Here is a 144,179-nt window from a genome sequence, read left to right on the forward strand (position 1 = left end):
ATCCCATACCTTCAAGTGGATAACTACTGTTTCATTGAAGCCTCCTGCGAGTGCGAGATTCACTATGGGTCGCGATGACATCCTCCTGTATTTTTGCTTTTGCAGAAGTCACATTTCTTACTGATATCCTCGATAAGTTTAGTATAGCATGACTGAAATCACACCATTTTGTCATATGGGACACGATTTGAATTTTTTTTCACCGGACAGAAAACAGAACTGAACAGCTGAAAACGTGATTGCATATTTGCATGCTGAGAGACAGTTGAATAGAGTGACAATAGGAATGCCCACTGATTCAATTAGCGAGATGGATTTTGTCAATAATGATCAAAAGACAGACATCTAGAGCTGTTGACTTTGTAAGAGACAAAAATCCACCCCCGGCCCCCCAACAAAGCATCTGGAAGGCTCTGAAATCAAACAGCCCTCCAAGAAGTGGCTGTTTCAAACAAAGATGGTCACATGACCTACCTGCTCGTGAGACTGGAACTTTTGAATTGTGTCTCACAGAAAGGAAAGACTGCAACTGGATTGGCAGAAGAAAAGCCTCTCCCTCTCTCTCTAGCAAAGTCCCAGGGAATCCAGGGTGGCAGCGTAAACTTCAAGACGACAGACAAAACCCTTCTTCGACCTTCTTGTACCAGAGAAGCAATTCTGAAATTGTGCACTGGGCCCCAACAAGGATTCCAAGACCTTCACTTCAATCAAGGACAATAACAGTTTCTGTATTCCATTTATTACGAACTCTACTTCAACGCCCATCAACCCCTCCCCCCCCAAATTCTTTCTTCCCCGCTGTGTGTGTGCCTCTCAATGCATGCAAGCGTGGTTGCTTCATGTATTTTAATAGTTTTAACCGGGTTAGAGTGATAAGGCTAATAAGCTTACATTTTTCTTGTTTAAACTCAAGAAAACCTGTCTGATTGCACTCGAATTGTAATGGCAAATGAACCAGTGAACCAGGGCTCACTGAGGAGTTAAGCTAAAATCACCACGTTTCAAAAGATAAACCCTGCTATGGCCAAACCAGGAAAAAGACCTGAGACCCCCTTCCTCACCCAGTTGTAACAATGGTCATCATCGATTACCTCTGCATCTTTTAACAGAATCTTCAACCAATGACAAGATGGATGTGCAAACTGTCGATATCGTTTTGAAATAATTTGCTTTTTCTCCTTCAAATCCCTACCCCTGGATGGCATGAACACCTCTTTAACATTCTGCATAGAGATGTTAAGTCTCATTAAAGGAATACAATAATGTCCCAACTCTAAACTGCAAATCTACAGGATTTCACAAAAACAATCATCTTATCATGCTCCATATCCAATTTCATCTAATCCTTATTCATAGATGGCTTACTTAACAGCAAAGATATGTCACTAGGTACTACAGCTATACTAATAAAGTGGTATATCCCTGCTATTTTGCCCAAAATTACCTCAGTTTAGTGATTTCAATGTGTGGCCATCTCCAAACCTGAAACAGTAGAACTATCATTTTTGACCTTGCTGTGGTCTTCCTTAAAGAATCAATGCAACGCGACTGGTCAAATTAGAAAGCGTAAATGTCGTTCTGATTTTCCTTATCTGGGGGTGACACTACGGAGGCCGGCACTGGGGCATTCCCCTTCTTAGACATCATAGCTAATTTTACCCATTGTATAATGCACCTTAAGTAACAACAAATGCCAAAGAAAATGATCAGGGTGAGTACTGATGTAACAGCAGCAACCATTCTGCCTATTTCCCACCAATTGTATTGCATTTGGCCAGCCGCGACACTGGCACTGGCCGAGTCCCCCAGTACCTTTGCGGTTCCCTTGGCGAGGTTCACCTGCACCCTTCCCTTTGTGATAGGCTGCTGACTCCGATCAACTTGATCTGTGATTGCAGCGTCGAATGGTGGAGGATGAAGCAGTCATGGCAGCTTCCAGGAAAGCAAGCACACACATGTAGGAAGCTCTTGTTGTGTCACAGACCAGTTGAATGTTGAGGGAGTGGAAGCCCTTCCTGTTGATGAACCTGGCTGGCTGATCACTGGGTACCTTGATGGCCACATGGGTGCAAACGATGTTGCATGCATCTGGGGAAATCCAGCGATGGCACTGAAACCAACTGCCCTCTGCAGTTGCATGGCCGCATCAGTCATGAAATGCGTGTGCTGAGCAGCTCTGGCAAAGAGGGCATTATTGACCTGCGAGATGCAGTGGTGTGCAGCTACTTGTGTGATGCCACTCAGCTGTTCCTTGAAAAGGGCAAGAAACGAAGAAGGGCCTCCTCCATGCTGCTGCTCTAGGCCTCCTGCAGTACCAGCAGTGGTTAACACTCCCAGTCATGCTATTGGTGCAGCTGAGCTGCTGGCTTTCGGATTGGCTGGCAGCTGTTGGGGGAGAATCTTGTCCCTTAAAGGGCATTGCCGATGGCGGGCAATTAGTTCCTGGCCCGCCATTGAATTTGGCTGGGGATCTGATGAAGGACAGAGGCAGGGTCGCCCCCCACCATCCAATCTGTTGCCAGTACCCCCATCACAGAAATAAAAACCAGTTGACAGTTCCATCCCACTGCCCCTAATTTATATTTATTTCAGCACTTCAAACAACTGAATGGTTTTTTCAAAATTGCTGAAACTATCTAACATGAAACCTATGGCGAATGTTCTTTTTTTTTTAATAGACCTATTTTCTAGTTTGTAATTAAATGGTAATGTATACAGGCACATTGTATGGGAATATACCAGCCAGAGGTCTAATCCTTCAGTCTACTTGTCAGCTTCTGTTCTTGGCTACAATATGTGAATTACATATGGCCCAGAATTTCTTGGAGACCCATGCTATTGGAATGGAATATCTGTGGCACTAGGTTTGTTTTACAGCAGTAAAGTCCCAAGCGATTGAGGTACGCCATTATTTACTGAACACCATAATTTCCATTCTGCCATTACCCTCACCAAATCTGTGCAAAATTGAGTACCACAAGTTAAATCAATGGTGATTGTAAATTTCCTGGATTGAATCCTGTTTCCTCACCACAACCACATAGACCGAAGAATAACATTGCCGGCGAATGTATTTAAATTCATGAGTTCAAAGTAATGTTAGATCAAATCTCTGCTCTTTCTTGATATTTTTAATTCTTGGCGACATCCATGAAAGCACCTTTTCTTCATCAGTGTGTATCTGCACATGCCACTGATGAAAGCGATAGTTTTGGACTCAGCGCATACCGGAAGCTGGAGGACAAGGCTTTTTGAAAATTGAGCCCAGGACCTTATGAGTAATTCTGATGAGCTGTGGACACCTGTCGGGTCTCCTGAGGCAGCTCACCAGTTTCCTCTGGACTAATTTTGGCCATCTTTTTTTTTCCCAAATATACTTTATTCATAAAAAGCTGTAAAAAATACATTATCAAACAGCCCCAAGTCAAAAAATACAAACGGTGCAAAGGAGATCAGTTTCCTTCAATACAATCATGAGTTGCCTCACAACCCTTCCATTTCATTTGTCATGCCATATACATTTTTACATTTTACAGCAAACGAAAATTTTCCCGATACAGTTCGAGGGGTTTTCCATGGATCCAGCCCCTCCGTTCAGCTTGGTGGGGGGACCTTACACAGTGGTCTTTCCCCATTGAGCCTTTGCTGTGGCTGCCCCAAGCTTTAGTGCGTCCCTCAGCACGTAGTCCTGGACCTTGGAATGTGCCAGTCTGCAACATTCGGTCGTGGACAACTCTTTGCGCTGGAAGACCAGCAGGTTTCGGGCAGACTAAAGGGCGTCTTTCACCAAATTGATAGTCCTCCAGCAGCAGTTGATGTTTATCTCGGTTTGCGTCCCTGGGAACAGCCCGTAAAGCACAGACTCCTGTGTTACAGAGCTGCTTGGGATGAACCTCGACAAAAACCACTGCATCTCTTTCCACACCTGCTTTGCAAAGACACATTCCAGAAGGAGGTGGGCAACCATCTCTTCCCCACCACAGCCACCGTGAGGGCATTGTGCGGAGGGGGTGAGACTTCGGGCGTGCAGGAAGGATTTGACGGGGAGGGCCCTTCTCACCACCAGCCAAGCGTCGCGATAAACGATAACATTCTATTAGCTTTCCCAATTAAGTGCTGTACCAACATACTAACCGGGGGCGTTTGACCAGTGGGGTGCATATAGCTCTGCTTCAAAGACGCTTGCAAGTGTGACATGAAGACCCTCAATGTTGACTATCACACCTGGGAGTCACTAGTTGGTGAAATAGGGAAATGGCGACACACCCTGTGGACTGGTGTACACTGTCATGATGATTCGTGGCTACAGCAGCTCAGCAATAGGCGCCAACATCAGAAATAACAACTCACAGTGTCACTTGGTAGCTTCACGTGCAGCACTTGTGGCAGAACCTTGTTTAGCATACATCATCGCAGGAAGAAATGCAAGTTAACATGTGATGCAGTAGTTGTAGTCAGCAGGTAGCACATGTATAGAAGAATGCTCCAAAAATCCTGTTATTATTCAATATAGAACCCTTTGTTTAATTTACCACTCATTGTTATTCTGTTTGGTACGTTTGTGTTAACAGCCAATAACACAATAAGGTGGCAGCAGTTGAGAAATAACATAATATGCTCGCAGCAGTGTAGAAGATACCAATATGATAGATGCAGTAGAGAAATAACATAATATGGTGGCAGCAATGCAGATTGACACCACATGTTAACAGCACTCTTGGACGTAGTGACAGTGATCACAGGTGGAACATCATAGACAATGAGAGAAGCCATAAAAGCCTGGGAAAACACTGAAAGTAGCTAGAAGAAGCAACGGCAGCAAGATTTAGGACCCGATTCAAAAATCACACTCGAGAATCAGTACTACGACAGAGCGAATAATCTAAAGGGGAATTTTTACAGAATGATAATCAACCAGAAAAGCAGTGCTCTGGTGGAATCAAGTATTTTTTAAAAGTCAATCTGAAATAGGGCAATGAGCCTGCATCGCAATTAAGCGTCGTGAGTATTCCTGCTGAAATGAGCTCTTTGGATAGACTCTCCCCATGCAGAGCCTGAACGCCCGTACTGTAGGCACAGAGATCAGGGTGTGGCAGAGTGCAGTGCTATGGGCACAGTAGACATGAATTGTTTTTTCTTGAAGAAGAGTCACTAACGGAAATGTAGGGCATTCTTGGTGTTACGACCGCTCAGGACCAAGTCCCCAATCAAAATATATGATTTTGATTGCAGTGGGAGCAATGCACTGTCAATTCAGTCCCATCACTCCACAGGTCGCATCATATTTCTTTAAGCTTTCCAATTCGAAGAAAGCAGCAGCCAAATTGAAACAATCTAGTAACCTGCGAATGAAGTGAACCAAACCAGGTGTCTTCTGATATCAACAAATTAACTATTTATTAAAAAAACCTAAATTCTTAAACACACTACTTAGATAAGCCAATATCTAAAGATATTATAACTTCTTATTTAAAAATCTAACTCCCGCATTCGCATACATATACTCAGTTTTAAATTAGCTGACCAAAAAATAGGGAAAAAAAGTATTTGCAGACTGCGTTCCTGACAAATAGAGTTTTCCAATACAACACAATCAAAGTTCACTTGCAGTTTTCCAAGGCACGATGAAACAGAAGATCCTTCCAAAGATCGGGGTTCAAAAGTTCAGCAGTTGTAGTATTAAACTCTTCTTTTTTCCCAGCGATGAACACAGCTGATCTCAATAATTTGTTGTGAAAGGAAAAAGCCTTTTTTCTTCTTTCTTTATGGAATTAACTCTGTTTGAAGCTTTGTAGGATTTTGAGAGAGAAACAACACAGCTTTTCTGCCTTCTGTTTAAATTGTCTCAGATAGCTCTCCTTCTTCCTTCACTTGCTGGAACAGTCTCTCAACTGACTGCTGTTCAGCTAATTTTAAAAGTCAAAATTGCAACATTGAATCTCTGTTCTCTCTCTCTCTGTGGCTGCTGCTTGTCAACCAGAATGTACTTTGGCTCACTGTCTCCAGAACTTGCTGCCTTAAATATGTACTGATCTTTTACACTCTTAAAGGCACACTGCAATATTTCCAAGGAGAGAGAGAAAAAAAGGACCATGACACTCACAAAAGAATTCTTTTGAAGCAAGAAATTTTGACACCATGACAATGAAATATCCAACTAAGTATTGGAAAGTCAAGACTTCCTTCATTAATTGCAACTATTTGAACAGTGTGTGGAGTTATGCTTTTTTAGACCTTGTAATCATAGAACCCAACAAGCTGGCAATAAAAAAATCATGATTGGCAATGAAGATATCCATCACATCGACACTTCAAGATTATCAAAAGCAAACCAAAAAGACCCATCTAAATTCTGGACAAGATCAGTGAAGAGTCAAAGTCAAGTTCAGAATCCATCAACTCGAATTGATGGCCCAAAAAAACTGTTGACCACTTCACCAGTAGATGTCAAGAAAAAGGCAAAGATTGAGATTTCTCAAACACAGAACTCTCTGCGAGAATAATGGAGCAGGTAATTGCATTGACATCAATAGAAGCATTTCAAAAGCATATGCTGGATAAGAAAAAAGGATATGACACCCACAGTCTACTGAATGATGGCAGAAAATACAAATCCATAGCTGCGAGCAGTAAATGTATGGAAGTGTTTAGCACCGCAGCCTCACAGCTCCAGGGACCCGGGTTCAATTCCGGGTACTGCCTGTGTGGAGTTTGCAAGTTCTCCGTGTCTGTGTGGGTTTTCTCCGGCTGCTCCGGTTTCCTCCCACAAGCCAAAAGACTTGCAGGTTGGTAGGTAAATTGGCCATGATAAAAATTGCCACTAGTATAGGTAGGTGGTAGGGAAATATAGGGACAGGTGGGGATGTAGTAGGAATATGGGATTAGTGTAGGATTAGTATAAATGGGTGGTTGATGGTCGGCACAGACTCAGTGGGCCGAAGGGCCTGTTTCAGTGCTGTATCTCTAAAAAAAACCCACCATAGGTGAGATAGTCAATGTGGGATTGGAATTCCTCCGCCCCCCCCCCCCCCCACCCCCCCACCAACTGGACTTTAAAACTGGACTTTGTGGAGTATGGGGAATGAACCCCAACCCTCACGGACAATAGTACTGTGAATGAGAGCCAAAACTCAACACAAAGCACACAGAGGCAGGCTGCATTCCAATGGGTCAATTTCAAACAGTACAACATCACAACAGAACTGATACTGTTAAAGGACTAGAATTTGGGACATTATCATAACAGTGACACAGGATAACTGCCATCATATAACCCAATTAAGTAATTGGGGAGGCCATTGTTACAACTAACTGGCCCCAGACCACAGCATTCACTCCTGTCAAGACAGGAGAAAAATCTTTTTCATGTATATCAGCTCTGGAGCCTGGAATACCTCAGTTTGGTGGAGTGCATTGTTCTCAGTCATGGAAATAACATCAGCACTAAGTGGATCTGGCTGGACCAGGCAGGTAACTGATGAAAAAAATTAAAAGATGTTAAGAGCTGACCATCCAGCAGGATGGCTTTATGATATTTGTTTATGATATTTCGATAAGGATGGTCATAAAAAGGACAAGATCGAAGGGTTTGGCACTGCAGTCAAGAAGGAGGGTCAGGAACGGTCAACTTGGCTTGTGGACCTACAAATTCTCATCGGAATGACTAACTAATCAAGGTGTCGTGTGGTATCCTTTAAATTAGTTTAGAGGTCTTTGTATCAGGGTGTTAGGAGGGTTTTAATAAACAAGTTTGTGGTTCAGCCCAGACCTGTGTATGTGTAATTTGTCCTTTATAATATCCTAAAGTCAAGAACCATCAGTAAGGGGGGAAATGGTAGCCAGCACCTCTTACATATCTGGTGACTGTGGCAGGACTTTACGGTCAAGGACAAATTTTGGTCAGGGCCAAGGGCAAGAAACCCTCAATGGGCAATAGGGTATCCAAGTATGTGGGAAGCAAGTTAAACTTTTCTGCATCATAGGTGCCGGAACTGATGTGCGCTGACTGTCCAGAGGGGCAGGCAATGGAATGGGCGGGTAGTAGTGCAGACAAGAAGTCAAAGGAAAAGGTAGTCTGGCTACTGTGTATGCAGAAGCAGATACAAATTTTAACAGAGAAACTCAAGCAGATACAAGAGGAAAAGGCGGATTTGGAGAACAGAGCAGGCAATGGAGAAGCTGTGGTGGATCAACTGGTGGCAAAATTAAGCAGTGAAAGGCAGGAGAAGAAAGTGCAGGAGGAGACTTTAAGAAGCGCAGTAGAGTATTTATAGTGCCAGGTTACGGAGAGTAGGAGAGAATGCCAGGCTCAACATTAACAAAGTGCCAGGAATCTGGAGAGGCTGACAAGGCTGAGGGGCAGGGTAGCTCAGAGTCGGGTATACGAAGAGGCTGACCATGGACCCTGTAGGGAAAGGATTCGGAAGCTGACTCGAGCATGATCAGGGGCCAGGGGTATGGCTTGTCTCATCATGCCATGAGAAGGTGGTATAGACCGGGATGAAGGGGGGAAAGAGCCTGATGACAGGATCCAGTACAGCGGGAGTCGGCCAGTTCCCAAAGCACCAGGTCCACTGAGACCGATGTGCCCCCTGCGATAGCAGATGTTCCGCCCGCCCCCTGCAGATGGCGGTCCGGCACCGTTGCAGAGTGACTATGTGGTTCCCTATATTACCCTACAGTTACAGGAAATGCAAGTTGGCGTGTCGAAGCTGAAGCACGGAAGGCCTCTGTTCACTTCGCTAGCATAGCGCAGATAGGGGGGATCAACAATTGCGATGAGGACGAGATGAAAAAGCTGATCTTGTTCTCTCTGGATGGGAAGGTGTACCAAAGCTTATCTGTGGTCACTAAGATGGGAGGGGGCAACGTAAATAGTCTGAAGGATGAGATTTTGGTTGCATTGCAACGCGGTCAGGGCAGTCCGTTCTTACAGGTTGAGCAGGCCCGGCAGTTAGCGGGTGAGGCACTGTAAGCATTTGCGGACAGATTATGGCCGGTGTATTTGAAGGCTACAGGGGGAAACTAGGGCCATTTGCAATTGGTAGAGGCCTCCAGAAACCATTGGCTGAGGACCCTAGTAGTCCACAGCCTGCCACGGGACAGAACAATGGCAGAGTCATGGTTTGACCCTGAAGACCTGACAAACACTGAGGCAGGGGTACTGAGGAATCTGACCCTAGCGTTTAAATCTGACTGAGGGGAGGAGCTCAAGCAGAAGGGAAGGATGCATGAGATGAAGGGAAGCAGGGGTGGCAAAAGAGAATGGAAGCAAGAAGGGGTTAGCGGGAACAGGGCATGTTTTAACTGCAGAAGGACGGGACACTAGCTCAGGGAGTGTAAGTTCCCATAAGGGGGGAAACCAGGATATGGGGGTTCCTCAGGACCAAAGCCGCAGGAAGTAGAAGTGGAGAAGGAAGAGGTAAAACGTCGATTCCCCAGGGTCACAACCACGGGCAGTAAAGGCAGAGAAAGAGCAGGTAAAGATCCAGTGAAATTTTTGGTGGCCACATTACAGCAGGTTATGGGCAAGGGACAGGGAAAGGTGCTCGGATTGAAAGATCATGGTTAGAGGAAGTTAATCGAAGGATTCACATGGTAGGTTGAAACAACTGTATGAACAGTAAAAGGAACCTTGTGGGTATGTGAGTGGGTTCAGTTTCTGTTTGTGTGCTTTATTAGGGTGTCCTGTTGATTTTGTGCATCTGTGCTCCAGTGTTCACTGTCTGTCACTGAGTGGATGTTGGAAGTGTTAATATCCAATTGTGCTGTGCTCTTGTGCTGAGAGAGAGAGACTCATGTCTCTGATTTCACTGAGTTTGCAAACCACTGTCTGTCACTTGAAAGTTGTTTAACCCCTTGTGGTCTGCTTTTGTTTGTGATTTTAAAATAGTTGGTTGTTTGATGTGTTTCAAGAGCTTTTTTTTTAAATTGGTGTAAGTGAGAAAGATGTTATGATAACATGGATATTGGACTGTAAAAAAAACGATTGTTTCATTGTTCTGAGAGAGAGAGAGAGATAGGGGGTTTTCTCCCATGCTGTGTGAGGCTGCTGTTCGGTTTAAATTTTGTCTGAAGTTGTACTGTGAAAATTCACCTTTTTCTTGAGTTCCGACTTACAGTTGCTTCAAAGGGGACCTTGAAGAATGAAGACCTGAGAACCAAGGACCTAAGTTATTTTCTTTTGTTTCCTTGTAAAACATGTGCTATGTTAATTGATTTAATTTGATAAAGTTTAAGGTGTGTGCATGGAGAATGCAAGTGGGAAGCTTCCAGCGAGAGAATGTATGTGTGTAATAAAGGTTTTGTGTGGAGGATGTATGTCTTAAATAAAAACAAGAAATGCTGGAAATACCCAGCAGGTCTGGCAGCACCTGTGGAGAGAGAAGCAGAGTTAACGTTTCAGGTCAGTGACCCTTCATTAGAATTGGCAGAGGCTAGGAATGTGATCGGTTTTAAACAAGTAAAGCAAGGGTGAGGCAAGAGATAACAAAAGAGAAGGTGTTGATAGGACAAGATCACAGAGAATAACTGACCATAAGGTCATGGAGCAAAGGCAAACGGTATGGTAACGTTGTTGTGAAAGACAAAGCATTAATACAGAGAGGGTGTTAATTGACAGAAAACTGAACAGCCAACCTCATAGTCTCGCAACCCTGGACAACCCGCTTCTACCTCCTTCCCAAAATCCACAAACAGGACTGTCCCGGCAGATCCATTGTTTCAGCCTGTTCCTGCCTCACTGAACTTATTTCTTCCTATCTTGACTCCATCTTTTCTCCCATGGTCCAGTCTCTTCCCACCTACATCCATGACTCTTCTGACGCCCTATGTAATTTTTACAATTTCCAGTGTCCTGGCCCCAACCGCCTCCTCTTCACTATGGACGTCCAATCTCTCGACACCTCCATCCCCCAACAAGACGGTTTGAGGGCTCCCCGCTTCTTCCTTGAACAGAGGCCCAACCAGTCCCCATCCACCACCACCCTCCTCCGCCTGGCTGAACTTGTTCTCACATTGAACAACTTCTCCGTCAAATCCACTCACTTCCTTCAAGTAAAAGGTATCGCTATGGGTACCTGCATGGGTCCTAGTTATGCCTGGCTTTTTGTGGGATATGTCGAACATTTCCTGTTCCAGTCCTACTCAAGCCCCCTCCCACAACTCTTTTTCCAATACATTGATGACTGTATTGGTGCTGTTTCCTGCTCCCACCTGGAACTGGAAAACTTTATCAACTTTGCTTCTAATTTCCACCCTTCTCTCACCTTTACATGGTCCATCTCCGACACTTCCCTTCCTCGACTTCTCTGTCTCCATCTCAGGGATAGGCTGTCTTCCAATATTCATTATAAGCCCAGCAACTCCCATAGCTACCTCAACTACACTACTTTACACCCTGCCCCCTGTAAGGACTCCATTCCATTCTCCCAGTTTCTCCGTCTCCGACGCATCTGCTCTGATGATGCAACCTTCCATGATAGCGCACCTGATATGTCTTCCTTTTTCCTCAACCGAGGAATCCCCCCCCCCACACTGTGTCTGGCCCATTTCCCGCACTTCTACCCTCACCCCTTCCCCTCCCTCCCAGAACTGCGACAGGGTTTCCCTTGTCCTCACTTTCCACCCCACCAGCCTCCACATCCAAAGGGTCATCTTCCGCCATTTCCGCCACCTCCAGCGTGATGCCACTACCAAACATATTTTCCCCTCCCCTCCCCTTCAGCATTCCAAAGGGATCATTCCTTCCGTGACACCCTCGTCCACTCCTCCATTACACCCACCACCTCGTCCCCTTCCCATGGCACCATCCCCTGCAATCACAGGAGATGTAATACCTGCCCATTTACATCCTCTCTCCTTACTATCCCGGGCCCCAAACACTCCTTTCAGGTGAAGCAGTGATTTACTTGTACTTCTTTCAATTTAGTATACTGTTTTCGCTACTCACAATGCGGTCTCCTCTACATTGGGGAGACCAAACGCAGACTGGGTGACCGCTTTGCGGAACACCACCGCTCAGTCCGAAAGCATGACCCTGAGCTTCTGGTTGATGGCCATTTCAACACTCCCCCCTGCTCTCATGCCCACACCTCTGTCCTGGGATTGCTGCAGTGTTCCAGTGAACATCAACGCAAGCTCGAGGAACAGCACCTCATTTACCAATTAGGCACGCTACAGCCTGCCGGACTGAACACTGAGTTCAATAATTTCAGAGCATGACAGGCCCCCCCCTTTTTATTTTTATTTTTAGTTACTTTGTTTCTTTTTTATGTGTTTATTTTATTTTAGTTTGTTTAGTTTGTTTCTACTGTGCCTACCCATTTTTTTCTCATGTTTGTGCTTGGGGCCAGGCTTTTCAGTTTTCTGTCAATTAACACCCTCTCTGTGTTAGTCTAAGACTAACGCTTTGTCTTTCACCACACCATTAACATACCATTTGCCTTTGCTCCATGACCTTCTGGTCAGTTATTCTTTGTGACCTTGTCTTATCAACACCTTCTCTTTTGTTATCTCTTGCCCCACCCTCGCTTTACTTGCTTAAAACCTATTACATTTCTAGCCTTTGCCAGTTCTGATAAAGAGGTCACTGACCTGAAACGTTAACTCTGCTTCTCTCTCCACAGATGCTGCCAGACCTGCTGAGTATTTCCAGCATTTCTTGTTTTTATTTCAGATTTCCAGCATCTGCAGTATTTTGCTTTTATTTTGATGTATGTCTTAAGTTTATTTTCTGAAATTGCGATTTTGTAGTCTTAAATTTTACTACTTTCGTGTTAAAGGTGATTTAACAATGGGAATTGTGACCGAGTGAAAGGGGGGGGCAGTAATGGAAATAAGCATATGTTCGAAGTTATAAATTAGAGTTGGAATTTCTGATCAAAATTTCAATTCGTATGAAATTTTGTTTTGTGAAACATGTGGGGATTTTATTCCGGACAGAAATTCACACATGCGAGTTAGGGATTGGAATTAAAAAAACACGCTCAAACTGTATGTTTTAAGCTCAGACTGCGAGAAGAACAAAGGATCATTTGACAAAGGGAATTTGGGTAAATGTTTTTTTTCACTAAAGAGGTGGCATATGAGGGACATACTGTGTTACCACCAGCGCGAGCCGGTTTAGGCTAACCAATGATACCTGGTGCCCCATCCAGGACCCAAACTTCTGTTTTAAGCCACCGATGGAGGTTCAGATTTTGCAGGAAAGGATAATCCCTATCTGTGATCATACCTCGGTGAACCTCACCATAGGCAGTGCCCTCCCAAACCTCCAAGAATACATAGCCCACTTTGTATATGATATTCCATCCCTGCCTGAGCACCTCACAAAATTGGTGAATGAGGTGGAACTGTCTCAAAAGCACTATTACCCTCTTAAACAGAGGAACAGAGATCCGGGGGATGATATTAGGGAAATAGCCTCCCCACTCTGGTAGGATATTGGTTTCAGTATTGAAATTCCCTCCTGGATTTGAGTTGCCTCGCACATGTTGGTGATTGTACAAAGGTACACACTGCTGCCACTGTTCACCAGCGGCGAAGGGAATGACTGTTTAAAGTGGTTGTCATGCAGACCCCCACCTGCCAAGAATGAGGCATATTAATTTCATCATATGAGCATTGATTTTTAAACTGTTGTTGGAATGAAGAAATTACTTGTTAAAGAGATCACCAAACCTTTGACTGGAGGACATTTGCATACTAAGAGAACATGCTATGGAAACAAAGCATTACTCCCTGATCCAATTAAGCCAAATGGATTTGATCACCAGACATTGCAGGTGTAAAGAAGTGCATTCCAGCGACTGCTAAGATGATACAATCCACAAAAGACAGGACTGGTTAAACCAGCTGGTCACATGACTAACTGCTGATCCAGGCTTTTGAATGAGACATAGGACAGTTTGAATTGAGACTAGCGTTTGCAACTGGAGATGATTAGATTAGATTAGATTAGAGATACAGCACTGAAACAGGCCCTTCGGCCCACCGAGTCTGTGCCGAACATCAACCACCCATTTATACTAATCCTACACTAATCCCATATTCCTACCAAACATCCCCACCTGTCCCTATATTTCCCTACCACCTACCTATACTAGTGACAATTTATAATGGCCAATTTACCTATCAACCTGCAAGTCTTTTGGCTTGTGGGAGGAAACCGGAGCACCCGGAGAAAACCCACGCAGACACAGGGAGAACTTGCAAACTCCACACAGGCAGTACCCGGAATCGAACCCGGGTCCCTGGAGCTGTGAGGCTGCGGTGCTAACCACTGCGCCACTGTGCCGCCCCAGATGGAACTAGGAAGCCTCTCTCCTGGTTGTCTCTCTCTTGCTTTCTCCCCAAGCCACCGGACCCCGGAAGACACGTAAACCTCAAGAGAGAAAAGACTCCGACATTGAAACAAGTTGAAGTGTGCACTGAGCCCCAATGAATTGCAAAACTTACCGGCAACCAAAGACTTCACATTGAACTTAAAGGACTGGAATTATAACCCAGCTATTGCCTTAAACTTTTCCCCTTCATTCTTTTCTGCTTTTTCTGTCTCTATCTGCGTGTGTGTTTATTGCGTACGCGTGCTAGCGTGGTCACGTCGCATGTTCGTAGTCGTTAACTGGATTAGTGTTTAAAATTAATAAACTTCCACCTTTCTTGTTTAAATCTAAGGAAACTTGTCTGATTTCTTTGCCTTACAATTGGAGCAGAGAACAAGGATTCACTGAAGAAGAGCTAAAAACATGGTGTTTCTAAAATCAAACCCTGTTACGGTTAAACCAGGCAAAGGCTGAGATGGAACCCCGAGACCCCTTCTCACCTGATTGGCACCCCATCCACCGTGTTACAATCAAGTGCAGTGCACTGTCCAGGATGGTATCGAGTTTCTAGAGCATTGTTGGAGCTGCACTCATCCAGGCAAGTGGAGATTATTCTATCACACTCCTGATTTGTACCTTGCAGATTGTAGACAAGCTTTGGGAAGTGAGAAGTTGAGTTACTTGCTGCAGACTTTCCATCCTCTGACATGCCCTTATAGCCACAGTATTTATATGGCTGGTCCAGTTAAGTTTCTGGTCAATTGTGACTGTCAGGATGTTGATGGTGGGGAGTCAGTGATGGTAGTGCCATTAAATGTTAAAGGGAGATGGTTAGATGCTCTTTTGTTGGAGATGGTTATTGCCTGGTGCTTCAGTGGTGTGATTGTTACTTGCCACTTATTAACCCAAACCGGAAGATCTTACTGCAAATGGACAATGACTGCTGCAGTCTCTGAGGAGTTGAAAATGGTATTGGACATTGTGCAATCAGCAGTGAATATCCCCACTTCTGATGTTATGTCGCTGGAAGGTCATTGATAAAGCAGTTGAAGGTGGTTGGGTTTAGGATAGTATCCTGAGGAACTCCTGCAGAAATGTTCTGGGGTTGAAATGATTGGCCTCCAACAACCACAACCATTTTCCTTCGTGCTAGATATGACTCCAACCAGTGGACAGATTTCCCCCGATTTCTGTTGATGTCACACTTGGTCAAATGCTGCCTTGACGTAAAGGGCAGTAACTCTCCCCTCACCTCTGGAATTCAGCTCTTTCATCCATGTTTGGACTAAGGCTGTAGTGAGGCCTGAAGCCGAGTGACCCTGACGGAACCCAAGCTGAGCATCAATGAGCAGGTTATTGCTGAGTCAGTGTTTCTCGATAGCACCGTTGACAATACCTTCCATCCCTTTGCTGATAATTGGAAGTAGGCTGATGGGGTGGTCATTGGCCGAATTGGATTTGTCCTGCTTTTTATGGAAGGACATACCTGGCCAATTTTCCACATTTTTGGGTTGATGCCAGTGGCTAGTTACACAACTAGTTCTGGAGCACAAGTTTTCACTACTACAGCCAGAACGATATCAGGGTCCATAGCCTTTGCTGTATTTGGTGTATTCAGCTGTTTCTTTATATCACATGGAGTGAATTAAATTGGCAGAAGACTGGCATCTGTGATGGTGGGCACCTCAGCCAGAGGCCAAGATGGATTATCCTCTCGAGACATCTGGCTGAAGATGGTGGGAAATGCTTCAGCCTTGTCTTTTGCAATGATGAGCTGGGTTCTCCCATCAGAGTGGCGGAAAACAGCAGAAGAGCGGAACTTAAAAATAGCGTGAACAGAGTAAGAGTTCACTCAGAGAGTGGCAGGAAACAGTAGGGGCAGAACAGATGTTAAAAACAATGCAGAGAGAGTGAGAGTTCACTCGGAAAGCAGCGGGAACAGTAGGAGCAGAGCGGGGCTTAAAAACAGCGCGCAGAGAGAGCGAGAGTTCACTTGGAGAGCGGTGGGAAACAGCAAGAGTGGAGCAGGGCTTAAAAATAGCACAGAGCGAGCGAGAGTTCACTTGGAGAGGTGCAGGAAGCAGTGGGAGTGGAGCGAGCTTGCAAACAGCACAGAGAGAGTGAGAGCTCGCTCAGAGAGCGGCAGGAAACAGTGTGAGCACAGTGGCGCTGAAAAGCAGTGCGGGATGAGCAAGAGTTCACTTGGAGAGTGGCGGGAAACAACGGGAATCAAGCGAGGCTCAGAAACAGCATGGAGAGAGTGAGAGCTTACTCAGAGAGTGGCAGGAAACAGCAGGAGCAGAGTGGGGCTTACAAATAGCACATAGAGCGAGAGTTCACTTGAAGAGTGTCGGGAAGCAGTGAGGGTGGAGTGGGGCTTAAAAACAGCATGGAGAGAGTAAGAGTTCACTCAGAAAGGGACAGGAAACAATGAGAGCAGAGCCAGGCATAAAACCAGCGCAGTGAAAGCGAGAGTTCACTTGGAGAGTAGCGGGAAATAGCGAGAGCAGAGCAAGGTTTAAAAACAGCATGGAGATGTGAAGGAATCTGACTATAATGAGGTTATAAGGTTAAATTAGTTATTTTTCTATGAATTAGGATTAATAGTAGGATTGATCTGCCTGGAAGGTTAAAAAATGTTTGATAAGCATACCTTTAACATGTTCTTGTAGTCAAGGACCCGAACATCCTGTGGTGAAGGACCCGAACACCCTGTGGTGAAGGGCGCAGCATAATTGCCTCTTCTTAAGAACACAATGGCAGGTTCTGAAAAACAGGAACTCGCTTCTGAAAAGCATAAACATACTTACCTCAGAAAAGTACTGACAACACAAGTCTTATAAATATCATTGAAGCTTACCACAACCTAACAATGGATGACATTATTTTCTGAACACACAGTTAATTTACCTGTCAAATGAATCAGTGAAACTGAGTTATAATCTTAAAATGCGATTGTGTAGTTAGGAAGCGCATCATTAAGGGCAACCATCATTATCCTGTAACTATTCAGAGGTATTGACCATAGTTTCCTGCTAGTTCAACTTTTTCTTTGAAATTGAACAATGTTAATTTCAACTAGAAATTGACAGTTATACATCCTTATTTGGGAAATAGAAAGGATGAACCTACTTGCAAGAGAGGTAACACCCCCATACTGTATGAACTCTTACTCACGCTGAAGTGGATTATAATCCGAGACACGTTTTGGGACCATCCCAGATCAGATATACTTCCTGCTGCTCTCTCATATGAAACAGCAGGCTTGTGAGGAGAGGGCTACTGCTGCTCCTGCTGTTGGTCCCCCTTCTGTTGCTGGTCTTCCTGCTTCTGCTGGTGCAGTTGATGCCGTTGGTTATCTTGCTCCTCGTCTGAGGTGTGAGCTAAAATAACATAAGCAGCACCTGTGCTGAGCTAATACATTACAGATGCAAAGTAGAGATTAGATACACGAATCTCCCAAGCAGTGAAAGTTTTTTTATTCATTCGCTCAAGGATGTGGGTGTCACTGGCAAGGTCAGCATTTATTGCCTATGCCTACTTGCCTTTCAGAAGATAGTGGTGAGCCACCTTCTTGAACCACTGCAGTCCATGTGGTGTAAGTACACCCAAGGTGCTGTTTAGGAGAGAGTTCCAGGATTTTGACCTAGCGACAGTTGTGCAATTGGCTCTTAACACAAACATACCAAACACTATAACAATGATTGATAAACTAAATGAAGGCTTCTTTATTGAAGAATAACAGGATTCTAAAGGAAAGCTTTTCAATACCTGTCCAACCCGCTGACTAACCCTGCTCCAACTACTGTATCACATGTTAGCTTACTCCTGTGATGATGTATATGAAACTATATACATAGACAGTAGTATGTTAATCAATATTAAAGCAATTAAAACAATATCACAACAAAAACAATGAAGGAACAATGACATAGTTCGAAGTCAGGATGGTATGTGACTGGAGGAGAATTTGTAGGTGGTGGTGTTCCTATGGTTTACTACCCATGTTGTTTCAGGTGGTACAGGTGGCAGGATTGGAATTCATCTCCCAAGTAGTGAAAGTGACCTCCCACTAGGGAAAGTCAATTCCAAAGTAGTGCAATGACTCCAACGCAGTAGAAACCAATGGTAAAGCAGTGAATGCAAACTCTCAGAATAAGTACTGCAGAAAAAAGCCTTTCACACAATTAAGCAAGGAAGCAGCTTTGACATTTCAGTAGTTATGGGAATTTTTGCTTCTCATTTCTTCAGTGCCACTGTGCTCTCGCTTTACTACCAAGTTCCAAGCCCGTGCACCCACAGTTAAATCCCAAATGCTCTGTTAAGATAGCTTTTAATGAGCTATTAACCTATTTAAATTGTCAACCTGCTTTTCCCGTTGCGGTTGCCTGCACGCAACTTAATGCGCTGCAGTTAAATGTGCTCGTCGGCGGGGTCAAGCCAGCTTCCTGACACCCTGTCAATTTCAGAGGTTTTAGCCCCCTACCCGCTCCCAAACCCAATCTATTGGAAATTAAAACTCCCTTCAAGATATCTACGTTTAAAAATTCTCATTAATTCGAGGCAGTTTCACAAGCCAAAGAGTTCTGATCGCATTATTTAAATTTTGAATCACGTTACAACTAAAACCTGGTTGGAACAGATGTAATACAGCATTTATCTCTTTTCAGAAGGACACACATATGAAAGAAACACATCAACTTCATTCTTTACAATTACTTGCTTGGGGTGTATATCATGCGGCAGGTAATGTGCTAACGTCATTTCCCAGGCATCCACAAATGCCACGTTGATGCCTGTGAACATCTTTCTCATCACTAAATCAAACTGATAGGAGTACCAGTCACTGTGGTAGAGACTATAATGCTGTGTAAGAGCCCGGACATTGGCAGTCTTTATTACAACCACTGTATCTGGATTCCTGCCAAGCAACTGTACAATTGACCTCCGGATATTCTGTAGTCTCCGGATATACACTTCTACTGGAAAAGTGGTTAAATGGGCAAATAAGGTAATGACTATAACTGTGTTTTTTCCTCCTCTAATTTCATCCAGTTCATTTGCAATATAGCGAAGGTCCTGACTTGAAAAAGCGTTCAGTTGGATTGGAGGGCCATGAGGACGACATTCCACCATGATGTTGTTTTCCAAGTCCACAGCAAGGTAAGGGCAAACATTTCCTGGATTGCCAAGATCAAACATTTTGAGACCTAGAACAGAGATGTTATTATTTAACATGCTAAGCCACAATACTAAACAGATATGAAACTGGGAGGGTACATTATTTCAAACAGCAGAACACCAAGACAGAGCCACAGATTTACCAGTGTGCTAATGTAATAGATGAACTAAGAGACATAAATCGTACTGTGGAACCTTGGGTACTCATACAAGGAACATAGAAAGTTGGCACACAGTTAAAACAAGCAGTTAAGAAAGCAAATGGCATGTTGGAATTTATTGCAAGAAACAAGCATTTTGGTCAGGGCACGTAACATGTCAACAGACATATCACTAATTTCAAACTTGACACAGGAGCAAGTGTGTCAGTCCTCTCAGATAAAGAGCTGTGGCTTTCCACACACGTTCTGCAACCAACAGAAACTCAGTTACATGGCCTAAGGAGGTGTTGTACTTGAAGTAGAGGGGAAGTTACAAGCAATGCTTCAATTTAACGGAAAGCAGATATTAGAAACACTATGTCCTAAGCAATCAGGAGTTCTCATTCTTAAGTAGAAGAGCCTGTATTGACCTTCATATAATAAAGAAAGTTGAAGAAGCTGAACAACAAGAATCCAAGAGCAGGACAGAGGGAGAGCCCTCAACCTGACTGGAGTCAGAGGGAGTGAGAGAGAGGAGCACGGCAGGAGCAGAGGTTTAAAAAACGTGCCAAACACCCAGAGTCGGAGACCGGGAACAGAGTGAGAGAGAAGAGCATGGTGGGAGTGACAAGGAAAAATCGAAAAGTGACATCAGAGTGACGTCACAATCAACAGAAAGAGCAGGGAAACAGAGCCGCTGGGGTGAGTATACAGGTAAGCTTTTAATTTTAATTTAATTTAAATCAAACATCACAGGCAAGCAGGTAGGTGATTGGTTGGGGAAGACGCTACCTGTTTGGTGAGCATCTGGTCAGCGATTAAGTTTAGTTTAGAGATACAGCACTGAAACAGGCCCTTCGGCCCACCGAGTCTGTGCCGACCATCAACCACCCATTTTACACTAATCTACGCTAATCCCATATTCCTACCACATCCCCACCTATCCCTATATTTCCCTACCACCTACCTATACTAGTGGCAATTTATAATGGCCAATTTCCCTACCAACCTGCAAGTCTTTTGGCTTGTGGGAGGAAACCGGAGCACCCGAAGAAAACCCACGCAGACACAGGGAGAACTTGCAAACTCCACACAGGCAGTACCTGGAATTGAACCGGGTCACTGGAGCTGTGAGGCTGCGGTGCTAACCACTGCGCCACTGTGCCATTCTAATCATAACATTTAAAATAGTAAAGGAAATATTGGTAAGCTTAATTAAATATATTAAAAGAAGGAAAATAAAATAAATAATTGAATAAAATAATTAAGTAGTTAATTAAAACACATGAAGGATGGCAGGACAGGTGATGTGACATGGCTGCAGCATGTGGGAGCTCCCGGATGCCAGTGTGATCCAGGGCAAACACGTCTGCAGTAAGTGTTTGCGGCTCTAAGAGCTTCGGCTCAGAGTCATTGAACTGGAGTCCAAGCTGCAGACACTGCGATACATCAGGGAGGATGAAAGTTACCAGGAGGTACCAGGAGGTGTTCTTCTGATTTGGTCAGTGGTCAAGGACAAGAGAATTTGGCTGCAGCTGAGGCAGGTAAGAGGACCCAGAGGGCAGGAGTGCAGCAGCTTCAGTCTTTGCAATTGTCCAATGGGTTTGAGGTTCTTTCAGCTTGTTTGGATGAGAGTGGGGGTTGCAGTGTGGATGAACAACCTGACCATGGCACCATGATACAGGACGTCATTCAAGTGGAGGGAGAAAAAAAGGAATTTTGTGATAGTAGGGGACAGTATAGTTAGGAGGATTGACACTGTTCTCTGCAGCAAAGAGCAAGAGTCCAGACGTTTGTGTTGCCTGCCCAATGCCAGGATTCGGGACATCTGCTCAGGGCTGAAGTAACTTACAGTGGGAGGGGGAGGATCTAGTCGTCGTGGTCCATGTAGGTACTAAAGACATAGGCAGGATAAGCAAAGAGGTTCTGCATAGTCGGTATGAGGAACTAGGTGCCAAATTAAGAAGCAGAACCTCAAAGGTAATAATCTCTAGATTATTATCTGAGCCACGTGCAAATTGGCATAGGGCAAATAAGATTAGAGAAATTAATGTGTGGCTCAAAGACTGGTGTGGTAGAAGTGGGTTCCGATTCGTGGAGCACTGGCACCAGTACTGGTGGCTGTACCATTGGGACGGTCTACACCTGAACCATGCTGGGGCTGGTGTTCTAGCGAGCCACGTAACTGGGGAAGTAGGGAGGGTTTTAAACTGAATAGTGGGGGCAAAGGATCAAATTTGGGAAGATATGGTAAATCAAGGAGTAGAGACAAAGCACGAGAGAAAGGTATTAATATGGGAAATGATATACAGACTGTGACAGGAAGGGACAGAGCGTAGAAATCTAAGTAAATCAACGGACAAGGCTAGAGGTTACAAAAATAATAAAAGGACACAACTAAAGGCTTTGTATTTAATGTACATAGCATTTGAAACAAAACAGATGAACTGAGAGCGCAAACAGAAATAAATAAGTATGATCTGATAGCCAATACAAAAACATGGCTGCAGGACGACATAGTTTGGGACCTGAATATTGAAGGATACATGGCATTTAGGAAAGACAGGAAGCTCGGAAAGATGGAAGTGTAACTCTGTTCATTAATGATGGTATTAGTGCAATACAGATGGATGGCCTAAGTTCAGGAGACCAGGATATAGAAGTGGTTTGGGTAGAGATGAGAAATCATAAAGGCAAGAAGTCACTTGTGGGAGTGCTGTACAGGCACTAACATTAACCATACTGTAGGACAGGGTATAAAGGAAGAAATAATGGCAGCTTGTCAGAAAGGTACAGCGCTAATTATGGGGGATTTTAACATACATTTAGACTGGAAAAATCATATGGGCAGAGGTAGCCTAGATGAGGAGTATATAGATTGTTTTCGGGATAATGTCTTGGAACAATATGTTCTGGAGCCAGCCAGTGAGCAGGCTATACTAGACCTGGTATTGTGCAACAATATAGGATTAATTAATGACCTCATAGTGAAGGTGCCCCTAGGTAGCAGCAATCATAATATGATTGAATTTTACATTCAGTTTGAGGAAGAGTGGGTCCAAGACTAGTATTTCAAACTAAAATAAGGGAAATTATGAGGGCATGAAAGCAGAGCTAGCTAAAGTGAACTGGAAAATCAGGTTAAGGGATAGGTCAATAGAGATGCAGTGGCAGACATTTAAGGGGATATTTCAGAATACACAGAATAGATACATTTCAATGAGAAAAACATTCCAAGGGTGGGACCCGCCATCCATGGTTAACTAAAACAGTTAAAGATAGTATTTTCTTCTTCTTTGGCCTCCTTGTCTCGAAGATAGTATTAAACGTCAAGAAAAACCTATCATTGCGCAAAGATGGGAGGCAGGTCAGAAGACTGGGCGGCACAGTGGCGCAGTGGTTAGCACCGCAGCCTCACAGCTCCAGCGACCCGGGTTCAATTCTGGGTACTGCCTGTGTGGAGTTTGCAAGTTCTCCCTGTGTCTGCGTGGGTTTCCTTCGGGTGCTCCGGTTTCCTCCCACATGCCAAAGACTTGCTGGTTGATAGGTTAATTGGCCATTATAAATTGCCCCTAGTATAGGTAGGTGGTAGGGAAATATAGGGACAGGTGGGGATGTGGTAGGAATATGGAATTAGTGTAGGATTAGTATAAATGGGTGGTTAATGGTTGGCCAAAGGGCCTGTTTCAGTGCTGTATCTCTAAACTAAACTACACTAATATAAAAAACAGCAAAGAATGACTAAAAGATTGATAAGGAAGGTAAAATTGGAGTACGAGAGAAAGCTCCTAGGGTGGGTTAAAAGAAGTGGCTCGTGAGATAGTTGATGCATTAGTTTTAACTTTCCAAAATGTCCTAGATTTGGGGAATGTTCCGTTAGATTGGAAAATAGCGAATGTAACTCCTTTATTCAAAAAGGGAGACAGAAAGCAGGAAACTACAGGCCAGTTAACTTAACATCTGTCTTAGGGAAAATGTTAGAAGCTATTATTAAAGACATTACAGCAGGGCATTTAGAAAAAATCAAGGTAATCCGGCAGAGTCAACATGGTTTTGTGAAAAGGAAATCATGTTTAACCAATTTATGGGAGTTCTTTGAGGGAGTTACATGTGCTGTGGATAAAGGGGAAACTGGTGGTTGTATTGTATTTAGATTTCCAGAAGGCATTTGATAAGGTGCCACATCAAAGGTTATTGCAGAAAATAAAAGCTCATGGTGTAGGGGATAACATATTGGCATGGATAGAAGATTGATTAGCGAACAGGAAATGGAGAGTAGGCATTAGTGGGTCATTTTCTGGTTGGCAAGACGTAACGAGTGGTGTGCCACAGGGATCAGTGCTGGGGCCTCAACTTTTTGCGATTTATATAAATGACTTAGATGAAGGGACTGAACGTATGGTTGCTAAATTTGCTGATGACACAAAGATAGGTAGGAAATTAACTTGTGAAGAGGACATAAGGAGACTACAAAGGAATATAGATAGGTTAGGTGAGTGGGCTAGACTTAGCAAATGGAGTATAATGTGAGAAAGTGTGAAATTGTCCACTTTTGCAGAAAGAATAAAAAAGCATATTTTCTCAATGGTGAGAGACTGTGGAGCTCTGAGATGCAGAGTTATCTTGGTGTCCTAGTGGATGAATTGTAAAAGGTTAGTACGCAGGTACAGCATGTAATTAGGAAAGCTAATAGAATGTTATTGTTTATCGTGAGGGGAATTGAATACAAAAGTAGGGAGGTTATGCTTCAGCTATACAGGCCATTGGTGAGACCACATCTGGAGTACAGTGTACAGTACTGGTCTCCTTATTTAAGGATGTAAATGCATTGGAGGCAGTACAGAGAAGGTTTACTAGACTAATACCTGGAATGGGTGGGCTGTCTTACGAGGAAAGATTGCACAGGCTAGGCCTGTATCCACTGGAATTTAGATGAGTAAGAGGCAACTTGATTGAAATATATAAGATCCTGAGGGGTCTTGACAGGGTGGAAAGGATGTTTCCCCTTGTGGGAAAATCTAGAACTATGGGTCACTGTTTAAAAATAAGGAGTCGTCCATTTAAGACGGAGATGAGGAGAAATTTTTTCTCAGAGGGTCGTGAGTCTTTGGAATTCTCTTCCTCAAAAGGGGGTGGAAGCAGAGTCTTTGAATATTTTTAAGGCAGAGGTAGATAGATTCTTGATAAGCAAGGGGGTGGAAGGTTATCGGGGGTAGGTGGAAATGTGGAGTAATCAGTTCAGCCTTGAACTTATTGAATGGCGGAGCAGGCTCAAAGGGCTGAGTGGCCAATTCCTGCTCCTAATTCATAAGTTCGTATGACCTGAACACTGCAGTGAGTCTGGATTCCGCCAGAGAGCCCACACAATGCAGAGAGAACCCACAACACAGCACAGCTTGCCATGCCACTGAAAGATTACAAGGGCGAGAAAAAGAAATGCAGCAAGTTCCTACAGGAGTGCTACATGGACAGAAAACTTGGGAAGAAGCAAGTCCAACAAAAATTGTCAGGTAGACAGACAAGATCAGAGAACCTCTAATTTCAACCAAATTCCCAACTAGACCATGAGAACTGTTGGTGATGGATTTATTCTTCTTTGAGGGAAGATCCTATCCAATTATAGTTGATTACTTCTAAAGATGGATTGAAGTTAAGTGAATGTACAAAACAACAACTGAAGCAGTCAGAGTTTTAAAAGAAGTTTTTGCAACACATGATATATCTGATCAGATAGTACCGGATAATGGACCAAAATTTGCAAATGATTACTTCATGCACTTCGTGGAAGAAAGCGGATTTGTTCACCGAACAAGCTCTCTTAAGAATCCATAATCAAATGGAGAAGCTGAGCAAGCAATCAGAACCATTAAAACTATGTTGATGAAAAGTCGAGATTTCCAATTAGCAGTACTGACATACAGATCTACTCCATTATTATGCAAAGGGGAGGCGGTGGCATAGTGGCATTGTCACTGGACTAGTAACCCAGAAGCCCAGGGTATTGTTCTGAGGACATGGGTTCAAATCCCACCACAGCAGAAGGTGGAATCTGAATTAAATTAATAAATCTGGAATTAAAAAAAAAGCTAGTCTAATGAGGGCCATGAAACCATTGTCAATTGTTGTAAAAACCCATCTGGTTCACGAATGTCCTTTAGGGAAGGAAATCTGCTGTCCTTACCTGGTCTGGCCTACATGTGACTCCAGACCCACAGCAATGTGGTTGACTCTTACATGCCCCTCTGAAATGTCCCAGCAAGCCACTCAGTTGTATGTAACCACTACGAAGTCAATAAAAAGGAATTAAAACGGACGGACCACCCGGCATCGACCTAGGCAGCGACAATGGCAAACCCAGCCCTGTCGACCCTGCAATGTCCTCCTTACTAACATCTTATTCAAGGAGCAGCTAATGCGTGTCCTTGATAAGTATGTACCTGTCAGGCAGGGAGGAAGTTGTCGAGCAAGGGAGCCGTGGTTTACTCAAGAAGTTGAAGCGCTTGTCAAGAGGAAGAGGGTGGCTTATGTTAGGATGAGACGTGAAGGCTCAGTTAGGGCGCTTGAGAGTTACAAGCTAGCCAGGAAGGATCTAAAGGGAGGGCTAAGAAGAGCAAGGAGAGGACACGAGAAGTCATTGGCGGATAGCATCAAAGAAAACCCTAAGGCTTTCTATAGGTATATCAGGAATAAACGAATGATAAGAGTTAGAACAGGGCCAATCAAGGATAGTAGTGGGAAGTTGTGTGCGGAATCAGAGGAGATAGGGGAAGCGTTAAATGAATATTTTTCGTCAGTATTTACAGTAGAGAAAGAAAATGTTGCCGAGGAGATTACTGAGATACAGCCTACTAGGCTAGATGGGATTGAGATTCACAAGGAGGAGGTGTTAGCAATTTTGGAAAGAGTGAAAATAGATAAGTCCCCTGGGCCAGATGGGATTTATCCTAGGATTCTCTGGGAAGCCAGGGAGGAGATTGCAGAGCCGTTGTTGTTGATCTTTAAGTCGTCATTGTCGACAGGAGTAGTGCCGGAGGACTGGAGGATAGCAAATGTTGTCCCCTTGTTCAAGAAGGGGAGTAGAGACAGCCCAGGTAATTATAGACCTGTGAGCCTTACTTCGGTTGTGGGTAAAATGTTGGAAAAGGTTATAAGAGACAGGATTTATAATCATCTTGAAAAGAATAAGTTCATTTGCGATAGTCAGCACGGTTTTGTGAAAGGTAGGTCGTGCCTCACAAACCTTATTGAGTTTTTCGAGAAGGTGACCAAACAGGTGGATGAGGGTAAAGCCGTGGATGTGGTGTATATGGATTTCAGTAAGGCGTTTGATAAGGTTCCCCACGGTAGGCTATTGCAGAAAATACGCAAGTATGGGGTTGAAGGTGATTTAGAGCTTTGGATCAGAAATTGGCGAGCTGAAAGAAGACAGAGGGTGGTGGTTGATGGCAAATGTTCATCCTGGAGTTTAGTTACTAGTGGTGTACCGCAAGGTTCTGTTTTGGGGCCACTGCTGTTTGTCATTTTTATAAACGACCTGGATGAGGGTGTAGAAGGGTGGGTTAGTAAATTTGCGGATGACACGAAGGTCGGTGGAGTTGTGGATAGTGTCGAAGGGTGTTGTAGGGTACAGAGGGACATAGATAGGCTGCAGAGCTGGGCTGAGAGATGGCAAATGGAGTTTAATGCGGAGAAGTGTGAGGTGATTCACTTTGGAAGGAGTAACAGCAATGCAGAGTACTGGGCTAATGGGAAGATTCTTGGTAGTGTAGATGAGCAGAGAGATCTTGGTATCCAGGTACATAAATCCCTGAAAGTTGCTACCCAGGTTAATAGGGCTGTTAAGAAGGCATATGGTGTGTTAGCCTTTATTAGTAGGGGGATCGAGTTTCAGAGCCACGGGGTCATGATGCAGCTGTACAAAACTCTGGTGAGGCCGCACCTGGAGTATTGCGTGCAGTTCTGGTCACCGCATTATAGGAAGGATGTCGAAGCTTTGGAAAGGGTGCAGAGGAGATTTACTAGGATGTTGCCTGGTATGGAAGGAAGGTCTTACGAGGAAAGGCTGAGGGACTTGGGGTTGTTTTCGTTAGAGAGAAGGAGGAGGAGAGGTGACTTAATAGAGACATACAAGATAATCAGAGGGTTAGATAGGGTGGATAGTGAGAGTCTTTTTCCTCGGATGAGGATGGCAAACACGAGGGGACATAGCTTTAAGTTGAGGGGTGAAAGATATAGGACAGATGTCAGAGGTAGATTCTTTACGCAGAGAGTAGTAGGGGCGTGGAACGCCCTGCCTGCAACAGTAGTAGACTCGCCAACTTTAAGGGCATTTAAGTGGTCATTGGATAGACATATGGATGTAAATGGAATAGTGTAGGTCAGATGATCGGCGCAACATCGAGGGCCGAAGGGCCTGTACTGCGCTGTAATATTCTAATTCTAATTCTAAAAAAAAAAAATCTGGGGGCTTGTGCCAAAGTTGGGAGAGCTGTCCCACAGACTAGTCAAGCAACAGCCTGACAGTCATACTCACGGAATCATACTGGACAGACACTGTCCCAGACACTGCCATTACCATCCCTGGGTATGTCCTGTCCCACCAGCAGGACAGACCCACCAGAGGTGGTGGTACAGTGGTATACAGTAGGGAGGGAGTTACCCTAGGAGTCCTCAACATCGACTCTGGACCCCCCATGAAGTCTCATGGCATCAGATCAAACATGGGCAAGGAAACCTCCTGCTGATTACCACCTACTGCCCTCCCTCAGCTGATGACTCAGTACTCCATGTTGAACAGCACTTGGAGGAAGCATGGAGGGTGGCGAGGGCACTGAATGTACTCTGGGTGGGGGACTTCAATGTCCATCACCAAGAGTGGCTCGGTAGCACCACTACTGACCGAGCTGGCCGAGTCCTAAAGGTCATAACTGCTAGACCGGGTATGCAGCAGGTGGTGAGGGAACCAACAAGAGAGGAAATTATACTTGACATCGTCCTCACCAATCTGCCTGTCGCAGATGCTTCTATCCATGACTGTATTGGTAGGAGTGACCACCGCACAGTCCTTGCGGAGACGAAGTCCCGCCTTCACATTGAGGAAACCGTCCATAGTGTTGTGTGGCACTCCCACCGTGCTAAATGGGATATATTTCCAACAGATCTAGCAATGCAAAACTGGGCATCCATGAGGCGCTGTGGGCCATCAGCAGCAGAATTGTACTCAACCACAATCTGTTAACTCATGGCCCGGCATATCCCCCACTCTACCATTACCATCAAGCCAGCAGACCAACCCTGGTTCAAAGAAGAGTGCAGGAGGGCGTGCCAGGAGCAGCACCAGGCATACCTCAAAATGAGGTGTCAACCTGGTGAAGCTACAACACAGGACTATCTGCATGTCAAACTGTGTAAGCAGCATGCGATAGACAGAGCTAAGCAATCTCATAACCAACGGATCAGATCTAAGCTCTGCAGTCCTGCCACATGCAGCCGTGAATGGTGGTGGACAATTAAACAACTAACTGGAGGAGGTGGCTCCACAAATATTCCCATCCTCAATGATGGGAGAGCCCAGCACATCAGTGCGAAAGATGAGGCTGAAGCACTTCAGCCAGAGGTGCCGAGTTGATGATCCATCTCAGCCTTCTGAAGTCCCCAGCATCACAGATGCCAGACTTCAGCCAATTCGATTCACTCCGCGTGATATCAAGAAACGACTGAAGGCACTGGATACTGCAAAGGCTATGGGTCCTGACAATATTCCGGCAATAGTACTGAAGACCTGTGCTCCAGAACTTGCCATGCCCCTAGCCAAGCTGGTCCAGTACAGCTACAACACTGGCACCTATTCTGCAATGTGGAAAATTGCCCAGGTATGTCCTGCACACAAAAAGCAGGACAAGTCCAACCCGGCCAATTACCGCCCCATCAGCCTACTCTCAATCATCAGTAAAGTGATGGAAGGTGTCATCAACAGTGCCATCAAGCGGCACTTGCTTAGCAATAACCTGCTCAGTGACGCTCAGTTTGGGTTCCACCAGGGCCACTCAGCTCCTGACCTCATTAGAGACAAAACAGCCGAACTCAAGAGGTGAAGTGAGAGTGACTGCCCTTGACATCAAGGTGGCATTTGATCGAGAATGGCATCAAGGACCCCTAGCAAAACTGAGGTCAATGGGAATCAGGGGGAAACCGTCTGCTGGCTGGAGTCATACCTAGCGCAAAGGAAGATGGTTGTGGTTGTTGGAGGTCAATCATCTGAGCACCAGGACATCACTGCAGGAGTTTCTCAGGGTAGTATCCTAGGTCCAACCATCTTCAGCTGCTTAATCAATGCCCTTCCTTCAATCATAAAGTCAGAAGTGGGGATGTTCGCTGATGATTGCACAATGTTCAGCACCATTCGTGACTCCTCAGATACTGAAATGCAGCAAGACTTGGACAATATCCAGGCTTGGGCTGATAAGTGGCAAGTAACAGTTGCGCCACACAAGTGCCAGGCAATGACCATCTCCAACAAGAGAGAATCTAACCATCTCCCCTTGACATTCAACAGCATTACCATCGCTGAATCCCCCACTATCAACATCCTAGGGGCTACCATTGACCGTGGCTACAAGAGCAGTTCAGAGGCTAGGAATCCTGAGTCGAGTAACTCACCTCCTGACTCCCCAAAGCCTGTCCACCATCTACAAGGCACAAGTCAGGAGTGCGATAGAATACTCTCCACTTGCCTGGATGAGTGCAGCTCCAACATCTCAAGAAGCTCGTCACCATCCAGGACAAAGCAGCCAGCTTGATTGGCACCCCATCTACAAACATTCACCACCGATGTACAGTGGCAGCAGTGTGTACCATCTACAAGATGCACTGCAGCAATGCACCAAGGTTCCTTAGACAGCACCTTCCAAACCCGCAACCTCTACCAACTAGAAGGACAAGAGCAGTAAATGCATGGGAACACCACCACCTGCAAGTCCCCTCTAAGTCACGCACCATCCTGCCTTGGAACTATATCGCCGTTCCTTCACTGTCGCTGGGTCAAAATCCTGGAACTCCCTTCCTAACAGCACTGTGGGTATACCTACCCCAAATGGACTGCAACAGTTCAAGTAGGCAGCTCACCATGGGCAATAAATGCTGGCCTAGCCAGCAACGCTCTCATCCCTGAATGAATTTTTAAAAAAGGCCTGCCAAAGCCGCAAGCATCCTTGAATCAGCCTTTATCTGTAGACCAACGATCCTCATCTGAGTCATCTGCAGCAGAACTCATGTGCACCCTTGTCCTCTGGGGAGCTGGCAGCCACATGATCCTTTACACCTAGCCTAGCTGCAGCCCACTGGGGATGCTTGATGTGGCTGGGTATGCAGTTATAGTTTGACGTCGAGGGTAGCAATCCATTCAATGTCTTCAGCTGATGCAGTGTGAATGGTTGTGATGCCACCAGGAAATAATCTCTCCGGGCAAGAGTTCACTATGTGGGTGATGGTCTGATTTGGATGGCCACAGTCACAATTTCAGCTGGTCCTCATTTTCCACTTGTGGAGCAAGTGGCCACCTTTCTCTGACCCATCCTCAAGTGGTTGAGGGCTGTCCAAACATTCTGTAGGAGGTTGAAACCTGGGACTTTGCTGCTCAGGTCGGTTACCAGGTTGTGGTTGGTGATGTTAGCAGTCAACCAGGAGGTATGCCACCAAGAGATGGGGCTGCTGTCTGTTTTAGGGTAAGGAATGTTTTCCAGTGGGGACAAAGAGGTTTTACATGAATGTGTGGGGGTTTTTTTTTTTGAGGTCCTGTATCAATGGGAGTACTTCGTTATCTGCCAGTCAGTGGTGTTCTTTGAGGAGAATGTTTTCCTTGTGGACATCAGGAGGTTCAATGTGTGCTAGCACAGGAAGTCACATGAGCTATATTGGTCTCAATGTTCCAGAAATAAGCCTCAAGATTTTCTGTAGGTGGATATCTACCATGTTTGTGTGACAGCTCCTGAGCCAGGTTGAACAGCAGTTGTTGGGTAAACCCGGGCGAGTGAAGCAGTGTGTAGTGTGTTAGCTCTGCTACTCGAGGTGGTACCTACCAGTTTCCTTATGAGACTCACTCTCGTTTTGACCTTGGCTCCAGTTTTCTGGAGGTGTTGATGTTAGGTCAATGTACAGTTAAGAGTGATGCCAAGGTATTTGGGTAATGAGTCATGGGTGAGTGGTTGACCACTGAACTGGACATGAAGTTCTTCCCTGGTCTTCGAATTGTTTCAATGGCAGGCTGAAATGACAGTCTTGGCAGCATCTGGTCGGAGACTCCATTTTCTGAAGTAGGCTTCCAGAGAGCATAGATCTTCAGTGAGTGTTTTCTTAATGTCCTGAAGTTCTTTAGCCTGGAAAGCCCGGGCCAAAGCATCAGCATATATGAAGAGCCATGACTTTGTAGGAGAGAGGTCACTGGTATATATGTTGAAGAGGGCTGGTGCGAGAACTGATCCCTTTGGGAGCCCATTGCTGGTTACGCATGGGAGGAAGACAGCAACCTTCATATGGTTCTCCTGTTAAAGTAAGTTTTCCAACATGAAAATCTGCAAACTGATGCAGTCAAGAAGGCGACCGAAACCCGGTCACCAGACACCCAGTCCAAGCAGTAAAAGCTCACTGCAGCTCACTCATGCTCAGTGACTCACCACGTACAGACCACACTTCTAAGCTACCCTCTAAAATACACGTAATGCCAGTATCTGAGTTGGTGGCAGCAAATATCTGATCGAGGCTTGGTATTTCTTCCTCCTCATCTGTTCTCACGCTAAGCCTCATCAGGCACCATTGGCTGACCAGGCAGCAGTTCTTGGGTTGCTGAAAGTACAGATGCACAAAACAGTTTGGGTGAGGGAAGGGAGGAAAGTTGGAGGTGCATGGTTACACCATCTGTAGCTTGTACATCACAGATTTCAGGATGAGGGTGAAGTGGGATTTTAGAAAGTGGACTAAGCTGGGAATCCTGTCTCCTATTTCATTAGTAGACTCGTCACTGGGGTGAATTACTATAGGCACAGACCCAGCTCCTCTCACCAGGGAATCCCTGGAAACATAGGAACAGGATTAGGCCATTCAGCCCATCGAGCCTGCCCCATCAATCAATACGATCATGGCTGATCAAGGCACTTCAATGCCTTTTTCCCACACTATCCTCATATCCCCTTATGTCATTGGTATTTAAAAATCTGTCAATCTCAAGGGCGGCACAATGGTGCAGTGGTTAGTACTGCAGCCTCACAGCTCCAGTGACCTGGGTTCGGTTCTGGGTACTGCCTGTGCGGAGTTTGTAAGTTCTCCCTGTGACCGTGTGGGTTTCCGCAGGGTGCTCTGGTTTCCTCCCACAGCCAAAGACTTGCACATTGATAGGTAAATTGGCCATTGTAAATTGCCCCTAGTGTAGGTAGGTGGTAGGAGAATTGGTGGGGATGTGGTAGGGAATATGGGATTAATGTAGGATTAGTATAAATGGGTGGTTGATGGTTGGCACAGACATGGTGGGCTGAAGGGCCTGTTTCAGTGCTGTATCTCTCTATGACTCTACTTTAAACATACTCAATGACTGAGCTTCCACAGCCCTCTGGGGTAGAGAATTCCAAACTTTCACAACCCTCTGAGTAAAGACACATCTCCTCATCTGTCTTAAGTGGCTTCCCCCTTACTTTGAAATTGTGCCCCATGGTTCTTGACTCCCCCACCAGGAGAAACATCTTATCTGCATCTACCCTGTCTATCCCTTTAAATGTTTTGTAGGTTTCAATGAGATCACTTCTCATTCTTCGAAACTCTATCGAATACAGGCCCAGTTTCCCCAATCTCTCTTCATAGGACAGTCCCGCCAACCCCGGAACAAGTCTGGTGAATCCTCATTGCACTCCCTCTATGGCAATAATATCCTTCCTAAGGTAAGGGAACTAAAACTACACACAGTACTCCAGGTGCAGTCTAACCAAAGTTCTATGCAATTGGAGCAAGACTTCACTACTCCTGTACTCAAATCCTCTTTCAATAAAGGCTAACACACCATTAGCCTTCTTAATTGCTTACTGCACCTGCATGGAAGCTTTCAGTGACTTATTGACAAGGACACTCAGGTCCCTTTGTACATCTACAGTTTCTAATCTCTTACCATTTAGGAAATATTCTGCCCATCTGTTCCTCCTACCAAAGTGAATAACTTCACATCTGCCACGTTCCTACCCACTCACTAAGTCTGTCCAAATCCCCTTGAAGCTGCTTTGCATCTTCCTCACAGCGCACAATCTCACCCAGTTTTGTGTCATCCGCGCACTTGGAAATACTATGTTTGGTCCCCAAACACAAATCATTGATCTATATTGTGAACAGCTGGGACCCAAGCACTGATCCCTGTGATACCCCACTAGTCACAGCCTGCCAACATGAGAATGTCCCGTTTATTGCTACTGTATGCTTTCTGCCTGTTAACCAATCCTTAATCCATGCCAATATATTACCTCCTATCCCAAGTGCTTTAATTTTGCTAACCAACCTCCTGTGGGGGACTTTATAAAAAGCCTTCTGAAAATTCAAGTATACCACGTCAACCCTTTATCAATTCTGTTAGTATCAAAAAGCTCTGACAGGTTCGTCAAAGATGATTTCCCATTCATAAATTCATGTTGACTTTGCCCGATCAGATCATTATTATTCAAGTGCCCATTTTTCACATCCTTTATCATAGACGATGTAAGGCTAACAGGTCTGTAATTCCTTGTTTTTCCCCCTCCCTCCCTTCTTAAATAGTGGGGTGACATTTGCTACCTTCCAATCTGCAGGAACCACTCCAGCAATCCTGAGGCCATTAAAAGGGCCATTGATGGTTCAAAACAGATTTCTAGCTATTTGGGTCAAAGAGCAAAAAAACTAACATGCAAGCTCAGATGAGACATTCAAATTAAAGTGTTAAAGATACTCAAAGACAGAAGAAAATGTGACAGTTGAGTTTAAAATATATTTTGTAAAAGGTATTTTCAATATTTAATTTTTATTTTTGAGCTCTTAGTCAGTGGACCAATGGAGTAAAATGGAAGAGCAAAATAATTTCATTGAGTATTTTGATATATTTGATTAGTTCACCGTCATCTTTCTTTTACTGGTAGATGAGTCATTTAAGATTAGTTATTTTTATAAATTCTGAGAGGTTTCTCATCACTAATTTTCTGACCACTTTCCTTGATTCAAATGCTTACTTGAGCCAATTAGAAAAGCATAATTGACAGATTTCATGTGTTACATATGCTAGATGATAGAGATAGATAGATACATACATAGATTCGTACATAGACAGACAAATATAGACAAAGATAGAGAAATAGACAGACAGTCTAAATAAACCAACCTGGCACAAACTTAGTCAGATATTCAAACCACTGACGTATAGTGGAATCTCCAAACATATAAACTTTTTTTCGCCGAAGACAATCTGTAATTTTTGCAGGAGTGTCAAAGCGGCGAATATTGCAGGTTGTTGACATCCACTGGTCCTTATAATAAAAGCCAGATGGTGATACCGAAGGTTTTCCCCGGACACATTCTCCGAGAGCTACAGCTGAAAATAAAGAGAAACATGATGCAGGAATTGTTTCAAAAATAAATTGAGCTCAAAAATAAAAATTAAATATTGAAAATACCTTTTACAAAATATATTTTAAACTCAACTATCACATTTTCTTCTGTCTTCAATGGACTATACCTTAGGTTATCAATATATTTTCAATTGATTAATTGTAGTTTCCATGGCAATGAAATCCAAGCAGGACTATTAGCTGTTGCCACAAAAAGTACACATACACAATGAGAAAAATGATCCAAGCAGTTTTCTGAACAATGTTGTGTCAATGGGTAAATGCAGCACCTGGTGTGTCACTGAGCTATCTCAGTAAGGAGGTCCCACTCTTAATCCTTGGTCTGTGCTGGGTTAGCTCATTTCAGCTGGGTGGTAGTGGAGCTGATACATAGGACATTGTGTTGACCATATATTCATGTCCCATTAAATACATCCTCTTGTATACTTGTCAACTAGGCTATTTAACTTTCTACAGGAAAGATGAAGGAAAAGACTCCTAACTGCTGGCTTCTTTAGAATAGTTTCCAGTCTAAGCTCCTTGCACTGCCCCTGGGAATAGAGACCAGGCAAGATGCTGCATACCTGTTATCCTTACTACAGTGTATAGAGAACATAAACTATTTCTGCAATATCTCACAGATGATTATGTTTCACTCCAAACCCCAAGAATGACCACTTTGCATCTACTTTTGAGTAACCACAACTGTCTTTTACAGTTGTGTTCTGCATTCTGAATGCACCTAGTCATACCTGAACAGCAACAGCAGCAATGGATTCCAAGTGTTCAGAAAATACCCAACTGAAATTGCAGTCCATTTTTCTTTGCCTTGTAGCTCCCTTCCAGAACCACAGAGGGACTGTTGGCAGTAACCTTGGCGTTGTCCTGCTGATTTCCCACATTCCCACTCCCCAGGAACAGATTCCTTAGGGATGATTTTCATTCTCAACAGGAGCAGAAAACAGGTGGTAGTGGATCAGCCGTCCATTACACGCTATTTGTTTATAAGTTGGATATATTTAGCAGGGGAATTGAGCAAAGTACAAGATCAACACTGTTGCTTTTTCTTCATCAAGAAGATTCCTGATTTTGTTTCAAAGTACGCACACTGGACGCATATATCTAGACAAGAAATACATTATAACAAAATCTATGGTGGAGTCCTTGAAATGCTTTTGATCCAGAGGTTGGCACCAAGTTTTATAAATCAGCAACACCAATCCTCTATTTACTGCAGCAGGATCTCAGCATCAAATGCTGCAGACAATTATCCACAAAGTAGCCAACAGCATTATATATTTGTGAAACCTGTCATTATGAATAATAAGAGGATGTAGATGTTTATCCTGTCGAATTACTTCATTCCTGCTCAGAGCCCCACCTGCACTTTCAACTTTGTCGGGAATGTAAAAAGGCCGGTAGTGGATTGGCCCGCCAGTTATACTTCACGTCCAATTTTCCTTTCTATTGCAGTCAGCACTTGGAATTCATCGCTGCTGTTTCTATAGAGATCTGATTAGGTGAAGTCAATGGAAGGAAAGTTCAGGCTGCTTGTATAATGGACAGCTGATCTGTTACCACCCGTTTTACGCTCCTACTGAAGCTAGAGCAAATATTCAGTTACTCCAAATCTAAACACCCAGAGTGAAATGTCGGGCTGGATTTTACCGAGCCCCGTGTCGGGCTACGTGGTGGGGTGGGGGTAGGGGAGGGGGGGGGGGTTGCGGCCGGAAGATTGTGCCAGCAGAGACCCGCCATGGAGCCGGATGCCAGGAGGGCCCAGCTCGATCCTCCCAGCGGCGGCGACGTCCCATGGCAGCCCCCACTGCTGGGTGACGGGACCTATATGTAACTTAATGAAATAAATACATTAGCATGCACTTACTTTCAATCTTCCAGACCCGCCGCGATCTTCATTGCGGCGGTCAGCACTCCCGCGCCTTCACTTCCCCATCTGGGTAAAGCAGGTGTGACACTGGTGGGGAGGGTGGGAGGGAGTTAAGATTTTTAGTGCGGTGGGGGAGGAACGGGGTCAAATACCTGTCATGAGTGTATGGGATGGTGGGTAGGGATGAACTTTAAACATTGTACTGTCTGAGGGTGGAGGGGGTGGTGGGGGGGAGGTCATATTTCAAATGTACGTGTTTTGGTAGGGGAGAAGGGAAAATACTTTGTTATTGGGGGTGGGAAATGGGCGTTAGAATTTTATTTGATATATTTTGGGGGGGTTTAAATTTGCCGGCAGGACCAGCTGCCCTTTAAAAATCGCAACATGGCCTGTACACAGCAGCTGATGCTATTGCTGGTGTCAGACAGCCTGCTCCCTCCACCTGATTAGGGGGAGGGGGTGCAAGGTGACCTGGCTATTTAAATGAGCTCCCGTGTGGGAAATCATGGCAGCTCTGCAGCGTGCGACACGCACTTCTTTTGCCCGCCACAGCGAGCAGCAACAGGCTCTTAAAATCCTGGCCATTGTATCTCAGACTGCGCTGAGGAAAAAGGTGATTCTGTTTTAAATCATATTTTCAAGCCACAAATTAAAGTAGTTAAAATGCACCAGAACAACCAAGACTCTAGTATGAACAACAAAAAGAACAAAGAACAGTACAGGGCAGGAACAGGCCATTTGGCCCTCCAAGCCTGCGCCAATCTTGATGCCTGTCTAAACTAAAACCTTCTGCACTTCCGGGAACCGTATCCCTCTATTCCCATCATATTCATGTATATGTCAAAATGCCTCTTAAACGTCACTATCGTACCTGCTTCCACCATCTCCCCCGGCAGCAAGTTCCAGGCACTCACCACCCTCTGTGTAAAGAACTTGCCTCGCACATCCCCTATAAACTTTGCCCCTTTCCCCCTAAACCTATGTCCCCTAGTAACTGACTCTTCCACCCTGGGAAAAAGCTTCTGACTATCCACTCTGTCCATGCCACTCATAACTTTGTAAACCTCTATCATGTCGCCCCTCCACCTCCATCGTTCCAGTGAAAACAATCCAAGTTTATTCAACCTCTCCTCACAGGTAATGCCCTCCAGACCAGGCAACATCCTGGTAAACTTCTTCTGTACCCTCTCCAAAGCCTCCACATCCTTCTGGTAGTGAGGCGACCAGAATTGCACGCAAGTGTGGCTTAACTAAAGTTCTGTACAGCTGCAGTATGACTTGCCAGTTTTTATGCTCTATGCTGCATGATGTTGAATTTCTGGTATAGCAATAAATGTTTTACATATGAAGTTTTGGATCAGTATTAATCAAACCTGAATTCACCAAGACAATACATTCTGATTGGCTTAAGTTCTACTTGCTCTAAATAAGTTCATACCCAAAATGTTAATCTAATTCAAGAAATACCTGCATGGGGCATTAAATTATACTTTATTTGAAAAAGTCACAGATTCTTCCATATTCGCAACAAGGAATTACTCCACCATTCTGCTTACACATACTGCCTCTAATATAACAAAGATTCAGTTTACCAGTCATGGATATACAGTTATCTTACCTCCTTGAGGTGAAGGTTCTACCATTATATAACCTTTGGCACTGGGTAATATGGGCTTCTTGATGTTGACTCCTCTGTAAATGTCAATATATCACAGATTAAGTTGTCATATCAATGTAGCCAGTGAATAATACATATAGGACAAAGCCCAGAAATATTTTCAGCTACCTTATTCCTCAAAACTCTGCAACAATAACTCAGAATTATGCAGTCACTTTAACTTTGGCTTCAGAGATAATCTCACTGACAATGCGAGAGAGCTGATTTAACAGTTGAATTTCAATCACCCCGCATTAATGAATTACATTTCTACTGATTTTAGTTCACTTCTCTCAAATTATCAGACACCGTAACTAACAACTACAGTTAAATTCCAGAAAACTTGTTGTGGAAGGATAGTGCTGGAGTCTATCTTTACTCAATTTCACATTTACTGTAAGAGTAGAAGGATTACAAACATGTAGCTCCTCACTCAAAACCTCCACCAGTCTCAGTAAGTGTCTCCTTATAAGTGCTCAAGTAAGACCCCAATTAACACCATCCACCTGCATATAATTAAATATTTGATACGCATTATAGGAAGGATGTGGAAGCTTTGGAAAGGGTGCAGAGGAGATTTACTAGGATGTTGCCTGGTATGGAGGGAAGGTCTTACGAGGAAAGGCTGAGGGACTTGAGGTTGTTTTCGTTAGAGAGAAGGAGGAGGAGAGGTGACTTAATAGAGACATATAAGATAATCAGAGGGTTAGATAGGGTGGATAGTGAGAGTCTTTTTCCTTGGATGGTGATGGCAAACACAAGGGGACATAGCTTTAAGTTGAGGGGTGATAGATATAGGACAGATGTTAGAGGTAGTTTCTTTACTCAGAGAGTAGTAGGGGCGTGGAACGCCCTGCCTGCAACAGTAGTAGACTTGCCAACTTTAAGGGCATTTAAGTGGTCATTGGATAAATATATCGATGATAATGGAATTGTGTAGGTCAGATGTTTTCACAGGTCTGAGCAACATCGAGGGCCGAAGGGCCTGTACTGCGCTGTAATGTTCTATGTTCTATGTTCTACAATTAACAGATTCCCTTTTTTACAATAAAACTTAGATTAACATCCTCAAACAACATTTCAAAGTAAAATCCATAATATGTAAACAGTACTAACAAGCTCAAAGAACGGGCTGAATTTTACTAGCTCCCCGGCGGTGGGGGTTGTGGTGGGGGTGGGGCCCAGAAAATCCTCCTGGGAGCGGCCCGCCAAGGGCCTTGATGCTGGGACGGTCCCGCCCCATTTTACTGGCAGCAACAAGGCCTCAGAGCAACCCCCTGCCACTCGGCGGTGGAGCCTTACTTTAATTATTTAAATAAATTATAATGAATGCATGAACACTTACCTTGTCCCAACGGCCATCCCACGTCGATTTTCAGGCAGATTGCCGGAAGCCTTTGGATCTCCGTTCGGAGATCCGAGTTGTAACACTGGTGGGGAGGGGGGGAGGAGTAAAATTTTCAGGTTGGGTGGAGGGGGAGAGCGGGGAAAACAATTGGCTCAGGGAAAGACAATTGGCTCAGGGAATGGTGACAGGTGGTTGAAGAGCAAAGGAAACAATGTTTGGAGGGGATGTTCATGATAGGAAAAACATTTTGTTTTGTGTGGAAAAGGCAATAAATTAAGTTTTTGGTCATTGGAGGAGTGGGAGAGGAGCTCCAATCTTTTATTGATTTAATAATTTAAATAGTGAGGAGGGGGGAGGAATAAGATTTTCAAGGCGGGAGGGGTGAAGGAGCGGGGAAAACAATTTTGATTGGATGTGGGGATGGTGGGAAGGGGTTGCAGGGAAAAATATTGAAGTTGGGTGGGAAAGTTTGGGTATTTGAAAAAGCCAATTGTTAGTCATTTTGGGCAATTAAATGAACACGGGGCGGGGGGGGGGGGGGGGGATCTGGAGAAGGGCCTCCAACACAAAGGTTTTTATGTAATAAAAATTTACAATTATACACCTTTAAAAATTAAAATTAATTGTAAGGGCTTTAAGCACTTTAAAAATGGCGCCGGTGCCTGCGCAGCAGTACTGGATACCATTGTCGGAGACATGGTAGCCGCCCCCTCTACGTCATCGGGAGCAGCCGTTCCATCCCCTCTATTTAAATGAGCCCACGCATGTAATATCATTGGAGCTCAGGGAAGGTGCATCCGCGTGAAATGCACGCCACCATCAGAGTGCACCACCGCGAACTGCGGCGCACTCGTAAATTTCAGCCCATGGTCTCCGGGCTGAAATGTTCTGGTCTTGGCATGTTTATCCACCTGCTTTTCATAGTTGCCTGGGAGGTTTTAGGTATTCCTGAGCCACTACACAAGCTCTTGTGAGCCGCTCTCGGAACATTGAGATGTAAACTAACAGGGAGGATTCGTCCCTGTGTTCCAAGAACGTCTCCTTGATTAGTTTTAGAGGACCTCTCAGTCATGTCCATAAACTAATTCAAAGGGAATAAAGCCAGTGGACTCACTGGGTGAGTCCCTGATAGCAAACAGAAGAAATCCAAACCCTTTGCCCAATGGGTGTACTCATAGCAGTAAGCCCTGATCATTGTCTTTAGGGTCTGGTGATACCATTCCAATGCCCAGATTAACCACAACCTTTTGAAAATGCTGGACATAAAATTTGTGCCCTGATCAGACTGGATCTCAGCAGGCAGCCCATATCGGGTGAAGAATTGGGTTAGCCCCTCCACCACTACCTTGGCAAAGATAGTTCTTAGAGAGATAGTGTCTGGAAATTGAGTAGCCACTTCCATAATGGTGAGAAGATACTGGTAGCTTCCTTTTGTTTTCAGCAGGGGGCCCACACAAACTACCAGCACTCTGCTGAATGGTTCCCCAAAAGCTGGTATGGGAATTAGGGGCACAGGTTTTATTGCAGGTTGAGGCTTCCCCACAACCTGGCACGTGTGGTAAGTCTTACAGAACTCCACCACATTCTGTGGAATTGTGACCAGTGCAAATGCTGTCCGATGCCGGCTTGGTTTTTTCTGATACTGACATGTCCAGCCATTGGGAGTCTCGTGGGTTATTCTCAATATTTCCCTATGGTACCTTGGTGGCAACACTACCTAGTGAACCACTATCTACTTTTCATCTGCAGGTTTGCGAGGAGGTTTCCACTTCCTCATCAGCCCTCATTCTTTAAATAGCAGCACTCTGGAACTCCCTCTGCTTCAGTTTCATTTTGGGCAGTCTGTTCTAACTTTTTTAACCCTGGGTCGGCTTGCTGAGCCTAGATCAAGGAAGACCTGCTTAATACATCCTTTGGGTCCTCTAACATCCCAAAGAAGGTTTCACATAACCAGACAGTAAGGTCATCTGTCTGCAGTGCTAGTTCAGCTTCCTCTGACGGTGCTTGTTTGGCCATGGACCAAGTCACCACACAGTCAGGAAAAATGACAGGGACCTTTTCCTGTAATTGTCTCCGACATATTTCAGTCTCTCTAAAACCACTGAGGAAGCTACCATCTTTACCCCCGCCAGATCATTACCCAGGAGCAGGTTGACCTGATCCACAAGTAAACTAGGGACAATCCCCACGGTTACCATTTCTGAACAAGGTCGCACTCCAGGTGCACCCGGTATAAAGATATGGGCATATACCTTCCTCTGATACTGTTTAACTAGCACTCTAGCATTCAATGCACTCTCTGGAGAAAAGGTCATGCCTTTTCCCAGCAGAAGGTATTGGGTGACCTCTGTATGACCATGGGCTTTCGCACCTCACTCGAGGAGTATGGGATCACTTTTCCTCTGGACACAAAATCCCAGTAACTCTCAGGAATTTTGTTAAGTTTTCTCACACTCTCAGTGGTAGGCTTACTGGGTTTTACTGCCACAGTTAAAGCCATAGCCTGGTCTGCTATGCTTTCCATCAGGGCTCCTTTTCCTGCACTGTCTGGTGTAACCTGATTAAACCTATGGGTTTTCCCTGTAACTTCCAGCAGTTAGCTCAAAGGTGACCTGCCTTGTTACAATGGAAACATATGGGCTTTAAGGTATCACTCCTGTTCTCAGCACCTTCCTTTTTGGCCTGAGGAAGGCCCCCTGTGTTTCCAGCTCTCTTTTCTCGCCTGTGGCTGTTCATCCTCATATCACCCTCCCACCTTCTATCCTTTATAGGTTTTTAGAAGTGACTGGTGAAGGGTTTCCCTTGGAGCAAGGGCTTGTGAATAAGTGTAAAATCATCAGCCAGTATTGCTGCCTGCCTGGCTCTTGGAACCTTTAGTTCCTGCACGTGGTTTCTTATTGAAAGGAAAAGCGAGTTTTTGAACTCCTCGAGGAGAATCACCTTTCTGAGCTTTTTATAGGTGGGCTCTAGCTTAAGTGCTTGTATCCACTAGTCAAAAGCAAGCTGCTTAACTCTTTCAAACTCGAGGCAAGTTTGTTCAAGCTTCGATTGGATGGTTCAGAATTTTTGGCAGTATGCTTCCGGTACGAGCTCATACGTGCCCAGGATAGCATTTTTACTTATCTCATAGTTTGATGAACTCTCATCAGGCAACAGGGAATAAACCTCATGGGAATTTCCTGTTAGTTTGTTTTGCAATAACAGTGTCCAGATCTCTGACGGCCACTTCAGCACTTCCGCTGTTTTGCAAGTTTTTCAAAAGAGACGAAAAATTTTTCTACATCCCCCTCATTGAACTTTAGTATCAACTGGGAGAACTTTAAGAGCTCAGCACCCGGCCCTACCTAAGGGACAACTCCCTCATTAGTGGTGCCTTCAATGGTTGTATTGGGTCTTTCCCTTGTTAGTTGGAGCTTCCTTAACTCCCTTTTCTCCTTCTCCGTCTGGAAACCTATTGCTTTTTCCCTTTCCTGATTCTCTCTCCTTTTTCTCTCTCTGGAATTCTAATTCTATCCTCCTCTGTTCTAGCTGTGTCTTAGCTAATGCTACTCTGTCTGTTTCAGACTCAAAACCTGTCTCTGAGTCTTCAGTTCCAAATGAAAAATGGTTGGTCATATGTTTTAGGATTTTGGGCTTCCTAGCTTTTGGACAGATAGTAATCTGCAGCTGTCGAGCTACATTTCTCAACTCTTCAACAGATAGGGCTTTATTTATTATTCTTTCATGGGATATGGGCATCGCTGGCAGGCCAGCATTTGTTATCCATCCCTAATTGCCCTTGAACTGAATGGCTTGCGAGGGCATTTCAGAGGGCAATTAAGAATCACCTATATTGCTGTGGGTCTGCAGTCACGTGTAGGCCAGACCAGGTAAAGACAGCAGATTTCCTTCCCTAAAGGACATTAGGGCATCCTTCCATAAAGGATGATAGTTTCAAGGCACCATTACTGAGACTATCTTTCAATTCCAGATTTTTAGTGATTCATTGAATTCAAATTCCACCAGCTGCCGTGGTGGAATTTGAACCCATGTCCCCAGTACATTAGCCTGAGCTTCTGAACTACTAGTCCAGTGTCATTACCACTATGCCACCGTCTCCCCACCTGGCCCAAGTTACTTCACTCTGTTCTCGGATGATACTGGCCTCGAATGTGAATGTGAATTTTAGTACTCTAGCACTGAAAACCACAGGAAAACCTATATTGAAGTTTTTTTTGTTAATTATTGTGCATGATCAATTGGGTTTCCCACTTCCAATTTCCAATTTGTCTTTGGGTGGTGTGAGCCCCCAAATTTCTGCTATGGTCATGTGAGGAGGGGTTGAAGGGCTTCCCTTTTTTCCCTCTCCCTGTTTGACCACAACAGGGTTAATGCTTTCTTAAAGTGGATGTACTGGCCAATTAAGTAGGTGTTTGATAACTTACTTGCTATGATCATCACAAGAACCAATCGGACAGGTTTTCTTGAGTTTACCAAAGAAAGGGGTTAACTTTATTGTACCTAAACTGAGCTAATAAAAATAATAAACTATGTGCCAACTTTCACTCACACACACACTAGAGGTTTACACACACACAAATAGGTTACAGTGTGGGGAAAGGTAGATTGGTTGAGTTAGAGTCCATAAAAAAATGGGTATACAGTCTGTAGCGTTTGGTGATTTGGTTGACTTCTAGCTGATTTCAGTGGTCCTGAGGCCTTTAGTTTGATGAGGTAGATGATTGGTTCAGTGGGTCTCTTGGAGACAGCGATGCGGATGATTTCCTCCATCTGGGTTTCTGATTGTAGCCAGAATATGCAAAAGGTGGTCAGTGAACAGGCAGAGTTCAGAGTTTGTAAGCTCAAATAGATGGAGAGTGGGAGCCCCACTTGGTCTGCACGTGTTAGAGTCCAGAAGCTTCTCCTTGCTGCCGCAGAGAAAGACAAGCTTTAAACCACAGATAGGAAGGGGCTTCTCACATGACAGTCACCCAGTGATTCAAACATGGTAGCAGTGTTTCTCTTCTTGGTAAAAAGAACAGATAATCCCCTTAAACTTCCTGGGCTTGGTTCTTGCTTGGATAAGCAGTCATTTCATCTCCACCTCACAGACCTTGCAATGTAGGATACAGTGTTGGAAATTAGGTGGCCATCTTAAACTGCAAGCAAATTCATATTTTTTATCTATTATTTTTAAAATTTCTTCAAAAAATATAAATTCTGATCTCCAGTCAGTGGATTAAAGAAAATTATCAATCAACAGTTTAGCTTAGAGATACAGCACTGAAACAGGCCCTTCGGCCCACCGAGTCTGTGCCGACCATCAACCACCCATTTATGCTAATCCTACACTAATCCCATATTCCTACCACATCCCCACCTGTCCCTATATTTTTCCTACCAACTACCTATACTAGGGGTAATTTCGAATGGCCAATTTACCTATCAACCTGCAAGTCTTTGGCATGTGATAGGAAACCGGAGCACCCGGAGGAAACACACGCAGACACAGGGAGAACTTGCAAACTCCACACAGGCAGTACCCGGAATTGAACCCAGGTCGCTGGAGCTGTGAGGCTGCGGTGCTAACCACTGCGCCACTGTGCCGCCCAAACAAAGCAAGTTAGTGTGATATCTTCCTAATTCTAGATACTCTAGCCATAGGACACAACCTCTCAGCATCGACCTTCCCATGCCCCCTCAGAATCTTATCTGTTTCAATAAGATCATTTCACATTCTTCTAAATTCCAGAGAGTATAGGTATATTCTACTGAGTCTTTCTTCATAAGATAACCCTCTTAACCCAGGAATCAATCAATGAACCTTCGCTCACCACCTCTATGGCAAGTGTATCCTTCTTCAGATAAAGGAGATCAAAACTGTGCATGGTACTACAGGTATAGCCTCACCAAAGCCCTGTACAATTACAGCAAGTCTTCCTGACTACTGTACTCCAACCTCCTTGCAATAAAGGCCCATGTGCAATTTGCCTTCTTAATTGCTTACTGTACTTGCAGTTAATTTTCTGTGTTTCTTGTATGATGACTCTGTCACAAACAGGAGAGAGATGATAGGGATGACTTCCCCTTTTTACCTCTCCACTGACCGAAGACAGCATGTGGTCATAAAAACATGCGATGCTGAATGATGACTTTAATTCATCTGTTAGAAACCTACATTAAATGTTTAAAATGGAAAGCTGGAATCCTGCATTCAACTTTTAAGTCTGGCAGCTAAGATGGCAACCACAATTTGCATTGAAATATCTCACATTCCAAAGTATCGAAGTGGAGACTCATGTCTAAATAGCATGCAGCCAGAACAATGGCTTGAACAATTGAGTAAATTATCTGGTATCACCCTCATTAGCAAGACATTCAAAGCCATCTTGGAACATTCACACAGTGGAGACATACCTTCAGCGGGTAAACATTGAAACAATAAGACCTGAGAAAGATTTGGGATTCTTAGAATTTGGATCTCATTAAAGTGTAAAATAATACACTGAGAGAACCATGTGACAGTATCCCCAGTCCGTGTGAAAACTTGGAGTTTCTGTTACACACAGCAAACAAGTTTTAAGAGCTAATCAGTGCGGTGCCCGAGTGGGGCTGGTTCTCTCTCTCTCTCTCTCCAGGTAATACTGCAAGTTTCAAAACATGTCTGTGACAGCGGAACATCCAAGTCGATCATTGCTACAGACAGACGCCAGGGGAGAAAGCCACTTACATCACCATCTCCAAGAAAACCCTGAACCAGGTAGACCAGCTGCAAGTGTACTTCTACCAACTGGAAACTTCAGGACCAGTAATTCAACTGGAAGACAACTGAACTATCGGACCCCACAGACTGTATATTATTTTTATTTGTTCGGGACTTTATTACTCTGTAACCTATTTGTGTGTGTGTCCAAGTTGGAGACTAGTTTATTATTTTTATTAAAATAGATCGAGTTTTGATTTTAAGTACAATAAACTAAACTTTTTCTTGTTTAAACTCAAGAAACCCTGTCTGATTGGTTCTTTTATGATCATAGCACATAAAGAGTTAAACACTCACTGAATTGTTAAGCATATCCACTGTTTAAAAAGGAATAAAACCTGTTGCAGTCAAACAATGAGATGGACAAGAGCCCTTCAACTCCTTCTCACCTGATTGTAACAGTGTTTAGAAAGGGGTTTAGCTCCTGAGTGCTTTAATTGTCATGAACAGAAAAATGAAAGGTTTTCTCGTTAAGTTTTAAAAGAAAGATAAACGTTTATTGTTCAACACCAAAATGTATGCAACTATACCCACTCTCACACTCATACAGATACATACACACTCAAGAAAAAATTGCAATTAGAAAAGTAGCATGCATTTAGCTCTTCGTGAGTTTTCTGTTACATTTGATTTTCCCCTGGGATGAAGACTTGAAATGATGCAGGCCTGTAATCCTTTTTTGTCCACTGAAAAGCTCTGGAGGTTTAGGAGGATGGATTCACTGTTGTTTTACATTTGCAGTAACAGATTTCTCTTGTTATACTCCAGTTATGGTTCAACGGTGAAGCCGTGGTACAGTTCCTCAAGTGGAGAATTCAGAACCAACTCAAGTCTCTGCCGACATGTGACTTAAAGCAGATGGTCTTAGGCACGGTCTTTTCTCATCGTTTGTATAGCTGCTTATCATTCCTGTCTGCTAAGAAAATGCCTTATTAAAATCCCTTAACAGAAACCTAGTTTCTGTCATGTGACCAGTGCATCTCCTTCCATTTTCCTCATAATAGTTTTTGTTGATTAGGCCACTGTCAGACAATAGAGTACGGGTATCACTCATCCACATACCATCTTGATAAAAAAGAGCTTTTCACATCCATTTTCAAGTTTGGAGTCAAACAGTCTGCAACAGTATAGTGAACCGATTTTTTTTTAATTAGTTGGAGAAATGCAGCCATTACTACAGGAATGGTGATTTGCATTTTAATGATTTCTCAAAGATATGTCCAGAAAGGTCATTTGCATTGTAATGATTTCACAAGATTTGTCCAGACATGAAAATTTAGCTCAGGGTTCTTGCAATTCCTTGTGTATTGGCAGGAAATAAAAAAGCCACCCGACCTCTCAACTCCATTTTGTTTTATTTCTGCGAGTTTTGTGTTTTTTTTTGTGGCTACTGTCTACTTTGTTTTCTCGGTATTTCTAATAAATCCCTCTTGTTCTGCCCTGTGCTGGGGTGGCGGCAGCAAATTTGAGTAGAAATGCCCAAATCTTGAGGATTGTTTCTTTTTCCAAAGATTTCTTTTAATGAAAAGTGAAGTTTCAACAGGTAGCTGGAAGAATTTTATTAATAACACTGTTGTCCACCTAAAGCACTCTCATCCCAGCACTGTACAGACAGCATAGCTGGCCTGTGTCTTCATTCCTGGATCTCTGAACCTGTACCTTGTGACCTTGAATGCATTTTTAAATGGAGTTCCAAATCTTGAGGGGGATCTAATTCTTGTCAGAGTTGTATGTTTGAATTTGTTTTTGTTTCGGGTTTATACTTCATAATTTCATATTTATAGCTCGTAAGCATGTATTGCATGAGCAGGACACCTGCCCAGAAAATAAGGGAAAAAATGAAATTCCTTGATGTTTCATTTTATTATACCATAGATGGAAAGAAAAGTAAAAACACATGATAGCAAACATCTACACGCATTCATTTGCATGCATTCCTCAGGGTCACTGTCACTCGGCCTTCAACGTACTGGTAGTACTTTGTCAGGTTAAATTCGGGATGGAGTGTCAGCAATTACATTATTTTTCCCACTAATATGCTGAATTTTTATGTTAAATGGCTGTTGGAGTAAATTTCATCTGAACAGCCTGATGTTGTTGACTTTAAATTTCTCGATTAAAGTGAGTGGATTAAAGACAGTGTATATTAATATCTCCCTGTGTCCGTTACTGACGTAGACCACAAAACATTGAAGGACAAACAGAAGTCCCAAAGCCTCCTTTTCTACTGTAGAATATTTTTGCTAATGCTTAATCAAATTTTTAGAAAAATAGCCAATTGGTCTCTCGATACCCGAGTCATCTTCCTGGAGTAAGACGGTTCCAACTCCCATATTGCTAGCATCAATAGCCATCTTGAATGAGCGGTTAAAGTCTGGGGCTGCTAACATGGGTGGATGAAGGCCCTGGGCACTGAGCATATGTACAGACCATGGGCCTTGTTCATTCAAGTCTCAGCTCCTCCAGTGAGGAGGAGCAGCAGTGAGGGAGAGAACTGCAACAACGGCAGCAGTGCAGCAGCAACCAGAAGGATCGCTATCCTCGGGGGTGGAAAAGGCACATGGGACATGCAAACACCCTCCTATGCAAAAAGAAGTCAACCACCAGAGAGAGTCTACAGACTGTGTTTCAGCTACCTTCAGATGTCAGAGCAGCAGTGTCGCCGAAGACTGCACCTCTCCAGTGGGGGTCATCACAGAGCTGTGTGCCATGCTATAGGACAAGCTGAGTCCCATCAGAAGTGGTGGCCACCCAGTGCCAGTGACACTGAAGATCACCATGGTTCTGAATTTCTATGCCTCTTGATCATTTCAGGGATCCCCCAGGGATCTCCCAGTCTATAGCTCATCGCTGCATCAAGATGGTCACCAGTGGCATGTTCAAGAGGGCCAGCCAGTATGTGCGCTTTTGCACCTATTCGGACAGTCAGGCAGGATTATAAGATTCGGGGCCATTGCTGGAATCCTCCAAGTGCTGGGTGTCATCGACTACATGCATGTGGCCATCAAGGCTCCCACTGACCAGCCTACAGCCTTTATCAATATGAAGGGCTTTCACTCACAGTGACTACCATAATTGGTGTCTTCAGGTGTGTGCACGGTTCCCGGGAAGCAGAAATATACTAAGGCAGTCCCAGGTTCCAGATCATCCCGCGCACCTTCAATGATAGATAGTGGGTGACAAGGGCTACTTACTCATTAAAGACGTGGCTACTGACGCTTGTGAGGAACCCTAGTACTGATGCAGAGAAAAGATATAACACCTGCCGTGGCACAGCTCGCGAAACTGTCAAGCAGGCCACAGGGCTTCTGAAGATGTGGTCCAGATGCCTAGACAGATCTGGTGGAGCCCTACAATATTCCCCAGCAAGGCTTTCCTGTATCATGGTAGTGTGCTTTGTCCTACACAACCTGACGTTCGAGAGGGGACGGCAATTGAACACTGAGGATAGTGTTGAGTACGATGAGGAGTTGGAGGAAGATGGTGACTAGGTGCAGGATATGGTGCAGACTCCCAGGGACCACAGACAAGGTGCCATGCTATACACACAAGGGATTCTGGGAACACACTCATACAGGAATGGTTCACATGATTGTTACTGACAGAACCTGGAATCCAGTAAAACTTCAGCACTCTGCAGCCCTGGTACCGCCTCATTCATTAACCTGGTCTCAGTTAGACTTGATGTTGTGCCAGGGGAAATGTTTTGACCTCATACGGTGAGCTCCCACCCATTAAACACTTTTATGGAGCCATGCTGCTCCTGAAGTCCAAACAGACCACCAACAGATGCAAGGAGAACTCAGGCCCTGCCACAGCAAAACTTTAATGGCGGTACAAATATTTTCAAGGCTTCAAGAGTCCAAACAAAAGTACAGAAAATCCTGTGTGCAGCTAGGTGCTTTTGTTAAATCTCTTCCCTGTGCTCCTATGTGGTTTTCCTCCTGTGCTATCAGCTGAGGTGGAGGCAGGCCTGGAGGCCCCGGCACATTGAGAATCTCATGCAGAAGAGCAGGAGTCTCCTCTGTCATTGCGGCTGAATGAGGTTCTGGTGTAACTGACAGAGGGGCTGACGAGCGCTGTCCACAACAGGAGCGGCCTGATAGGAGCTCCCAGATGTGTCAGCAGCCCCTTCCCCTCCATTTCAAGGCACACCTGTACCTCCCTGCTCACCTGAGGACTTTGAGGACCTGGCGGTGAGACCTTGGTGGATCTCATCAGGTCATACACCCTCTAGCGGGTGCTTAGTCAATCAAGTTCTCAGATGACCCCATGGCTGCTGACCTCCTCTGCAATCTCTATCCAGTCTTCCTTTATCTGCCAGGCAAGTCTCCTCCTCCCATCCTGGGGAAAGAGAACCTCCAGCCTTGTCCAAGCAGCCTAGAGGAGAACCTACAGGGTGGCATCACTAAACCATGACGCCACCCGGGATCTTACCTCTGCCATTGTTGCACTGGCCTACCTTCTACTGCTGTTACTCTGAGCCTTCTTTGTATATGCAACAAGTGAGAAGAGTGCTGGCAGCCCTTTAAAGATGGTGCCAGCACTCCCAGCGGTGTGACCTTATGCTGCCACCAGTGCCCCATTGGGCGCTTCTTCCGCCTGCCGGCAGTTAATTGATTGACAGCCATGTAATCCTGCTTCACAGCCCGCCCCTGCACAAACAGCACTGTCGTCAACCTCTGGTCTCACCGCCAGGACCGTGGGCAGTGTCGAAAAATTCAGCCCAAAAAGGCTCAGCTCCGATGCCCTCATGTTTGAATATTGTTCTAAACTCAGACATTAACCAAAGGGATCATCCTACAACGCTAAGGAAAATTGTCAGACATTCAAGATTCTTGTCCATCCCATAATTATATCACAGCACATAAATTAACCTTAATGTTTAACATAGAAAAAAAAACTAATTGGACAGAGCTGAAGTGTTATCACTCGTGTTATAAAGTTACAGAAAAAGAAAAAAAATACTTATCACATATCTTCAATTAATATGCACATTTATTTTGGCACCTTGCCTCACAATACTATCCATGATGGATTTTTAAAAAAATATTCCATTGATTACTTTCCTGACTTTTAACTCTTTTCTCTGTACTAAATACCACTCCCAGTCTGAGATGTGCATCAGTCCAATGGCTTCTGTCAATACAGCACTTGGGACAATCCTTAGAGCTGTCAGAGGGTGGTCTCTGATAATTTGTCATTCAATTTTCCATCCTTCACTGTGAAGAAACACCTCATTTTTGTAAAAAATTAATATGGGCTCCAAATTAATGCACTAAAAAGGATTTAAATACTGTTGTTCTCAGAGTTATTTCATGGTCAAGTTTTTAATTGACATTCTAGTGTTGGGAAGTCTGGTTCCATAGCTTGTGTTTTTATTACAATTTAAAGCAGAATGAAAGATGGAAAAAAACAAAATGTAAATAAAAGAATGTTAAGTGAAATACCTTTGGAAATAACGACTCTCTTCTCCAATTAAGGGGACTTTCTCATATCCTCCTCTGGCATGGCTGATACGAGCAGTGCAGGGAAGTTTCTGTGGTTTGTAACAGAACCAGGGCTCCCCAGTCCTGAGATCAGTAAAGTTACAGAGGGAATCAGATTGAGGCAAACAAAGATTACATACAGTGGTCTCTGAGGTATCTCCATATTTGAAGGTACTTTGAAAATTCACTCTGTCTGACCGTTCATCACGTAGCCTTTTGAGTGTTTGGACCCCTTCACTGGGATGGACCAAGGAAACGGACACTTCAACTTTCCCTGGCCAAGATAAATTAAAATTTATATAGTAAAATCCATTTTGGTTATCTATAACTGTTCCTGCTGAACCAGCTTTTAAAGCTGGGGTGTGGATCCGGGCTTGGAGATAGTCACCACCATATTGCTTTGGGTGGCCTTCAAAATCATTCATTCGCAGCATCACTTGTAACTGATCTCCAACATAGAAAGTCTTTGCAGAATTTAAAATAACAAAGTGAACATGTGATGGGTCGCTGCTTTTCAGGAAGGGCACAGCAGGGTTCGGTGGTTTTGGCCATTCAATCATTTTCATCAGGAATGTTCCCTCTGATCTTTCTTCAGGGGTGAAGCTGTGATTCTGGTAGCCACATTGCAACAGTCTGTGTGTCCAAGGGAGCTTCCTTGTTTCCACTTTCTGCCTCATTGCAGGATAAATCCTTGAAGTTGGATATCTCCTCCATTTGGATTCTGATCCAGAAATTGAAGGTTTATCATACTATGAAAAGGAACAAGGTTTTTAATGATTTCTTTTTTCCATTACCGTACTTGTTATATCCCTCCTACAGGTCAGAAATTTAGTTCAGATCACAGAATGTTTGGGATTGCCACATCAAGGTTAAAGGGTTGTATGTTGTATACTTGAATGAGGCAGTATGTAGTTAGTGCTTCACAGAGTCATAGAGTCATTTACGACACAGAAGGAGGCCGTTCAGCCCATCGAGTCCATGCTGGCTCTCCACAGAGCAATCCAGTCAGTCTGACACCCCCACTTGATCCCTGTAGCCCTGCAAGTATATTTCCTTCAAGTGCCCATCAAATTTCCTTTTGAAATCATTGATTGTCTCTGCTTCCATCACCCTTGACAGCAACGCATTCCAGGTCATTATGACCCACTGTGTAAGAAAAGTTCTTCCTCATATCCCTTCAGCATCTCTTGCCCAAAACCTTCATTCTGTGTCTCCTAGTTCTTGTACCATCAGTTAATTGGAACAGTTTTTCCTTGTCGAACTTATCTATGCCTTGTGTACCTCTATTAAATCTCCCCTTAATCTCCTTCGCTCTAAGGAACAACCCCAACTTTTCTAACCTAACCCTCATCCCTGGAACCATTCTGGTACCTTGCAGGTGGTAATGACCTGGAACTCGTTGCCCACAAGGATGGTGGAAGTGGAGACAATCAATGACTTCAACAGGAAACTGGATGGTCACTTGAAGGAAGTAAACTTGCAGGGCTACGGGGATTGGGATCGGTAGATTGGCCTCCTTCTGTGCCATAAATGACTTCATAACTCCATGACCCTCAGGTCCCATTTTCCCTGCACACTCTTTCGAACTATGCTATTAAGTATATATTGCCTCTCCCTATTCCTTCTGCCAAAATGCATAACTTCACACTTGTCAATATTAAATTTCATCTGCCACCTATCTGCCCATTCTGCTAGCCTATGTCCTGTTGCAGGTGGTTCATATCATCCTCACTGTTGATCATACCTTCAAGTTTGGTGTCATTGGCACATTTTAAAATTCTACTCACATTCCAAGATCCAAGTCATTTATATATAGCAAATTTGCAGTAGTCCCAGCACTGACCCTTGGGGAACATCCTCTAGTCTGAAAAACAACCATTTACTATAACTCACTGCTTTCCGTCCTGAAGCTCATTTTTTTTTATCCCATTAGACACTGACCCTCCTATTCCATGAGTCCCATTTTGTCAACCAGCCTTTTATGTGATACTTCATCAAACGCTTTTTAAAAATCCACATAAACAACATCCACTGCATTCCTTTCATCACCTTCTCAGTTACTTCATCAAAAAATTCAATTAGATTAGTCAAGAATGATCACCCTTTTACAAATCCGTGCTAGCTCTCCTTAATTAACTCAAATCTCTCCAAGTGTCTGTTGATTTTTTTTCTCTGATTATTGTTTCTAAAACCTTACCCACAATTGATGTTAAACTAACTGGTCTGTCATTGTTAGGACTGTCCTTCCACCCTTTCTTGAATAAGGGTATCACTTTTGCCACTCTCCAATCCTCTGAAACTCCCCTGTATCTAGAGAAGATTGGAAGATTATGGCAAGCCCTTCCTTTATCTCCACCTCCACTTCTTTAGCCACCTGGGATGCAAGCCATTCGGACCAGTTAAATTATTCACCCTAAGCATAGCCAGCGTTTCCAGTACCTCCCCACTCTCAATTTTTACCTTATCCATTCCCTCCCCTTCCCATGACACCTTCCTGTGCAAGCACAGGAGATATAACAACTACTCTTTTATCTCCTCTCTTCTCACAATCAAGTGCCAAAAACATTTCTTCCAGGTGAAGCAGCAATGTACTTGTACTTCTTCAATTTAGTTCACTGCGTTTTCGGCTCACCATTGCGTCTTGTCTACAATGGGGAGACCGAAAGCAGATTGGGTGACCGCTTTGTGGAACACGTCCTTTCGGTTCGCAAGATTGATCTTAAGCTTCCTGTCGCCTGTCATTTTAATTTTCTGCTACACTCCCACTCTGCACTCTCTGTCCTCGGACTCCTACACTGTTCCAATGAACCTCAATATAAGCTTGTGGAACAGAATCTCATCTTTCGATTAGGCACTTTACAACCAATCGTTGAATAATTTTGCATCATAACCACTGCTTCCATTTTTTTGTGTGCGTTTCTTTGTGCTTTTTCATTCTTCGGCAGCAGTTGTTGGTCATAGAGTCATACAGCTAAATAGCACAGAAACAGGCCCTTCGGCCCATCGTGTCCGTACCGGCCATCAAGCACCTAACTATTCTAATCCCATTTTCCAGCACTTGGCCCATAGCCTTGTATACTGTGGCATTTCAAGTGCTCATATAAATATTTCTTAAATGTTGTGAGGGTTCCTGACTTGACCACCTCTTCAGGCAGTGCGTTCCAGATTCCAGCCACCCTCTGGGTAAAAGATTTTTTCTCAAATTCCCTCTAAACTTCCTGTCCCTTACCTTAAACCTATGCCCCCTGGTTATGGACCCCTCCACTAAGGGAAAAAGTTTCTTCCTATCTAACCTATCTATGCCCCTCATAATTTTGTATACCTCAGTCATGTCCCCCTTCAGCCTTCTCTTCTCTAAGGAAAACAACCCAAGCCTATCCAGTCTCTCTTCATAGCTGAAATGCTCCAGCCCAGGCAACATCCTGGTGAATCACCTTTGCACACTCTCCAGTGCAATCACATCCTTCCTATAGTGTGGTGCCCAGAACTGTACACAGTACTCCAGCTGTGGTCAAACTAGCATTTTATACAGCTCCATCATACCCTCCCTGCTCTTATATTCTATGCCTCGACAAATAAAGGCATGTATCCCATATGCCTTCCTAACCATCTTATCTGGTGTGCTGCTGCCTTCAGTGATCTATGGATAAGTACACCAACGTCCCTCTGACCCTCTGTACTTCCTAGATCCTACCATCCATTGTATATTTCCCAGCCTTGTTAGTCCTCCCCAATGCATCACGTCACACTTCACAGGATTAAATTCCATTTGCCACTGCTCCACCCATCTTACCAGCCCATCTATATCGTTCTGTAATCTAAGGCTTTCCTCCTCACTATTTATGGCACCACAAATTTTTGTGTCATCCGTAAACTTACTGATCATACCTCCTATATTCACATCTAAATCATTAATGTACACTCCAGACAGCAAGGGTCCCAGCACCGATCCCTGTGGTACACCACTGGTCACAGGCTTCCACTTGCAAAAACAACCCTCAAGCATTACCCTCTGCCTCCTGCCACTAAGCCAATCTTAGATCCAATTTGCCAAATTGCCCTGGATCCCATGTGCTCTTACATTCTCAACCAATCTCCCATGCGGGACCTTATCAAAAGCCTTACTGAAGTCCATGTAGACCACATCAAATGTTTTACCCTCGTCTACACATCTAGTCACCTCCTCGAAAAATTCAATCAAGTTAGTTATCCACAATCTCCCTTTGACAAAACTATGTTGACTATCTTGGATTCATCCTGCCTCTCCAAGTGGAGATTAATCCTGTCCCTCAGAATCTTTTCCAATAGTTTCCCAACCACTGATGTTGGACTCACTGGCCTGTAATTACCTGGTTTATCCCTGCTACCCTTGTTGAATAATGGTACCAAATTTGCTGTCCTCCAATCCTCTGGACCCTCTCCTGTGGCCAGAGAGGATTTGAAAATTTGTGTCAGAGCCCCTGCTGTCTCCTTCCTTGCCTCACATAACTATCTGGGATATATTTCATCCGGGCCTGGGGATTTATCCACTTTTAAGCCCGCTAAAACAGCTAATACTTCCTCCCTTTCAAAGCTAATATGTTCAAGTATATCACCCTCCCTGATCTCTGCCCCTACATTGTCCTTCTCCATGAACACAGATAAAAGGTAATCAGTTAAAACCTCACCTACGTCCTCTGGCTCCACACACAGATTGCCACTTTGGTCCCTAATTGGGCCCTTCTCTTTCCCTGGTTATCCTCTTGCCCTTAATATACTTCTAAAACGCCTTAGGATTTTCCTTTATCTTGCCTGCCAGTGTTTATTCATGTCCCCTCTTCGCTCTCCTGATTACTTCTTTAAGTACCCCCCTTACACTTTCTATGCCCCTCTAGTGCCTCCGCTGTTTTCAGCGCTCTGAATCTGCCATAAGCCTCCTTTTTTTTCCTTATCCAATTCTCTATATCCCTTGACATCCTGGGTTCTCTGGACTTGTTGGTCCTACCCTCAACCTTAACGGGTACATGCTAGCTCTGAACTCTCACTATTTCCTCTTCAAATGACTCCCACTAGTCCGATGTAGACTTTCCTACAAGTAGCTTCTCCCAGTCCACTTTGGCCAGATCCGCTTTTATCATATTAAAATCGACCTTCCCCCAATTCAGTACCTTTATTTCTGGTCCATCTTTGTCCTTTTCCATAGCTATCTTAAATCTTACAGAGTTATTGTCACTGTCCCCGAAATGCACCCCCACTGACACTTCTACCACTTGTCCGGCTTCATTCCCTCGGATTAGGTCCAGTACTGCCCCTTGTCTTGCAGGACTTTCTACGTACTGGCTCAAAAAGCTCTCCTGTATGCATTTTAAGAATTCTACCCCCTTTAAGCCTTTTGCACTAAGACTATCCCAGTTGATATTGGGGAAGTTGAAATCCCCTACTATTATTACCCTATTATTTTTACACGTCTCTGAGATTTGCCTACATATCTGCTCCTCTATCTCTCCCTGACTGTTTGGAGGCCTGTAGTACACTCCCAGCCAAGTGATTGCCCCCTTTTTGGCTTTTAAGTTCTACCCATATAGCCTCATTTGAGAAACCTTCTCAGATATTATCCCTCCTTACTGGTAATAATTCTGTTTTTCCTATTTGCACCTCCTGTAGATACATTGGGCTGGATTATAAGAACCCGTCACCACTCACGGCGACAAACTCAAAAAAAGACGTCCCACACGTGTGGGCCGCATGGCGAAGAGCCACTGCGATTTCCTGCACAGTGGCTCATTTACATAGCCGGGGCGGCCTGCCTCCCCCCCTCCTCTCCTGTTGAGGGGTCAGGCTGTTTGTCACCGGCAATGGCTTCAGCTGCCTGTGTGCTGGCGCTGGTTCCCTTTTTAAAGGGCAGCCAGCGCTGCTGGCAAATTTGAATTTTTAAAGAAGTATTCCCCCAAAAATGTGCAAAATAAAATTGTAACGTCCCTTTCCAACCCCAGCAATAAAAATTAGATTAGATATATGTCCTTTCCCCCCAAAACACTTTCCTCTAACTTCATACCTCCCCCGCCCAGACTGTACAAAGTTGGAAGTTCACCCCTTCCCACCATGCCCACACTCCCGATGTTTATTTGACCCCGTTCCTCCCCCCACCCCCTCTACTCCACCACACTGAAAATCTTAATTCCTCCTCCCTCCCCACCAGTGTCATGCCGGCTTTCCCCAGACATGGAATTGAAGCTACAGGAATGCCAGCTGCCGCATTGAGGATTGTGGCGGGTCCGGACGATCTCAGGTAAGTTGATATAAATTTATTCATCTCATTAATTTACATATTGAAATGCTGTTCTTGTCACCCAGTGGCAGGGACCGCCACGGAGACTCAACGCCCCTGGGAGGATCAGGCCCACCCTCTAGGCATCAGCCTCTGTGGCAGGCCTCTGCCGGACCCATCTTCCAACCACCCCAGCCACGAAGTCCGCATTGGGGAATTGGCAAAATCTAGCCCATCTTTTGTCTCTTTACTTGTCCCACTGCCATCCCTTTTTGGCTTATACAATCATCACTTTTGTCATTTAATCTCTCCTGCCTTCCATTTGACCATAAACCTTTCCTTTTGTTATTTCCTCCCCTTCCCTCCTATTCATTGCCTCTGAATTTGCTTAAAACCTGTTACATCTCCAACTTTTTCTAGTTCTGATAGAAGTTCTGACCTGAAATGTTTTCTCTAGTTTCTCTCTCTCGATACATGCTGCCAGGTGTGCTCAGGATTTCCAGCATTTTCTGTTTTATGTCAGATTTCCAGCATTCACAGTATTTTGCGTTTGTACTGGGTTTCACTATGATGCCCTCCTACAGGTCAGGTGACGCACTAACACTCACTGTCAAGGCTAAATAATGATAAATTCTTGGTCAAATTACTGGAAAGCATTGACCGCCTATAGAACCGAGGATTAGTTTTCATAATTCAATTTATATCCTTGAGAGCTTTAATTCTTTCAGTTCTTGTTAGATGAGCATCTTTGACAATTTGAATCATTCTCAGTTCAACAGGCACCAAGACCTTTGTTATCAGTGAGTAACAAGTTATGGTGAAAGAGGAGGTAGTTGATACTGTGGATGGGCTTAAAATTGAAAAATTGATAAAGAGGAGATATTAGATAGACTGGCTATACTTCAAGTTGATAAGTCACCAGGACAGAATGAGATGCATCCAAGGATAATTAGGGAAGTGAGGGTAGAAATTGTGAAGGCACTGATCATAATCTTCCAAACCCCATTAAATACAGGTGTGGTGACAGTGGACTGGAGAATTGCAAATGCTACAACCTGTTCAAAAAAGGGTGTAAAGATAAGCCCAGCAACTACAGACCGGTTAGTTCAACTTCAGTGATAGGAAAGCTTTTTAGAAACAATGGCAGGAATCTTACACCCCCCAATCGAGCAGGCTGGTGCCGGGGGGTGGGGGTGGGGGGTTGCTGGCGGGGGGAGGTGGGGTGTGTAAAATTGAGTGGAAGGTGGGGGGCTGGGGGGGAGGCCAATCCTGACCTCCTCCCAGCCATGCTGCAATTTTACATGGGGCAGTGGCAGTGAGAAACGGCCTGCCTGCTCAAGGCCAATCATGGCACATAAGTGGCAAGTTAACTGGCACTTTAGGGTCTCAGCCCACCACCGCTGGTATTTTAGCCTTGGCGGCCGAATGGCTGTAGACTCAGAAAGCTGCCTGCAGGCTACTTGAGGGCCCTCCTGATCAGGCACCCTGTGCCCCACGGAGGGCCGCCCCGAAGCCCCAACTGCCCACAATGTACAACACTCGCCCCGCACCCCCAACTGACACCCCCTGCCTCACCAGGGCTCGACTGATTATCCCCAGTGAGGCCCTAAGAACTTACCTTAGTTCTGGGCCCGGCCTTCTTGCTTGCGATGGCTTGGTGTAGTCCCAGCAGTGGCCACCGCTCCTGGCGGTGATGGTGGAACTCAGAGGGGCTTCCTGCCTCAAGGAGGTGAAAGTCCCATCCAAGGCCAATTAAAGGCCTGGGGATCAAAAAATCCTGGTCTGGCTCCCCAGGCCTGGAGGAGGTAGACTCGCCACCGGCTTTTATGCCGGTGGGCTGGGCCTCCCGCCCAAAGATAAATTCTGGCCAATAATTCGGGACCAAATTAATAGTCACTTGGACAAATGTGGATTTATTAAGTAAAGCCAGCATGGACTCGTTAAGGGAAAATTGTGTATAACTGTCTTACTTGAGTTTTTTGATGCAACAGAGAGGATTGATAAGGGTAACGTGGTTGATGTGTTTTACATGAATTTCCTCAAGGCATTTGATAAACTGCCACATAACAGGCTTGGTCAGCAAAGTTAGAGCCTATGGAATAAAAGGGACAGTACCAGCTTTGATACAAAATTGGCTAAGTAATAGGGAACAGAGAGTAGTTGTGAATGGTTGTTTTTCAACTGGAGGATGGTATATAATGGGCTACCCCAGGGGACCCCTGCTTTCCTTGATAATTATTAATGACCTAGACATGGGTGTGAAAGGTGTGCAAAATTTGTGGATAACACAAAACTTGGAAGTATTATGAACTGTGAGGAGGATAGTGATAAACTTCAAGAGGACATAGGCTGGTGGAATGGGCAGACAAGTGGCAGATGAAATTTAATACAGAAAAGTGTGAAGTGATTCATTTTCATAGCAAGAATGAGGAAAAGCAATATAAATTAAAGGGTACAATTCTAAAGAGGATGCAGCAGCAAAGGGACCTGGGGGTATATGTGCACAAATCATTGACGGTTGCAAGGCAGTTTGAGAAAGCAGTTAATATAGCAGATGGGGTCGTGGGCTTTATAAATAGGGACATAGAGTACAAAAGCAAGAAAGTTATGATAAACCCATATAGAACACTGGTTCAGCCTGGAGTATTGTGTCCAGTTCTGGGTGTACGAACGTATAAACATAGAAATTAGGAGCAGAAGTAGGCGATTTGGCCCATCGAGCCTGCTCTGCCATTCAATAAGATCATGGCTGATCTGCTTGTGTCTCGAATTCCACACTCCCATCTACCCCAGATAACCTTTGATTCCCTTGCCTAACAAGAATCTATCTACCTCTGCGTTAAAAATAGTCAATGTTCCTGCCTCCACCACCTTCTGAGGCAGAGAGTTCCAAAATCGCACAACTCTCTGAGAGAAAAAAATTCTCCTCATCTCTGTCCTAAAAGGGTGTCCCCTAATTTTAAAACAGTGTCCCATAGTTCAGGACTCACCCACAAGAGGAAACATCCTCGCCACATCCACTTTGTTAAGACCGTTCAGGATCTTATAAACTTCAATCAAGTCTCCTCTCACTCTTCTAAACTCCAGTGAAAACAAGCCCATTCTGTCCAACCTTTCTTCATAAGACAACCCACTCATTCCAGGTATCAATCTAGTAAACCTCCTCTGAACCACCTTCAACGCATTCACATCCTTCCTTAAATAAGGAGACCAAAACTGCACACAATATTCAAGATGTGGTCTCACCAATGCCCTATATAACTGAAGCATAACATCCTTTCTTTTATTTTCAATTCCTCTCGTAATAAAGGATAGCATTCCATTAGCCTTCTTTATTACTTACTGTACCTGGATACTAACCTTTTATGACTCCTGCACAAGAACACCGAGATCACTCTGCACCTCGAAATTTTGCAGTCGTTCTCTGGTTAAGTACTACTCTGCATTTTTATTCTTGCTGCCAACGTGAACAACTTTACATTTTCCCACATTATACTCCATCTGCCAGATTGTTGCCCAGTCACACAACCTATCTATATCAGGCTGCAAACTCTTCTTCACAACAGACTTTCCTACCTATCTTTGTGTCATCTGCAAATTTAGCTACCATGCCATCGCTCCCCTCATTTAAGTCATTGATATAAATTGTAAAAAGTTGAGGCCCCAGCATAGACCTTTGCAGGACACCACTGATCACATCCTGCCAATCAGAAAAGGACGCGTTTATGCATACTCTCTGTTTTCTGCCAGTCGGCCATTCTTCCATCCATGCCAATATGTTATACCCTACGCTATGAGCTCCTACTTTGTGCAATAACCTTTTGTGTGGCACCTTGTCAAATGCCTTCTGGAAATCAAAGTACAGTACGTCAACAGTCTCCCCTTTATCTACAGCACATGTCACTCCTTCAAAAACCCCAACAAATTAGTTAAACATGATTTTCCTTTCACAAAACCATGCTGACTATTCCAAATTACCTTGAGTTTTTCTAAATGTTCAGCTACAACCTCCTTAATGATCATTTCTAACACCTTCTCCACGACAGACGTCAAGCTAACTGGCCTATAGTTACCTGTTTTCTGCCTCCCCTCCTTCTTGAATAGAGGGGTTATATTAGCTACTTTCTAGTCTGATCGAACCTTTCCAGAACCTCGTGAATTTTGAAAAATTAACACCAACGCATCTACTACCTCATTAGCCACCTCTTTTAAGACCCGAGGATGAAGGCCATCAAGACCCGGGACTTGTCAGCCCGCAACTCCATCAGTTTGCTCAGTACCACTTCTCTGGTGAGTGTAATTTCACCAAGTTCCTCTCTTCCTTCCACCTCATGAATTATAGCTGTTCCCAGAATGTTTTATGTATTCTTGATAGTGAAGACAGGAGCAAAATATTTGTTCATTTCATCCACCATTATCACTATTCGCTCCCCATTCTCACTGTCTAGATGACCAACACTCACTTTACTTACTCTTCTTTTTTAAATACCCGTAGAAACTCTTGCAATCCATTTTTACATTTCTAGCTAGCTTCCTCTCATACTCTAATTTATTCCTCCTGATTAACCTTTTAGTCATTCTCTGCTGTTCTTTATATTCTGACCAATCATCTGAACTGCCAATCATCTTTGCACAATTATTTGCTTTTTCCTTAAGTTTAATGCTTTCCTTAACTTCTTTAGTTAACCACGGATGGTGGGTCCTCCCCTTAGAATTTTTCTTTATAATAGAAATATACTTATTCTGAGGATTCCGAAATATCCTCTTACTGTCTGCCACTGCTTCTCTATTGATCCATCTCCAAGCCTAGTAACCCAATTCACTTCAGCTAGCTCAGCTTTCATGCCCACATAGTTGCCCTGATTCAAGTTTAAAATACTAGTCTTCGACCCACTCTTCTCTCTTTCAAACTGGATGTAAAATTCAATCATATTGTGGTCACTGCTAGGTGGAGGTGCCTTTACTCTAAGATCATTAATTAATCCTGTCACATTACACAATACCAAGATAATCTAACCTGCTCTCTGGTTGGTTCCAGAATGTGCTGCTCTAAGAAACTATCTCAAAAGCATTCTATGAACTCCTCTTCCAGGCTACTATTGCCAATCTGATTTTTGCAGTTTATATGTTTAGATTATTGCCATCCCTTTATCACAAGGACCCAATATTTCTTCTTGTATACTTTGTCTTACAATTTGATTACTTTTTGGGGGCCTGTAGACCAATGCCCCTAGTGACTTCTTTCTCTTATTATTCCTCATCTCCACCCAAACTGTTTTTACATCCTGATTTCCTGAACCAAGATCATCTCTAACTTTTGCACTAATACAATCCTATATTAAGAGTGCTACCCCTCCACCTTTACCTCGCTTCCTATTCTTCTTGAATGTCATATACCCCTCAATATTCAGGACCCAATCCTTGTCATCTTGCAGCCAGGTCTCCTTAATGGCTATCAGATCATATTTATTTACTTCAATGTGCGCCCTCAGTTCGTCTACTTTGTTGTGAATGCTGCGTGCATTCAGATACAGAGCCTTTAGTTTTGTCTTTTTGTTATCTTTGTAACATCTTATGTTTTTACTCTCTGTCCCTTACTGCCATTATCTGACCTTCATTTCCCATGTTACTATTCTGCTCTCCTCTTTGACTCTACCCCTTGACTTGCTACAGCTAACCAAGCTTGATCCCTCACCCCCACCTTGTTTAGTTTAAAGCCCTCTCTACTTCCCTAGTTATACGGTTTGCTAGAACACTGGTCCCAGCATGGATAAGGTGCAGTCTGTCCCAACAGTACAGCCCCCACTTTGCCCAGTACTGGTGCCAGTGCCTGACAAACCGAAACCCACTGTCTACTACACCAGTCTTTGAGCCACGGATTTATTTCACTAATCTTATGTGGCTTCTGCCAATTGGCACGTAACTCAGGTAATAATCCAAAGGTTGTTACCTTTGAGGTTCTGCTCTTCTATTTGGTGCCGAGCTCCTCATACCATCTAAGCAGAACCTCTTTCCTAGTCCTACCTAGGTCGTTGGTACCTACATGGACCACGACAACTGGATCCTCCCCCTCCCACTCCGAGTTCCTGTCCAGCCCTGAGTAGGTATCCTGAACTCGGACACCGGATAGGCAACACAGCCTTCTGGACTCAGTCTCTCAGCTGCACAGAGCAGTGTTAATCTCCCTCACTATCTTATCCCCTACCACCATACCTTTAGAAGGACGTTAAGGCATTAGAGAGGGTGCAGAACATATTCATGATAATGGTTCCAGGGATGAGGAAGTTCAGTTATATGGATTGGTTGGAGAAGCTGGGTCTGTTCTTTTTGGAGAAGAGAAGATTAAGAGATCTAATAGAAGTGTTCAAAAGCATGAGGGGTCCTTGCAGAGTAGACAGGCAGAAACTGTTCCCATTGGCCAAAGGATTTAAGGTAATTGGCAAAAGAAGCAAAGCGACACATGAGGAAAACCTTTTTTACACAGTGAATGGTTAGGATCCGGAATGCACTGCCTGACAATGTGGTGGAGGCAGATTCAATCGAAGCCTTCAAAAGAGAACTGGATAATTATCTGAGGAGAAAAAAAATTGCAGGGCTACGGGGATACGGTAGGGGAGTGGGACTAGGTGAGTTGCTCTTGAAGAGAGCCAGCATGGAGATGACAGGTTATCACCTTTCTATGATTCCATATGATTCTATGGACAACAGTTTAATTATGCCGTAAACTGAAGACATATAAGCATACTGAAGATTTGTGATTCTTGAACTATTGAGAAGTCAAGGGTTATGGGGAACAGGCAGGAAAGTGAGTTGAGCCCAAGATCAGATCAACCATGATCTTATTGAATGGCGGAGTATGCTCGGGAGCCGTAATCTTGCTCCTATTTCTTATGTTTTTATGTTCAACCAATTGGCTCAATTTCATATCTTTAATTTTAATGGTGTAACTTTATTCAATTTTAAACCTTTTAAAATGTCAGTGTTGTTTCTGACTTCCTCTTTAAGATCCATCTGCCTTGTTGTTTGCATATTACTAATGAGGAAGTCAGAAACAGCACTGACAATTTAAAAGATTTAAAATTGAATAAAGTTACACCATTAAAATTAGGTCACTCTCACTTGTTATTTAAGCGCAGCACTAAAGAACATCAGGGACAATGAACTGAAACTTCTTATTGATGCTTCAGCACTCAGTAGGAAGATATAAAGTCCATACCCCTACTCTGCTCAGATCCCAATGTGACTCTGCAGTGGGTGCAGCTGAAGCTACAATGTCCATATGCAGAGGGGTGATGGGGAAAGACAGGAGAGATAAAGGACAAATTGTCCTCAGCAGACTACTGTTGTACACCTTCTAGCAGCTGACCAAAGAGAGTACGGGCAGAGGTCTGGAACAGTGTTCACCATATAGTGGGAATAGATAAACCAGCAGGACCCAAACTGGGAGAAAACTCAGTCCTTGTTTAAAGGTTCAACAACAAAAAATTCAATTTACAATATGTGGTCCACCAGCCACAAACCATCACATTTTTAAATGCTGCTGCTTTGAACTTTGGTGAATATCATTGGCTTACTCTAAACATGTTGGTTATTCCACTCTACACACCTTTATATTACACAAATTCTGAATCAACAACAGCAGTGTGATCAGTACCAGCAATGCGAAAAGGCACCGATGGATGTAGGAGGGAAGAATAGTTTTTTTTGTGGCTTTTTGATCCATACTGGAAGGTCACTGTGCACTAGTGCATCATCAGCCTGTTTAGCACTTCTGCTTTGTAAATCTGCAATAAAAAAAAAACTAAATAAATTTAATATCAACAAATCACAAGGGCCTGATAGTTTCCACTCAAGGATGCTGAGGGAAGCCTCTGACTATAAATTTCACAAGCCTTAGAAAGTAAATTGTGCCAGCGAACTGGAGGGTGGCAAATAATGCACCCCTCAAAAAAAAAGGAGACAAGGATAAGTCAGGTAATTATAGCCCATCTGTCTTAATTCAGCAGTTGGTAAATTATTGACCTATATCACTACGCACTATGTCATGGTCCCGTAGTTTTTTGCTCTGGGAATATGCGGTTTGCGCTTAAGGCTTGCAGAGGATCAGTATTGCTTTAAGATCCAGCAAGCCTCAGGAATTATAGGAAGGTGCATTTTTGTTGCCTTAGAAACAGCCATTTGGAGACTACGATTCAAAGGGTGCATTCTCGTTACCATAGATACAGTCACTGGGAGTGAGTATTAAGCAATACATTTGTTACAATTCAATTTTGAACTGGCTTTTTAGTTGAAGTTTGTTCTAATAGAACACAGACACAGACAGGTAGCTGTGGTGACAGCACATGGTAAAAGAGCTCTCAAACATTTAAACTGAAGGAATAGGATTTGAGTCTGTTTTATTATTATCTCTCAAAATTCTAAAAAGTCAAGTGAAAGCAGAGATCTCTGGTAAATTGAACTGAAGGAAGGGAGTTAGACTGTGACAATCTTTTATCCCTCAAAAACTCTAAAGTCAGATTGATTCTATTGAAAGTGCTTGCAAGTCATAAATTGTTGAAATTCGCTGGAGAAGGCAAGCATCACCTACTGCTGGGGTTAGACTACGGACTGTTCTACTGTGGAGGAACCTTTTTTTCACATCGGATGGCTGTGATGACTTCAAGCAACATTCTGTGAGGACATCAAGCAACATTTAACAGTTACCGTTCGTGACATTAGATCACACTCTAGGTGCACCTGATACAAAGGTACAGATACATACTCACTGCCAAAACCATTCACTAAAACCTTGGCATTCAGTGCACTCTCTGGTGGAAAAGTATCCCGAAGTATGAATATAGGTTTAGCTGCCTCACCTGAAGGATAAGGAGTTACTTTTCCTTTGGACAAAAATTCCCTATAACTTTCAGGTATCTTGCTCATGTCCTCCATACTCACAGTAGATTTTGTACTTGGGCTTACAGCAGTCAGAGCTACAGCTTGATCTGTCGTACTCTTGGTCAGGGCCCTTTTCTCTGTATTGGCCTTGTGTACCCTCATCAGTCCCATGGGTTTACCCCATAACTTCCAGCATTCTGCACAAAGATGTCCCACCTTCAGGCAATGGTAACACTTAGGCTTTTGGACCTCACTTCCACCCTCAGCATCTTCCTTCCTGAGGAGGAGATCCCAGGGCATTCCCAGCTGTCCTTTTTTGTTTCTGGCTACTTGCCTTCCTTTCACCCTCCCACCTTCTATCCTTCTCGGGTTTGTAGGGGTGACTGATAAAGGGTTTGGGCTTGTAAACAAGCTCATAATCATTGATCTCAGCTGCCTGTCTGGCTGTTGACACCTTCTGGTTCTCTGCAGGGGTTCTTACTAAAAGAGTGAGTGAATTTTTAAATTCTTCCAGGAGAATTAGTTCCCTAATGTTCTCATACATAAACTCTATCTTTAGTGCCTGTATACAATGATCAAAATTAATTTACTTAAACCCTCTCAAATTCTATATAAGTCTGTCCAGGCTGTGACCGGAGGTTCTGGAATTTCTGCCGGTAAGCTTCAGGGACCAACTCAAAAGCAGCAAGAATAGCCTTTTTTGTCATCTCATAATCTGCAGAAGCCTCCTCAGAAAGCATGGCATAAACTTCAGGAGCTCTGACTATGCATAAGCAGTGTCCAGCTTTCCTTTGGCCATTTCATCGGTTTGGCTATCTTTTCAAAAGAAATAAAAAATGCCTCTACGTCCCTTTCCTCAAACTTCAGAAGGGTTTGTACAAATTTAAACAGCTCTCCACTAGGTCCTGGACTTGAGTCAGATCTTTCCTCAACAGAATTTTCCCTGTTGCCTTAGTTCCAGCTTTTTTAAATTCAAATTTCTTTCCTTCTCTTTTTCTTTCTCCTTGAAGTGCTTTCTCTTTTACCCTTTCCTCTCTTTCAAGTTCAGGTTTCTTCATTGTCAATTCCCTTTCCAGTTCAAGCTCAAGTTTTTTGTTTCCAATTCTCTTTCATTTTCCTTTTCAAGTTCAAACTGCTGCTTCATCTGTAACTTCTCCTAGCTAATTCTACTGAACTACCATCTGATTGCCTTCTTCTTCCAACTGCAAATGCTGTGCTATTACTTCAATTTTGTCTGCTTTCTTAGCTCCTGGTTTTAACTCTAATCCCAATTTTGCTGTTGATGTTATTAGCTTAACCTTGGATACATTTCTCAAATCATTCAAGGATAAATCCTCCTTCTCCAGAAAGGTCGTAACAACTAACAAATCCATTCCAGTAATGTAAACTTCACTATAATGCACAAGAAACCTGTTTTTTTTACTCTTCCTATTTTCAATTATTATTACCCCACTTACAATTGCACCTTGTTGGCTTTGGGTTATCCTGCACAGAGCCCCCAATTATATGTTACAACCGAGGTGGGTGGAGTGCACTATCTTGTCGAGTTCCACTTCTCCATAGGTCACAACATGTATGTAAATGTTTACCCAGTTACGAATGTGGTCAATCATATACTCTACTCTTTAACCAAGAATAAAATATACCAACCAGGTTTCTTAAACAACAAAATTGTCAGTTTATTATAAAACAAGACTTATCCAGTAATGAAGCAAAGCATTAACACACAGATTGAAATATTAAAGTTCTCTTTTTATCTTAGCCCCTCACACATACATGCACACACCATTTAACTGAAAAATAAAGATTTTCTCTGCAGAACTCTTTCAAAAAAAAACCCCCAAAATACTTTGGCTAAATACTTGTGAATTCTTGAAGAAAACTGATGAGGTAGGTCATATCCCAAACTGACATACAGTCTGGCATCAGAGAATATGTAAATGGGTCACTGGGATCTTTTCTGGAGCAGATCTTTTCAGGCAGCATCAAGTATTAATTTGGCATGCCTTTCAGGAGCATCGCAGGAGAAATGCTGCTTTAGTTTCTCTATTTCTTATGCTTTGATTCTCAGGGCTTCTCAAAGAGATGGAAAAGGATGAGCTGGTGGTGGCTGTTCTCTGGTAGGCTTATCTCCAACTACTTTCAAGCACAGTCCACACCCCAACTGAACCAAAATAATATCTCAGAAGTGAAACCAAACAGCAAGTTAGAACCTCCTGACCCTCATAAATCTTGACAGATCACTTCTCTGTAAACATTTCCAGGTCACCAAGGTTTCTGTTGTTTATTGCGCTTAAAGCATGTGACTTCCAGTAAAGGTTGATTTCAAACAAGACCTCAAGTGTCCTTTTGGTGACCTCTTTTAAAAAACAAAGTCCATGACAAAGATAGCCAATAAATAAACTGTATAATATGGACAATGCAGATCAGCAAAGAGAAGCATTACAAAAAAAGTGTATAAAAAAGCCATAACCAATCATGTTTTTGGAGAAATAATATGGACAGATATAAAAGAATAGATTTCATCAAGCCAATTGCTATATTTGCGCTGTTTTGCAGCTGAGCAAACCTTTTACATGTTAACTAAGGACAACAAAATAAATGCAATTTGAAATGGGAATTGTGAATTGTGAGGCAGGAAGAGTGCACTGTTAATTCAGTCCCACTTCTCCACAGGCCACAGCATATTTATTAAATTTTCCCACAAACTGAAGCAATCAGATACACTATTTTTACCAGAATAGATCACTCTAACCAGGTTTCCTTACTGATAAAACACAATTAACAGTTTATTATAAAATAAGTCTGAACTAGTAATGAAGTAAAACAATATCGCACAGATCAATTTTGGAAAATCCAATATTAAATGTTTAAAAGTCCCCTTTCTACCTTAAGCAATTTAAAAATCCCTTTTTACCTTCGTCATTTCACACACACACACACACACACACACACACACACACACACACACACACACACACACACACACACACACACGGCACACGGCACACGGCACACCAGCTCCTCGGCGTTATGGATCGTGGCAGGGAGGCCCATAAAATACTTGCAGGAGAGGCTCTCCTCGACCCATAATGGCAAGCTGAACATTACCGATGGTGGCGGGACCTCGGTGCAGCTCCCTCACAGCTTGGTGGTGGCATCTCAATTATAATATGTAAAAGACTACATGCCTTTCCTGATTATGCATTCCATCGCCTCTTGATCCACAGTTCCACATTTTACGTTGAACGGGCAGCCATCACTTGCCGTCCTGTTCACGGACCTGAGAAACTGATGAGACATCGGAAGTAGGAGTACTTGCTCACAGTGAAGGTCAGTCTAGATATGCAGGGGTCTGAACTCTGCATACTTGAAGGGAGGAGGGGGGGGGGGGTGGAATTACAGGAGGCAAAGTTCTGTAGGCATGTAGGGAGGTATTGCATACCCTCCATCCATGAATTATGTCTGCTCTGTGCCATTGTACGTTTGTGTGTGTCAAGGAGCAATTGCACTCTAGTCACCCTGTGTGTGGGGAGGGTGCCAGAACTGGCAGGAGTATAATAGTTACCTGGCTGGTGGGGGTAATCGATGCAGTTGGTAGAATCTTCATGTGGTCATGCTGTGCCATTCTTAAGAGCAAAAATGGGTGATTCCATGCCACGCCATATAGTTGATCCATGAAAGCATCTGATGTACCTGTCAACAACAATGTCTGCCCTGTTCAGAGCTTTCAATTAAGTGAAGGAAACAACTTTATTTATCACATGGAAATGGGTATGTCCCATCCTAGATTGTGTGATCTGCTTCTCCTGAGGATCTATATACGCCAGAGGCAAAATCAACAGGCAGGTGTCATCCACATAGAGGCCCCCGGTAATGAGCAGCAACCCCCAAGGGGAGCTCGCCATTACAGGTCACCGCGCATCTACAGGCCCCACATGACAGGGCAGCGGATGTCAGAGCACCAGTGGCAGAGATGATTGTGCATGTGGAGAGGGTGGTGGCACGTCTCTATGCCCTGCTCAATGATGACATGCAGCCCATGGGCTCCAGTGGACATCCTATGCCTGAGGTCCTCATAGTGGCAGTGGCTCTGAAACTTGATGCCTGTGCAGCATTTCAGGTGCCCACTGGAGGCCTTTGTGGGGTCACACAGTCAGCAGTGCACCGCTGCATCAGGGAGGTCACCGATGCCCTGTAGCAAAGTGCCAGTATGTCGACTTCAGGATGGACCCTAACAGCCAGGCCCAGAGGGCCATCGATATCGGCACCATTGCCAGATAACCAAAGGTTTAATGGTTCACAGGCTGCACCCATGTGGCCATCAGGCCTTCTGCCAGGTTACCACCTGCAGGCGTTACCATTAAAGGAATCCTCTCAATCTAGGTGCAGCTGGTATGTGATCACTGGAGATGCTTATGCAAATCTGTGCCTGCTTCTCAGGCAGCTGCCATGACACCTGGGTCCTGTGCCAGTCCCAGCTCTTCACTGAACTGGCTCACATGGAGGTGTGGCTTCTTGAAGATAAGGGCTCTCCTCGACCAGATGGGTCCTGACACCAGTGAAAGACCCCACCACTGCTGCAGAGGAGAGATACAATGCCAGCCACTGAGCTACAAGAAACACCATTGAGCAGGAGATTGGCATGCTGAAAAGGCATTTCCAATGCCTGGATAGAAAGGATGATGCCCTGTACTAAAGTCCAAAAAGGCCAGCTATGCTGCTCGTTGTGCTCTGCACAACTACACACCTAATAGGGGGCAGGCCTGGCATGATGAGGAGCGACATCAACAGGATTCCTCCTCGGACGATGAGGATGCTGAGCATCTACAACAGGAAAAGTGCATGGGAGGGCAGATGACACCCAGGCTTTGCATGCAGGGTTAGCAGTGAGCTAGAGATGTGCAGCAGTGGCTTATCAGATAAAGGCTCACTATCCCCCATAGGAAGCCAACATGAGCTCTGCAAGCCACACATCACCCTCGCTCACCTGCTGTGCACCCGTCCACATCTGCAGCATCTCTGTGTAAACCATTAGAGGCAGCAGCTGACTGAGCCAATGCCGATGTCACTGGGCATCCGTGGAGATGCTCATGAGTAATTATGGCAGGGCAATGATGTTATTGTATACATTGGTTTTCCGAAAGGGCCAATGGTTCAAAGGATGTGACATTGGCGCTACATGCTGGCACACATCATTCACACAGAGAAAAAGGCACACGTGGGTGAAGAACATTTAGTGAAAGACGTATTTACATTGCTGTGACACCCGTGCATTCCCATTTGTGTCAGTGCGTTCTCTTTAAATGCTTGCTAGAGCCCCTTCTCAGTGTTTCCTCAGCACTGGGGGAATGATTGGTCATCCTCTTCCGGAATTGGACCCTTTGATGCCAGATGGCTCCATGACTACTCACCTCCCATGCCACCTTCAGCCAGGCTGCCTTGGTCAGGTGGGAGGGCCTGTTCTTACCATCGCTGGGGAAAAGGACTTCCCACCTTGCCTGCACAGCCTAGAGGAGAGTCAGCAGGGAGGCATCACTGAACTGTGCGGCCAACCTGGACCACTCCTCTGCCATCCACAGTTTTTGGTCTGGACCTGAAAATGCAAAGCTGATTCCACAGTGTAACTGCACTAACTTCTGGCTGCAAGGTTTTTCTTGCACGTGTTTGAAAACCAATGCAGGACTAACGGTCACAGAACTTGGTCACAGACCTGAAAGTTAACTCTGCTTTGCTCTCCACAGATGCTGCCAGAACTGTGGCGTTTCCCCAGCACTTTCTGCTTTGCTGCCAAATTCACAACAGCCCCGCTCTTCAATAGTGAGGCAAGTATTTCATTGGCAGCTGTCAGGAAGCAGCTGCTGGGGTGCTTTAAAGAGGGCCCCAGCACCTGCTGCACAGCTGACAAAAAGTCCCTTGCTGCGCTGGATGTCCAGCCTGTCCCCACGTAATATTGTGGGGGGGGGGGGGGCGGGGGCGGGTGGGACAGCGCATCACAGTGATGCTAATGAGCCCCGTGCGTAATATCGCGGGAGCTCTGCGGCGGCCGCTCAGTGCGGGCAGGCGGCCGACTTCAAAGTGTGCCGCTGCGATGTGCGGCGCATGAATAAAATTCAGCTCAAACACCGGTTGACCGAAAAAATTTAAAAAAGATTTTTCGATCAGAGCTTTGTTCCAGACAAAAAGCATTTGGGTTAACTACTTGCTCATTTTTGAAGGAAACAGTAAATGAGATATGTTGTTCCAAACTGGCTTACAGTCTAATTTGTGAGCAAACGCAGATAGGTCACTAGAATCTTCAAAACAGTTCTCTTCAGGCCATTGAGAACTATTTTTAGCAGACTTTCTTCAAATACAGGAAACAAGACAAATCAACACAGTAGACTTCACAGGGTCTTTTAAAGAATTTCTGAAAAGCAAGTTTGATTGCAGTCTTCTGTTCTTCCTTGGAATTCTCTCCTTCCTCTGTAGCAGACTTGACTTTTAGTCATAGAATCACACAGCACAGAAACAGGCCCTTCGGCCCATCGTTTGAGCTGGTCATCAAGCATCTATCTATTCTAATCCCATTGTCCAGCACTTGGCCTGTAGCCTTGTACGCTATGGCATTTCAAGTGCTCATCTAAATGCTTCTTAAATGTTGTGAGGGTTCCTGCCTCCACCTTTTCAGGCAGTGCATTCCAGATTCCAACCCCCTCTGGGTGAGGGCATTTTTCTTCAAATCCCCTCTAAACCTCCTGCTCCTTACCTTAAATCTATGCCCACTGGTTATTGACACCTCCACTAAGTCATAGAGAGATACAGCACTGAAACAGGCCCTTCAGCCCACAAAGTCCGTGCTGACCATCAACAACCCATTTATATGAATCTTACATTAATTCCATATTCCTTAGCACATCCCCACCTTCCCTTAATTTTCCTACAACCTACCTACACTACGGGCAATTTACAATGGCCAATTTACCTATCAACCTGCAAGTCTTTGGCTGTGGGAGGAAACAGGTGCACACGGCAGAAACCCACACAATCACAGGGGGAACTTGCAAACTCCGCTCAGGCAGTACCCAGAACTGAACCCAGGTCGCTGGAGCTGCGAGGCTGCAGTGCTAGCCACTGTGCCGCTCCCAAGGGAAAAAGTTTCTTCCTATCTACCCCATCTATGCCCCTCATAATTTTGTATACTTCTATCAGGTCTCCCCTCAGCCTTCTCTGCTCTAAGGAAAACAACCCTAGCCTATCCTGTCTCTCTTCATAGCTGAAATGCTCCAGCCCAGGCAACATCCTGGTGGTTCTCCTCTGCACCTTCTCCAGTGCAATCACACCCTTCCTATAGTGTGGTGACCAAAACTGTACACAGTACTCCAGCTGTGGCCTAACTAGCGATTTATACAGCTCCATCATAACCTCCCTGCTCTTATATTCTATGCCTCGGCTAATAAAAGGAAGTATCCCATATGCCTTCCGAACCACCTTATCTAGTGTGCTGTTGCCTTCAGTGATCTATGGACAAGTACACCAACGTCCCTCTGACCCTCTGTTCTTCCCAGGGTCCTACCACCCATTATATATTCCCTGCCTTGTTAGTCCTCCCAAAATGCATTACCTCACACTTTTCAGGATTAGATTCCATTTGCCACTGCTCTGCCCATCTTACCAGCCCATCGATATCATCCTGTAATCTAAGGCTTTCCTCCTCACTATTTACAACACCACCAATTTTCGTGTCATCTGCGAACTTACTGATCATACCTCCTATATTCACATCTAAATCATTAATGTGCACTTCAAACAGCAAGGGTCCCAGCACCGATCCCTGTGGTGCACCACTGGCCACAGGCTTCCACTCGCAGAAACAACCCTCGACCATCACCCTCTGCCTCCTGCCACTAAGCAAATTTTGGATCCAATTTGCCAAATTGCCCTGGATCCCATGGGCTCTGATCTTCTTAACCAATCTCCCCTGCAGGACCTTATCAAAAGCCTTACTGAAGTCCATGTAGACTAGATCAACTGCTTTACCCTCATCTACACATCTAGTTAGCTCCTTGAAAAATTCAATCAAGTTAGTAGGACACGATCACCCCCTGATAAAGCCATGCTGACTATCCCTGATTAATCCCTGCTTCTCCAAGTGGAGATTAATCCTGTCCTTCAGAATTTTTTCCCAATGGTTTCCCTACCACTGATGTTCAACTCACCGGCCTGCAATCACCTGGTTTATCCCTGCTACCCGTCTTGAATAATGGTACCACATTCGCTGTCGTCCAGTCCTCTGGCACATCTCCTGTGGCCAGAGAGGATTAGAAAAATTGTGTCAGAGCCCCTGCTATCTCCTCCCTTGCCTCACATAGCAGCCTGGGATACACCTCATCTGGGCCTGGGGATTTATCCACTTTTAAACCTGCAAAAACCACTAATACTTCCTCACTTTCAATGCTAATTTGTTCGGGTATATCACAATCCCCCTCCCTGATCTCTACACCTACATCATCCTTCTCCATAGTGAAAACAAATGAAAAGTAATCATTTAAAACCTTACCTACATCCTCCGGCTCCACACACAGATTGCCACTTTGGTCCCTAATGTGCTCTACTGTTTCTCTGGTTAACCACTTGCCCTTAATATACTTATAAAATGCCTTGGGATTTTCCTTTATCATGCTCGCCAATGTTTTGTCATGCCCCCTCTTTGCCCTAATTACTTTAAGTACCCTCCATTTTCCATAAGCCTCTAATGCCTCTGCTATTTTCAACCCTCTGAATCTGCCATTAGCCTCATTTTTTTTTCCTTATCCAATTCTCTCTATTCCTTGAATTCCAGGGTTCCCTGGACTTGTTGGTCCTACTCTTCACCTTTACAGGAACATGTTGGCTCTGAACTCTCACTATTTCCTTTTTGAATGACTCCCACTGGTCTGATGTAGACTGTCCTGCAAGTAGCTGCTCCCAGTCCGCTTTGGCCAGATCCTGTTTTATCATATTGAAATCGGCCTTCCCCCAATTCAGTACCTTTATTTCCGGTCCATCTTTGTCCTTTTCCATAGCTACCTTAAATCTTACAGTTGTGGTCACTATCCCTGAAATGCTCCCCCACTGACACTTCGACCACTTGTCTGGCTTCATTCCCTAGTATTAGGTCCAGTACCACCCCTTCACTTATCAGACTTTCTGTGTGCTGGCTCAAGAAGCTCTCCGGTATGCACTTTAAGAATTCCGCCCCCTTTAAACCTTTTGCACTAAGACTATCCCAGTTAATATTGGGGAAATTGAAATACCCTACCATTGTTACCCTATTATTTTGACACCTCTGAGATTTGCCTCCATATCTGCTCCTCTATCCTTGACTGTGTGGAAATCTGTAGTGCACCCCCAGCCAAGTGAGTGTCCCCTTTTTGTTTTTAAGTTCTACCCATATGGCCTCATTTGAGGAACCACCGAAGATATCATCCCTCCTTACTGCAGTAATTGACTCCTTGATCAATAGTGCAATGCCACCTCCTCTCCATCCACCACCACCACCCTCCCTCCCACCCCCCACCGTCACACCTGAAGATTTTATATCCTGGAATATTGAGCTGCCTGTCCTGCCCTTCCTTTCACCATGTCTCTGATAGCAATATCATATTCTGATAGCAATATCATATTCCCATGAGTTAATCAACGTCCTCAGTTCATCTGCCTTACTTGTAAGACTCCTTGCATTAAAATAGATACAATCCAGCCTTGCATTGTTCACTTATGCCTTAACAGGTCAATATTTGCTCTGCCTTGCAGACTGACTCAGTTTCTCTTCTATATTTGACTGTGCATCACCCCCTACTGTACCTCCATTCTGTATTCCAACCCCCTGCCAAATTAATTTAAACTACCCCCCCCCCCGCCCCACCCCCAACAGAACTAGCAAACCTCCCAGCAAGGATGTTGATCCCATTCTGGTTCATGTGCAACCCGTCCAACTTGTGCAGGTTCCACCTTCGCCAGAAACAGATCCAGTGATCCAGGAAACTAAAACCCTCCCTCCTGCACCATCCCTTCAGCCATGCATTCATTTGCTCTATCCTCCTATTCCGATACTCACTAGCAAGTGGCACTGGGAGTACTCCAGAGATTACAACCTTTGAGGTCCTGCTTTTTAATCTGCTACCTAGCTCCCTAAATTCTTGTTGCAGGACCTCATCCCTCTTTATACCCATGTCATTGGTACCAATGTGAACCACGACCTCTGACTGTTCATCCTCCCCCCTCAGAATGTCCTGTAGCCGCTCCGTGACATCCTTGATTCGAGTACCAGGGAGGCCACATACCATCCTGGAGTCATGTTTGCGGCCAAAGTAGAAGTCCCTATCACTAAAGCTCTCCCACTCTTCTTCCTCCCCTTCTGTGCAACTGAGCCACCCGTGATGCCACAGACTTGGCTCTTACTGCATTCCCTTGGGAAGGTGTCGCCCCAAACAGTATCCAAAGTGGAAAATCTGTTAGAGAGGGAGATGGACCCCGAGCACTCCTGCACTACCTGCCTAGTTCTTCTCCTCTGCCTGGTGGTCACCCATTTCCTTTCTGCCTGAGCAGTCTTTACCTGCGGTGTGACTACCTCCCTGTATGTGCTATCCATGATGATCTCAGCCTTGCGGATGCTCCACAGTGTCCCCAGCTATCAAAACGTGGATTTTGAGTAGCTGCAGCTGGAGACACTTCCTGCACTAGTGTTCGCCCTGGACATTGGAAGTGTCCCTGACTTCCCACATTGCACAGGAGGAGCACTCCACATTGCCGAGCTGCCCTGCCATGGCTTACCCTTAATTTACTCAAAAAAAATTGAATTTACACGAGGGACCTTGATTCCCTAAAAACCACTACTTACTAAATAGAAAAATAGTAATAATTACCAGTAATTATAAATTATACTAATTAAAAACAAAAAACACACTTTAGTAGTACTAACCTTATCACTTATAAAGTAGGTTTTGAGTTTTTTTGAAGAACCTTTGCTCCCCTGATTTTTTTAAAGCTATTTAAAGGCACTAACAGCTGCTACTTACCTAATCAATCAGCTTACAGATTTCCCGTGATGTCACGAAGTCTTTTAGTCCTCCTCCTTTGAAACTCAGTGCCGCCGGAACAGAGAGAGAGAGCCCACCGACTGCCACCACCGCTCCGGTCCAAGGTAAATCAAGGCCTCGAGCCCCGCTCTTGATTATGTAGGTCCCACTCAGGATCCGCCTCCTCCCAGATCCACCTGCCGACGCCGCTCCCATCCAAGCTAAGTGAAGGCCTTGAGTCCTGCTCTTGATTATGCAGGTCCCGCTCCAGATCCGCCTCCTCCCATGTCTGCCTGCCGAATGCCGCCGCCACTCTGATCCAGGATAAGTGAAGGCCTCGAGTCCTGCTCTTGATTATGTAGGTCCCGCTCCGGATCCACCTTCTCCCAGGTTCGCCTGCCGATTGCCGCTGCTGCCGCTTCCAGTAGGTAAAACCACACACACGCTTATGACAGCTAGAAAGCTTATCAGTTTTCTTCCCTTCCAGGTGTGCTCTGTTAAAACTGGGCTTGTCCAATCAAAGCAGCACTTGTCACTTTTCTGCCCCTGTTACCAGGATTTCTGTTCCAAGCCTAACCCAAGCCATGCGACAATCAGCAACATTGTTGCCACCAGTTCCCTCAGTGCTCCCTTAATGGTTTCTTTAACAAAAAACCTGGTCCAACATTTATTCAGCTTAACCATAAATTCCTTTAAAAAATTTTTTTTTACAAAGAATCACTTTCATAATGTCACCACCCTCAGAGGAATGAAACACCATTTTTAAATGTGTTTCATTATAAAGTGCAGGAAAAATTGAAAACACATTTTCACACTCATACTCATTCACTCTTATTTTGTAGTCAATAGAATTGTGCTCTGTACCCTCTTTTCATTCAAATAGCTTGAACAAAGTTAGATTCTCGATAAAGTATCTGCCATAACATTATTTTACACATAATGTGGATAATCTTTCAGTGATAAGGTTATAACAGTAAACTTCATTCTGATTTTTAAATTTTTCAACAAAGTTTATCACCAAATCAGCCAACTGCAACCTTCCAAACAGAACCCCCAGTTGTTCCAAGTGAAGAATTGAGTTGGAGTCTGTCTTTGTTACTGCATTAACTTTTCTGTAGTTTCCAATCTTCCTTGCAATTCAGTATTAGCTAACCGGATAGTAGAAGGTTCAATTTGAGAATTGTCTAGGCCTCCTTCTGCCTCATTCTCATTATCCCTTTTATGCTTCATTGTCCCTACTACTTGACATACCTGTGCTTGCTTATCCTCCTCCCAGTGATAATATTGTTTCAACATATTGATATAACACAGCTGATTCTTTTTCTGGCAATATGGGGTGTCAATCAAATAATTTGCTTCACCAATTCTCTTGACCACTTTTATATGGACTAATAAACCGTGCTTTCAATGGTTCAGCCTGTAAAGGCACCAATACCAACACTTCATCCTCTGGCCAAAAGATTCGGGTTTTAACATGCTTGTCTGCCCATTTTCTCATAGTTGTTTGGGAAACTTTAAGGTGTTCCTGAACCACTTTGCAAGCTCTCGTGAGATGCATAATCTAGCAGAGAGGATTCATCCCTCTGTTCCAAAAATCTTTTAGTTTTAGAGGACCTCGTATCTCATAAACAGAAACTAATTCAAAAGGACTAAAACCTGTAGATTCATTCAGTGAATCCATAGTGGCAAGCAAAAGAAATTGAAGCCCATTATCCCAATCAAGGAGATATTCATGACAGTAGGCCCTGATCATTGTTTTGAGGGTCTAATGATACCATTCTAAAGCTCCCTGAGCCTATGGGTGGTATGCTGAAGACTTTAATTGTGTTATACCCAAATTATTCATAACTTCCTGAACAATTGAGACATAAAATTGGAACCTTGATCCGAGTGAATCTCAATCGGTAATCCATATCTAGTGAAGAACTGGGTTCACTTCTCTGCCACTACCTTAGCATATGTTGTTCTTAAGACATTGGCCTCTGCGAACCAAGTAGCAATATCCATGATAGTGAGTATACTTTTTTTACTTCTGTGTTTTACTTTTGTTTTCGGTACCAACACCCAACTAAATGGTTCCCCAATAACTGGTATGGGAATTAGAGGTGCCGGTTTTATGGCAGGCTAAAGTTTTCCCACAATATAGCATGTATGGCACATTTTACAAAACTGCACCACATGCTTGGAAAGACCTGGCCAGTGAAAATGTTGAGTTATATGTGCTTTGCTCTTTTGGATCCCCACATGTCCCGCTAGAAGAATCCCATGCGCCAACCTTAATAGTTCCAGGTGACATTTGGCAGCACTACTATCTACCAAACAACCATCCAGTCTTCATCTGCAGGTCTGTGAGGAGGTCTCTACTTCCTCATCAGAGCCCCATGTTTAATATAATAGCCTTCTGGAACTCCTTTTGCTTCAGCTTCTGTGAGAGCTGATTATGCCACCTTCTTCAACTTTGGATCAGCTTGCTGAGCCTTTATCAGAGAAGACTTATTAAATATTTCCTTTGGATTATCCAAATCCCCAAAGAAAGTTTCAGATATTCGGCTATCTGACTGTGGTGCCAATTTTACCTCCAGCAATGAAACTCGTTTAGCCATCGCTCAGGTTACTACACATGAAGGAAAAATTCCTGGAATCTTTTCCTGTAACTGTTCCGTCTCTTGAACTTCACTTGTTTTTTCTGTGACTACTGGTGAGGCTATTACTTTTGCTCTGGCCAAATCATTGCGAAATAATGCTAAGATGACTAAGAATGTTAAAAAGACAAGCCTAAAGGCATTGTGTCTCAATGCGCGGAGTATTCGCAATAAGGTAGGCGAATTAACTGTGCACATAGATGTAAATGGATAGGATATAGTTGCGATTGTGGAGACATGGCTGCAGGTTGACCAAGGATGTGAACTGAATATCCAAGGGTATTCAATATTTAGGAAGGACAGGCAAAAAGGGAAAGCAGGTGGAGTAGCATTGTTAGCAAAAGAGGAAAATCAATACAATAGTGAGAAAGGATATTAGCTCAGAGAATCCTGCTGTGGAATCTGCGTGGGTGGAGCTAAGAAACGCCAAGGGGCAGAAAACATGGGTGGGGATTGTATACAGACCCCCATACAGGAGTGATGTAGAGGATGGCATTAAACAGGAAATTAGAGATGCATGCAATAAGGGTGCAACTGTATGGGTGACCTTAATCCATATATAGATTGGGCAAACCATATTTGCAATAATACTGTAGAGGAGGAATTAAGGAACGCATACATGATGGTTTTTTTGGACTAATATGTTGAGGAACCAACTAGAGAACAGCCCATCCTAGACTGGGTATTATGTAATGAGAAAGGATTAGCTAACAATCTTGTTGTGCGGGGTCCCTTGGGGAAGAGCGACCATAATATGATAGAATTCTTCATTAAGATGGAGACTGAGAGAGAGTTGATTCCGAGACTAGGGTCCTGAATCTAAATAAAGGAAACTATGAAGGTATGAGGTGCAAGTTGGCTATGATAGATTGGGAAATGTTACTTAGAGGGTGACAGTGGATAGGCAATGGCTAGCATTTAAAGAGCGCATGAATGAATTACAACAATTGTCCATGCCTGTCTGGTGCAAAAATAAAACAGGAAGGGTGACTCAACTGTGGCTTACAATAGAAATTAGGGATAGTATTAGATCCAAGGAGGGGAAATATAAAATGGCCAGAACAAGCAGATAACCTGAGGATTAGGAGCAGTTTAATATTCAGCAAAGGAGGACAAAGGGATTGATTACAAAGGGAAAATAGAGTATGAGAATTAGCTTGCAGAGAACATAAAAACTGACTGTAAAAGCGTCTATAGATATGTGAACAGAAAAAAATTAGTGAAGACAAATGTGGGTCCCTTACAGTCAGAAACGGGGGAATTTATAATGGGGAACAAAGAAATGGCAGATCAATACATACTTTGGTTCTGTCTTCACAAAGGAGGACACAAATTACCTCCCAGAAATGTTGGGGAACATAAGGTCCAGTGAGAAGGAGGAACTGTATGAAATCAGTATTAGCAGGGAAATGGTGTTAGGGAAATCGGTGGGATTGAAGGCTGATAAAAATCCCCAGGGCCTGATAATCTACATCCCAGAGTACTTAAGGAAGTGACGCTTGAAATAGTAGATGCATTGATGTCATTTTTCAAAATTCTATAGACTCTGGAACAGTTTCAATGGATTGGAGGGTAGCTAATGTAATCCCACTATTTTAAAAAAGGAGGTAGAGAGAAAACAGGGAATTATAGACTGGTTAGCCTGACATGAGTAGTGGGGAAAATGCTAGAGTCCATTATAAAAGATATAATAGCAGAGCACTTGGAAAGCAATTACAGGATTGGGCAAAGTCAACATGGATTTACGAAAGAGAAATCATGCTTGACAAATCTACTGGAATTATTTGAGGATGTAACTAGCAGAATAGATAAGGGAAAACCAGTGGATGTGGTGTATTTGGACGTTCAGAAGGCTTTCGATAAGGTCCCACATGAGAGATGAGCATGCAAAATTAAAGCACATGGGTTTGGGGGTAAGGTACTGACATGAATAGAGAACTGGTTGGCAGACAGGAAACAACGAATAGGAATAAACGAGTCTTTTTCTGAATGGCAGGCGGGGACTAGTGGGATACTGCAGGGATCAGTGCTAGGACCCCAGCTATTCACAATATACATTAATGATATAGATGAGGGAACTAAATGTAATAGATCCAAGTTTGCAGATGACACAAAGCTGGGTGGGAGTGTGAACTGTGAGGAGGATGCAGAGAAGCTCCAGTGTGATTTGGACAGGTTGAGTGAGTGGGAAAATGCATGGCAGATGAAGTGTAATGTGGATAACTGTGAGGTTATCCACTTAGGTGCCAAAAACAGAAAGGCAGATTATTATCTGAATGGCGATAGATTGGGAAAGGGGGAGGTGCAGCAAGACCTGGGTGTCCTTGTGCACCAGTCGCTGAAAGTAAGCATGCAGGTGCAGAAGGCAGTTAAGAAGGCAAATGGTATGTTGGCCTTCATAGTAAGAGGATTCGAGTACAGGAGCAAGGATGTCCTGCTGCAATTATACAAGGCCTTGGTGAGACCACATCTGGAGTATTGTGTACAGTTTTGGTCTCCTTATCTGAGGAAGAATGTTCTTGCTATGGAAGGAGTGCAGCAAAGGTTCACCAGACTGACTCCTGGGATGGCAGGACTGATGTATGAAGAGAGGTTGGGTCAATTAGGCTTGTATTCGCTAGAGTTTAGAAGAATCAGAGGAGATCTCATAGAAACCTACAAAATTCTAACAGGACTGGACAGACTAGATGCAGGAAGGATGTTCCCGATGGCGGGGGAGTCCAGGACTAGGGGTCACAGTCTAAGGCTCAGAGGTAAGCCATTTAGGACTGAGATGAGGAGAGATTTCTTCACCCAGAGAATGGTGAACCTGTGGAATTCTCCACCATGGAAAGCAGTTGAGGCCAAATCATTAAATATATTCAAGAAAGAGTTAGATATAGTTCTTAGGGCTAATGGGATCAAGAGCTATGGGGAGAAAGCAGGAACAGGTTACTGAGTTTGGATGATCAGCCACGATCGTATTGAATGGCGAAGCAGGCTCGAAGGGCCCAATGGCCTACTCCTGCTCCTATTTATCTATATTTCTATGTTCCTATTCCCCAGAAGTAGGTCAATTCCATCCACTGGAAAGCTATGGACAACTCCCTCAGTTACTGTTCCAGACATTAGGTCACATTCTAGGTGCACCCGATACAAAGGTACGGAGATATACTCCCTGCCAATACTATTCACTAATACCATTCACTAAAACTTTAGCAGTTCCTGCACTCTGGTGAAAATGTTATACCTTTCCCCAGCAAAAGAGTTTGGGTGGCTCCTGTATCGCCAAGTATAACTATAAGTTTTAAAAGCAAACTACTGCAGATGCTGGAAATCTGAAATAAAAACATGAAATGCTAGAAATACTCAGTCGGTCTGGCAGCATCTATGGAGAGAGAAGCAAAGTTAATGTTTCAGGCTTCTCGCTCCACAGATGCTGCCAGAGCTGCTGAGTATTCCAAGCATTTCTTGTTTTTATAACTATGTTTGTCTGCCTCATTTGAGGGGTAAGATGTTACTTTTCCTTTCGACAAGAATTCCCTATAACCCTCAGGTATCTTATTCATAACCCCTACACTTACATTGGATTTTGTACTTGGCTTTACAGCTGCAATCAGAGCTACAGCCTGATCTGCTGTACTCTTAGTCAGGGACCCTTTCTCTGCATTGGCTTTGTGCACCCTAATAAGTTCCATGGGTTTACCCCGCAACTTCCAGCATTCTGCATGAAGATGTCCCACGTTGTAACAGTGGTAACATTTAGACTTGCAGACCTCAGTTCCACCCTCAGCACTTTCTTTTCTGGCCTGAGAAGGAGATACCAGGTCATTCCCAGCTTTCCCTTCTTGTCCTTGGCTGCTTGACTTCCTTTCACCCTCCCACCTACTATCCTTCTCGGGTTTGTAGGGGTGATGGACAAAGGATTTCGTCCTATACACAAGCTCATAATCATCAGCAATTTCCCCTGCCTGTCTGTCGTTTGAAACCTTCTGGTTCTCTACATGGGTTCTTACTAATGGAGTGAATTTTTAAATTCTTCCAGGAGAATTAGTTTCCTGAGGTTCTCATACGTGGCTTCCGTCATTAGTGTTCATATCCAATAATCAAAATTAATTTGCTTCACCCTTTCAAAATTCTATGTATGTCTGCCCAGACAATCTCCAGAGCTTTCAAAGTTTCTGTTGGGAAGCTTCAAGGACTGAACTCATACACAAGGAGAATAGCCATTTTTGCCATCTCATAATCTGCAGAAGCTCCCTCAGAAAGCATGGTATAAACTTCATGAGCTCTGCCCTCAACCTGCTTTGCATGTGCAGTCTCCATCTTTCCGTTAGTCATTTCATCTGTTTGGCTATCTTTTCAAAAGAAATGAAAAATGCCTCTACATCCCTTTCCTCAAATTTAGGGAGAGCTTGCATAAATTTAAATAGCTTTTCACTAGGTCCTGGGCTGGACTCAGATTCTTCATCACCAGAATTTTCACTGGTATCAAGACCACTCTTTTGTCTTAGTTCCAGCTTTCTAATCTTATATTCCCTTTCTCTTTCCTTTTCCTTTTTAGTTTAATCTTGGATAAGTATCTCAAATCACTGAGGGATACATTCTCTTTCCCAGAAAAGTCACAGCTGCTGTTAAAGACATTCTCGTGGTGTAAACTTTACTCTATTGCACAAGAAACCTGTTTTATCTTCCTTTTCCAATTATTATTACCCACTTATAATTGTATGTCATCGGTGTTGGGTTTATCCCAGAAAGAGAGCCCCCAATTAAATATGTTATTACTGAGGCAGGAGGAGTGCACTGCTAATTCAGTCCCACCTCTCCACAGGTCACAACATATTTATTAAATTTTCTCACAAACTGAAACAGTCAGATACACTATTTTCCCCAGAATAGATCACACTAACCAGGTTTCTTTACTGAACAACAAATTTAACAGTTTATTATGAAACTAGTCTTAACTACCAATGAAGTAAAACAATATCATACAATTTTTGAAAATCCAATATTAAATTTCAAAAAGTCCCCTTTCTACCTTAAACAATCGAAAAGGCCCTTTTTACCTTAGTCCTTTCACACTCACACACACATACATCGGTTAACCAAAACATTTTTTTAGATCAGAGCTCTGTTACAGACAAAAAACATTTGGGTTAACTACTTGCTATTTTTTTTAAAGGCAAACATAGATGAGATATGTTGTTCCAAAATTGACATACAGTCTAACTTATGAGAAAATGCAAACAGGTCACTCGAATCTTTAGAACAGCTCTCTTCAGGCGGCATTGAGAATTATTTTTAGCATGCTTTCTTCTGATACAGGAAACAAGACAAATTGACACATTAGACTTCACAGGGTCTTTCAGGGAATTGCTGGAAAGCAGGTTTTGTTGTAGTCTTCTGTTCTTCTTTGGAATTCTCTCCTTCCTCTGCAGAAGACTTGGCTTTTATCTCCTTCCAGAAGGTAAAACTACATACACAGTGACTGACAACCAGAAAGCTTATCGGTTTCTCCCCTTCCAGGTGCTCTCTGTTACTACAGGGCTTGCCCAATCAAAAGAATTCTTGTCACTTTTCTGCCCCTGTTACCAGGGTTTCTGTTCCAAGCCTTACCCGATGTGACAACCAGCAACATTGTTAACACCAATTCCCTCAGTGCCCCTTTGATGGGTTATTTAAAAAAAAAACTGGTCCAACATTTATTCAGCTTAACCATAAATTCCTTCAAAAAATATTTAACAAATAATAATCATAACAGAATAGAACTGCTGATCGAGTCTTCAATGCCACTGCAGTGAAACAATACCTTCACAGAGATAATTGTCAATTGTGATTACCTCTTCAATAAATCAATCCAAGAGATATAAACTACCTGGCATTATTTTTTTCCACAGAGGTGGGAAACAAGAACTGGGTTTTTTTGTGTCAGAAATCTGCCTCTGGTGGGAATCTGAATAATAGTTCAGATTTTCAGAGAGGTGAGCCCTTACTTGATATGGAGACCAGATTCCTGTCCAATTAGAGTCAGTGGGGTTGAAACAGAGGTGGGTACATGAAGTGGGGGACTGATTTAGCAGCCATCACTGAGGTTGCTGGTTGTCCTGAGGGAGATAGCTGTGGTTTGTGCCATATCTTTCTACTGCACCAGAGGGAAATGAGAATACAGGGGAGACAAGACCTGGCACCTAAAATGCTGACCTGGATGTAATACTGGAGGCCATGAGGGAGAGGAGGGAGCTCCTCTTCCTGGAGACCACCTCATTGCACATCCCTCTTCAGCATGATCTCTCTCCAATTCCTCCTCCTCTCTTACCTCCTGCTCCTCCCCCAGTGAACTGTCTCTTTCCAAGGTCTCACACTGTCCCCAAGGTCCACATCTCTCTGGAGGGCTGTGGAGAGTGCAGCGGACCACCAGAATTTCTTTTTTTATTCTTCTCTGGGATGTGGGCGTCGCTGGCAAGGACAGCATTTGTTGGCCATCCCTAATTGCCCTTGACAACTGAATGGGCTTGCTAGGCCATTTCAAAGGGCAGTTAAGAGTCGACCACATTGCTGGAGTCACATGTAGGCAAGACCAGATAAGGATGGTAGATTTCCTTCCTTAAAAAGGCATTAGTGAACAAGATGGGTTTTTATAACAATTGATAGTTTCATGGTGAGACTAGATTTCAATTCCAGGTTTTTATGAATTAGTTGAATTTAAATTCCACCAGCTGCAGTGAAATTTGAACCTGTGTCCCTGGGGCATTAGCCAGGGCTTCTGAATTGCTATTTCAGTGACATTACCACAACATCACTGTCTCCCCATGACTGAGAACCTTGCAGGAGGGTACTGGAGGGCATCACCTGATCAGTCCAGGCACTGGAATAGTATCTTCAGAAGCCCGATGGCTTGCTCTATGATTGTCCTGATGAGCAGGTGGCATTGGTTGCATTCGCTCTGTGGCTCTGTCTGGGACCACTGTAGAGCGGTCAGTAGCCATCTCTTTAAGTGATTTCCCCTCGGATCCATCCACGTATTTTGAAGGTTGGAGTGAAGCTCTGAGGCAGCCTGGTCTGCCTGATGAAGGAGTTGGGGCAACAGCCAGGAAAGAGTGCACACATGGAGGAAGCTCTTGTTGTGGTCATTGAGAGAGTGCAAGTCCTTCCTGTTGATGGCACTCACTGGCTGATCACTGGATACCTTGATGACCACATGGGTGCAATCAATGATGCCCTGCACCTGGGGAAATCCAGTGATGGGGGTGAAACCCAATGCCCTTTGTCCCTGCCAGACCATGTCTGTCGTTAAATGAATGTACCGTCCAGCTCTGGCAAAGAGGGCATCAATGATCAGTGAGATAGAGTGGTGTGCAGCAATTTTTGAGATGCCATTAAGGTCTGCAGCTAATCCTTGGAGGAGCCAGAAGTGAAGAGATTCAAGGTCACAATAACTTGGACGGTCACTGGCAGGGCATGGTGACCAGTTCTGCAAGGTCTTTAATGATGAGGACACAAATGTCTGTGACATCTTCCTGTATAGTTGCAGTTTTCTATGCCACTGTTTACAGTCATTTCCAGGTAGCTCCGTATTCAGCTGTTGCTCCTCTGTTGAGTGCTTGGCCATTGTTGCCTTCTTGCTCTTCTTTTCTCCTCCATACCCTTGTGAAGCCCAGGGTTCTGCCGTTCCTGTTAAGGGTGTTACCCTCTTCATCACCGGGCTAAAATCTGACAGACATGTTTACATTGCCAGCTGCAGCCTTCCTTCTGGGCAGGTGGCTGTCCAGTTGTCCTTTTCAGCCCTGCCCGCTGCTCTTCTGCCCCTGCGATACGGGGCAGGTGCCGACCCCATTCAAAGCACAGGTGCTGAATGCTAAATCTCTGCCACCTCTGAAGCACCAAGGGCACCCCCTTACCAAGCACCCAGATGCCCTTTCCCTCACTGACCCTCTTGTGGGGCTTGGGTGATACCTGGGGCAGCCATGACTGGCTCTCCATTGTGTACCCGCCTCTCTTCAGCTGTTCAGAAACTGACAGCTTCTGAAACCTGTGCGCCTCTTTAAATATTTCATACTCCCCATCTAACAAGCTCAAAATGAGCTTTTTAACAAGTTTAATTGGTCTCAAAGGGAAAGAGGTCCCACCCAGGACCCACCCTGATTATTGCTGGCACCGGGATCAGCACCTTAAAATTGACACAGGACCCAGGGCCAGTATTTTCAGGCCCCCCTCCACCCCACCCTCGCCCCCACACGCATCTTCAGGGGGCCCCGACAATTAATCTCCCTTTTTCATTGACATCATTTAAATAGTACCTTTACTTCATAAAAATGTGCCAAGGTGCTTCACATGAACTATTGTCATCCAATAAATGAGATGTTAGGAAAAGTGCCAGAAAGCTTATTTAAGGAAGTAGCTCATTCAAAGTAAACTTCAAAGAGCATCTTAAAGGATTTGAAAGAGGTGTGGTGGGTTTAAGGAGGGGATTCCAGGGCTTTGGGCATAGTCAGCTGATGGCAATGGTGAAGTGATGAGAACTATGGATGTACAAGTGGGAAGAAATGACCAAGTGCAGAGAGTTCAGAGGGTGCAGGGCTGGAGGAGATTACAGAGATAGGGAGGGGCGAGACCACAGAATCACAGAATAATACAGTGCAGAAGAGGCCCTTCGGCCCATCGAGTCTGCACCAATGCATTAAAGACACCTGACCTGTCTACCTAACCCCATTTGCCAGCACTTGGCCCATAGCCTTGAATGTTATGACGTGCCAAGTGCTCATCCAGGTACTTTTTAAAGGATGTGAGGCAACCCGCCTCTACCACCCTCCCAGGCAGTACATTCCAGACCGTCACCACCCTCTGGGTAAAAAGGTTCTTCCTCAAATCGCCCCTAAACCTCCAGCCCCTCACCTTAAACTTGTTTCCCCTTGTAACTGACCCTTCAACTAAGGGGAACAGCTGCTCCCTATCCACCCTGTCCATGCCCCTTAATCTTATACACCTCGATCAGGTCACCCCTCAGTCTTCTCTGCTCCAGCGAAAACAACCCAAGCCTATCCAACCTCTCCTCATAGCTTAAATGTTCCATCCCAGGCACCATCCTGGTGAATTGCCTCTGCACCCCCTCCAGTGCAATCACATCCTTCCTATAATGCGGCGACCAGAATTGCACACAGTACTCCAGCTGTGGCCTTACCAAAGTTCTATACAACTCCAACATGACCTCCCTGCTTTTGTAATCTATGCTTCGATTGATAAAGGCAAGTATCCCATATGCCTTTTTCACCACCCTATTAACCTGCCCTTCTGCCTCATAGTCATCAATGTCCTTTATATAAATGACAGACAATAGGGAACCCAGCACAGATCCCTGTGGTACGCCACTGGACACTGGCTTCCAGTCACTGCAACAGCCGTCTGTCATCACTCTGTCTCCTACAGCTAAGCCAATTTTGAATCCACCTTATCAAGTTACCCTGTATCCCATGTGCATTTGCTTTCTTGATAAGTCTCCCATGTGGGACCTTGTCAAAGGCCTTGCTGAAATCCATGTAAACTTCATCAGCTGCACTACCCTCATCTACACACCTGGTCACAGGCTCAAAAAATTCAATCAAATTTGTTAGGCATGACCTCCCTCTGACAAAGCTATGCTGACTATTCCTAATCAAATTTTGCCTCTCCAAGTGGAGATAGATTCTCTCCTTCAGAATTTTCTCCAATAGTTTCCCTACCACTGACGTGAGACTCACCGGTCAATAGTCCCCTGGCTTATTTCTGCAACCTTTCTTAAATAGTGGGACCACATTAGCTGTTCTCCAGTCCTCTGGCACCTCCCCTGTGGCCAGAGAGGAATTAAAAATTTGGGTCAGAGCCCCTACAATCTCCACCCTTGCCTCCCACAGCATCCTGGGAGGCAAATTGTCCGGACCTGGAGATTTGTCCACTTTTAAGCCTGCCAAAACCTCCAATACCTTGTCACTCCCTATGACAATTTGCTCAAGAACCTCACAGTCTGAGTTCCATATGTACTTCCTCATTCTCTTGGGTGAAGACAAATGTGAACCATTCATTCAACACCCTAAAATGTCCTCTGGCTCCACCCACAGATTTCCCCCTTGGTCCCTAATGGGTCCTACTCTTTCCCTGGTTATCCTCTTCCCATTGATATACTTATAGAATATCTTGGGATTTTCCCTACTTTTATCAGCCAGAGCTTTCTTATGACCCCTCTTTGCTCTCCTAATTGCTTTCTTAAACTCCATCCTACACTTTCTGTGCTCCACTAATGCTTCCAATGATTTGCTCTCTTTGTATTTGCTAAAAGCCTCTCTTTTCCTACTCATCATACCCTGAATGTTTCTGGTCATCCATGGTTCTCTGGGCTTGTTGCTCCTACCTATTACCCTAGAGGGAACATGTTGGGCCTGTACCCTCCCCATTTCCTTTTTGAATGCCCCCCACTGCTGTTCTGTAGATTTCCCGACAAGTAACTCTTTCCAGTCTACCTTGGCCAGATCCTGCCTTATTTTACTAAACTTCGCTCTCCCCCAAAACCTTTTTTTGCAACTTGTCTATTTCTTTCTCCATAACAAGCTTAAATTGTACCATGTTGTGGTTGCTATCACCAAAATGCTTCCCCACCAACACATCGACCACCTGTCCGGCTTCATTCCCAAGAATTAGGTCCAGCACTGCACCCTCCCTTGTTGGATCCTCTACATATTGAGCTAAAAAGTTCTCCAGTATACATTTTAAGAACTCCACTCCATCTAAGCCCTTAACACGATGACTATCCCAATTAATGTTGGGAAAGTTGAAATCACCGAATATAATTACTCTATTATTATTTTTACACACCTCTGAGAATTGCGCACATATTTGCTCCTCAATTTCTCGCTGACTATCTGGGGGTCTATAATAAACACCTAGCAATGTGGCTGCCCCTTTTTTATTCCTAAACTCTACCCAGAAAGTTTCATTTGATGCCCCCTCCAAGATATCATCTCTCCTTACTGCAGTAACTGATTCCTTAACTAATATTGTAATGCCCCTTCCTCTTTTACCCCCTCCTCTGTCTCGCCTGAAGATTCGACATCCTGGGATATTGAGCTGCCAATCCTGCCCCTCCCTCAACCATGTCTCCGCGATGGCTACTATATCACAATTCCACGTGTCAATCCTTGCCCTTAACTCATCGGTTTTGCCCCTAATACTCCTGGCATTAAAGTAGAGGCCATCATCCTGGTCTTACTCCCTTGAAACTTACTTCCACTATATTCCTTCTGACTTGTTTGCTTTCCTGTGTTTAGCTGTGTCCCTATTCTGCTAGGAGTCTGCGTCCCCTCCCCCTGCCAAATTAGTTTAAACTCCTCCCAACAGCACTAGCAAACCCGCCAGCAAGGATGTTAGTCCCCCTCTGGTTCAGATGTAGATCGTCCCGCTTGTACAGGTCCCACCTTCCCCAGAAATGGTCCCAGTGGTCCAGGAATCTAAAACCCTCCCTCCTGCACCAACTCTTAAGCCACGCATTCATCTGTGCTATTCTCCTATTTCTATACTCACGCGCACATGGCACTGGGAGTAATCCAGAGATTACAACCCGAGAGGTCCTGCTTTTCAGTCTACTGCCTAATTCCCTGAATTCTTGATGCAAGACCTCATCCCTCTTTCTATCTATGTCATTGGTACCAACATGTACCATGACCTCTGCCTTATCACCCTCCCCCTTCAGGATGCCCTGCAGCCGTTCAGTGACATCCCGGACCCTGGCACCAGGGAGGCAACACACCATCCTGGAGTCACGATGACGGCCACAGTAGTGACTGTCTGTTCCCCTGAATATAGAATCCCCTATTCCTATTGCTCTTCCTCTCTTTCCCCCTTCCTGTGCAGACAGGCTGCTTGTGGCGCCAGAAGCTTGGCTCTGTCCGCACTCCCTGGAGCAACCAGCCTCATCAGCCTCCAAAATGGAATACCGATTTGCAAGTGGGACCCCAGGGGACTCCTGAACTACCTGCCTGATTCTCTTGGGCTGCCTGGTGGTCACCCATTCCCTTCCTTCCTCAAGTCCCTTCAGCTGCGGTGTGACCACCTCTCTATTCGTGCTGTCCACGATGCTCTCAGACTCACGGATGCTCCACAGTTTTTCCAGCCGCCGTTCCAGCTCCTAAACCCAAGCTTCCAGGAGCTGCAGCTGGACACACTTCCTGCACACATGCTGGTCCCGGTGACTGGAAATGTTCCCGGATTCCCACATGCAGCAAGAGGAGCAAACCACGGCTTTAAGCTCTCCTGCCATGACTAATCCCTTTAAATTTAAAACTTTAAAAGACTATTATAATAAAAAAAATCAACTAAGTCTTGCTAAAACAATGACTTACAATTCAATCCAGTTTGAACAATACCCACCAGGACTTACTCACCAGTCAGCTGTGCTCTGTGGAAACTCTCAGCTCCCCTCACACTCTTTGAGGACAGGTAGGAAATGAAAGGAGCTCCTCGCTCCCTCCTCACCAAGCTCCCTCAGTCACAAAACTCACACTTTAGCACTCTAATGCAACTCAAGTCAGCACTCCAATGCAAACAAAGTCAGCACTGTAAGATGGCCCACTTTTATACTGTCTGACTCGAGCCCCTGAAAACTGGTTTAAGCCAATTATCTAATTATCAAGGTGCAGCTGCAAGCAGAGCATGAGTGAACTCTGTTTAAAGCTGGTCTAAAACTCACCTTCTCCAACCCAAACAACAACTGTTAAGTTAATTTGCTACTTAAAAGAAAGACTAGACTTTAGATACAACTAACCCTTAATTACCCTCAGTCACAAAACTCACACTTCAGCACTCTAATGCAACCCAAGTCAGCACTGTAAGATGGCCCACTTTTATACTGTCTGACTCTAGCCCCTGAAAACTGGTTTCAGACCATGGAGGAATTTGAAAACAAGGATGAGAATTTTAAAACCAAGGTGTTGCAGACCGGAAGTACGGGGGTGTAGGGTGAGTGGGACTTGGTGCGAGTTAGTAAATGTGTCGCACGCTTTGGATGAGATCAAGTTTACGGATGCTGCAAGGTGGGAGGCCAGCCAGAAAGGCATTGGAATAGTCAGGTCTAGAAGTACCAATGCATGGATGAGGGTTTCAGCAACAGATGAGTTGAGGCAGAGGGTGAGATGGATGATGCAACAGAGCTGGAGGTAGGTGGTCTTGTTAGTGGAAAGGATAGGATGTCGCAAGCTCAGCTCAATATAAAATTGGATGTGAATGTTGTGAACAATCTGGTTCAGCCTCAGACAGGGCCAGGGAGAGGGATTGACTCAGTGGTGAGGGAAAAGAGTTTGTCGTGAGGGCCAAAAACAGCGGCTTCATTCTTCCCAATATTTAATTCGAGAAAATTTCTGCTCATGCAATACTGGAAGTTGAACAAGCAGTGTGACAAATCAGAAGGAGTGAAGGGGGTCGAGCGAGTTAGTGGTTAGGTAAAGCTGGGTGTCGCATTGTACATGCCAAACATGACATTGTGTTTTTGGATGATGTCATTGAGAGGCAGCATGCAGATAAGAAATAGGAAGGGGCCAAGGATAGACCCAAAGGTCAATGTGTGGGATGTCTCTGAAAATCCAAGTACCGGTTAGTGTGTCAATTTCCAGGTACCGATCCCGATGCCGGCAATAATTATCAGGATGAGGGGAAAGCGGGACAGGAATCCTGCTCTCCACCCCATTGAGGACAATTAAACATGTTAAAAAGTTCATGTGGAACTTGAAGGGAGAGTGTGCAATATTTAAAGAGGCGCATGAGTTTCAGAGCCTGTCGGTTTCTGAACAGCTGAAGGGAGGCAGGTACACAGTGGGGATGAGAAGCCAATGCCTGTGGTTCTCTGGATACAGCTGGACAGATAGGAATGGAACCAGGAAAGGATCGGCTGACAAGCTGGAGAAGGGAGGGGAGGCATTACAGGAAGATAATGTGATCAACTGTGTCAAAGGATGCAGGCAGATCGCAAAGGATAACATTGCAAAACAGGTGAGAAAGATGTCGAGGTGTCTGTCACTGTATTCACCTGTCTTATTGTAACAGGCTTGATTTTTTTAACACGCTGTGTTTTGAGCTCCCCCTTTGTGAATTCTTGTTCGCAAATTTCCAATTATCTGGCAAAACAATGAGCACAAAGAGGCTTTCTTTGGTTTAAAGAAGAAATGTGAAATTTATTAAACTTACTTAAACTCTAAAACAGTTCACACCTGTGGATATACGACGTGCCCATGCTACAATACACACCTGATATACACATGCAGATAGGGTCATAAAAGAGAAGAAAGGATACAGTGGAACAGTTTGAGGTAATATCTTGTTACTGAGCTTCGAGCTCGCTGTAGTCCTTGATTGAAGATATGGTCTTGCGTTTCATTGGGAACCAGTATTCCTTTTAAACCTTGTTCACGTTGGAGACTTTTTCTCTCTTTGAGGTTCACGTGTTTTCACAAGATTCAGTTCCATGGGAAGTAGATGGGAACAGGCAGACAGGGGAGGAGGTAATTCTTGCTTCAGTTATTGAATCATAGAGTCATAGAGTCGTACAGCACAGAAACAGGCCATTTGGCCCACCGCGTCCATGCCGACCATAATCCCACCTGCCTGCATTAATTCCATATCCCTCTATGCCTTGCTCATTCAGGTTCCTGTCCAGATGCCTCTTAAATGTTGCTACTGTTCCTGCCTCCACCACTTCCTCTGGCAGCTCATTCCAAATACCCACTATTCTTTGTGTGAAAAATTTACCCCTTTGATCCCCTTTAAACCTCCTCCCTCTCACCTTAAATCTCCCTTTAGTTTTAGTCACCCCTACCAAGGGAAATAGACTCTGGCTATCTACCCTATATATGCCTCTCATAATTTTATATACCTCTATCATGTCCCGTCTCAGCCTCCTTCGCTCCAGGGAAAACAGACCCAGCCTATCCAATCTCTCTTTATAACTCAAGCCCTCCAAACCAGGCAACATCCTTGTGAATCTTTTCTGCACCCTCTCTAGCTTAATCACATTTTTCCTGTAGTGCAGCGACCAGAACTGCACCAGTACTTCAAGTGCAGCCTAACCAACGATATATGCAACTGTAACATGATGTCCCAACTCTTGTACTCAATGTCTCGGCCAATGAAGGCAAGCGTGCCATACGCCTTCTTCACCACCCTGTCTACCTGTGTTGCCACTTTCAGGGAACTATGTACTTGCACCCCAATGTCTCTCTGCTCAACAACACTCCCCAGGGCCCTGCCATTCACTGTATATATCCTGCCCTGGTTTAACTTCCCAAAATTCATTACTTTGCACTTGTCTGCATTAAATTCCATTTGCCCACTTTCCCAGTTGATCTATATCCTGTTGTAACCTTGGACAACCTTCTTAATTGTCCACTATGCCACCAATTTTGGTGTCATCTGCAAACTTACTAATCATGACCCCTACATTCACATCCAAGTCATTAATATATATGACAAACAACAGAGGGCCCAGCACTGATCCCTGTGGAACACCACTGGTCACCGGCCTCCAATCTGAAAAACAATCCTCCACTCCCACCCTCTGCCTCCTATCACCAAGCCAATTTTGTATCCAGGAGCACACGGCGTACTGAGTTCAAATTCTGCTTTTCCAGTTTAAAACTCCCCTAGTTGGCCAGCAGGTGGTCACATGACCAACTGGTTTGACCAGGTCTCTTCTTATTGGGGCAGGGACTGGGTCCCTTTGTTTCCTCGCTTTCTGGTATGATGCAATTGTCTTTCCAGTCAGGGGATCGCAATTTTAAGTTCTAATGTTCATGTGGCGAAATAATGTGTGCCTCAGTCTTAGCAGGTGGGAGGTTTGCCTGACAATAAGCTTAGATAATTTACCATGGTCGCTGTCACATAGGATGACATTTGTGACTTTGAGAACGGCCATTTCAGTGCTGTGGCATGGGTGGAAACCTGATTCGTGGGGTTCAATTCTGGAGTTCCAGTAAAGATAGGCATGGATTTGGGAAGCGACAACAACAATCAAGCATTTTGAATAGGAAAAGGAGGGGAGCTGTTTGCATGGAAAGAAGGGCGGAGAGCAGGACCTTTGAGGAGGGGGTGATGATGCCAGATTTGAAGTAGATGGGGGTAGTACACAAGAACACAAAAACACATGAAATAGGAGAAGTAGACCATATGGCCATTGAGCCTGCTCCGCCATTCAATACGATCATGGCTGATCTTGGACTTCAATTCCATTTTCCTGCCCGCTCCCCATATCCCTTGATTCTCTGTGAGACCAAAAATCTATCTATCCCAGCCTTAAATGTATTCAATGATGGACCATCCATCTGAGGTACAGAATTCCAAAGACTCACAACCCTTTGAGTCTAGTAATTTCTCTTCATCTCAGTCCTGAATGATTGGCCCCTTATCCTGACCTGAGATTGTGTCCCTTTGTTCTATATTCCCTGATGAGTGGGAATAATTTCTCAGCTTCTACCCTATCAAACCCTTTCAGAATCTTGTCTGTTTCAATTAGATAGCCTCTCATTCTTCTAAATTCCAGAGAATATAGGTCCAATTCACTCAGCATCTCATCATAGGACAACCCCCTTTTCCCAGGGACCAATTTAGTAAATCTTTGCTGCACTGCCTCCAGTACCGAAGTGCCACTGCCAAACGCATCTTCCCCTCCCTTCCCCTGTCAGCATTCCGAAGGGATCGTTCCCTCCGCAACACCCTGGTCCACTCCTCCATTACCCCCACCACTTCGTCCCCGTCCCATGGCACCTTCCCCTGCAATCGCAGGAGGTGTAATACCTGCCCATTTACCTCCTCTCTCCTCACTATCCCAGGCCCCAAACACTCCTTTCAGGTGAAGCAGTGATTTACTTGTACTTCTTTCAATGTAGTAAACTGTATTCGCTGCTCACAATGTGGTCTCCTCTACATTGGGGAGACCAAACGCAGACTGGGTGACCGCTTTGCGGAACACCACCGCTCAGTCCGAAAGCATGCTCACATCTCTGTCCTGGGATTGCTGCAGTGTTCCAGTGAACATCAACGCAAGCTCGAGGAACAGCATCTCATTTACCGATTAGGCACACTACAGCCTGCCAGACTGAACATTGAGTTCAATAATTTCAGAGCATGACGGGCCCCCCAGATTACTTTTATTTTTCGTTATTTTTTCTTTTTTACAATTTTTTTTCTTTTGTTTATTTCATTTCATTGTAGTTTGTTCAGTTTGCTTGCACACTTTTTTTCATGTTTGTACTTGCAGCTGTTCAATCTTCAGTTCGTTAACACCCTATCTGTACTAATGCTTTGTCTTTCAACACACCATTAACATATGTTTGCCTTTGCTCCATGACCTCTTGGTCAGCTATGTGGCCTTGTCCAATCTACACCTTCTCCTTTGTTATCTCTTGCCCCCCACCCACCCCGGCTCACTTGCTTATAACCTTTGACATTTCTAATATTTGCTAGTTCTGAAGAAGGGTCACTGACCCGAAACGTTAACTCTGCTTCTCGTTCCACAGATGCTGCCAGACCTGCTGAGTGGTTCCAGCATTTCTTGTTTCCTTTCAGAATCTTGTATGTTTCAATGAGATCGCCTCTCATTCTTCTAAAATCCAGAGAATATAGGTCCAATTCACTCAGCCTCTCATCATAGGACAACCCCCTTATCCCAGGGACCAATTTAATAAATCTATGCTGCACTGCCTCCAGTACCGAAGGAAAGTGGAGCAGTAACAATACCAGCTAATGTGGGCCAGGAAAAGATGCTGGGTGAGACAGATTGGTGGAAATAGGTTGAGTTCTTATCGGCAATCTTGATTTTAATCTTGAAGGCCTGTTTGCTTCAACAAAAATGAGCAAAGAATCAGATTCTAATCCCATATGATGACGCATGGAGAAATTATGACCTATGTAATGAACTTATAAAACAAATCCAAAATGGACACTTTTCTTGAAAAACAGCATGAAGTCAAGAGGTCAGGTGACCTTATCCTGTACTGCCAAGACACATGGAAACCACAAGAACCCCGAGTCAATCTTCATGTCTGGACCAGCCTTGGAGAAGGCATTAAAATGTAAACGGCCCATTTATGTTAATGGCTATCTCTCTTCAAAAAATTGACTTAACAATGGCATGGCAGACATGATGTCTCCAAAATTCAAACTCAGATGCATGGGTGTGAAAAACTCCACTTTATCAAAATGGAATGAAGATGGGTGACACCCAGACCTCATTGTCTAACAGTAGTCCTACCATCAGACACCATTTATAAGGACAATGTTAAAGAGCAACCATGGTCACATGACAGTAACCAGGCGTCTGATAAAGAGCTTAATAAAAGTATATGCTGGGCTACAAAGGAACAGCCAACGAGAGAGAGATTCCATCTGCTCTAGCAGAAGAAGTACCCTGCCTAGAACACCATCCTTAAACTACCTGTAGGCAGAGGCAGGAAGTGGCTTTGAGATTCCCTACCTGAGAAATTGTACTAGGGTTTCAATAATGAACCGTGACTGAGATACAACAAAACAAAGACTGCAACCATACATTTGCCCTCCTGAAACTTTCCAAGTTTTGTCTTCAATGAACAAGAAAAATAGGAAAAACAGGCCTGCACTGTTTTTAAATCCACACCTCCCCACCCACCCAATGCAAGGATTATAGTAAACATGTATAAAACCCATCAGATATATAAATGCTTGTTATCTTTTTATCTCTACCTTTTCTTGTGTGTACGTGCCTGTGTGTGTGTGTGAGAGTGGGTGAAGTTGCGAATATTTTCGGATGCTGCTTAATAAACATTTATTTTTCTTTAAACCTACCAGAAAACCTGACATTTGTCTGTTTGTTGATCATTAAAAAATTCAGGGGTTAAAACACATTTCAATTAAAAAAGCTGTTTTCAGTCAGCTGAGAGGTGAAAAAGGGAAACCATGCCTATTATCTCCCATCTGACCATAACAATAGGTATTGCCACAGAGTGCCAAAGTGCATATAAAACAGTAGAAGCACATCTAGGTACACATAAATTTAATCTTACTGGCATTTCATAATGTTTTGCAAGATCTGAACAGATAAGCAGCCAGTATCAATATAAACACAAGGAACTAGAAAAACATCAATATTAGGCAATAACCCAATGCCATTGAGTTCTGAAATATAGTTTAGTGATAACAGATCCGCATTCTCAGGACTGAGTTTCTACTTCAGTATGAGGAATTAAACTATGGTTTAAAATCGCAAAGTCTGAATCACAACATAGCTGCATAATGGTTAATGCTCATCAATACATCAACTGCTAGCAGCTATGGGAAATAACAGCTCAGGAGTCTGCCCCACCCATTCATCCTAGATCCCTTCTCTGCCTCATCCATATGCTCCCCTTTGGTGATAGCATCATGAGAAATGCTGGCAGTATTCACACACACACCAATGACACCCAATTCTACACCTCCATCAACTCTCTCAACTTGCTCATTACATCTGTGTTGTTCGACTACTTTTCCAAAATGAAGTCTTAGATGAGTTTTAACTTCCTCCAGCTAAACACACGGAAGGCTGAAACTGTCAACTTTGACCCCAATGCAAACTCCACTGTTTTATTGGTAGCCCGACCCCTTTCTTCAGCTACTCGAAGGCTGATCTTGACAAATTGCAAGCTGAACATCCTGTTGAACCCAATCTGAAATTTCTTACATGATGGGCTGGATTTTAAAGGCTGCTGGCAGCAGGAGCAGGTGCCAGTCAGCACTGGCTCCTACACCTCCAGAACGCAAAGCCATTTTTAAAGGAATGCCAGGAGGGAGGGAATGACAACCCCACACGCTTGTAGTTAAGTGTCTATTGAACTCATTGCGGAGCTCATTAATATATTAACTGCTAGCAGCAGTTTATAATTTTTAAAAGGAAGGAAATGGGAAAACACCATGTCTTGACAAGATGTGAATACTCCAGGGGGCCATGAGGGCTATGGGAAAGGCTGATTTACATAATGCAGAGACCCAAGCTAAAACTCAGCTACTCCAAAGGTTCCACAGAGTAGCCATTGCTGGAGCTGTATGACTAGCTTTCCTCAGTGGTGAGTGGTAGGAATCTGGAGAGGGACATGAGCCCACTGGGGCACCTGGCATTGGCAGGAGAAGGCCTGGTGAACGCACAAAGCCCAGCTGGGAGAGTTCAAATGGGAACAGGCTACTCTGACATTGGACAGAGCAGCCAGGATGAGCTGCAGCAGATGTAACCTCCTGGACAGCAGGAGGCCAGAGGAGCACAGCAGGAGGCTGCAAGGGGAAGAAGGCACTACCCAAGAAATCGAGTCCACCACCCAAGTATCAGCTACCTGCAAATGACAGAGTGCCAGTGCTGTAGAAGGCTGTGCCTTTCCAGGCAGATAGTCTTGGAACTTTGTGCTCTGATCCACAATGATCTGAGGCCTTGCGGCCCCCATGGCAGTCCCCTACCTGCAGCCGTCAAGGTCACCGTCATGCTAAACCTCTATGCAATCAGGTTGTTCCAGAGAACAGCTGTGGATCTATGTGGCATCTCGCAGTTGGCAGCTCATCATGCCATCAGGTAGGTCATGGATGCCATATTCAGGAGGACAGGAACTACATCCACTTTGACACAGATGGGCTTCTAGTTCTGGGAGCTGGCGGTGGTGTAGTGGTAATATCACTACACTCGTGATCCTCAGCTAATATTTTGGGGATATGGGTTTGAATCCCACCAAAGCAGGTGGTGAAATTTAAATGTAATTAACAAATCTGGAATTAAAAGCTAATCTCATGATCACCATGAAAGTGTTGTTGTAAAAACCCATCTGGTCTTTTAGAAAAGGAAATCTGCTGTCCGTACCTGGTCTGGCCTACATATGCCTCCAAACCCACAGCAATGTGGTTGACTCTTAAGTGGCCTAGCAAGCCACTCAGTCGTATCAAACCACTCTGAAGTCAAAGAAAAGGAATGAAATGGGACAGACCACCTGGCATCAAGGCACTGGAATTTTTTTTTAAAATTATTTCTTGAAATGTGTGCTTGCTGGCAAGGCCAGCATTTGTTGCCCATCACAGCTGAGTGGCTTGCTAGGCCATTTCAGAGTGCATTTGAAGAGTCAATCTCATTGCTGTGGGTCTGGAGTCACATGTAGGCCAAACCAGGTAAAGTAGGCAGATTTCCTTCCCTAAAAAACATTAGTGAGCCAGATGGGCTTTTGCAACAATAGTTTCATATTCACCATTACTGAGACTAGCTTTTAATTCCAGATTTATTATTGAATTTAAACTCCACCAGCTACCATGGTGGGAATTGAACCCATGCCCCCAGAATTAACCTGGGCCTCTTGATTGCCATTCCAGTGACATGACCACTACCCCACTGCCTCTCCGCATGACAGTGGCAAACCCAGCCCTGTCGACCCTGATTAACTGTTGGAGGTTTGTGCCAGAATTGGGAAAGCTGACTGACAAACTAGTTAAGCAACAGCCTGACAGTCATACTCACAGAATCATATGTTACAATGACCCTGACAACTCTGTCACCATCCCTGGGTATGTCCGATCCTACTGGCAGGACAGACCCAGCAGAGGTGGTGGCACAGTGGTATACAGTCGGGAGGAAGTTGCCCTGGGTGTCCTTAACATTGACATTGAGCCCCATGATGTCTCATAGTCTCTTGCTAGTTACTGTGCCCTCAGCTGATGAATCAGTGCTTCTCCATGTTGAACACCATTTGGAAGAAGCACTGAGAAGAGCAAGGGCACAGAATATATTCTAGGTGGGGGACTTCAATGTACATCACCTAGAGCATCTTGGTAGCACCACTACTGGCTGGAATAGTCGAGTCCTAAAGGACACAGCTGCTAGACTGAGTCTGCGACAGGTGGTGAGGGAATCAACAAGAGTTGAAAAACCTACTTGACCTCGTCCTCACCAATCTACCTGTCACAGATGCATGTGTCGATGACAGTATTGTTAGGCGTGACCACCGCATAGTCCTTGTGGAGATGAAATCCTGTCCTCAGATTGAGGATACCCTCCATCGTGTTGTGTGGCACTACCACTGTCCTAAATCAGATAGATTTCAAACAGATCTAGCAACTCAAAACTGGAGTCCATAAGGCGCTGTGGGCCATCAGCAGCAGCAGAATTGTATTCAACCACAATCTGTAACCTCATGGCCATCAAGCTGGGGGATCAGTCTTGATTCAATGAAGAGTGCAGGAGGGCATGCCAGGAGCAGCACCATGCATACCTAAAAATTAGGTGTCAGCCTGATGAAACTGCAACACAGGGCTACTTGCATGCCAAACAGCAGAAGCAGCATGTGATGTACAGTGCTAAGCAATCCCACAAACAACGGATCAGATCTAAGCTCTGCAGTCCTGTCACATCCAATCGCAAATGGTGTTGGACAATTAAACAATTGACAAGATGAGACGTCTCTGCAAATATCCCCATCCTTAATGATGGGGGAGCCCAGCACATCAATGCAAACAAGGCTGAAGCACTTGCATCCTTCATCAGCCAGATGTGCCGAGTAGATGATCCATCTTGGCCTCCTCTTGAAGTCCCCAGCATCATAGATGTCAGTCTTCAGCCAATCCGATTCACTCCATGTGATATGAAGAAACGGCTGAAGGCACTTGTCAGGCTATGGGCTCTGACAACATTCTGGCAATAGTACTGAAGACATGTTCTCAGAACTAGCAGCACCACTAGCCAAGCTGTTCCTGTACATCTACAATACTGGCATCTACCCGGCAATGTGGAAAATTGCCCATGTATGTCCTGTCCACAAAGAGCAGGACAAATCCAACCCGGCCAACAACCATCCCATCAGTCTTCTCTCGACTATCAGTAAAGTGATGGAGAGGGTCAACAACAATGCTTTCAAGCAGCACTTCCTCAGCAATAACCTGCTCAGTGACGCTCATTTTGGGTTCCACGATGGCCACTCAGCTCCTGGCCTCATTACAGCCTTCGTCCAAGAGAAGGTCAGAAGCTGGGAATTCTGCAGCAAGTAACTTAGCTCCTGCTCGCCAATATCTGCCCATCACCTACACGGCACAAGTCAGGAGTTTGATGGAATACTCTCCACTTGCCTGGATGGGTGCAGCTCCAACAACACTCAAGGTGAGAGTGACTGCCCTTGACATCAAGGCAGCATTTAACAGAGTATGGCATCAAGAAGCCCTAGCAAAACGGGAGTCAATGGGAATCAGGGGGAAAACTCTCTGCTGGTTGGAGTCATACCTAGCACAAAGGAAGATGGCTGTGGTTGTTTGAGGTCAATCATCTGAGCTCCAGGACATCACTGCAGGAGTTCCTCCAGGTAGTGTCCTAGACCCAACCATCTTCAGCTGCATCCTTAATGATCTTCCCTCCATCATAGGTTCAGAAGTGGGGAAGTTCGCTAATGACTGTACAATGTTCAGCAACATTCATGACTCCTCAGATACTGAAGCGGCCCGTGTCCAGATGCAACAAGACTGGGAAAACATCCAGGCTTGGACTGATAAGTGGCAAGTAACATTCACACCACATAAGTGCCAGGCATTAACCATCTCAAACAAGACAGAATCTCACCATTTCCCCTTGATGTTCAAAAACATTACCATTGCTGAATCCTCCACTATCAACATCCTGGAGGTTACCATTGACCAGAAAGTGCAATGGAGTGACCACACAAATGCTATGGCTGCAAGAGAAGGTCAGAAGCTGGGAATTCTGCAGCAAGTAACTCAGCTCCCGCTCCCCCAATACCTGCCCATCACCTACACGGCACAAATCAGGAGTTTGATGGAATACTCTCCACTTGTCTAGATGGGTGCAGCTCCAGCAACACTCAAGAGGCTCGACACCATCCAGGACAAAACAGCCTGCTTGATTCTCACCCCATTCACTGTGTTCAATATTCACTCCCTTCACCAGCAACGCACAGAGGCAGCAGTGTGTACCATCTACAAGATGCACTGCAGCAACGCATCAAGGTTCTTTAGACAGCACCTTCCAAACCCGCAACCGCTACCAACTAGAAGGACAAGGGCAGGAGATGCGTGGGAATACCACCACCTGCAAGTTCCCCTCCACACACCACCCTGTCTTGGATATATATCGACGTTTCTTCATTGCTGCTGGATCAAAATCCCAGAATTCCCATTCCAACAACCCTGTTGGTGAATCAGCACCAGATGGACTGCAGCAGTTCAAGAAGGCATCTCACCATCACCTTCTGAGGGCAATTAGGGATGGGCAACAAATGCTGGTCTTACCAGTAATGCCACATCACTGAAACAAATAACAAAAAAACCAAAGTGATCATCAACAACGCAGCCAGCAGCTGACGTCATCAGACTGCACCAATCTGCACACATGCGCAGATTGGCTCATTCTCTCTGCGCATGCGCTGCATTCCGCATTGCCAGGACTGGTTGTCACATGCGCAGATTACGTCATCGAGTAATGCGTGCAGAGAGCGGGGGTGGGGGAAGCGGGGAGAGAGCGGGGGTCGGCAAAGCGGGGGTAGGGGGTGCAGGGAGAAAGCGGCCAAAGACCTTAGTGGTGGCAGCAGGTGCGCTCTCCTCCTTCCCCCCACCTCCAACCCCCAGCCCGCCCGCTCGCTCGCACCCCCCGACCGTTCGCTCTCTTCCTCCTGCCATTGTGTGCTGCCATTTGTTTAGGTTGCCTTCGTGTGATTATTTGAGCAGCGCCATCTTTAGTCCTGGCAACTGCTAACGTTGCAAACTGTGACGTTTTAGTGGCAAAGGCTGCATTTGTGCATGTGCCACTGCAGCGCCACCTAGTGATAGCGTTGTCAGCAAACGCAGCCTCACACTCACACTAAAATCACATCTGAACTTGTTAATTTTTGGGGATAACTATAGTTTTCTATGAAACCACGAATAACAATCAGGTTACACAGAATCCGCCTGGGCTCTTGCTTCTCTCCTGTCTTGTAGTTCATGTAGATTGTTATCCATTTTCAAACTGTCTGCCCCTCAACCATGGGAGGCCTGTCAAGGAATCATAGCAGATCCACGAGATCTTCAAATTTCTGTCCTTAATGAGATCTGTTGATTTACTTGAAAATTATTCACGTAGCTGTACAATAACAAAATATATTTTCCACTGTAATTGTATCATTCTCCTTTGACTAGATGACCCTGACACTCAGAAGCCAGGACAAGGGACATTTCAATACTTACAGAGATTTCCAGCAACTGTGTTCAGATTGACAGGAGACCCCCAGACAGAAACATTTGAAAACTGCTGCTGTATTCGAGAATCTTTGTTACCTCCCAGACTCTGATCACTGAACTACACCACCTACCAGGAAGTTGCACTTCAATTTTAAAATTATCGGAAATGGAAACAAAAAAAGCTCAGATCTTGTCTTAAAATATTAATAGTTAATGTCTGGATTCAAAAGGGGATTTTTAAACATGTGGATTAAGGTCAGGAGCAATGTTAAAACATTAAAAATCTGAATCCTGCCTCCAACCCGCCCACTTCCAGTTTTAACGATGTTGGACAGCAGGTGGGGGTGGTGGGCGGAAATCTCTGACCTCTCTTCCTGCAAAAGCTTTTGACCTTCGCCCATGATCTCCAATCTCCCCATTAGGCCTCTGAAATCTGCCCTGTGGCCCCTGAGCACCACCCTCACGTCGAGGCCTCCAACCTCCCCCTCCCCCCAAGGTAGCCTATTTACCCATGAGGCTGAGATCTCCGACCTCCCACACACACACGCTCCCACCAGCCGAGGCCTCCAATCTCTGTCCGAAACTTCTGACCGCCACCTCCCCGGCCACTGGCTACCGCTCCCTCAGGTCTCCAACCAATCCCACCCCCACCCCTCGGATCTGCCACACTCCAACCCCCAGCCACCTCACCACCCTGATTGGGAATCTGACCTATCTGATACTGCAGCCTCCTCTTCAGTGCCGCTGCAATCGGAAGCCAAGTCTATCAATCCACAGAGTGTGTGGAAACGTCAACTCCCGCACACCATTACTGACAGGTTAGAAAGTTAAAAATCCACCACCCCTCACCCAAGCACTCAGAAGGCAATGTTTAATCTTCCTAGTCATTTAAAAAAAATAAGATGTATTTATACAACAGGTTTCACAACCTCAGGATATCTCAAAGTGCTTTACAACCAATTAAGTACTTTTTTGTTGGAAGTGCAGTCCCTGTTTTAAAGTAGCAAACATAGCAATCAATATGTACACAGCAAGCCCCCACAAACGTCAATGAATTAAATGATCGGAAAATCTTGCTTTAAGTGTTGGTTGAGGGACGATCGTTAGCCAGAACAGCAGGAAAACCCCACTGCTCTTCACATCATGTCACAGGATCATGAACATTCATCTGGGAGAGTAGATGAGACATCGGTTTAATTTCTCATCTGAAAGACCTCACCTCTGGCAGTGCAGCACTCCCTCAATACGACATAGTGTCAGCCTAAATTATGTGCTTAAGTCCCTGGAGTGGAACTTAAAATCACAATTATCTGATTCAGAGACAAATATACAACTGACTGAGCAACAGCTGACATCTATCTTAAATATATTCAACAATAAACATTATCTGAAATGCATTAAATGATAAGCATTGACTGAAATATATTTAATAATGATTCATCCATTGGTTGATCCTCGAGAGCTCAAGCTGACTTTTTTGCTCAATAGAGTTTGTTTTCGGAGACACCCAAATTTAAATAACGGTCATTGAACATGTTATATATACACAGTACAACGTAATTAAAACTTTACCTTTTTAACATAGAAGCCTGAACAGCGTGCCCCCAGAAGTGTTGAATTGTCTGTAATTTACAATCATTTCCCTTTCATCGTTGCCCCAGATCAGTTCAGTTCGAACAATGTCCAAAATAGATAAGGGTTTATTTTCTGACGTGTCTTGCCACTCCCTTCCAGAACAACCATCAAGCATTAACACATAGTTCTTATGTCACGTCAGAAAATAAACACCTCAGTATTTCTGAGCCATAAGGAGCGATGTTTTTAATAATTTGATTGAATGCCAGTAATTAACAATTAGTGAGTGTAACACAAAGCAAAGAACAAAGAACAGTACAGCACAGGAACAGGCCATTCGGCCCTCTAAGCCTGCGCTGACCTTGATGCCTGCCGAAACTCAAACCTTTTGCACTTCCGGGGACCGTATTCCTCTATTCCCATCCTATTCATGTATTTGTCAAGATGCCTCTTAAACGTCATTATCGTACCTGCTTCCACCACCTCCCCCGGCAGCAAGTTCCAAGCACTCACCACCCTCTGTGTAAAGAACTTGCCTTGCACATCCCCTCTAAACTTTGCCCCTCTCACCTTAAACCTATGTCCCTTAGTAACTGACTCTTCCAACCTGGGAAAAAGCTTCTGACTATCCACTCTGCCCATGCCGCTCATAACTTTGTAAACCTCTATCATGTCACCCCTCCACCTCCGTCGTTCCAGTGAAAACAATCCGAGTTTATCCAACCTCTCCTCATAGCTAATGCCCTCCAGACCAGGCAACATCCTGGTAAACCTCTTCTGTACCCTCTCCAAAGCCTCCATGTCCTTCTGGTAGTGTGGCGACCAGAATTGCACGCAATACTCAAAGTGTGGCCTAACTAAAGTTCTGTATAGCTGCAGCATAACTTGCCAATTTTTATACTCTATGCCCCGACCGATGAAGGCAAGCATGCCGCATGCCTTCTTGACTACCTTATCTACCTGTGTTGCCACTTTCAGTGACCTGTGTACCTGTACGCCCAGATCTCTCTGCCTGCCAATACTCCTAAGGGTTCTGCCATTTACTGTATACTTCCCACCTGCATTAGATCTTCCAAAATGCATTACCTCACATTTGTCCGGATTAAACTCCATCTGCCATTTCTCCGCCCAAGTCTCCAACCGATCTATATCCTGCTGTATCCTCTGACAATCCTCATCATTATCCGCAACTCCACCAACCTTTGTGTCGTCCGCAAACTTACTAATCATACCAGCTCCATTTTCCTCCAAATCATTTATATATACTACAAAGAGCAAAGGTCCCAGCACTGATCCTTGCGGAACACCACTAATCACATCCCTCCATTCAGAAAAGCACCCTTCCACTGCTACCCTCTGTCTTCTATGACCGAGCCAGTTCTGTATCCATCTTGCCAGCTCACCTCTGATCCCGTGTGACTTCACCTTTTGCACCAGTCTGCCATGAGGGACCTTGTCAAAGGCTTTATTGAAGTCCATATAGATAACATCCACTGCCCTTCCTTCATCAATCATCTTCGTCACTTCCTCAAAAAACTCAATCAAATTAGTGAGACACGACCTCCCCTTTACAAAACCATGCTGCCTCTCGCTAATAAGTTTGTTTGTTTCCAAATGGGAGTAAATCCTGTCCCGAAGAATCCTCTCTGATAATTTCCCTACCACTGATGGAAGGCTCACCGGCCTATAATTTCCTGGATTATCTTTGCTACCCTTCTTAAACAAAGGAACAACATTGGCTATTCTCCAGTCCTCTGGGACCGCACCTGTAGCCAATGAGGATGCAAAGATTTCTGTCAAGGCCCCAGCAATTTCTTCCATTGCCTCCCTTAGTATTCTGGGGTAGATCCCATCAGGCCCTGGGGACTTATCTACCTTAATGCTTTGCAAGACACCCAACACCTCCTCCTTTTTGACAATGAGATGACTGAGACTATCTACACTCCTTTCCCTAGGCTCATCATCCACCAAGTCCTTCTCTTTGGTGAATACTGATGCAAAGTATTCATTTAGTACCTGGCCCATTTCCTCTGGCTCCACACATAGATTCCCTTCTCTGTCCTTGAGCGGGCCAACCCTTTCCCTAGTTACCCTCTTGCTCTTTATAGATGCATAAAAAGCCTTGGGATTATCCTTAATCCTGTTTGCCAATGACTTTTCATGACCCCTTTTAGCCCTCCTGACTCCTTGTTTAATTTCTCTTCTACTGTCTTTATATTTCTCAAGGGATTCGTCTGTTCCTAGCCTTCCAGCCCTTACGAATGCTTCCTTTTTCTTTTTGACGAGGCTCACAATATCCCGCGTTATCCAAGGTTCCCGAAACTTGCCAAACTTATCCTTCTTCCTCACAGGAACATGCTGGTCCTGGATTCCAATCAACTGACATTTGAAAGACTCCCACATGTCAGATGTTGATTTACCCTCAAACAGCCGCCACCAATCTAAATTCTTCAGTTCCTGCCTAATCTTGTTATAATTAGCCTTCTCCCAATTTAGCACCTTCACCTGAGGACTACTCTTATCCTTATCCACAAGTACCTTAAAACTTATGGAATTATGGTCACTGTTCCCGAAATGCTCCCCTACTGAAACTTCGACCACCTGGCCAGGCTCATTCCCCAATACCAGGTCCAGTACGGCCCCATCCCTAGTTGGACTATCTGCATATTGTTTCAAGAAGCCTTCCTGGATGCTCCTCACAAATTCTGCCCCATCTAAGCCCCTAGTACTAAGTGAGTCCCAGTCAATATAGGGGAAGTTAAAATCACCCACCACAACAACCCTGTTACCTTTACATCTTTCCAAAATCTGTCTACATATCTGCTCCTCTACCTCCCGCTGGCTGTTGGGAGGCCTGTAGAAAACCCCCAACAAAGTGACTGCACCCTTCCTATTCCTGAGCTCCACCCATATTGCCTCGCTGCACGACCCCTCCAAGGTGTCCTCCCGCAGTACAGCTGTAATATTCTCCTTAACAAGTAATGCAACTCCCCCACCCATTTTACATCCCCCTCTATCCCGCCTGAAGCTTCTAAATCCTGGAATATTTAGCTGCCAATCCTGTCCTTCCCTCAACCAAGTTTCTGTAATGGCAACAACATCATAGTTCCAAGTACTACTCCAAGCTCTAAGTTCATCTGCCTTACCTGTTATACTTCTCGCATTGAAACAAATGCACTTCAGACCACCAGTCCCGCTGTGCTCCGCAACATCACCCTGCCTGCTCTTCCTCTTAGTCTTACTGGCCTTATTTACTAGTTCCCCCTCATTTATTTCACTTGTTGTCCTACTGCTCTGGTTCCCACCCCACTGCCACACTAGTTTAAACCCTCCCGAGTGATGCTAGCAAACCTCGCAGCCAGCATATTTGTGCCCCTCCAGTTTAGATGCAACCTGTCCTTCTTGTACAGGTCCCATCTGTCCCTGAAGTGATCCCAATGGTCCAGATATCTGAAACCCTCCCTTCTACACCAGCTGTTCAGCCACGTGTTTAGCTGCACTATCTTCCTATTTCTAGCCTCACTGGCACGTGGCACAGGGAGTAATCCCGAGATTACAACCCTAGAGGACCTGTCTTTTAACTTTCTACCGAACTCCCTAAACTCCCCCTGCAGGACCTTGTCACTCTTCCTGCCTATGTCGTTGGTACCGATGTGTACCACAACCTCTGGCTGTTCACCCTCCCCCTTCAGAATGCCCCCTGTCCGTTCAGAGACATCCTTGACCCTGGCACCAGGGAGGCAACATACCATCCTGGAGTCTCTTTCACGTTCACAGAAGAGCCTATCTGTGCCCCTGACTATAGAGTCCCCTATAACTATTGCTCTTCTGCGCTTTGTCCCTCCCTGCTGAACAACAGTGCCAGCCGTGATGCCACTGCTCTGGCTGCTGCTGTTTTCCCCTGATAGGCCATCCCCCCCAACAGTATCCAAACCGGTATACTTGTTCGAGAGGGGGATAGCCACAGGGGATTCCTGCACTGACTGCCTGCCCCTTCTAGCGGTCACCCAGCTATCTGCCTGCACCTTGGGTGTAACCACTTCTCTAAAACTCCTGTCTATGATGCTCTCTGCCACCTGCATGCTCCTAAGTGCATCCAGTTGCCGCTCCAACCGATCCATGCGGTCTGTGAGGAGCTGCAACTGGGTACACTTCCTGCAGATGTAGTCGTCCGCAACACTGGAAGCGTTAAGGACCTCCCACATCTCACAGGTGAAGCACTTCACCCCTCTAACTGACATTTCTAGCACTAATTAATAAATTAATTTAAGATAAATAAATACTTATTAAATCCTTACTAAATTGTTATAACTATATGGTCCCTAGTGCTAGATTCCTACTATAAATATTAAATGCTAACTAAATACAGCAATCTCCTCCCTCTGGTTTAGTTACTCTACTTATTAATTCATTAATTAGGGTTTTAATCAATTTTTATCAATGTTTTATTTTCAAATTCAGTAAAAAAAATTCCCTACCAGCCAATCAGGTCACAGCTTTCCTGTGACGTCACTTTCAGTTTTTTTTACCAGAGGTAAGTTTTTTATACTTACCGGTCCAGAACTCTGCACTCCGAGTCTTCTCCCAGTCAGCTGTGCTCTTTGGAAGCTCTCGGCTCCCCTCACTCTGAGGACAGGTAGGAAATGAAAGGAGCTCCTCACTCCCTCCTTACCGAACTCCCTCACTTACCGAACTTCCACTGTAGCACTCTATTGCAACCCAAGTCAGCACTGTAAGATGGCTCACTTTTATACTGACTCACTCTCGCCCCCTGAAAACTGGTTTAAACCAATTCTCTAATTAACAAGGTGCAGCTGCAAGCAGAGCCTGAGTGAACCCTGTTTAAAGCTGGTCTAAAACAATATTTTCCACAAAATAATGTTCTTGTGTCTGATCAGATTGTGTATTTCTCGCCATTTATTCACACAGCTAAGTGGAGACATGCAGCATATTACTGCAATCACAACAACATGACATAGGTTTTCAAGCAAATGAAAATAAATTTTTGCTTTTTATTGACCCAGGAATATAATAGAAGCTGCTTCTTGATTTCTGAGAGAAATAGAGGAGGTGATTTTGTGTGAATACTTTAGGCGCTAAAGAGATGGGCAAGATGGTTTCTTAATCTGTAACTCCAGTTTAGCCCATGCTTAGTGCAAGACATTATCTTGGTAAAAGAGTTGGAGACAGCACTAGGAACAGCTGCTTGGAGGATCATTGAGGGGCTGATTGACAATTAAATGGCCTGCTAGTGTTCATTAAAGAGGCTGCACTTCATTTTACACCTTACAGGAGCCACCAGCTGAAAACAGAATGGACATCTTGAGAGGGGTTCCTCCTGCTCTCCATGACGATTTGCAGGAGGAGGTGATGAGGCCAGGCAGAGCAGCACCAGCTGCTGCAGGAGAGAGGGACAGGAGGATGAGAAGGGCGAGGAGGGCCCTCAGTCAGAGGCCCTATCCATCCAGGGTATTCAGAAAGCAGGACTCTGACATTCACATGACAGAAGATCAGTGCACGAGAAGGCTGCACCTGACCAAGGAGACCACGACAGAGACCTGTAACCTTGTGGAATGAGGACTCAGACATTGCAGCAAGGCCAGGACTGCATTGCCTGTGACAGCCAAGGTCACAGTTGCATTTAATTTTTATGTGACTGGAACCTTTCAGGTTGCCACAGGTGATATCAATCACATCTCACAATTCTCTGTGCCCTCTGTATAAGGGAGGTGTCGACAGCTCTATTTTTTTATTTGTTCATGTGATGTGAGCGTTGCTGGCAAGGCCAGGATTTATTCACCATCCCTAATTGCCCTTGAGAAGATGGTGGTGAGCCGCCTTCTTGAACCACTAGAGTCCATGTGATGTACGTACTCACACAGTGGCTGGGTTTTATCCGGCCAACAGGAGTGGGAGTGGAGGCATGAGGGGGTTGAAAAATTGAGGTGGACCCATGCTCACCTGGAAACCCGATGTCATGACGTTGGTTCCGGATTTTGTCAGCAGCAGGAAAGCTCCAAGATGGTGTAGTCGCCACAACGCGTCAGGAATGCAATTTGAATTGATGAGCAGCTAGTAGGCTTGTATTTTCATTGAATTAAAGCCAGCTTTATTGGGGGGTTTCAGATTTAGTCAACGGCACACGGACACCATGTGCCTTCAGATCCATGGCCAGTTAAAGGTGGCAGCATTGAGGCGAGGCCTCAGTAACACTACAAGAAGGCAGCCGTGGTGAGTAGTGGATAAGGGAAGAGTGGGGAGCAGAGGCCATTGTTGATCTGTGATGCTGGGTTCTATGCATGAGTGGGCACTGAGGGGCATTAGCACATATTCAGAGGGGAGTAGCAACATGAAGGTCCCAAAGCAAGTTCGTCTCTGCGGGGTATAAATCAGCTGGTATGGGTCTCATGCACCCCGTCTCTTTGTGGATCCCTGTGCAGCACAGGTGGCTCCTAGGAAGGGAGGGCCAAGATCTGGCTGGGCCCACCCAAGAAACTCCAATAGGGCAGTGACAGCAGTCGGCCACACCAAGAAGGTCCTATCTGTGTCAGAGAGCGTACCAGACTCACCTCAACTATTTCCAAATATCCAAGCAGCAGTCTCAGCAAAGACTGCGGCTCTCTAGGGAGGCCAGTACCAACTTATACACTTTGCTGTAGGATGAGCTGCAATCCTTGGGCTTCAGTAGACACCTAATGCCTATGGCCCTAGAGATCACTGTGGCACTCAACTTCTGCACGTCACACTCTTTCCAGGGATCCACAGGGGACATGTGCGGTGTCTCCCATGTAGCAGCCCACTGCTGCATCAAGGAGGTGATCAATGCCATATTCATGAGGGCGAGTGACTATGTGCATTACCGGACCGGTCCTGACAGTCAGGCGAACAGAGCCATTGGCTCCGGAACTATTGCTGGATTCCCCCAGGTACAAGGTGTCATCAACTGCACACATGTGGCCATCATGGCTCCCACAGAGCAGCCAGCCGCCTTCATTAATAGGAAGAGTGCCATTCCTTCAAGGTAAAACTGGTCTGCGACCACCGGAAGTGCATCCTGCAGGTGTGTGCCCACTTCCTTGGAAGCAGCCACGACGCCTGCATACTTCGACAGTCCCAGGTGCCACAGTTTTTCCAGCCCCCTCCGCCTCCCCCCCACCCCCCACCCCCGCTCACCTTCAGGGACGGATTCTCAGGGGACAAGGGCTACCCATTGAAGATATGGCTACTCATGCCTGTGAGTTACCCTCACATTGCAGTAGAGGAGAGACACAAAACCTGCCACAGGCCCACCTGAGTGACCATCAAGCAGGCCATCAGGGTGCTGAATATGAGAGTCCGGTGCTTCAATTGATTCGGTGGAACCCTGCAGTATGCCCAAGCAAGGGTCTTGTGCATTGTGGTGGTCTGCTGTGCTCTGCACAATCTAACACAGGAGAGAGGGGAGGGCTTACATGAAGAGGACATGATTGATCACTAGTCCTCATCTGACAAGGACTGAGCAGGCAGTGCTGGATCTTGCTTCGCTTGCTCTGGAGTCCAAGGCCATTGAGAGATGCACCAGGGAGGCACAACACAAACTCATATATACCTGCTTTCTGACACCATGTTGGCCGATCAAAACAAAGACTCTTCTCACTGTATTCCGGATGTCACTACCTTCCTATCTCACTGCAGTGCTGATTGCGCAGCTTCAACATGCGCTCTGACACATCTGAGATGCTGACCAAACACGGTCTGTGCCTACACTGGCAGATATTGAGGGAGTGAGGGTGAAGGCTGCATCTCACAAGTCAGCAATGAAAGCAAGAGCTATTTACAGCTGTGAAGCCCCAGGTGCAACGAGGTGTTCTTCTTTATACACTTTTGTGTGTTTCTACGTGGTGTGACCTGTGCACTGGCAGCTGAAGTGGAGGCAGGCTGCTGATCGGGCTGTCCCCTGGCCTGGGATGCCGTTAGCGGGTGTCTTTTGGCTGCCTGAGACCTGGAGGTCCCCGGCGGGCTGCGGGGTTCTTGTACAGGTGCAGGAGCCCCCCTCAGTTGTCATGGCTACTGCAGCTGGGGTCACTCGGTGAGGGGCTGAGGAGCTGCTGGCCACACTCAAAGCACCCTGAGGGGAGACCCGAGCTATGGAGTTCAGCTTCTCCTCCTCTCTTTCAAGGTTCACTTGCAGCTCCCTGCTAACTTGAGACAGACGAGGACCTGGAGGAGACTCCAGGCACCCCATCACTCTTCACTTTGCCACTGCTGCATTGAGCTCATGGCCAAGGTGATGGTGCATATGCAGCTCTGTGCGCATTTGTGGAATGTGGATCTGGCAACCTCTCAATGGAAGAAGTCATGCGCTCACATGCCTGATTCATGACAGCACTCATGGCAAAGATGGACTCCTCCCTTGACCGCTCAAGGCTGCGCATTGCCTCTGGCATCTTCGCCAAATGTTCCCTTCAACTCCAGCAGGTTCCGTGCTGTTGACACCAGAGGCTCATCAACAACCTGGGGCTCAGCCTGGGCCTGGACACCCATAGTCCGCCGACTGTCAGTGGCCTCGGCTGTCACAGCCTCTGTCAGCTGTTCAGGGGCATGTGTGGTGCTCGCACCAGCTTGTGACCCTGTGTCTAAGCCTAAGCACATACCCACCCATGTGAGAGTATGTGCAATGTTAGAGGGTGCAGGGGAATGATGTGATGGTGCATCCTCTGCCTGTTCCTCCTCCTCCTCAGAGGTCGACAGCAGGTCCCCTGTTCCAGTGCCTGTGCTTGTCTCCAAAGTGGCATGACCTGCATGAGAGAACACAAACATCTGTGTTAGGATTTTCAGATCTCCATGCGTGATATGGAACTCCAGAAGTGTGCTGGAGGACAAATGCACACAATGTCTCCTCGCTCTCTTGTGCAGAGACTCCAATCTCACCATTCGTGATTGCACGACCATCCTGGGCTCCCGCTAGCTTCAGCGCTTTCTGTTCTGTCAACATCAGAGGCCACACATCAGGGAATCGACCACCAGTTCTTGATGTCTCCCTGGTGTTATGGTTCTGTTTCTTATGCTAGTCTGAGCCCTTCGTCCCCTGATGGGGTCTCGCACATGGCTCCTCCCCACGTCCACTCGCAGGGGACATAATAGGGTGAGCTCTGAAAGAACGTGGCCTATCGCTGAGATGGAGCTGTGCATCAGACAGAATGTGGTGAGGCCTAACCCCCTTGCCACCGCCTTTGTGGTCACTTTCTCCCCATGTCACACTCCCTCCCACATAACCACATGCAAGCCCCAAAGAGCAGATAGGTATGGAGGACTCACCTTGGTCGAGCGAAGGAAGTCATCAATCCTCTTGTAGTCCTGGACCCAGTTCTGGGGGGTGACTCCATGGCTGCTGATCTGCTCTGCGATCTCCATCCAGGCTTGCTTGGTCAGGCGGGAGGATCTCTTCTTGCCATCCCCTGGAAAGAGGATGTCCTGCCTTCCCCTTGCAGCCTGGAGGAGAATCTCCAGGGAGACATTGCTAAACTGTGGGGCCACCCAGTACCTTCCCTTGGACATGGTTCCAATTTGCTTTGGCTTGGTTCAATCAGTCCACATTCCTGGTATAGAGGAGTCGGAGTTGCAGCAGCAGAGGGGGGTCCAGGAGTTACAGCAGCAGCAGCAGAGGGGGGTCCAGGAGTTACAGCAGCAGCAGCAGAGGGGGGTCCAGGAGTTGCAGCAGCAGCAGCAGAGGTGGGTCCAGGAGTTACAGCAGCAGCAGAGGGGGGTCCAGGAGTTACAGCAGCAGCAGCAGAGGTGGGTCCAGGAGTTACAGCAGCAGCAGCAGAGGGGGGTCCAGGAGTTACAGCAGCAGCAGAGGTGGGTCCAGGAGTTACAGCAGCAGCAGCAGAGGGGGGTCCAGGAGTTACAGCAGCAGCAGAGGTGGGTCCAGGAGTTACAGCAGCAGCAGCAGAGGGGGGTCCAGGAGTTACAGCAGCAGCAGAGGGGGGTCCAGGAGTTTCCGCAGCAGCAACAGAGGGGGGTCCAGGAGTTACAGCAGTAGCGGCAGAGGGGGGTCCAGGAGTTGCAGCAGCAGCAAGCAGAGGGGGGTCCAGGGGTTGCAGCAGCAGCAGCAGAGGGGGGTCCAGGAGTTACAGCAGCAGCAGCAGAGGGGGGTCCAGGAGTTACAGCAGCAACAGAGTGGGGTCCAGGAGTTACAGCAGCAACAGAGGGGGGTCCAGGAGTTACAGCAGCAGCAGCAGAGGGGGGTCCAGGAGTTCCAGCAGCAGCAGCAGAGGCAGCAGCAGCAGAGGGGGGTCCAGGAGTTCAAGCAGCAGCAGCAGAGGGGGGTCCAGGAGATCCAGCAGCCGCAGCAGAGGTGGGTCCAGGAGTTACAGCAGCAGCAGCAGAGGGGGGTCCAGGAGTTACAGCAGCAGCAGAGGGGGGTCCAGGAGTTTCCGCAGCAGCAGCAGAGGGGGGTCCAGGAGTTACAGCAGCAACAGAGTGAGGTCCAGGAGTTACAGCAGCAGCAGCAGAGTGGGGTCCAGGAGTTACAGCAGCAGCAGCAGAGGGGGGTCCAGGAGTTACAGCAGCAACAGAGGGGGGTCCAGGAGTTACAGCAGCAGCAACAGAGTGGGGTCCAGGAGTTACAGCAGCAACAGAGGGGGGTCCAGGAGTTACAGCAGCAGCAGCAGCAGAGGGGGGTCCAGGAGATCCAGCAGCCGCAGCAGAGGTGGGTCCAGGAGTTACAGCAGCAGCAGCAGAGGGGGGTCCAGGAGTTACAGCAGCAGCAGAGGGGGGTCCAGGAGTTTCCGCAGCAGCAGCAGAGGGGGGTCCAGGAGTTACAGCAGCAGCAGCAGAGGGGGGTCCAGGAGTTACAGCAGCAACAGAGTGAGGTCCAGGAGTTACAGCAGCAGCAGCAGAGGGGGGTCCAGGAGTTACAGCAGCAGCAGCAGAGGGGGGTCCAGGAGTTACAGCAGCAACAGAGTGAGGTCCAGGAGTTACAGCAGTAGCGGCAGAGGGGGGTCCAGGAGTTACAGCAGCAGCAGCAGAGGTGGGTCCAGGAGTTACAGCAGCAGCAGAGGGGGGTCCAGGAGTTCCAGCAGTAGCGGCAGAGGGGTTCCAGGGGTTACAGCAGCAGCAGCAGAGGGGGGTCCAGGGGTTGCAGCAGCAGCAGCAGAGGGGGGGTCCAGGAGTTACAGCAGCAACAGCAAAGGGGGGTCCAGGAGTTACAGCAGCAACAGCAAAGGGGGGTCCAGGAGTTACAGCAGCAACAGAGGGGGGTCCAGGAGTTACAGCAGCAACAGAGGGGGGTCCAGGAGTTACAGCAGCAGTGGGGGGTCCAGGAGTTACAGCAGCAGCAGCAGAGGGGGGTCCAGGAGTTCAAGCAGCAGCAGCAGAGGGGGGTCCAGGAGTTGCAGCAGCAGCAGCAGTGAGGGGTCCAGGAGTTACAGCAGCAGCAACAGAGGGGGGTCCAGGAGTTACAGCAGCAGCAGCAGAGGGGGGTCCAGGAGTTACAGCAGCTGCAGAGGGATCCAGCAGCACTCCAGGTTCACTGCTTCAGTGAAAAGCATCAGTAGAAGCAAGGCTGGCAGTGCTTTAAAAATGGCACCAGCATCTGCAGTCTGGTCATCTGACTTTGCCATCAGCTCCGCATAACCAGGCTAGGACAGGCTCCATGCCTTGGTTTTGTTAATTGGCCAGCTGCCACGTAATCGCAGTCAGCTGGCCTCACACGTGACATGCGGTGACAACACCTGATTCCGGTGTCACCGCTGGGAACAGCGACAGGCTGTTAGGGACGGAGTAGCAGAATTTTACCGTTCCTTAACTGCTGTGGAGTGAAAACCTTGGAAGTCCCTACCTAACAGCACTGTGGGTGAACCAACACCACGCAGACAGCCTCAGTTCAAGAGGCAGATCATCACCACCTTCTCAAGGCCAATTTGTGATGGGCAATAAATACTGGCCTTGCCAGCGATGCCCACATCCATGAATGAATAAACAAAAAGGCACCACAAGAGGAGGAGCAGGAGGATAAAGAGCAGGAGGAAGAGAGGGACCAGAGGGAGCACCAAAGGCTTCCAGGTATATAGGCTGCACCTGGGAGGGATGCTCACCACCAACTGATTGAAGAGGTTTTTGAGAATCCTGCTTCACATCAGTCCCCAGAGCATTGATGCAGATGAAGGGCGGTGGGGGGGGGGGGGGTTTGGAAGGTTTCATCATCAGAACCATGTGCCTGTATTTCATGTGGACAGAGCTGCTTATTATTCCGTTATTAACACTCTCTCTGGGCTAATGCTTTGTCTTTCACTGCAATCCTTTGTCCCATGACAGCTTTGTTATTTAATCTCTCCTGGCCTCTGCCCAATCAAACACCTTCCCTTTTGTTCTCTTCCCTGCAGCCACCACCCCCTCGCATTCACTTGTTTAAAACCTAATTCTTTTCTAACCTTTTCCAGTTCTGATGAAAGGTCACTGACCTGAAACGTTAGCTCTGCTTCTCTCTCCGCAGATGCTGCCTGACCTGCAGAGTATTGATTTCAGATTTCCAGCATCTGCAGTATTTTTCTTTAATTTTACTACTGGGCCAATAACAGTTTGCTGGCTCCTGCAAAGTGTGTGATGGGAAAGAGCACACAGTGTGAGCTCATGGCATTTCTCAAGCTGTTGCCTCATGTAATGATGGCTCCAAGAAAATGGTAAGGGCAATCAAGGAAATGATAACAGGTCTGCAGAAGATAGAAGATTTATTGGATTGACTGGGTGTTTATGTAAGGCTAATGTGAGATGCGCCAGCTTTGCTTGTATTGCATGTCTCCTTGACTGTTGTCTCTCAGGATCTCCATCCTGTTGTGCCTGGTCAGCACCCCCTCCATATCCTCATTGTCAGAGGAGGCATCATGATTCACAAGATGCTCATTATTCAAAGTTTCTCCCCTTTCTAGCACCAGGTTATGCAGAGCACAGCACACCATCACAATATTCGAGTCCCTTGCTGGGCCATATTGAAGGGGCCACCAATTCTATCAAGGCATCGGAACCACATCTTCAGAAGGCTCGATGGCCACTCAAATTGTGTCATGGTGGATATTGTATTTCTCCTCTACATCTGTGCTTGGATTCCACACAAATGTAAGCAGCCAACTCTTCAGCGGGTAGTCCTTATCACCCAGTATCCATCCTTGAAGTCACGTGGGGGTTCTGAAATGTTGGACACTTGGAACTGCCTTAGTATGTAAGCGTCATGACAGCTTCCCGAGAACCTTGCACAGACTTTGCGGTGGTCGCAGATCAATTATACAGTGAGCGAGTGGAAGCCCTTCCTGTTGATGAAGACTGCTGCCTGGTCAGTGGGAGTCTTGATGGACACATGAGTGCGGCCAATGACCCTCTGCACCTGGGGGAATCCAGCAATGGTCTTGAATGCTATGTTCCCTCAGCCTGAATGTCTGGGTTGGTGTGAAAGCACACATACTGGCTGGCACTTTGAACATAGCATTGGTAACCATCTTGATGCAGCCATGAGCTGCAGGCCAGGAGATCCCATAGATATCTCTAGAAAATCCCTGGAATGTTTCTACGAAGTCCTCCTCACTAACATCTGGGGACTTTTGTCAAATTTGGGAGTGGTGTCCTACAAACTAGTCAATCAATAGCCTGGAATCATACCTAACAGCTGATGTCCCAGAATCCTCCATCACCATCCTTGAGTATGTCCTGTCCCACAGAGATTGTGGCACAGTGGCATACAGTCAGGAGGGAGTGGCCCTGGGAGTCCTCAACATTGACACCAGACCTGAAGAAGTCTCATGGCATCAGGTCAAACATGGGTAAGGAAACCATGGTTGGAGATGGTTGGATGCTTTGAAGATTTTGAGTATCACATCATTATTGACCCAGCGATGAAACCAGTGATTCATCCCCCACGTAAAGTACCAGTAGAACTAAAAGAAAAACTTGAAAGAGAGCTCCAAGAAATGGAAGAAAAGAAGGTGATTGCCTGAGTCACAGAGCCTACAGATTGGATAAATTCTATCGTGGTGAGAAAGAAGCCAAATGGATGGCTAAGAATTTGCCGAGATCCCAAAGATCTTAACCAGGCAATAAAGAGGAATCACTGCCCTATTCCAACATTGAAAGAGAGTACACCAGGATGGCAGGGGTCAAGGTTTTCAGTAAGCTGATGCCAGAAATAGCTACTGGAACGTGAGCTAGACTCTGAATCTTCGCTGTTGACAGCATTCAACACACCATTTAGATGGTACAAATTCCTGCATCTACCTTTTGGCCTTAAAATGAGCCAGAAAATGAACGAGCAGAAAGTAGATGAGACATACAGGGGATACAAAGGAACAGTCGGCATAGCAGATGATATCCAGATACATGGTGTAGAGGGAAAACCATCTACATGAAGCCTGGAGAGAACCAGAAAAGCTGGGATTAAGCTAAACGCAGACAAATGCATTGTGAAAGTGACAGAATGCCAGTTCTTCTGAATGGTGTACACACCTGACGGAATCAAGCCGAGTCTTGAAAGAAACATGGCTGTCTCTGAGATGGAAGCCCCAAGAGATAAGAGAGAGATGAGAAGTTTCCTTGGCTTGATTCAATGCAGGAGTTCCTTCATTTGCACGTGTCGGAACACACAGCAAACCTGCGGGAGCTGATGAAAGAAGATGTAGAGTACCAGTGGTCAGAGTCACATGACAGGGGTTTCAACAAATTCAGAAAGGTAGTATGCAAGGAGACAAGTCTGTCATACTACGACAGAAAAAAACCTGTCACTCTGTAAGTAGATGTTTCCACAAAAGGACTGGGAGCAGCCTGGGTACAAGAGGGAAAGCCAATAGAATTTGCAAAGCCCTAATCTCAGCTGAGAGGAGATGTGCCAACATAGAAAGAGAGCTTTTGGCAGTCGTGTATGGGTGTGAGAAGTTCCACACATATCTCTATGGGAGAAAGTTCACAGTGGAGAGTGATCATCGTCCACTGGAGCAGATCTCCAAGAAAAATCAAGTAAAGCACCAGGAAGACTGCAGAGGTTATTCCTGAAGCTTCAGAGTTAGGATTTTACTCTGAAATATAAGCCAGGAAGAGAAATGATGCTGGCAGATGCCCTATCTCGGTTGTCACCACAGGAGAAACATGAGATAGAAGATCTCGATTTAAAGATTCATCACCTAGTAAATGTAACACCACTGAAACTGAGTCAAATTGGAGTTGAGACCAGCAAAGACAAGGAGTTACAGATGTTGTCTCAGCAAGTGATCGAGGGGTGACCTGATAAGATACAGCAAACACAGCCAGCAATACGGCAGTACTGGTCTATCAGAGATGACATCTCACTGGAAGATGGTGTTCTGATAGCTGGATCCAGAATAATCAAACCCAAAACAGTGCAAGAAGAACTTCTCCAAACGTTACATGAAGGCCACATGGGAATGGAGAAGTGTAAGCTCAGAGCCAGATCAGCTGTGTACTGGATAGGCATATGACAAAGATATCAAAAATAAGGGGGTTAAATTTATGTTGCTGCCGTGGTGATCTCGGCAGCAGCCGTAAACAACGGAGGCCCTCATGTGCAGGCCGAGTTTTGTGGAGCAGCCGCGATATTAAATGTGGCGGCTCATTTAAATGGCCAGAGCGGACACCCCCACCCCCGATGATGTGAAGAGGGCGGGTGGTCCGTCCCCAGCAACGATGTCAGGCGCCACTGTGCAGTCGCTGACGCCATTTTTAAAGGGCTTAGACCCCTACATTTTAACTTAAATATTTAAAGATATAGGCATTTTAAAATTATTTTTAAAAAGTGTTTCTAGCCCCTCTTCCCCACTATCCACCAATAACCATCCAGTTCATTCCTTGCCCTCTTCCCAACAAAAAAATATTTTCCTTAAATCCTGACCTTCCCCCCACAAAGTTCATAAACTTTTAAATTCAGCCCCTTCCCAAAATCTCCTACACCAATGATATGAGTTTGATCCAAAGGTGCAGGAGTACTAGCAAACAACACCAATATCAGTGCAGGATGGACGGTAAGTAATTAATTTGTTAATTTTCATTGTTTTAAATATGTATATTCTGCTCCGGCTGCCGGGCGGTGGGGGGGCAGGGGCGGTGGCGTGGGGTGGTGGTCGCCCCAAGGCCTTGCTGCCACCGGCAATATCAGGCCAGGCCATGCTGGAGTTGAGGCCTCCTCTGCTGGAGGCATTTTCCGCACCCTCCCCCCCCCACCCCCACGCCCCCCGCCATTCCGCCACAACCCTTGACATCGAGGGGGGGGGGGGCGGCTGTAAAATTTGTCCCATGGTGTCTACATGCATGTATGCCAGAAGTGCTGAAATGCACAGCAGAAAGAGATGATAGTTACCAAAGCACCACCTAGACCATGGTGTACTGTTGGAGCCGAATTAATCACACACCGTCAAGAATGGTATGTCATAGTTGTAGATTTCTGCTGAAAGTTCCCTTTCATCTGGAAGCTGAAAGATTTGAGAGCCACAATAATAATCTCAGCAGTACAAGTTCTATTGCTGAGCAAGGGATCCCTGAAAGATTAGCATGTGACAATGGCACCCAATTCACCTCTAGAGAGTTTAAGGAATTTGCTGATCAGTATGGGTTTAACACCATCACCTCATCACCACACTACCCACGGGAACATGGGTTTAGAAAAAGACACATCCAGACAGTCAAAAGAACCCTTGAGAAATGCCAAGAGACAAAGGAAGACCCAAACCTGGCCTTATTGTGACTCCAATTCACACCTCTCAAGGCTGACATGAAATCACCAGTATAGCTGCTGAATAGAAGAAAATATATGACAATTCTGCAAAGCCAAATACATCCTCCAAGTGACCAGGAGGAAGTGAGACAACAACTCACTGAAGCACAGGTAAAAGGAGAGCAACACTTCAATAAGTATGCTAAATCCCTACCTGAGTTGTTGAAAGCACAAACTGTACGTGAACAGGATCCAATCATGAAAACTTGGAGCCCAGCTAAAGTTGTTAGTGAAGCTGAGACTCCAAGGTCATATAACATTGAGACTGAAAGCAGTAACCAAATCAGAAGGAACAGAATCCATATTCGACCTACCCCTGAGCTGGAAAAACAGAAAAGGCCAGCAACAACACCGGAAACATTACTATCTAGCACGACAACATTAACAACGTCACCAGCAAGTGACACAACATTAGCAACAACAAGCACTAATCCTACAAGACCAGGAGCAACAAGCACAACATCATCTGTACAACATACCAACTCACCACTGAAAGTGATGATTGCCAAGTCTACAAGATGGAATATACACTTTCAAAGACTCTAAAAGGGGCTCAGTTTATTTCCAAAAGTCAGTTGATAATCTTCTTTAGTTTTGAAAAAGTTAATAACTGGGACAGTTATATTAATATAGGGGCATTATGTTTTTTTAAGGAAGAGGGATATTATATATTATACTATCTGTAAAGTGCTAAGAACCAATTATCTAGGAACTAATTGTTATTTGTAAGTGTTCCAGGGGCCACATTCACAACTGCACTAGAAAGTCATGTGATGTGTAACAGGACACTGGCCTTAAGCAGTCCTTACCAGACAGCATGGAAGTTGAATGGAATAAAGAAAGAGCTCCAGCCTTTCCAAGTCTAAAGTGTGATTATTTCTAACATATGGGAACCAGAAAACAACAAGGAGGCATAATAGGCCTATTATTAGTCACTTAAAGGCTTTTCCCTCTGCCGCTGGAATTAGGCCAGTGGCGGAGGGGCCTTCGCCACATGGGTGGGTCGTCCATTGAACCGAGGCGACCTCCCTGTGGGCTTGTGGCGGGTGTAGGGGGCTCCTCTGTGTGCAATCTGCGGCCCATGCAGGGCCCCTGCTGACAAACAACTCAACTCCTGTAACAGCCCCACTGCACTCACCACCTACCCTCATCACCGGGTCCTGCTGGACTGGCCCCAGCGACCCTGCATCACTTACTTCTTCTCCTGGGCTTCAGCGATGAGCCTGGTTCCGGTCCTCTTGCAGTACTGGCAGTAACCATCACTCTGTGTGGAGCTGCTGATACTACTGAGCTGCCAGCCATCTGGCAACAAGAGAAAATGTAAATTGAGTAAGAATAACCTCCATTTATATAGTGTCTTTAACATAGCAAAACTTTCCCATTTATTTCCTTGTAGAAGCTATTGCTTTATTGCTATATGTCTTGCAATCAAATTGACGGTCATTGTCAAACAATCAGATTATTAAAAGCATCACTCCTTATGGCTCAGAGACACTGAGGAGCTCATGAGGTGTACGGAAGAATAGTGTTTATATTACTGGACTATTAACCCAGAGGTCTGGACGAATGATCGGGGGACATGAATTCAAATCCTGCCAGAGAAGCGCAGGATTTTAAATTCAATTAATTAAATAAATCTGGAATAAAAAGTTGGTATCTGCTGGATTGTTGTAAAAAGCCATCTGATTTAATAATGTCCTTTAGGGAAGGAAATCTTCTGTCCTATATGTCATTCCAGACTCACAGGAATGTAATTACTCTTTGAAATGGTCTAGCAAGCCATACAGTTATATTCAAGCAGGCATTTCACCAGCACCTTCTGAAGGGCAATTAGGGACAATAAATGCTGGCCTTGCCAGTGACACCTACATCCCATAAATTCATTTAAAAAATTTTGACGTACCATGAGAAGCACCTGTTAATGTTTGATAGATATGAGGGCAGCGAGTGGCTTGAGAAATAGCTTCAGTTTTCTTTCAGTTGTTGATATAATTGAATCGGTGCTGGACAACAATGAAAGAGTTGTATAATTATAGTACAAGTATAATTCAACACTGCCGGGGACACGCTGTTCAGATTTCTAGCTAAGCAGGTAAAGTTTTAATTAATTTTTAATGTGCATTAGAACATATCTGATGAAGGACACTTAAATCTGTGTGTCTCCGGAAACAAACATGTTTAAGCAAAATAGTTAACAGGAGCTCTTGAAAGTCAACCTACGGATGAAGATCCGGTTGATCTGAATATTATTGAGGATATTTCAGGTGATATTTATTATTTTATTGCCTTAAAAACAGGTGTCCCCTGTGGTTCAGTTGGTAGCAATCCTGCTTCTGAATCAGGAGGTTTGAAGGACACCAAACGAATGGGCTGGTGGTGGGTGGGGTGGGAGGGGGGTGTAAAATTGAGTGGGAAGTTGCAGGGGAGGGGTGGTGTCAGCATTCCTGACCCCCTCCCACCCCCATTGCAATTTTATGTGGGGCGGCGGTGGTGAGAAACGGCCCGTCCACCCTAGCCAATCAAGGCCCTTAAGTGGCCAATTAACTGGCACTTAAGGACGTCCGCCTGCCGCCACGGGTATTTTACCCATGGCTAGCGGGCGGCTGAGGCCTCAGAAAGCCCACCTGGTGCAACCAGGCGGCCTTCTTGTAGGCTGGTGGGGGACCCTCTTGATCAGGCACCCTGTGCCCTACGGAGGGCCAGCCCCGAAGCCTCAACCGCCCCCCAATGCACAACGCTCCCCCCGCCCCTGCCCCCAATTGACCCACCCTCTGCCTCGCGAGGGTCCAACCGATTTTCCCAGCGAGGCCCTAAAAATGTACCTTTTTTCAGGGGCCATCTTTCCTGTTGCTTCTGATAGCAGGGTGTCATCCCAGCAGTGGCCACTGCTCCCGATGGCCTGGCTGCCCCCTGATTGACTGGCAGCTCTATTAGGTGGGACTTCCTGCCTCAAGGAGGTGAAAGTCCAATTAAAAGCCTGGGGAGCAAAAAATCCTGGCCTGGCTCCCCAGGCCCAGCGGAAGTGGGCTCGCAACCGCCTTTTCGGCCAGTGGACGGAGCCTCCCGTCCCACAAAAATTCCAGCCTAAGATTCTAGATGTAAATAACACTGACTTTAATGGAATGAGACAGAGACTGTCCGCAGTAAACTGGGCAAATCTATTAATGGGTAAAATGACTGAAGATCAGTGGGAGGTGTTCAAAAAAGAATTTAAAGTGATGCAGAACTAGTTTTAACACTGAAGGGCAAAAGTTCTACATGCCAAAAAAGACAGACATGGACAACTAGAAAGGTAAGTCATGACATGAAAGAAAAAGTATACAAAATTGCAAAATAAAACACAGATCCTGGAAAATGGGAAAGATACAAAAAACCGAGAAGGGTGATATAGGTCATGGCTGGTGAATCTGATTGATTTTTTTTGGAGGGGTGACTGATATAGTGAACTGGGTAATGTCTATGGGTGTTATCTGTATGGACTTCCAAAAGGTATTTGATGAAGTTCCTCGGAAATGATTCTTAGCTAAAGTTGAAGGTTTTCTCTTTACCCCGCCAAGACCCCGCTCTTCTATTGTCATGCCTCCTTTCACTTCTCCACTCTTAAGTACTCTGCCCTCACAATTCCCTCCTCCAATCCTTCAACAGCCCTCGACCTTCTTGCTCTCTTGCTGCCATCCCAGGCTTGACTTCCTATTACATAAGCCTACAGCTTCCTTTTGTACCTCTCTTGACATCCTCCGATGGGCTTATCAAGGCACTCGGCACTGGCTCATTATGAGCAGCAACCCCAATTGTCGATCCCACTGTCTCATCAACCTTCCTGCCCAGTGTGCCCGCTGGGGGCTAATCTTGCTGATCTTCTTCCTGTCCAACTCACCCCTCCCCCTGCTGACCCTGTCGACTCTGCCAGCCGATCAGTTCTCACCACCCCTCTATGCATCTCTCCAGAATATCCATTCATTGGTCCACAAGGCCATTGCCACCCATGAACTTATTGTGGATGATTGTATCGACATCATGGTCTTAATGGAAACCTGGCTGAGGGGTGATGACACCTTGACCGTTAATGAAGCCTCTCTTCTCGGCTACATCATCCACCACTTGCCACACCAAGACCGTCATGGTGGCAGTGTGGTGCTTATCACTAGATCACACCTTGGTCTGACTCCATACCCCTCTGGCACTTCCTTCTCCTTCGAACATCTCACCTTGTTCCACCCCTCTAACCTCTCATTCAAAATCAGTGTTCTCTACCACCCTCCCAAGTACAATAAAAATTTCAGCACTGAGATATCTTCATTGCTTTCCTCCCTCAGCCTCTGCACCAAATAACTTCTCATCCTTGGTGATTTCAATCTCCATCTCAACTCAACATGTTCTTTCTCCTCTAAGTTCACTGCCCTTTTATCCTCCCTAAATCTCTCCCTGAATGTTAACTCACCAACCCATATTCACGGTCACCCCCTCGACCTTGATTTTAATTGCTGCAGCATTTGTGGCCGTACCTTCAATTGGTTCCCTCTCTGAACCTCTCTGCCTCCTCACCTTGCTTTCCTCCTTTAAGACACTCCTTAAAACCTACCTTTTTGACCAAACTTTTGGTCATCTGACCTAATATCCCTTTTTGTGGTTCAGTGTCTTAATTTGTTTCAGAATGCTCCTCTGAAGCATGTTTGAAACATTTTATAAGGTTAAAGGCACTATATAAATATAAGTTGTTGTTGTTACAATGGTTTCCCACAAGAATCTGTGTTGGGGCCTCAACTATTCACTGTATTTATTAATGACTTAGATGATGGGATAGAAAGCCACATATCCAAATTTACAATGACACAAAGATAGGCAGCATGGTAAGTAGTGTAGGTGGAAGCATTAAATTACAGAGAGATATTGATAGATTAACTGGGTAAAACTGTGGTGAATGGATTTCACTGTAGGCAAATGTGAGGTCATCCACTTTGGACCAAAAATGGATAGAACAGGTTACTTTGCAAATGCTGGAATGAGTGGAGATCCAAAAAGACTTCAGGATCCAAGATCATTAAAATGTCATGAACCAGTACAGAAAATAATCAAAAAGGCTAGAGCAATGTTGGCCTTTATACCTAGAGGAATAGAATAAAAGGAGGTAGAAGTCATACTTTAGCTATACAAAGTCCTGGCTAGACCACACCTGGAGTACTGTGAGCAGTTCTGGACACTACAGCTTTAGAAAGATATATTCCCCTTGGAAGGAGTACAGTGGAGATTTATTAAAATGATACCTGGACTTTAAGGGTTAAGCTTCAAGGAGAGATTAAACGAACTATGGATGTATTAACGCTGTGTTGCATCCCCCCTAGATTTGCTGACCTACATTGGATCCTCAGTTCCCTCATTGTCTCAAATGTAAAATTCTCATCCTAATGTTTATTTCAGTTCATTGACTTGCCATTTCCTATCACTGTACAATTCTCCAGCTCTGTAATGCTCCAAGAGCTCTGTGTTTCTCCAGCTCTGACCTCTTGTACATCCCCCACTTCCTTTGCTGCATCCATCAATTGCTGGCACAGTGGCGCAGTGGTTAGCACCACAGCCTCACAGCTCCAGTGACCTGGGTTCAATTCTGGGTACTACCTGTGTGGAGTTTGCAAGTTCTCCCTGTGTCTGCGTGGGTTTCCTTCGGGTGCTCCGGTTTCCTCCCACATGCCAAAGACTTGCTGGTTGATAGATTAATTGGCCATTATAAATTGCCCCGAGTATCGGTAGGTGGTAGGGAAATATAAGGATAGGTGGGGATGTGGTAGGAATATGGAATTAGTGTAGCATTAGTATAAATGGGTGGTTGATGGTCGGCACAGACTCGGTGGGCCGAAGGGCCTGTTTCAGTGCTGTATCTCTAAACTAAACTAAATTGCTCTGGAATTCTCTTCCTAAACCTTCCCACTGTTTCTCCTTTAAGACTCTCCTTAAAACCTCCCCCATTGAACAACCTTTTAGTCACCATTATTAATTCCTCCTTCTTTGATTCGCTGTCTGGTTTTATGCAATTACGTTTCTGTGAACCAGCATGAGCAATTTTTCTACGTTCCAAGTCAGTAATTAAATGTAATAAAAACAGAAAATGCTGGAAATATTCAGCAGTTTAGGCAGCATCTGTGGAGAAAGAAACAGAGTTAACATTTCAGGTTGATGGCCTTTCATCAGAGCTGGGAAAAGTTTGAAATGCAATAGGTTTTAAGCAAGTGAAAAGGGGAGGGTAAGAAAAAAGAGCAAGAGGAGTAAATCGTCCAGTATTGGAGGAATGCAGATTTCTTGGAAGGCTGTAGTGCTTGAGGGGAAAGGAATGGATGAAGCCATGAAGCAATGTGAACATGAGGATGTTGTGGTGTTGGTGGACCAGGAGCCAATGTAAATCAGTGGCTGATGGGTGAGCGGGACTTGGTGCAGGTTAGGCTACAGGCAGCAGAGTTTTGGATGAGCTCAAGTTAATGGAGGATGAGAGACTGATCAGGAAAGCATTGGAACAGACGTGTCTAGAGCTAAAAGCAAGCATGAATGACAGTTTCAGCAGGAGATTGGCTGGGGCAAGGTTGGAGACCCACAATGTTACGGAGGCGGATGTGGGAGGTTGTGATGGCGAGGTTTGAAGTCAGAAGCTCAGCTCAGGGTCCAATTGGACACTGAGTTTACAAACAGTCTGGTTCAGCCTGAGACAGTGGCCATGGAGGAGGATAGAACTGCCACCTCCGAATGGCCTGTGAATTTGCACATTAAAGGGTGGATTCAGTTTTGCTGAAGAACATGAATAAGCTCTTCTTGCATTAGCACAAAAGTAACTGTCAATTTGTAGATGGAAATATTAAGTGGCAACAAAATAAATAAAGAAGCACATTGTAGAAAAGCAGTAACATGAAAAAACCAAAAGACATAGAAAGGAAGATCTTTGGGTGTCAATGTTGTCATTCACTTGTCAAGAGAATAGTTTAAGTTGGTGATTGAATGAAAGTGGAGTTAAATGGTACAGGAATAAAATTAGTTTCTGAGACTAGGACTTCTACTTGTGTGGAGGATGAAGTGGTAATGTCACTGGACTAGTAATCCAGACACCTAGTCTAATGCAATGGGGCCATGGGTTTGAATCCCACCACGGCCGATGGTGAAATTTGAATTTAATTAGTAAATCTGGAATTAAAAGCGAGTCTAATGGTGATCATGAAACCATTGTCGATTGTTGTAAAACCCCATCTAGTTCACTAATGTCCTTGAGGGAAAGAAATGTGCCATCTTTACCTGGTTTGGCCTACATGTGATTCCAGACCCACAGCAAATGTGGTTGGCTCTGAAGACCCTCTGAAATGGCCTAGCAAGCCAATCAGTTCAAGGGCAATTAGGGATGGGCAATAAATGCCAGCCTTGCCAGCTATGCCCACATCCCATGAAAGAATAAAAAAAGAACATTAGCAGGAAATGGGATGGGACAATTTGCCTCTTTGCATATATTAACTTCTGTGAAACTTTATGCAATTTCATTTCAGGCATGAAATTCAGCTTCCCTGATTTTTGTGTGCATGGACCATGGTTCGCAATGGAAATGAGGTGGGCAGCATGTAAAATTCATCCACCCACCTCATTTCCCTGATACCAGTGTGGTCACTAGTGGCTCTCTTGCAGCCCTGAACTCCATTGTGCTGCTGGTGTCCTCTGTACTTTGCAATGAGCCAGGTAGCATTGTGAGAAAACCACATGATGTAGGCAACCTTCCCATTTTAAGCCTTATGATCGTCAGCTTGCAGCAATGCACTGCAGGCTGCTGGATAATTGCATTTGGCATTGAGGGAGAAGAACCATGACACAAGGAGGAGAAGAAAATGGCTCAACAATTTACTGATGCGGTCCTGATCACACTGCGCAGAGAGGTGGAGGCCAGGAAGGAGGGCATGACTCTGGTATGGGGCAGGATGCACCTCAAGACTGAACATTCACAGTGAATATGAACTTGTTATAAGAGTGCTTCATGCCCAGAGTGTGGCCCCCAAAACATGGCAGCAGGGCCAGAAAATGTTTAATGGCCTAACTCAGATAGCCAATGTGAGTCAATACATCTGCACATCACATCTCACACCTACCACATCACCTAACTTTTACAATGCTCAATGCACCATCCCTATCACTCACCCAGCAGCACATGCTGACACTCAGCACTCACCCCTAATATCTTTACACCACACACCACCAACACACACCTTCCATTCATGGCCGCCGCAAATACACTTCTACACAAGTCAGCAAACCTGAGGTGAGGTGAGAGTGACTGCCCTTGACATCAAGGCAGCATTTGACCGCGTATGGCATCAAGGAGCCCTTGCAAAAATGGAGTCAATGGGAATCAGGGAGAAAACTCTCTGTTGGTTGGAGTTATACCTAGCACGAAGGAAGATGTTTGTGGTTGTCGGAGGGCAATCATCTCCGTCCCATGACATCACTGCAGAAATTCCTCAGAGTAGTGTCCTCGGCCCAATCACCTTCAGCTGCTTCCTCAAAGACCTTACCTCCATCGTAAGGTCAGAAGTGGGGATGTTCGCTGATGATTGCACAATGTTCAGCAACATTCGCAACTCCTCAGATACTGAAGCAGCCCATGTCTAAATGCAGAACGAACTGGACAATATCCAGGCTTGGGCTCATAAATAGCAAGTAACATTCGCACCACACAAGTGCCAGGCAATGACCATCACCAACAAGAGAAAATTTAACCATTTCCCCTTGACATTCAATGGTATTATCGCTGAATCCCCACTATCAACATCCTGGAGGTCACCATTGACTAGCAACTGAACTGGACCAGCCACATAAATACTGTTGCGACAAGAGCAGGTCAGGGGTTGGGAATTCTATGGTGAGTAACTAACTGTTCAGGATTTACGAGGCACCAGTCAGGAGTGTGATGGAATATTCCACACTTTCCTGAATACGTGCAGCTCCAACAACACTCAAGAAGCTTGACACCATCCAGGACAAAGCAGCTCATTAGCACCCCATCCACCACCTTCAACATTCACTCCTTCCGCCACCGACGCACAGTGGCAGCAGTGTGTACCCTATACAAGATGCACTGCAGCAACTCACCAAGGCTCTTTCGACAGCACCTTCCAAACCCACAACCTCTATCACCTGGAAGGACAAAGAGGCAGCAAATGCATGGGAACACCATCACCTGCAAGTTCCCCTCCAAGCCATACACCATCCTGAGTTGGAACTATATCACCGTTCCTTCACTGTCACTGTGACAAGATGCTGGAACTCCCTTCCTAACAACACTATGGGTGTATCTGCATCCCAAGGACGGCAGTGGTTCAAGAAGGCAGCTCACCAACTTCTTAAGGGCAATTAGGGATGGGTAATAAATGCTGGCTTAGCCAGCAACGCCCTCATCTCCCGAATGAATAAATAAAAACCTACAGCTACTTAGCTTTGGCAGGCACTTCACCCAACCACACTGTCACACGGTCACTGACATTCCGCCCTCGCCCTTGCAGAAGAAGGTTTCCCACGACAGGAGGGAGACCCAAAGGTCCAACGGAGTCCATCTCCTCATTGCCCTCGAGAAAATGGTCCATAGAATAATGGACACCCATGCACAGAACCTGCAGCACCCAGTGCTGCCGAGGATATCCTAGATGATGATAAGTTGCTGCCTTATACAACTTCTCCACTCACTCCTCACTCTCATCCTGAATGGTACCATGAAATGGGAACTACCAATGGAGTGGCTGTGGACCTTCTTCTTTCCTATCCACCCCTCCTTCCTTTACTCCTACCCTCTCCTTATGCTTTTGTGCTCTCAGATAGTCAAGAACTGCTGGTTGCTCAGCCACTGCATCCTCAGAGGAAGGGCTAGAGGAAGACAAGATCTCTGATGAAGAAGCCTGTCACTTCACCTAACTCTAACAGCCACCAGCTCAGATACTGGCCCGACATGTACCTTAGATGGTCGGATAGAGTCAGGATCTGCACATGGTGAGTCACCAGGCATGAGTGGGTTGCTGCCAGGCCAGAGGGATAGGTCAGTTCATGTGCAAACTCCCTGGAGAGCAAGGTCACACACCAATTCTACTGCAGGGGTCTCAGATGAGCACCTCATTGTGGTGGACTATAGGAAAACACTGACAACGATACACAACAAGATGCTTGGTGCATTGGCAAGACTGTCAGATAGCTTACACTCATTCAATAGGAGCTGAAGGAATATGACTCCAGTGTACACAGGGCATCACACAGAACACAGAGCCCATCCTTTCCACTGTGAAAGTTCTGGGCATCTGAATGGCACCATTGTCTGACTGACTCAGCTTCCACTGCAACACAGGCAGACATTGTAGAGAAAAAAACCTGCTGTCCTCTCTCAGGATGACAACCTTTGTGCTCCTACCACTTCCATTCTGCCAGTGCCCTTGCTGTTGCTTCTCTGCCAGACTGCTACCACCCACCCAGAGGTTGTGCAATCTGAAGCTGCACACATAAGGCCCAGAGCTGCTCAAGGGTGTCCTGCAAGGCCATCTGTAGTCTCTCCCAGTGAAGAGCAGCAGCCTTCCATCAGGCATGCTGCAGCCACTGGGGTAACACTGTGTAGGAGCATTGGAACAGGCAAGGGCATCTGCAAGACAGGCAGTAAGGGGATACACAAGGAAGACTAGTTCAGTTTTTTTTTGTGTTATTGATTTATGGCTGGTTGAGTGGAGGATTTTGCTTTTGGCCTTTATTGATTATTTTTTATTCATTCATGGCATGTGGGTGTCGCTGGCCAGGCTAGCATTTATTACCCATCCCTAATTGCCCTTGAGAAGGTGGTGGTGAGCTGCCTTCTTGAACCGCTGCAGTCCATTTGGGGTAGGTACACCCACAGTGCGGTAAGGAAGGGAGTTCCAGGATTTTGACTCAGCGACTTTGAAGCAACGGCGATATAGTTCCAAGTCAGGATGGTGTGTGACTTGGAGGGGAACTTGCAGGTGGTGGTGTTCCCATGCATTTGCTGCCCTTGTCCTTCTAGTTGGTAGAGGTCACAGGTCTGGAAGGTGCTGTCTAAGGAGCCTTGGTTCGTTGCTGCAGTGCATCTTGTAGATGGTACACACTGCTGCCACTGTGCATCGGTGGTGGAAGGAGTGAATGTTTTCTTCTCCAGCTATGAATTCAGCAATTAACAACTTATAAACTCTTGTTCATGAACAATTTGGTTTTGGAATCTTTGAGGGATAAAAGATTGTCACAGTCCAACTTCCCTTCCTTCAGTTTAAATTATTAGAGATCTCTGTTCTGTTCATGCTGGTCCAGCTGTCTGTTAGCTGTGTTAGCTAGTTTCAAACGTTAATCGGCAACATTGTATCTTTGTCCTTGTTCACTGAATGACTGTATCCTACGGCAACAAGAATGCACATTTGAAGCTGGCTGTATCCTACATCAATGAAAAGGCATTCTTTGACTCAGTCCGTGGAGCTTGCTGTCTTAAAGCAGTTCTGATCCTTATCCAGCCTTAAAGGCGCACTGCATACTTCACAGAAAAGAAAAATAAACTACAGGATCATAACACTTCCACCCACGGCAGAATGAAACACCATTCCTGGAATGCGTTTCATTACAAGGTATAAAAAATACAAATTGACTAAATGCTGACATTTTTTTCTGCATTCACAGGTATACAGTTTTCTAAAATGTTAAGATTATAGCAATAAGTTCCACCAGAGCATTTTCAGCTTTAAATTTTCAAATGGTTGTCCCAATTAACCCATTACAAATGTCCAAGCATTGTCTTCCACTTGTTTCATGTTTTCCTTCCAAGTGTCCCTATGGTTCATCACCTCAGCGAGGTGAACTGCACAAGGAGGAGCACTGACCACACTGGGTTCACTTTCTCTGAGAAAGTTCTCGAGTACCCCTTAACCTGTATGGCATCACTTGACACTGGAAAACCCTGTCCGGTGTAACAGAAGCTGATTTTATCTTACCCTGGGGTGTCAAAGGAATTTGACATTATCCCTCTTTAAGACACATTGTGTTGCCCACTCTGACCATAAAGTCCTTTAAATGAAAATATGGGTAGGCATCTGCCTTCTTTACCGCAGTTACTTTTCTAGAGTCCATGCAAGTTTGAGCCGTCCCACCAGGTTTAGACATCAAGACCATCTGTGAATTCCAGCTGTCCTGACTAGGTTCAACTAAACTGCCCTTCAGCATGCATTGTACCTTTGCTTCCACTTGGGTCTGTCTGTCAGGACCTATGCGGCAAGGATGTTGTTTTAAAGGAATGGTCCCTCCTATAAACCAGTACTCTCGGTGGGACCTGTATAAACCTGGTCTGCACCTGAACAGGACTGGGACAAAAATCCTTGCAGGAAGGTTTACTAGTACTATTGGGGATGGTTTAAACTAGATTGGCAGGGGATGGGAACTTGAGCGTAGTCTCAGGGCAGGGAACAGGGCGCAGAAAATTAGCAAAATTGGCAAGTGACTCAAAAAGACAGAAGAAGGAAAGGTTAAAAAGTGTGCAACACAGGAAGTTGGCAGTGTTAAAGGGTATTTATTTAAGTGCCTGTGTGGAGTTTGCAAGTTCTCCCTGTGTCTGCGTGGGTTTCCTCCGGGTGCTCCGGTTTCCTCCCACAGCCAAAAGACTTGCAGGTTGATAGGTGAATTGGCCATTATAAATTGTCACTAGTATAGGTAGGTGGTAGGGGAATATAGGGACAGGTGAGGATGTGGTAGGAATATGGGATAAGTGTAGGATTAGTATAAATGGGTGGTTAATGGTCGGCACAGACTTGGTGGGCCGAAGGGCCTGTTTCAGTGCTGTATCTCTAAATCTAAAAAAAATCTAAATAAAGCAGATGAGTTGAGATCACAGATGGACACAGGGCAACATGATACCATTGCTATAACGGCAATTTGGCTTAAGGAGGGGCAAGAATGGCAGCTCAACATCCCTGGATATAGAGTATTCAGGGTTGATAGGGAGGGAGATAAAAAAAGGGGGAGGTGTAGCATTATTAGTAAAGGAATCAATAACAGCTTTGAGGAGGGATGATATGCTAAATAAATCATCAAACGAGGCCATATGGGTGGAGCACAGAAATAAAAAGGGGCCTGCCACATTACTGGGAGTGTACTATAGACCTCCAAATAGTGAGATGGAGATAGAGGAACAAATATGTAGGCAAATTCCTGAGTGCAATAACTTTAGGGTAGTGACGGTTGGGTATTTCAACTACCCCAATATCGACTGGGATACAAACAGTGTGAAGGGCACAGAGGGGCCAAAATTTTTGAACTGCATTCGAGAACTTTTTTAGCCAGCACGTAACATGCCCAATGAGAGGAGGAGCAATTCTAGATTTAGTTCTCGGTAATGAAGCTGGGCAAGTGGTTGAAGTAACAATGGGTGACCATTTTGGAGATAGTGACCATAATACAGTTAGTTTTAGCATAATCATCGAAAAGGACAAAGATAAAACAGGAGCAAAGGTTCTAAATTGGGGGAAGGCAAATTTTACGAAACTGAGAGGTGACTTGGCGAAAGTGGATGCGACACAGCTACTTGAAGGAAAATCAGTGGCAAACCAATGGGAGGCATTCAAAAGCAAGAGTCTACAACCACAGTGTAGGCATGTCCCCACGAAGATAAAGGGTGGTACTGCCAAATCTAGAGCTCCCTGGTTATCTAGAAGCTTACAGGGTATGTTAAAGCAAAACAAGAAAGCTTAAGATGATCACAAATATCTTAATATTTTAGAAAGTCTAGAGGAGTATAGAAGGTGCGGTGTGAAGTAAAAAAGTAAATTAGAAAAGCAAAGGGAGGACATGAAAAATTATTGGCAGGTAAAATCATGGAAAACACAAAAATGTTTTATCAGTGCATTAAGAGTAAGAGGATAACTAAGGAAAGGGTAGGGTCTATCAGATGTACAGAGGAACTTATGCATGGATGCAGGAGATGTGGGCAGGGTTCTTAATGAGCTTTTTGTCTCTGTCTTCACAAAGGAGAGGGTTGATGCAGACATTGTAGTTAAAGGGGAGGAGTGTGAAATATTAGATATGATAAGCATAATGAGAGAGGAAGTGATTGAGGGTCTGACATCCCTGAAAGTGGATAAGTCGCCAAGACCAGATGTTTTGCATCCCAGGCTGTTAAAGGAAGCCAGGGAGGAAATAACGGATGCACTGAGGATCATCTTCAAATCTTCATTAGATACAGGCGAGGTACCAGATGATTAGAGGTCTGCAAACATTGTACCATTGTTTAAAAATTGTTAGAATCTATTCTGAGGGACAGGATAAACTGCCACTTAGAAAGGCACAGATTAATCAGGGATTTGTCAAGGGAAGGTCATGTCTCACTAATTTGACTGAGTTTTTTGAGGAAGTAACAAGGAGGATTGATGAGGGTAGTGCAGTGATGCAGTTTACATGGATTTTCGTAAGGCATTTGACAAGATCCTGCATGGCAGACTGGTCAGTAAAATGAAAGCCCATGGGATACAGGAGAATGTGGCAGGTTGGATCCAGAATTGGCTCAGTGACAGGAAACAAAGGGTAGTAGTCGACGGATGTTTTGTGAATGGAAAGCAGTTTCCAGTGGTGCTCCTCAGGGCTCAGTGTTAGGTCCCTTGCTGTTTGTGGTATATATTAATGACTTGGACTTAAATGTGGAAATTATGATTGGGAAATTTGCTGATGACACAAAAATTGGCTGTGTAGTTAATAGTGAGGAGGAGAGTCGTGGACTCCAGAATGATATCAATGGTTTGGTTGAGTGGGCGGAAAAGTGGCAAATGGAATTCAATCCTGAGAAGTGTGAGGTAATGCATTGAGTGAGGGCAAATAAAGCGAGGAAATATAGAATAAACGGGAGGATATTGAAAGGGGTAAAAGAAGTGAGAGACTTTGGAATGCATGTCCACAGGTCCCTGATGGTAGCAGGACAGGTAGATAGAGTAGTGAAGAAGGCATATGATTTGCTTTCCTTTATTGGCCAAGGTATAGAAGACAAAAGCAGGGATGTGATGCTGGAGCTGTATAGAGCACTGGTTAGGCTGCAGCTGGAGTATTGCGAGCAGTTCTGGTTTACATTACAGAAAGGACATAATTACTCTGGAAAGAGTGCAGAGGAGATTTACAGGAATGTTGGGCAAGACAAAGGATAAAAGTATATTAAGGGCAAGAGGATAACCAGGGAAAGAGTAGGGCCCATTAGGGACCAAAGTGACAATCTGTGTGTGGAGCCAGAGGACATAGGCGAGCTTTTAAATAATTACTTTTCATCTGTGTTCACTATGGAGAAGGACGATGCAAGGTGTAGAGGTCAGGGAGGGGGATTGTGATATACTCGAAGAAATTAGCATTGAAAAGGAGGAGGTATTAGCAGTTTTAGCAGGCTTAAAAGTGGATAAATCCCCAGGCCCACATGAGATGTATCCCATGCTGTCATGTGAGTCAAGGGAGGAGATTGCAGGGGCTCTGACACAAATTTTCAACGACTCTCTGGCCACAGGAGAGGTGGCAGAGGACTGGAGGACAGCAAATGTGGTACCATTATTCAGGGATAAACCAGCTAATATAGGCCAGTGAGTTGAATATCAGTGGTAGGGAAACTATTGGAAAAAATTCTGAGGGACAAGATTAATCTCCACAGTGGCACAGTGGCGCAGTGGTTAACACCGCAGCCTCACAGCTCCAGCAACCCGGGTTCAATTCTGGGTACTGCCTGTGTGGAGTTTGCAAGTTCTCCCTGTGTCTGCGTGGGTTTTCCCTGGGTGCTCCGGTTTCCTTCCACAAGCCAAAAGACTTGCAGGTTGGTAGGTAAATTGGCCATTATAAATTGCCCCTAGTATAGGTAGATGGTAGGGAAATATAGGGACAGGTGGGGATGTGATAGGAATATGGGATTAGTGTAGGATTAGTATAAATGGGTGGCTGATGGTCGGCACAGACTTGGTGGGCCGAAGGGCCTGTTTCAGTGCTATATCTCTAAACTAAAAAAAAAACTAAACTTAGAGAGGCAGGGATTAATCAAGGATAGTCAACATAGCTTTGTCAGAGGGAGATCATGTCTAACAAATTTGATTGAATTTTTCGAGGAGGTGATGAGGTGTGTAAAGCAGTTGATGTAGTCCACATGGACTTCAGTAAGGCTTTTGATAAGGTCCCGCATGGGAGATTGGTCAAGAAGGTAGAGCCCATGGGATCCAGGGCAATTTGGCAAATTGGATCCAAAATTGGCTTTTATTTTCTTTTTATTCATTCATGGGATGTGGGCGTCGCTGGCCAGGCCAGCATTTATTGCCGATCCCTAATTGCCCTCGAGAAGGTGGTGGTGAACTGCTGCAGTCCATGTGGGGTAGGTACACCCACAGTGCTGTGAGGAAGGGAGTTCCACGATTTTGACCCAGCGACAGTGAAGGAACGGCGATATAGTTCCAAGTCAGGATGGTGTGTGACTTGGAGGGGAAACTTGCAAGGCTTTTGATAAGGTGTTCCCATGCATTTGCTGTCCTTGTCCTTCTAGTTGGTAGAGGTCGCGGTTTGGAAGGTGCTGTCTAAGGAGCCTTGATGCATTGCTGCAGTGTATCTTGCACATGGTTACACACTGCTGCCACTGTGCGTCGGTGGTGGAAGGAGTGAATGTTTGTAGATGGGGTGCCAATTACGCAAGCTGCTTTGTCCTGGATGGTGTCGAGCTTCTTGAGTGTTGTTGGAGCTGCACGTATCCAGGCAAGTGGACAGTATTCCATCACACTCCTGACTTGTTCCTTGTAGATGGTGGACAGGCTTTAGGGAGTCAGGAGGTGAGTTACTCGCTGCAGGATTCCTAGCCTGGATTAGTGGCAGGAGGCAGAGGGTGATGCTCGAGGGTTCTTTCTGCATTTGGAAGCCTGTGACCAGTGGTGTACCATAGGGATCGGTGTTGGTACTCTTGCTGTTTGTAATGTACATTAATGATTTAGTCATGAATATAGAAGGTATGATCTGTAAGTTCACAGATGACACGAAAATTGGTGGTTTCGTAAATAGTGAGAAGGAAAGTCATAGATGATAGGACGATATAGATGGGCTGGTAAGATGGGCAGAGAAGTGGCAAATGGAATTTCATCCTGAGAAGTGTGATGTGATGAATTTTGGGAGGACTAACAAGGCAAGGGAATATACAATGGATGGTAGGTCCCTCGGAAGTACAGAGGGTCAGAGAGACATAGAAACATAGAAAAATAGGAGCAGGAGTAGGCCATTCGGCCCTTCAAGCCCACTCAGCCATTCAATACAATCATGGCTGATCATCCAAACTCAGTAACCTGTTCCCGCTTTCTCCCCTTATCCCTTGATCCTATTAGCCCTAAGCACTATATCTAACTCTTTCTTGAATATATTTCATGATTTGGCCTCAACTGTTTTCCATGATAGAGAATTCCACAGGTTCATCAATCTCTGGGTGAAGAAATCTCTCCTTGTCTCAGTCTCAGTGTCAGTAATGGCTTACCCCTTCTCCTTAGACTGCAATCCCTGGTCCTGGACTCCCCTGCCATCGGGAACATCCTTCCTGCATCTAGTCTGTCCAGTCCTGTTAGAATTTTGTAGGTTTCTGTGAGATCCCCTCTCATTCTTCTAAACTCTAATCCAAGCCTAAACGACCCAATCTCTCTTCATACGCCAGTCCTATCATCCCAGCAATCAGTCTAATGAACTTTCACTGCATTCCCTCCATAGCGAGAACATCCTTCCTCAGATAAGGAGGCCAAAACTGTACACAATATTCCAGATGTGGTCTCACCAAGTCCTGGTATAATTGCAGCAAGACATCCTTGCTCCTGTACTCGAATCTTCTTGTTATGAAGGCCAACATACCATTTGCCTTCTTAACTGCCTGCTGCACCTGCATGCTTACTTTCAGCGACTGCTGCACAAGGAAACACAGGTCTTGCTGCACCTCCCCCTCTCCCAATCTATCACTGTTCAGATAATAATCTGCCTTTCTGTTTTTGCCACCAAAGTGAATAACCTCACATTTATCCACATTACACTGCATCTGCCATGCATTTTCCCACTCACTCAACCTGTCCAAATCACACTGGATCTTCTCTGCATCCTCCTCACAGCTTACACTCCCACCCAGCTTTGTGTTGTCTGCAAACTTGGATACATTACATTTAATTTCCTCATCTATATCAATAATATATATTAATATATATATCCTAGCACTGATCCCTGCAGTAGCCCACGAGACACTGCCTGCCATTTGGAAAAAGACCTGTTTATTCCAGTTCCGATGCAGGGTCACTGACCCGAAACGTTAACTCTGCTTTTCTTTCCACAGATGCTGCCAGACCTGCTGAGTGATTCCAGCATTTCTTGTTTTTATTTCAGATTTCCAGCATCCGCAGTATTTTGCTTTTATTTTACTGTTTATTCCTACTCTTTGTTTCCTGTCTGCCAACCAGTTCTCTATCCATGTCAGTCCCTTACCCCCAATCCCATATGCTTTAATTTTGCACACCAATCTCTCATATGGGACCTTATCAAAACCCTTCTGAAAGTCCAAATACACTACATCCACTGGTTCTCCCTTATCTATTCTACTAGTTACATCCTCAAAACATTCCTGTAGATTTGTCAAGCATGATTTCCCTTTTGTAAATTCATGTTGACTTTGTCCAATCCTATCATTGTTTTCTAAGTGCTCTGCTATTACATCTTTCATAATGTACTCTAGCATTTTCCCCACTACTGATGTCAGGCTAACCGATCTATAATTCCCTGTTTTCTCTCTACTTCCTTTTTTAAATAGTGGGGTTACATTAGCTCCACTCCAATCCATTGCAACATTTCCAGAATCTATAGAATTTTGAAAAATGACCGGCAATGCATCTACTATTTCTCGAGCCACTTCCTTAAGTACTCTGGGATGTAGATTATCAGGCCTTGGGGATTTATCGGCCTTCAATCCCATCAATTTCCCTTACACCATTTCCCTGCTAATACTGATTTCATATAGTTCCTCCTTCTCACTAGACCCTATGTTCCCCAACATTTCTGGGAGGTAATTTGTGTCCTCCTTTGTGAAGACAGAAACAAAGTATGCATTTAATTGATCTGCCATTTCGTTGTTCCCCATTATAATTTCCCCATTTCTGACTGTAAAGGACCCACATTTGTCTTCACTAGTCTTTTTCTCTTCACATATCTATAGAGGCTTTTACAGACAGTTTTTCTGTTCTCTGCAAGCTTACTCTCATACTCTATTTTCCCGTCTTAATCAATCCCCTTGTTCTTCTTTGCTGAATTCTAAACTGCTCCCAGTCCTCAGGTTTGCTGTTTGATCTGGCCATTTTATATTTCTCCTCCTTGGATCAAACACTATCCCTAATTTATTTTGTAAGCCATGGTTAAGCCACCCTTCCTGTTTCATTTTTGCACCAGACAGGAATGGACAATTGTTGTAATTTATCCATGAGCTCTTTAAATGCTAGCCATTGCCT

At 45.1% G+C, this 144,179-nt stretch overlaps 1 protein-coding gene across 4 annotated transcripts; it reads right to left on the reverse strand.

Moving 5' to 3' along the window:
* Positions 1–18,089: 18,089 nt before the first annotated feature.
* On the reverse strand, positions 18,090–108,020 carry LOC137374585 (NXPE family member 3-like). Of its 4 annotated transcripts, none has more exons than XM_068040918.1 (6): positions 107,934–108,020; positions 66,228–66,405; positions 52,336–53,123; positions 38,757–38,830; positions 35,025–35,234; positions 18,090–19,534 (listed from the first exon to the last, which is right to left on the reverse strand). In XM_068040918.1, the coding sequence occupies exons 2-6, from the start codon at positions 66,342–66,344 to the stop codon at positions 18,981–18,983; spliced, it is 1,743 nt and encodes a 580-aa protein (XP_067897019.1). In that variant the 5' UTR covers positions 66,345–66,405; positions 107,934–108,020; the 3' UTR covers positions 18,090–18,980. The 4 variants fall into 4 exon arrangements, with proteins under 4 accessions (XP_067897019.1, XP_067897021.1, XP_067897018.1 ...); XM_068040920.1 differs by lacking the exon at positions 107,934–108,020 and adding an exon at positions 107,073–107,143; XM_068040917.1 differs by lacking the exon at positions 107,934–108,020 and adding an exon at positions 106,368–106,522.
* Positions 108,021–144,179: the final 36,159 nt, after the last annotated feature.

Source organism: Heterodontus francisci, chromosome 10, assembly GCF_036365525.1.
Source record: "Heterodontus francisci isolate sHetFra1 chromosome 10, sHetFra1.hap1, whole genome shotgun sequence".
NCBI lineage: Eukaryota > Metazoa > Chordata > Chondrichthyes > Heterodontiformes > Heterodontidae > Heterodontus > Heterodontus francisci.

What these genes read in the sequence shown, in the direction of transcription:
- LOC137374585 (XM_068040918.1), bottom strand. Translation starts at nt 66,344, where the DNA reads ATGGATCAAAAAGCCACAAAAAAAACTATTCTTCCCTCCTACATCCAT. An exon ending in AGAATTTGTGTAATATAAAG is followed by an intron (nt 53,124 to 66,227) that starts GTGTGTAGAGTG and finishes TCCTTTTCATAG; the next exon opens with TATGATAAACCTTCAATTTC. An exon ending in TCTGACTAAGTTTGTGCCAG is followed by an intron (nt 19,535 to 35,024) that starts GTTGGTTTATTT and finishes TCTCTGTTCTAG; the next exon opens with GTCTCAAAATGTTTGATCTT.